The sequence below is a fragment of the Prionailurus bengalensis genome, chromosome C1 (genome assembly GCF_016509475.1).
Source record: "Prionailurus bengalensis isolate Pbe53 chromosome C1, Fcat_Pben_1.1_paternal_pri, whole genome shotgun sequence".
NCBI lineage: Eukaryota > Metazoa > Chordata > Mammalia > Carnivora > Felidae > Prionailurus > Prionailurus bengalensis.
This window is the reverse complement of record NC_057345.1, coordinates 96279437-96412580: the sequence shown is the minus strand read 5'-3', so window position 1 is coordinate 96412580 and position 133144 is coordinate 96279437. Positions and strand designations below refer to the sequence as shown.

Genomic DNA, 133144 nt, shown 5'->3' with positions numbered 1-133144 from the left:
TTTACCTGCCAGATAATACTGGTCTTAAGGATCCTTCAGTCTGCTGGGAGGAAGAAAAACAAATACAACTTAACATGTGTGCTATGGATATTCAGCATATGGAAGAGTGATTTCTAGGTTTATTTAGGGGAGGGGTATTAGAGATCAGAAGGTCTTTCTGAAAGAGGTAGATTTTGACCTTGGCCTTAAGAAATGGATAGGATTGTATATACAAAAATGGGGAAATGAACATATCAGGCCTGGAGAATGTCAATATTGTCTTTTCACTAGAATATAAATTCTTTGAGAAAAAAGGAATTTATTATTCTCTTATTTCTCTCTTGAAGCCCCCTTCCTCACTCACACTTGGCAGAACACCTTTGCTACAGGTTACCTTGAGAACAGAATCCCTTAGAAAGCCTTCTTTCCAGCATCTCTCTCAGAATAAGCTGGTGATCCCAAGGCTGATCTTCTCTACTTGCATTCTAGATTCCCTTCTCTCCCAACCCCCCTGGGACCTTCCTCCAACAGTTACTCCCAGCTCCAGAGCCTCTTATTGTCTCTTAGGCCTCAGATGCACAGAGTTGGGTTGATACTACCGCTCAGTTCTTAATACATCACAATACCATCATCAAACTGTGTAAAGGTTCTTTTTTGCTTGTTTCTTTACCCCTTTTATCCCATTCCCCACTCCTGTTCCCTTCCCCTGTTTTATAGGCATCCACTCTAGTGTTATTGGAATATGCCCTTGCACATGAGTATCCTTATGTGTTGTTTGTGTATGTGTTCCTTGTTTTTAATTTTTGTAGATTGTAACACGATAAAGACCTTGTATTAGTCAGTTAGCAGACGTAACAAACAATCTTAAAAATCTCAGTGGCTTATGAAAACATTTATTTCTTGCTCACATTACATGTTAGTAATTGTGGGTTGGAGATTGAAGTTCTCCACCTCCATATTCTCACTCTAGGATTGGGCTGAAAGAACGAACCCTTTTGACGGACATGCTATTCTCTTGCAAAAGAAAAAGGCAAAAGAATTGGCAGAAATTGTGATGCTTCTTAAAACTTCAGCTTGGACTTGGCATCTGTCAAGTCATAGCCAATCCTAACAATGGGATGAAGAAGTATTCCTGTTGGGAACATCAGCACTGCAAGTTTCATCCAATAAGTGGGATGTATAATCCTGTTACTGTGAAGCAAGTGAATTACTGAGAACAGCTAATCTTAGACCTCTTATTTATTTCTATCCTATTATGTTAAAAAAATCATTCGTGTTGCTGTATAGACATATGTAGTTCATTGCTTTTAAGCATTGCATTATATTCCATAATGAATAGTCATCATATTTTACTTAGCCATTCTCCCAGTGATGAACATCTAAGTACCTTGAGCCCATGCTCTCACAATGACGGCCTTCTAAAACATCTTCATACATGACTTTTAAGTGTGCAGATTTAGGGGTTCCTGGGTGGCTCAGTCGGGTAAGCATCTGATTCTTGGTTTTGGCTCAGGTCATGATCTCATGGTTTTGTGAGTTTGAGCCTCGCACTGGGCTTTGTGCTCACAGTGCAGAACCTGCTTGTGATTCTCTGTCTCCTTAGCTCTTTGCCCCTCCTCCACTCGCATTGTCTCTGTCTCTCTCAAAATAAATAAATAAACTTAAAAAAAAAAAGTGTGCAGATTTTTTCATTTATTTATTAGCCTCTTGTATATCTCCTTTTTTGAAGTATCTAGTCAAATATTTTCCACACTTTTATTGGGTTGTGTTTTCTTACTACTGGGTTTTGAGAATTCTTTATAGATTTTGGATATAAGTCCTTTATTAGACATGTAGACTTGAAAACATATTTTCCTAGTCAATGATTTATTGTTCCAGTCTCTCTCTCTCTTTTTTTTTAACGTTTATTTATTTTTGGGAGAAAGAATTATTTATTTTTTAACGTTTATTTATTTTTAACGTTTTATTTATTTTTTAATGTTTATTTATTTATGCTTGAGAGCATGAGTGGGAGAGGGGCAGAGAAAGAGGGAGACACAGAATTGGAAGAAGGCTCCAGGCTCTGAGCTGTCAGCACGGAGCCAATGCGGGGCTCAAACCCGTGAACCATGAGATCATGACCTGAGCTGAAGTTGGACGCTTAACCAACTGAGCCACACAGGTGCCCCTCTTCCATTCTCTTAAAAATGTAATTCAAAAAGCAGAAGCTTTTAATTGTTCTGTATGGAACAATTTGTTCTGTATGGGTAGTGATTTTGGCATCACATTAAGAAATCTTAGGGCGCCTGAGTGGCTCAGACTCTTGATTTCCGCTCAGGTCATGATCTCAAGGTTCATGAGTTTGAGCCCCACATTAATCCCTGTTGGGATTCTCTCTCTCTCCCTCTCTCTCTGCCCCTCTCCCATTCTCGGGCTCTCTCTTAAAATAAATTAATTAATTAATTTAAAAAAATTAAGAAATCTTAGCCTAACCCAAGGGCATAAAGAATTTCTCTTATGTTTTCTTCTACTTTTTTTTTAAAGTTTATTTTGAGAGAGAGAGTATACATGCATGCACATGAGCAGGGGAGGGGCAGAGAGACAGGGAAAGAGAATCCCAAGCAGGCTCCATGCTGTCAGCAGGGAGCCTGACGTGGGGCTCAATCCCACAAACCTGTGAGATCATGACCTGAGCCAAAATCAAGAGTCGGATGCTTAACTGACTGAGCCACCCAAGTGCCCCTCTCTTGTGTTTTCTTCTAGACAGTTTATAGTTTTAGGCTTTACATTTAGGTATTCAGTATTTCGAGCTAATTTTTGTATATGGTGTGAAGTATGGATCAAAGTTTGGTTTTTGCATACAGATATCCAATTTTCCATCACCATTTGTTGAAAAGACTATCCTTACTTCACTGAATTGCTTTTACATCTTTGTAAAAAAAAAATCACCTGATTACATATTTGAGGGTCTATTTCTAGACTTTCTTTTCTGCTCCATTGATCTGTTTATTTCATGCCAGTACCACACTATCTGAATTACTGCAGCTTTATAAGAAGTCTCAAAATCAAGTAGTGACATTCTCCAATTTTGCTCTTATTGTTCAAAGTTATTTTAACTATAAAGCTCTTCACATTTAAAAAAAGTTAGAATTATCTATTTCTATAAAAGAAGGCTGTTGAGATTTTGATTGGGATTGCATTGTGAATCGACTGAGCAATTTGGGGAGAATTAACATCTTAGCAATATTGTCTTCTGATCCATGAATATAGTATATCTCTCCATTTATTTAAGTCTTGTTCAGATTCAGCAATGTTTTATAGTTCTCAGAGTACAAGTCTTGCACATATTTTGTTGAATTTATCTTTAAGTATTTTAACATTTTGATGCTAGGGGCGCCTGGGTGGCTCAGTTGGTTAAGCGGCCAACTTCGGCTCAGGTCATGATCTCACGGTCCGTGAGTTCGAGCCCCGCGTCGGGCTCTGTGCTGACAGCTCAGAGCCTGGAGCCTGTTTCAGATTCTGTGTCTCCCTCTCTCTGACCCTCCCCCATTCATGCTCTGTCTCTCTCTGTCTCAAAAATAAATAAACGTTAAGAAAATTTTTTAAATTTTGATGCTATTATAAGTGGTATTGATTATTAATTTCTATTTCCATTGCTAGTATAAACAATATCTTCTGTTCTGCAACCTTGCTAAACTCACTTATTAGTTCTAGTATATTTTTTTTTTTAGAAAGAGAGACAAGAGGGGGAGAGAGAGAGAGAGAGAGAGAGAGAGAGAGAGAGAGAATCCTAAGCAGGCTCAATGCTCAGGACAGAGCCCCATTATGGGGCTTGATCCTATGACTCTGGGATCATGACCTGAGCCCAAATCAAAACTTGGATGCCCAACCAATTGAGCCCCCTAGGTGCCCCTCTTTTTCTTTTTTAAAAAATAGAATCCATTAGGAGTGCCTAGCTGCCTCAGTTGGTAGAGCATGTGATTCTTGGTCTTGGGGTTGTGAGTTCGAGTCCCATGTTACGCATAGAGATTACTTAAAATTAAAAAAAAAGTGAATAAAAAAACAGTCCATTAGATTTTATACTTAGAAAATTATGTCTGCAAATAAAGCCAGTTTTACATCTCCCTTTCCAATCTGGATAGCTTTTGTTTCTTTTTCTTGTTTTACTGCACTGGCTAGTACCTCCAATGTAATGTTTGAATAGAACATTATAGAACATGAGTATTATTGCCTTATTCCTAACCTTAGGGGAAAGCATTAGTCTTTCATAATTAAATTTGATGTAAGGTGTAGGTTTCTTCTTAATGTCCATTATCAGGTTTAGGAAATTCCTTTCTATTCCTGGTTTATTGAGTTTTTACCTGAAATGGATGTTGAATTTTGTCAGATGTTTTTTCTGAATCTTTTTTTTTCTACTAAAAAATTCTGAATTTATTTTTTTCAAAACCAAATGCTGGGACATGATTATATACAACCAGTGGCATCAGACATTGAATCTGATGGATAATTACAATAGCCACATTCCAAAAAAATTATTTTCACTGAGAGTAAACTTTATGCTCTTTTTCCTTCAGGAACTCTAATTAAACTTATATTAGGTACTTGAATTTGTCTTAAATGGTATTCTGTTCATTGTTAAAAAACTTGTTTTTATGTTTCACTATGGATGGTTTTTATTGCTAATTTTTTCAAGTTTACCAATTGCTTCTTCTATAATGTATAATCTACTATTAATACCATCCAAACTTTTTTTTCATCTCAGATAGTGTGGCTTTAATTTCTAGAAGCTTGATTTGGATCTTTTCTATATCTTTAATATCTTTAACAAACTTAATGCAGCTAACATAGTTGTTTTAATATAATTGTCTAATAATTCTAGCGTTGTGTCATTTTTGGCGAATATTCAGTTGATTGATTTTTCTACTAATTATGGGCCATATTTTTCTGCTGCTTTGCATGGCTGTCAATTTTTTACTGGATGCTACACATTGCAAATTTTAACTTTTGGGTATACAAATTTTTATTTTTCTGTACAAATTCTTATTTTTTTTGAAATGTATTTATTTATTTTGGGGGGGGAAGGGAAGAGAGAGAGGGAGAAAATGAGAATACTGATGTGGGGCTCAAACTCACAAACTGTGAGATCATGACCCGAGCCAAAGTCAAGAGTTGGCTGCTTAACTGACTGAGCCACTTAGGCACTCCTGATTTTCTATACAAATTCTTAAGCTTTGTTCTGGAATGCAATTTTTTTTTAAGTTTATTTATTTATTTTGAGAGAGAGAGTGTTAGAGTGCACGCGCGCAAGTGTACCAGGAGGGGGAGGGGCAGAGAGAGCAAGAGAGAGAGAGAATCTAAAGCAGGCTGTGCACTGCCAGCACAGAGCCCGATGTAGGGTTCCAACTCATGAACCCCGAGATCATGATCTGAGCCAAAATCGAGAGTCGGACACCAACTGAGCCACCCAGGCCCCTGGGATATAGTCTGATTCTTTTGAGTCTTGCTTTTAGTATATGTGCTGCACTGGAGTCCTAGCTTTTAAAGTTTTTTTTTTTTTTTTTTTTTTTTTTTAGATGGGAGCAGAGCAGCACTTAAGTCTAGGGTTAATTATGGCCCACATAGAGACAAAAACCTTCTGGGCACTCTATTCATTGTTCTGTGAATTATGAGCTTTGTCAGTCTGGCTGTGGAGGACAGAAACTACTAGTGTCATGTGAGCTCTGAGTACTGTTCTATCTTCTCCTTTGGGGTGGTTTCCTCACATGCATGTGTTGATTAGTATTCAGTTGAAGATTCTGGGTGGGGGGCAGCTCTGAAGATCTCTGGAGATGTCTGTCATTATAGCTTTCTTATCTCCAATACTCTTCCCTCCCAACTCCCAGCTTTACCTCAACTGAGGGAGATTGCCCGGCCATGCCTTGATTACCCCTCACTGCTGGGACAATCATAGGATTCACTTTGTTTCCTGTTTCAGTCCTTTTTTGCCTAAAGTCCAGTGTCTTGAAAATTGTTGTTCAATATGTTTTGCTCAGTGTTTAGTTGGTTTAGGTTAGAGACTAAATCCACTCCCCATTTTTCCATCTTGGTCAGAAGCAGAACTTTTAGAGCACCCACCCACCTGGCTGGCTCAGTCAGAATATCATGTGACTCTTGATCTTGGGGTCATGAGCTTGAGCCCCACATTGGGTATAGAGATTACTAAATAAATAAATAAACTTAAAACAAAAAGAAGCAGGACTCTTTAACATTTAAAAACACCCAAACATATCTTTTGACTCCATACTCTTTGATTACATCTTCATATTTATGGTGCATTTATAACTGTGTGCATTGCATTATTAAATATTTCCCTGGCAAGAGAAAACTTTTCTTTTGACTGGAGATTGATGAGAAATTAATTACCCATTATGATTTTACACACAGAATAACTGGATGAATTTCTAGAGACCAGCTTCTAGCTCCATTCATTTAAAACCTTGTTTCCACCCCACTTCTCACTTTACTTTCAGTGCCAGGTGCTACAGAATATGTCAATAGCAATACAACCTTTGGTGCTACTTCTTCATGTCGTTATGCAAAGCAAGGCAGCATGGTGACTAACGGGAGCATTTCTGGAAGTCATTCCGACACTGGGATGGCAAAAACTCAACCATACATGCAAGCGATTGCAAACCACATAAATGTATTTCAATCAAAAATAGTCCCCTTTAGCTGAATTCCAAAAATGCTTGTGGCCACCATTCCAAGGTTACCCAGTATAGGGGAAAGTATGATATAGGAGAAGTCAGAATGAAGAGAGACAGCAGTCTTAACCGATTGCAGTGAAGATATCTTACTTTTGCAAATTTTATAAAAACGTATGACCATACGAACACATTCCTTGGGCCCTTAAGGGTTGGAAAGGTGCCATGCCAGCGATGGTCCTTGAAGCTTAAACCATTAGCTCCATGGTCAATCTACTTCTGCTCATGATGCCTCAATTCAGGCTCCCAGTGGCTCACCAACGAGAGTCTAAATTCTTCCTGTTTTTATCATAGTCCACATAACACGTTACTTTACGTTTGTCTCTCTTGCCAGCATTCGACCCCCCTAAAGTCCTGTAACTCACTGGTTTCTTCATCCCAGTGCCTATCTGAGTGTGGTACCTAGCAGGATGTCTGAATGAATGAAACGTCTTTGTTTTCCTTCCATCGATCGCTGGCTCTTGCTTACTTACTGGGCTCCTTATTAAGGACTTGTTTTTTATAGCATCGACCTTATAAGAGGAGTAAACATTTTGGAAGCATAATTAAATGGATGAATGGATGAATAAGTAAATGTTGATAGAGTCATCCTGACCCCTGTTTAACAAATAGTTATCCAGCACCTATTATGTGCCAGTCACTGTTCTAGGATTTACATAATCCTAACAGCTGTCTCTTGCTGAGGGTTTGCTTCTGCTCCGACTAGTGTGTGAAGTCTTGGATTTGCTCATTTAAGGCTCACAACCGTCAGGGTGGCTTCCATTATTCTCTCCCATTCTACTACTTCGGGCTTCCACGCGTGCCCCGGGAGGGGGACTGCCGCTGTGTGCCGCGCACGTCCCCATCAGAGAGGCGGCTGAGCGCCAGCACCGGGAGGGGACGTATCCCTGCTCGCGCAGCGTCTCCCTGCCTTTGCCCCGAGAATCACAGCGACTGAAACGCCAGGGGGCGCCAGCGATTCAGCTTTCGGACCGAGGGCGGGGCTGCCCGTCGCCCGGAGCAGCCTTGCGTGGGAGCCACCCAGCTTCCCTTCCAGACACGCAGTCAGCGGGCCGCCCTTCCACCCGCTGCCTCTCGCCATAAAGGCAGCGAGTCTTCCGCCGGGCTCTCACTGTGTGCCGGGCCCTTGCCTGCTTCATCGCACCGAATTCTCACAAAACTCTAAGAGGGAGGTGCTCAGATCTTCATTGTATTGATGCTGACCCGGAGGCTAGCAGAGGTTGATCGACTTGCCCGAGGCTACCCCAGAATGGCAAAGCTCTCGTTCTGAGCTGCTTTCTTGCTCCGTCAAGCCTTTGCCTCCCCTTATCTTAGGCACACAATGTACGCACACCCCTGTCATTACAAACCGGGATCCTTCTCCCTTCTGTGTGCCTCTGAACCCACAAATTTCCCTGCTGTGCTGAACTTCTCGGCGGGTTGGGCCCCATCTCCCGCTCTCTCGGGGACACCTGCTGCATGCTTCCGAGCCCTGCCCTGAGATGTCCCATCTGCTAGATTCGTTCCCCCATCGGAGCGTAAATTCCAGCCCTTAGCATGAGGCTTGACACGGAGTTGGTTCTTAATAAACATACGGTGAATAAATGGCTGACATGCACAGCAAGTGTGTGTGTGTGTGTGTGTGTGTGTGTGTGTGATCAGCATAGCTCAGAGCCTGCACAGAGCCAGCAGCAACAAACACCGGTTGAAAATATGTGATTGAGGACTTAACAGTTTGACATTTACATTTTGTTCTCCCTTCTTTATGTTTGTATCCAGCAGGGACTGCAAACTCCCAGAAGGTGGGGATAAGGAATGCGGGCGTGTGTGTTGGGGGGGTGGGCAGTGCACCCGGTGTTGGGGTGGAAAGGAGAAGGCACAGGGCAGGGAGCAGAGCTTTCCCATGGTGAGAATAAGGCCCACATAGAGAATGAGAGAGAGAGGAAGGGAGTGAGAGCAGAAGGAACATGAGGCCTGAATGGGAGCCTTGTGTGTGGCCCGGTGCTGCTGACTCAGCAAGACTCAGGAGAGGGAAAACATGCTAGGGATGAAGAAGGGGCCTGTATGCTGTGGTCACCACTCTAAACCACCCTGCCACCCTGAGGACACCCTGTCTGCTCTGAGGCCCCAACGGTCCTGGAAGGCTCTGCTTTGGGCTGGCTGCACTGGGGGAGTGGGAGAGTGGGCCTGGCTGAGAAGGGAGATGGGCAAGTCTTCTGAGCCTGCAAAAGGCCCTTCCCAGGAGAGCCAGCCGTGGGTTTTGAGTTCAGGTGGGGAAGGAGGCCTAGAGGAAGAGGCGTCTCTCTCCCTCAGCAGTTGGCTGCCCTCCTCTGCCAGCGGGCGTGGCAGGAGGTACAAGGAGATAGATGCTTGTGGCTTCAGTGGCTTCTTGTCCATACCTGAGAGCACATGCCTTGTGAGCAAGTGCTTCTCAGAACTGATGCTGGACAGATGGAAGCACAGCCTGGGAACAGAAGCTCTACCATCCTCCCCACTCCCGGCCTCACCTCAGCTGTCAAACCGGTTCAGGGGCAGGAGGACGGGATTTCTGTGGCAACAGGTATGGCAGGCAGCCCTAGGCCAGTGGGCAGAGGATGAAGCTTGGAATATGGGGCAGCCCAGGTGAACAAGATCAAAGCCCAGACACTGTGGAGAAGCAGGTGAGAGGAAGGAGGGAGTGCCGGAGGGAGCAGCCAGGGCTGGGCCAGGGATTCCTGCTTCCAGGTCAGCTCAGGGAGGAGCAGTCAGCGCAGGCTCAGAGTGGGGGGCCTGACTACAGTCTGGGCTCTGCCATCAACTAGACCTGGAAACCTGAGCAACTCACCTGACCTTTCTGGGCCTCGTTCTCCTCTGTAATATGACAGAGCTAGCTAGCATCAAGGGTCTCTAAGCTTCCTGCCAGCTCTAACATTTGAGGACTTCATGTGTGTAGGCAAATCATCCCTCTGCTTTCTCTTCACCAAAACGCTCATTCCTTCGGGATCTCGTTCCTACTGAAAGTCTCAAAAGCTGGCTAAGCAGTGGATTCATACTTAGGGGGGTGACTGACAATAGGCTAGTATTCTTAACTCCCCAAATGTATTATTGTTTTTTTTAAGTTTACTTATTTATTTTGAGTGAGACAGAGACAGTGCAAGAGGGGGAAGAGCAGAGACAGAGGGAGACAGAAAATCCCAAGCAGGCTCCACGCCATCAGCGCGGAGCCTGGTTCTGGGCTGGAACTCATGAATCTTGTGAGATCGTGACCTGAGCCGAAACCAAGAGTCGGATGCTTAACTGACTAAAGCACCCAGGAGCCCCTATTATTACTGTTTTGACTGTTGTGTGGCCAGTGGAAGGAGAGTGGACTTGAAGGCCAAACAGGCGAAGGTTTGAATCCCACCTGTGTCGTTGAATCTCAGCCCTGCTCTGCTGCAGGGCCGGAGGCAATTTACTGGGCCTCAGTCGGCCTTAATTACCTTGTGGGTCAAGAAGGAATCCCTGCTTCGATTAAATCAGGTAACATAGGAGATGCCCTGGCACCAAATAAAATACTCAGAAAATGTGCCTGCCCTCCTTTGGAGGACTTGATCGTGACCTAAAGGGACAGAGGAGAGTCTGAGATGGAGGCTGGGTGGGGGGTGGTTACACACCTTTGAGATGCACAGCAAGGGAAGAGAGGGAGAGGGGGGAGGAAGAAGGGAGGGAAGGCTGAGCTGCGTTAGTCTCAATAAAGGGCTCAGCCAACCCTACAGGGGTTTTGAACTAGGGAACGACCCTGCAGAGTGGTCTAGATTTGGGATGGGGGGGCCAGGTCTTTGTACTCCATGCCAATCAGTCTTTGGACAGCAGCTGCCCCTTACAGGAGAGGTGACCCTGGTCAAGCCAATTCCTTTCAGTTCAGGCAATTCCTGAGGGGCTTATACCCAAGGGCTCTTTTCTGACATTTCCTGCAGCTCAGGCAATAAATCCTTCATTTCTGAAGGGGACCTGAGTGGCTACCATGTTGAGTTAGTCAGTTGGACTCTTGGCAAATTAAGTAGGGGACTGATTCCTCGGGGAGACGGCCAACCTTCTCAGTAATTTCTCAGAGGCAACCATTTCACAGCGGCGCAGAGAGAGCCTCATGATACTCCGCGTGATCTGCGGTGTGATGGCAGCATGAACATTCACGCTATGGGGAGAAGAGAAGTTGCTTTTATATCCCTCCAAGGCAAGAAGTCACTTGCAGGTGTCCCAGAAGGATTCATTTGACTTAAAAAAAATTTTTTTTTTTCAAATGTTTATTTATTTTTGCGAGAGAGAGAGAGAGAGAGAGCATGAGCTGCAGAGGGGGCAGAGACACAGAGAGATACAGAATAAGAAGCAGGCTCCAGGCTCTGAGCTCTCAGCACAGAGCCAGATGCAGGGCTCGAACCCTCGAACCGTGAGATCATGACCTGAGCCGAAGTCGGGACGTTTAACCGACTGAGCCACCCAGGCACAGGCCATTTGGCTCTTTTCAAAGTTTGGTTTTCATTTCTCTCTTTTGTTTATGGAGATTTTGAGGGTAAGAGGGAACACTTGTGGGTAATGCAGGATTTTTGCAAGGAGGTCCTTTCTCTATTTGCCTTTTCCTAGGTTTTCCCTACAAGTTACTTGGGAATGTTTTGCAGATGCTGTGCCCTGGGGGCTCCTTCTTACACCAGCCCCAAGTCTTTGCAGAAAGCACACCACACTGGTGTCTGTCAGTCTCCCTGAAACAGGACTCAGTTCTTGGGGACTTCCAGTGCCTCTGTCTCTGACCACATCCTAAGACTAAGACAAGCCAACTGAAGCATCATGCAAACACAGGGCGATATTGCAGAACCCTAGGTAAACCAGGGCTTTGGAGAGAGGAGAAAAGACATTTGCTCCTTTTCTAGTTAACTTTTTATCTGCCCACAAAGAGCTCTGTGTGCTACCATAACGGTTTTGCCAGAATTACCTTCAATAACCCTATATGGCATTTAAACCCCACTTACATAATTCAGTTGTCTCTGTTAACATTTCGTGTGTTAATGTTTTGCTTTGCCCAACTAGAAGATGAGTACCCTGAGGGCAGGGAACACAGTTCAACGTGTGTTTTCCATAATAGCTACCTTTCTGGCTCATCTTAAATATTTAAGAAACATTGGTTGCTTGAGGGGAATTAACAAGAAAGATGCTTTTTGTTCACCTGAGAAAGGTCTCCTGGCGTTGGTTAGGTCTGAGAACCACTCCTGGGGGTGGGGGTTGTTAGGGCCAGTGGGAAGAGCTGTGTGGTGTCTTAGAGGGTTCCACCTCGTCCAGCCTTAGAATCAGCCCAGGCACTCATCTTAGAGCCCCACCTTGGATTACTGAATCAGAATTCCCAGGGCGGGGCCTGGGCCTGGCCAACAAGCACCTCAGGAGATACTCATTTGGGAAACACAAGTAGTGGAAAGTGGGAAGCACCAGGGGCTTAATCCATGCTGTCACTCACCAAGGGCCCTTACACCAATCTCTGGTTCTCAACGACCTCATCTGCACATGGGCGGTAACACAGTGCTGGGACCCAAGTAAGTACTCTTGGCTCTGAATATCACTGACATTCTGGCAAACCAGATTCAGGAGTTTAAGACATCACCTCAGGTCAGAGGCAAAGTTCTTGTGAAAGAACAGGTAAGGGCAATGAGGCACTGTTTCTCAAGATCGAGCCTCAGACCACCTGCATTAGCAGGCCCCTAGGCCCAGTCCTCAGGAGTCCTTATCTTAGAAGGCTTCGCAGGTTACAGTAAGGTTTGGGAACCTCTAGCCCAGTCTTCTTTCTCCTTTGCTTTTACCAATGAATTGGCCATTGATATGCAAGCAGCAGATGGGTGCTCTTAAGTTTTGTCAACTGGCTTTACAGCAATTACATGAAAATTACTCCCGTGAAACAATGCTCATTGCTTACTTCGGACTCAGAATTATGAGAACAGATCCTATTTTGAAGCCAGCATTTCAAGACATTTAAAGTTCTGTTTCAAAGACCAAGCATCAGAAGAGCTGCTTTATAAATTAATTGACAAGGCAGCATTGCTACTTCTGGGGAACATGGCAGAGCAAGACGGTCCTAAGGCTCACTTCGTCCCACAGATACACCTAGATAACTCCCATAGCAGTATAAATAACCCAGAAAATGACCCAAAGACTGGCAGAATACTCTCCACTGCTAAATGCAGAGAAGAGGCCACCTCCAAGAGGGTAGGAAAGGTAGAGACACGGTCTAGAGCCAAACAGACCTGCAGGACCTGCAGGACTGTCCGTGGGAGGGAGGGATGCTCTAGGTGTAGAAAGGGGAGAGGAGCAAACCCCACCCAAGGCATGACGGACCACCCGGGGAAGACAAGGCAGCATTACTGACAGTGAGGCTGTTCCGGGAAGACATACGCAGTGTTTGTTGAAATGATCATTAATTAATGGCTTAAATGCTAGAAACTTAACATATGCAAACATCCATATTGTTTGAACGTCACAAGATTTTCAAGTGCTTTTGTCTGCCTACAGCTCTCACTTGCTAACGACGTAGCACAACAGCACTGGACTAAGAGGAGTGATGAGGGATTTGATAGTCACCTGTAAAATGAGAGGGCACGACAAGATCAGGCGTTCTTAAGCTAGAGTACGTGAATCATGGATGGCTGCAGGGCCTTTGGATCCTGTGAAGCCATCAACCAAACTCTACATACTAGTATATCCATTTGTCTGGGGATGGTGCCTAGCTTTTTTCAGATTCTCAGGTCCAGACCCCCCCAGGGTTTGAAAAGTACAGACTGGATTATTGCCAAGGCTTCTTCCAGCTCTAAGGTTCTAAAGAAAACCAGTATGTCAGCTCCTTTTGGAGTCTAACCTGGACGGGTCACTGACTTCACTTGGGTTTTTGAAAGCCACAGACGAGTGCTTCCTCTACACCACCTGCTCCTTCCCCAACAAAACAGGCCCTGTTGTGCAACATCCTTCACTTTGTACAAACAAGACTAGATTTTCCCCAGACAGAATGATTTAACTTGTTTTAATGTAGTCTGCTATAAAAGTGGATGAAGACTTCTGCATGGTACATTTGGCTTTACAAACGATGATTTAGTTAATGCTTGTGTTATGTGTCGCACATCCATTATGATCTGTTGAGTAGTAACACAGCTTTCACAACATGGGTTAATACCGAAATTGTGAATCATGGAACTTTTACTTAGCACACACACAATCTACCGCAAATTTAAATACTAATCTAGAATACCTAACTGGAGTATTGGATCCATTGCAATATTGTGCTTATTTATCTTAGAAGATAGGCAACTAGCAAAAATACACGTTTCTTTTGCATTTCCCCCACCCCCATATTACACTGTAAAAGAAATACATTATTCAGTGCATTTCCTAAGAAATAAACCTCCTTATAGTATTTCTCTCTCTCTATATATATATCTATGCCAAAACAAAGGAAGAGCACAATGCAACTTTTAAGATTACCATTTAAAGCAAGAGAGGTAATAAAACTCTGGGGCTACAGCCCCCTCTCCTGTTTAAAAAGTTCAGCTATTTCATCATCAACACTTCATTTGGCTATGCGTGGGAATAAAATTTCATGCATGATCGCTTTGGGCGATTTCTGAGATACCACCTTCATCATTTGGTAGATGCCCTGGGCCATTAGTAGTATTTTAATTTTTTCTGTATTGGCCTTAATCAAACCGTAAGCCCTGGAGACACCAATTGTGATTTATACATTGATTTCCATCACCTGCCTGTCCCCCCATCAATTCATATTGGATTGGGAAGAAGTAGATTCAAATTATAGCAGGGCAGGGCTTCTGGGTAGACACTGGCTAAGGAGAATGTATGTGAGGACACCAAGGCCTCTCCATCCGTGGACAAATCATATAACCACCTTGTTTGAGCTGGGTTGCAAAGTCTTGTTTGGAAGACGAGGATCCTCATTATATTCTATAGCCTCTGTCAGCTGTACTAGCCTACAAGTTGGAGAGTGGAGGTGTCTGTCCTCACAAACTCACAACGATGCAAATGCTGGAAGTTTCTAGAACGAATGAGGTTGCAACTTGTCAGCTTCTGAGCTAAACCCAGCTGCATAAGTGTTTAACCAGAAGTTTAAAATTGTTTTTTAATCTGTTTTGATATTTAAAAATGAGAATGTTTCTATGAAAATCTGGCTTTCCCCCAAATTTGAGGAGCTGGTAACCCTGGGCTAACACTATCGCACGGCAGCAAGCAGCTGGAGCTCAACAGGGGTGGCCCTTTCCTTTCACAGGGGGCCTGGGCACTTCCGTTTGCTACAGCTCCCCCTCTCCTGGCTGTCTTACAGAGCTTGATTGAGTGACCTGTTTCACTCATTCATTTGGCCAGTGGAGTTTTGTGATGCTGGGGTGAGTTTGGCTCTGGTTTTTCGTGATGCTGAAGACCTGACTTCATTTGGAATTTCCCCACGTCCCTGTGGACAAGATTCCTCCTTTGACTGATTGGGTCCCAGCTGCATCTAGTTGCTGTGACAGGTAATCTTAATGTGCATGTCTACTCGTCCTTTATGCTATACTGCAAACTCCAAAGATAGAATCACGCTAATATTTATGTGTTTAAGTGTGTGTATGTTAAACATGTAAAGGGGTGTGTATCTATACATATATATATGTATATGTATGTGTGTGTGCGTATATGTGTGTATATATATATATATACGCACATGTGTATATATATATATATATATATATATATATATATACGCACACACACACATTCTTCCATTTAGGGAAAAGTTAATTTGGTTCCACAGATATAGACACCAAGTGTTGGCAGCTCGGAGAAGAAGTGTAATAATATTGGTAAAACCTGTATAATTCTGACTTATAATATTACAAAGAGAGTGACTTTTCAGTTATTGCTTTTTGATTACAGAATAAAGATCTCACTCTGTTGAAAAACTTTTATACAGAATGAGTAGCCATTTTCTATTCAAGTAATAGCGATTGGAATCAGAAGTTCCTTACACAACAGTAGATGCCCGAAGACATTTTTTGAAAGGAGATGTGATTTCATTCCATTCAAGAATTTATGCAGGAAACTGGGAGTGACTTAATTTTTCAGAAGTACAAGAAAACCGGCACCCCAGCTGCTTACTGCTCAGGAGGGTTTCTCAAGGGCTCTATAAAGCTCAGCTTTGTGGGGAGTCCACAACCACCTTCAGGATTCCCATCCTACTGATGCAGCCTTGTTTCTGGACACAGAGCTTATATTAAAAACAGCAAAAGAGGATTAAAAGCAGTGTTGGTTTTTAACATTCAGGATTCACGGAGGACCTCATTTTCTGCAATTAGATGATCCATTTTGTGTTTTCGCTGCAGAATCACATTCATATGGCAGTCTTATTTCAGGCACTTTTTAAACACGTTCATCTGGAATAAAAATTTACACGAACCACTTTCTGCATAATTCAAAATGAGTGTTGAGTGATTCTAGTCCCAAAATAGCAAATCACCACCTGGTACTCAATTAGCTTTCTCCATCACAACAGGTCGGTGACTGCCGAGCTGGCGATGTCTTTGAGGTGCCCTTCCCGCGTTAGTACAAAGGTGTGAGTCATACAAATCCAAACTACTCGGTTTCTACTTAAAAAAATACAAAAAGGTAAAACACACTAAATGTATTATACAGATGGTTTCAGCTACTATCAAAATAAATAACATGATCTGACTCAACGGTTTGACTCTGAGCTCTTGGACGAAATCTGGTGGAATGTCAGACGTGGAGCCTCCCGCTAGGGACTAGCTGCTGGTAGGCAGAAGGATCTCGACGTCCTTGCCGTTAGCCACAACGGCATTTGAACAGCAGCTGCCGGCTAGGTCTTCTGCGGTGGCCAAGGAGGAGGCCTGGGAAGGGGTTTTGGTCAATGGAGTGGTAGTGGATGGAGAGGGAGTGAGGCCCGGTTTTTTGGGTGGGATGGGAGGCGGGTGTCCTCTCTCAGCTCTGGGGATGGTGGGGGACTTGATCCCTGGAGACAGAGGGCTCAGTGGACTGGACACTTTCCCTGGAGTAGGGGAATGGCTGGTGTCCCCTCTCGAGGTGGCAGTGCTGGCCAGATTCCGATAGTCTGTGCCAAAGGGAGAGCTGTTGGGGGAGACGGGCTTGATTGGCCCTTGCTGGCTAGTGAACCTGGAGAGCACCTGAGTGACTGTGTTGCGGGCCTGCTGCTTGGCGGCAGAGTTGTCTATGAGCGTGGGAGACAGGTCCCTGGATGGAGGGCTCTGCAGACCACTGGCCTGTTGGTCCTGATCTGCTTGGGACTGAAATTTGTGCCGCGCTGCATGGAACCGCTGGTTGATCCCTACTTGGTAGGATGACTGGTAGCCAGGGCTGCTGGCTGAGGACCCCAACAAGCGCTTAGTTAGCACTGGGGAGGAACAAGGAGAGGATGTGAGAGAGGAGGAGGCGGTGCTGCTGGGAGACAGCGAGCCCCCGCTGGACGGGAGGTGACCAGGTGCTGGGACAGGAGTCTCAATTCCCACAGGACACCCGCCATTCTCCACTGCTTTCTCTTGGGCCAACCCCACAGACCTCTCTCGTGGAGGCACTTGGTTTTCCACACTGCTGCCTGTAACCGACTCCTTGGCAGTTTGTATCTCGGGCTCCAAATGGCCGTTGGTTTTTGCATAAGAGTAAGTAGGAGTGGTGGGGCCAGGCATCCCAGTGGTCAGCACCTTGGCTACGTTGCTCCCATGGGTTCTTTCTGCCTGGAAACCTTCTGTTTGGCAAAATACAGACACCAGCACAGGAGACTCAGTCGCTGTGCCCTTAGATACGGTTACCGGTTTCTTGGATTGCTCAGTAGGGCTACTATGCTGGTGAGAAGCCTCCAGATCCTTCACGATCTTCTTCAAACTTTCCATCTCTTCTTTTAGAGTTCTGGTCCGGTTCTCTTCTCGGTTCAGTTTTGCCCTCAGCTGCTCTCTTTCGATGTCGAACTCAGACAGCTGCTTCTCCACCTGGGCTTCTGTCTGCAAGCCTCGCTTCCGCTCCGCGGCCAGCTCTTCCTCCAGCTGGCTCACCCGGCTCTTCTCCTTCTCCAGTTTCCGGCTCAGCTCTCCCGCCCTCTGCCCCTCCTCGGCTGCCTTGCTGGTGGCTTTCTTGCACTCGAGCACCAGCACGGACGAGAGCTGCTTGTGGCGGGAGCGCTCCTCCTCCAGCTGACTGGACAGCTTCTTCTGCTCCTTCTCAAACTTTTTCACTTGGGACTTCTCAAATTCCAGCTGGAAAAGAAGGCCGCCATACATGGTGATTAGAGTAAGAAAATGAAGAGATAACGCTGCAAAACTACTCTCCAGGCGAGTGTCCTGGCTAGCTCTTCTCTGGCACGTGGTCTGCCACGGATGCCATGTGCTTAGCTCCAGTATTTCTGAAGTCTTACAGTCCCTCCCACGGAAATGGACACGCTACGGCTTAATCTTTCCCTGATGGTCGAGGAGGCACTTCTGGTTCCTGTACTGTTATCGGCAGGAATATGAGCCATCATCTGTGTTTTAGGTCTGTGGAGCGCTCAGAAGATTGGAACCCACCGATACAGAAAACAGGAAGCCATATACACCAGGTTTCGCGCTGAATGCTGATGAAAACAGAACGATTTATTGATTTTAACTCTGGTAGAGTGAACACACAGTGTTCTGTGTCTCAGGTGTACAATATAGCGATTCAACACTTCTACATGTTACTCGGGGCTCATCACTTTGAAAGCTTTGGCAATCATTCTTTCTGGTCTTAAAAAAGAATAGTTGCATTTAAACGCTACTTGTTATGCAAATGTTAATCTATTCTAATTATCATCCCAACCCTATTTAAGGCAGAGAAACTCTGACCAAGAGGGAAAGTGTTGATGGAACCCTATTAGTCAGTGTTTTTCAAACTCTGAGACCCAATGGATGAGGAAACTAATCTCATGAGCCATGATCAAAATTAAAAAAAAAAAAAAAAAGAATGGTTATTGTAACCAGTAAGGGTTATATGGGATTTCATCAGATTTTTGTTTTAGGCATGTGTTTATGTATGTATATATATTGGGCTGTGATATAAAATGTATTTCTTACCAGGATTCCTAGGTCAAAATACTTGAGAGTTTGAAGCTAGTGTTCCCAGAGTACATTTTATAGAATGACAGTCCCACAGTGAGTGATCTATGTCAAAACAAGATTCCATGAAAACATAGATTTGCTAAACTCAGAATACCCTATCTTGTTCTTAAGACTCACAATGTGCTTTTCTTTACTACAGGGTCCAACAAATTGAATTAGAAATCTATTTAACTTTGTTTAATCCAGTAATTCCCAGATTTGACCACAAAGCCCTTTCTTTTTGAGCAACACTAATTTCCACCCTGCAGAACGATCTTTGAGAAATGCTATTCCAGGCAAATGGTGTTGTGAGCCCCTCCACCTAACTACCTGCTGGGTCAGCCGCTCTCTCTCCTTCTCCAGCATGTAGGTGACATCGTCTCCTTCAGCTGTGTCCTGTGCGTGCCTCTGCCTTTCTTCCTCAAGGTCTAGGATCACCTTTAAAGAATTAAAAAATAATAATATCCAAATAGCAGGGAAACACACTTGTAATACAATTAAATACTAAGTGCCTATCTAAGCACTTAAGATAGTTCTAGAGATCAATCAGTCCATCCCAGTCAGGGCCATCAAGGATCACATTATCTAGCAGGGTAAAAGAGATGTCAGCTATGTGCTAGAAAACAGTAAGATCTATGCTTTACTTCAACATGCACAAAATGGCATGTATGTAGAAGAGAGCACCTAATTAGCTATAGGGATTGAGAAGGTTTCCAAGGATGCAGTTTGCTCTGATTAGGGGATGGGTGTGGGTGACAAAGCAAGGCAGGACCATGGAAAGCTGTAAGCTGAAAGCTGAGATCTTTCCCTCAAGCTCAAATCACTGTGCCTTGCTTAGGCAGTAATACACATTTTATATACAGTTAGCTAAGAGGTGGAAAGACTCTCCGAGTTCTTCGTGCATGTAAAAAGGCTCAACACTTGGGATCTTATGTGTAGATTTTTCACAAGGCCTCTGATTAACCTGCCTACCCCATTCCACTTATCCTGGCACCAAAGGATTAAGCCCAATTTGGAGGCAAATACTGCACAAATTTAAAGGGACATTTCCCTACAAATCAAAACCACATTGAGATACCACCTCACACTGGTCAGAGTGGCTAAAATTAACGACTCAGGAAACAACAGATGTTGGCGAGGATGTGGAGAAAGGGGAATCCTCTTGCACTGTTGGTGGGAAAGAAAACTGGTACAGCCGCTCTGGAAAAGTATGGAGGTTCTTCAAAAAATTAAAAATAGAACTATCTACGATCTAGTAATAGCACTACTAGGAATTTATCCAAAGGATACAGGAGTGCTGTTTCGTAGGGGCACATGTACCCCAATGTTTATAGCAGCACTTTCAACAATAGCCAAATTCTGGAAAGAGCCCAAGTGTCCATCAACTGATGAATGGATAAAGAAGATATGGGTGGTTTATATATACAATGGAATACTACTCAGCAATGAGAAGGAATGAAATCTTGCCATTTGCAAAAACATGGATGGAATGGAGGGTATTATGCTCAGTGAAGTAAGTCAGCCAGAGAAGGACAGATACCATATGTTTTCATTCATATATGGGCTCTGAGAAACTTAACAGAAGACCATGGGGGAGGGGAAGGAGAAAAACAGTTTCAAACAGAGAGGGAGGGAGGTGAGCCATAAAAGACTCTTAAATACAGAGAACAAACTGAGGGTTGATAGGGAGTTGGGGGAGAGGGGAAAATGGGTGATGGGCATTGAGGAGGCACTTGTTGGGAGGAGCACTGGGTGTTGTATGTAAGCGATGAATCATGGGAATCTACTCCCAAAGCCAAGAGCACACTGTATACACTGTATGTTAGCTAACTTGACAATAAACTATATTAACAACAAAAAAATAAAGTACAGAGTAAAAAAAAATAAAGGGACATTTCCCACATAACCCTACCTATAACTGCAATATTCTGAAAGGCAAGGGATTTCCTAGCAGCTTCTGCTCCTCCTTCAGAGGTGCCTTGGCCCAGACCTCTAAGACAGAGCACTGTCCTCCCCACGGCCATTTCTCATCCTATCTCTTCACTAACGGAGGGAGAAAAGCTTCTGGCACATGAAACTCCTCTTTAAACACAAAATGTTTTCATTTACCAAAATGAAAACATCTTGGTATACTTCCTTCCAATTAAAAAAAAACCCTAACTTGGGCAACTGGCTGGATCAGTCAGTAGAGCATTGGATTCTTGACCTCGGGGTTGTAAGTTCGAACCCCATGTTGGGTGTGGGTGTGGAGATTACCTAAAAATAAAACAAAACAAAACAGGGGCACCTGGGTGGCTCAGTCAGTTAAGCGTCCGACTTTGGCTCAGGTCATGATCTCACAGTTCGTGAGTTCGCGCCCTGCGTCAGGTTCTGTGCTGACAGCTCAGAGCCTGGAGCCTGCTTCAGATTTGATGTCTCTCTCTCTCTCTCCAAAATAAATCTACATTAATAAAAAAAATTAAAAAACAAAACAAAAACAACTTCTAACTTTTCAATTTAGTAGAAAGACAAGCTTTTGGCTACGGGTGGTAGATCATCTCCTTTCCCTTTGGAGAGCCCTCTAAAATTATAGAAATGGAATGAAAAGATAAACACCCACAAAGACAGACTGGAGCAGACAAGAAATGTTAAAGGAGGGAAGGAGGCAAGAGGTGGTGGCTCCTTTGGTGTGGGGGAGGAAGCTGATTCGCCCTGCAAGGCCCCAAAGAGGTGTGGAACCTGAAGGCGGCAGGTGCTGCTGAGGAGAGGTCAGATGAGGGATAGGAAACAAGAAGATTGGCTCAAAATCTGTATTTTCCAGGAGTTATTTGTCCCTTCCACCTGATTCTTGTACAAAGAGTATTAGGTGTCTACTGACCAGGCATTAGGCAGATGTTTATCCTCAGAGGAGACTGAATGTGACAGTCTCAGGATTTGGGACTAGCAGATACGACCGAGAGTGAGTAAGGAAAGGGGATTGTTTGTTTTGGGAAGGTGGTAGGGTGGAAAGGGAGGCAAGATGCAAGATAAATCTGCACCTATAATGAGAGGAAGCAATTTAAGTGTCAAGAATTGATAAGGGGGTGGGGGTGCCCGGGTGGCTCAGTGATTGAGCATCCAACTCTTGATTTAGGCTCAGGTCATGATCTTGCAGTTCGTGAGTTCAAGTCCAGCATTGGGCTCTGTGCTGATAGCATGGAGCCTGCTTGGGATTCCCCCTCTCCCTCTCTCTCTCTGCCCCGCTCCCTCTCTCTCTCTTTCTCTCTTACTCTCTCAAAAATAAATAAACAAACATTAAAAAAAAGAATTGATAAGGGGGGAATGGTATACCATTTAGAAATATGGAATTTACCAACCAAAATAAATGGTCAAAAGGAAAAAAGTGTTGTCTCTGAATATTGAGGAGAAGAAGGAATGGGGAGAGGTGGATCAGGGAACTCTGTGTTTCATAATAAGCAGAGTAACCATATAATTTACTGTTCAAACCACAACACTTCTGAGAGTCAAAGGGGGTATTCTTAATGACTATCCCAAGGCGACAGACAACAACTGGGACTCTCTCAGGCAAACAGGGCCAATAAACACTCTAATTATAAGCCCCTAGGTACTACTGAATTTGTAACAAAGTCAGTGTTTTACTTTGATAAAACACTTAAAAAAGACAGGTGGTTGATTTAAAATATTTGACACTCACTTAAAGGAACTTATGTTGAAATATAGTATTAAAGAATTTTGAATTATTTTCAACTTCTTTCTCTCCCTAATCACCTAGAGCCACAAATCATCCCAACACCACACCTTTCATGGGCATCATGGCCAGCCAGCCATTCAGCACAGTTCAACTACTTCATGGAGGAAAGGGGAAAAAGGCCTGTCTATCAGACAAGGATGCTGTGAAGCCTTTCGTAGAGGATTATGTAAAAGCCCCCCAAATTTAGGCAACTAACCCAAACGCACTGATACATTTAAAAAATTTTTTTTACTGTTTATTTATTTTTGAGAGAGAGAGAGAGAGAGAGAGAGAGAGAGAGAGAGAGCGCATGAGCGGGGGAGGCGCAGAGAGAGAGAGGGAGACACAGAATCCGAAGCAGGCTCCAGGCTCCCAGCTGTCAGCACAGAGCACGGGGCTCAAACTCACAGACCATCACCTGAGCCGAAGTCAGACACTCAACCGACTGAGACACCCAGGCGCCGCCCCCCCCCGCCCCCCCACCACTGATACATTTTAAATTGGGCATAAATGTCTTTAGTTCACTTCATTCTAGACCAGAGGTTAAACTCTTCTGTGTCCTGGACAATTCTGAGAGTTCAATTAAAGATATGGGAAAAAATTCACATTCTACAAAAATGCATAAACTTTTGGCATTCTGTATATTTTCTGGAGGATCATGGAACATCTGAGGCCCATCCATGGTTAAGAATCTCTACTCTGGCCTTTCATTTGGACACTGTGAAGAGTAAGAAAAATCATGGGCAAGACCTATGCTGAAGCAATCTGTCAGGTGCGTTTTAAGCAGATGGCTCTCTAATGCAGGCAATCATAAAAGTAAACTAAAGTTCATCAATTTGCAGCCACTGACCCCATTTTTCAGAATAAAATGTTTCCTGCTAGATGTGTTGATGTCTCCCTTGCTGGTATAAATCTAAACCAATACTTTTAGAAAATGTAGATTTTAGCCAAGCACCTTTTACAGGCCAGATTTCAGCGGTAAATGACAGGTTGGGGAATAAAATCATAAGCATTAGAATTCCAATGAGATGAGGTAGAGGAAAGCACAGGTCTGCCTTCCTAGCTCGGGGCTGTAAGACCGGGAGCCAAACACACACACACACACACACACACACACACACACACACACACACACACACACACTTTCCTAATAGGTTCGAACAGCTTTAAAGTAAACAATCCTAGGGACTGTTTATCATTTTACGAAAAGTAAAATGCAATGAAACTCAAAAGTAGGAACACGTGAAAATAATCTATTGGCTTCCATGTTTATAATCAGGTAAATTCTCTCCCTCATCCAGCATTCCCCAAATACCTGCTCATCTTGTTATTTATCACTTAAGTAAGCAAATAGGGAACACTCTGTTCACCTACAAGCTTGGTCAGACCCGTTTGTTGCCAAAGTCTGGACGATCAAGAGCTGAAAAAACATAGCCAGTGTTTTGGAGTGTCATATCAAGAAGGAATGCCGTCTTTAGTAATGTGTCTGGCATCCTCCCTAAATTTAACATTTTGAATAACTTGTGTTTTCTTTCTGATCTCTTGGCTCCGGGGTAAGCTGCGGGGCTTTTGACACCGGGAGACCTCCCAGTTGACTTACTGTGGAAACTGGCAGCTGACAAGAAAGTATCTGGTATTATTTATCAAGTCTTCCTAAGAGTTTATGTGGCACAGGTCAGCTGGGTGAACCCACCTTCCGGTGCCTGCTCTCGGCCGCGGCCAGCTGGGACAGCATGCGTTCCTGCATGTTCTTGCATTGCTTCATCACCACCTTAAGAACAGAGAGTGGGTTTGTGCAGACCGGCTGCTTCTCGCCATCATTTTTCTCCTTCAGTGTTTCAAAGTCTCTCTGCAGGGCCATTAAAGGATCACTGATGTTGTATTTTCCATAGCGTTCTTCAATGAAAGTATCCCTGTGTTGGGCCTGGGAAAGAGACAAACATCAGCATTTTGCTTTTTAAAACTATTGCGGAGGGAGAATTGCTAGTTGTTACACATTAAAGGTGGTGGTGGTAGTATGAATGGAACCTGCTGACTACAGATCTCATTGGTGCTTGAGCCATCTGAACGTAGAAACAACAGTGGAGAGGGGGCACGGTATAACATTAACGAGGACAATTACTTATGTAGAGCTAACTATGCATTAGACATTATTGTAAGGATTTATATTCACATTAGATTATTTAAATTTTATAAGCCTATAAGGCAGGGCTATCATTTTCAATTTGCAGGTGAGAAAATTATTAAACAGTGGCCAAGTAACCTGTTCCAGGTTACTCATTTAGCAAGTGGTCAGAAGTAGGATTTAGGGGCGCCTGCGTGGCTCAGTTGGTTAAGCATCCGATTTCAGCTTGGGTCATGGTCTCACGGTCTGTGAGTTTGAGCCCCGTGTCGGGCTCTGTGCTGACAGCTTGGAACCTGGAGCCTGCTTTGGGTTCTTTGTCTCCCTCTCTCTCTGCCCCTCCCCCATTCACACTCTGTCTCTCTTTCAAAAATGAGTAAATGTTAAAAAAAAAAAAAATTTTTTTTTTAAAGCAGTAGGATTTAAATCCAGGCAGCTTGGCTCTAACGTCTATGTCCTTAACCACCACGCTACTGCCTCTGCTTATGAATGCTTGTACTACCAGCAGGTAGTTTATGAGTTTACATATTTAGGGATGTAACAAGGCAGTTGTAGATAAGTAAAGGACACTAAAAGTGTTTTCACATTATGACTATTTGTGATTTGAACACTCAGTTATTGGTGGGTCAAGAGGGTGGAGGCACTCACAACCAGGTGCAGACAAAATCCCTTCTACCTGCTGCCAAATTCTACCCTTTCTTCTAGTCTCTGTTCAGCTGCTATCTGCCACTTTCCTTTTTGTCCCCCTCAGGCTTGGTGGGCTTCAGGCTTGAGAGAGAAGGTGTGTAGGGAATGGGGGCTGAAATCTGCTTTAGGACCTGGGTTGCCAAGTTGGGTCCAAGGATCAGGAAGGGAGTAGAAAGATAAGTCTTTGGCTTCCCTATTCTCTCAGCTTTACTAGGAGGGACCTGAAGTCATTACTTCATAAGAGCATCATAGATTACATGCAGGTAACAGAGTGACATTAACAATTCCTTTACTACACAGACTTGGAAACGTTTCCTGGGACATTTTACAACCAAAAGCAAAAATGAGGTGTTAATACAGCATTGAGGAAACTTTCTCAAAAACCACAGCAAAGTACTATATAATTTATAAAAACTACTGTCATTTATCAATGTTTAGAAATTATTTCATCAGAAGCAGGTTTTCTTTCTCTTTTCTTCTTCTTTATTTTTAGGAGCTAGGTTTTCTTACCACCATCATCCACAAAGAGGAAATCATTTGAAAAAAAAAAGGGAAATTCAGGGGCGTCTGGGTGGCTCAGTCGGTTGAGCGTCCGACTTCGGCTCAGGTCACGATCTCACAGTTCGTGGGTTCGAGCCCCGCGTCGGGCTCTGTGCTGATGGCTCAGAGCCTGGAGCCTGCTTCGGATTCTGTGTCTCCCTCTCTCTCTGCCCCTCCCCCACTTGTGCTCTGTCTCTCTCTGGCTCTCAAAAATAAATAAATGTAAAAAAAAAATTAAAAAAAAAAGGAAATTCACAATTCAATGGCTATGCTTAAAAAACAAAACAAAACAGAACCCCCCCCCCCCGACAATAAAGCAAAATGGGGTTTAATACAGAAGAATGTTTCAGTGCGGAAAAGGTGATGCTTCCTTCGTTAGACTATCCAAGTTCAAGATCCAGGAATCACTTAGCCTTATGCTCTAAATTGTGTTGGTATCACCTGGCAACTGTTCAAAGCAGCGTTAGAAGCCCTGTATTTTACTTCTAGCTTGACTACAACCATTTTAAATGATGACATTATTGGGGTATTTGGATAATACTGGTATACTGAAAATATTCAGAGCCAAATAAATTCTGTTCCTTTAAGGTACCATCTCAAGATAACCACCTTCCTGACCATACTACAGGTTTGTGTGCATGCACGAGTGTGCGCGTGTAAGCATGTGAATTAAAGGGGTAAAGATTTGAAACATTGAGTCCAAGACAGAATCCTAGTTTTTCAGCTCCCAATTAAAAAGCAAATCCTCAGTAAAATTTTGAAATAGTCTCTCTACCATTTTAGGATGGAGAAAGACAAGACCAATTCCTGAACTGGCTATTTTTACTTTTTAAGTCATGGTGAGAACAAAACAGAAAAAGCTAGTTTTTAGTTATACTTTTAAAAGAAATAGTGTCAAACAGCAGGGACTCATCAATGTTTTCCTTCACCAAGAACATCTGTTTAAGTTGAGTGGTGCTTGGGTGGCTCGGTTGGTTAAGTGTCCGACTGTCTGACTTTGGCTCTGATCTTGCAGTTCGTGAGTTCAAGCCTTGCATCAGGCTCCGTGCTGTCTGCACGGAGCCCACTTTGGATTCTCTGTCTCCCTCTCTCTCTGCCCCTCCCCTGCTCGCACTCTCTCTCTCTCTCTCAAAAAAATAAATAAACATTTGGCGTCTGGGTGGCTCAGTCGGTTGAGCGTCCGACTTCGGCTCAGGTCATGATCTCAAGGTTCGTGAGTTCAAGCCCCGTATCAGGCTCTGTGCTGACAGCTCAGAGCCTGGAGCCTGCTTCAGATTCTGTGTCTCCCTCTCTCTCCCTGCCCCTCCCCCACTAATGCTCTGTCTCTCTCTCTCAAAAATAAACATTAAAAATAAATAAACATTAAAAAAACAAAAAAGAAGAACATCTGTGTTGAGTTTTATACCTCAAACTTGAGATTGACAACCTAGCTATTAATGTCCTAAGGCAAATCCAGGTTCAGAAAAATGTTTAGACAAAAGAAGAGGAAAAAAACCTTTAAAAAGTTGAAATTCCACTGTTCTTTTTTTAAAAAAAAAATTTTTTTTTCAACGTTTATTTATTTTTGGGACAGAGAGAGACAGAGCATGAACGGGGGAGGGGCAGAGAGAGAGGGAGACACAGAATCGGAAACAGGCTCCAGGCTCTGAGCCATCAGCCCAGAGCCCGACGCGGGGCTTGAACTCACGGACCGCGAGATCGTGACCTGGCTGAAGTCGGACGCTTAACCGACTGCGCCACCCAGGCGCCCCGAAATTCCACTGTTCTTACTGCACATTGTTTTATTCATGATTTCCATTTCTGTCTGATTAGTGATGGTAACGAAATGATTATTAGTACTGAAATTGGTTTAGTAGGGCAGAAAGGCAAACGTAAACCTGAATATTTCTATGGCTTTCTCCTTTTCAGAATAGCAGAGAAGAAAAAGTGGGATGGGAGAGCAGAGCTGGAGTACGATTCGTGACCTTGACAGATTTGCTGAGAAGCTGTCTCTCAGGTTTGAGTATATAGTTAACTAATCCCTGAAAACATGACTTTAAAAAACCCACACTGTTATTATCCAGTATAATTAATAAGCATCACTGAGTTACAAGTCCTAGACGAGGAGCTTCTTTGGTAAGGTCTCAGACTTCTCTGAGAACAGCTGTTACCCTGTCTGTTTTCTCTTGAAGTACTTCCCAGCAATTCAATAATCGCTTGCATGGTAATTACAAGTTATACAAAATTGGTGGCTTTGCACATAAATGAAAAGAATCTGTGGAATAATCTAAAAAAGCCTCCTTGTCACAAAACAATTCTTGTAGGCAGGTTCTACTATGGGGCCCAGATATGGGAAAAGTGAATTCGAAGTCTGTATTTATTATACCAAACACTGGAGTAGAAAATGGGGGAATATGGTCTTTTTCAGCCAACTCCATGCCTCAGTCAGGTAAGTGGTACGGATGACAGGTTTAATAGAACAATTAACCAAAAATAGATGTTAAGAATTGAAGAATGAAACAGCTTTACTGGAGGTGTGTACTAGGTATGTATTCCTGCCTAACAAACCACTCCCAAATGTAGCAACTCAAATAGTAAACGTTGTTGTTGTTGTTGTTTTTAAATCTCACACAGTTTCTGAGGGTCAGGAATCTGGAAGGGGTTAAGCTGGGTGGTTCTGGCTCTGTGTCTCATGAGGCTGTAGTCAAGTTGTTGTCCGGGGCTGCAATCATCCAAAGGCACAACTAAGGCTGGTGCATCTACTTTCCAGCTTATTCACATGGCTGTTGGCATAGGCTTTGGTTCCTTGCAGTGTGCTGGCTTCCCACAGAGCAAGTGACATGACAGAGAGAGAGGGAAGAGAGGGAGAGACGGAGATGGACATGCGAGTATCTTTTAGAACTTAACCTCAGAAGTGACATACCATCACTTCTGATGTATTCCATTGGTCACACAGACCCACCTGGTACACGTGGGAGGAGACTGCACAAAGGGTATGAATATCAGGAGGTGGGGTCATTGGGGGCCCTCTTGGAGGCTGGCTACCACAAGGGGAATGACTAGATATGCTACCTCTATTGTTTACATCTCAAGTCAAAATTTAGAGACCAAGTATCTATTAAGTACTAAAAACTGTCAAGGCTGAGTTTTAATACTCTAATGATATTTCAGCTATTTTATAAGAAATTTTAAATGATCTGGATTGGAGTTTTTGGAGGAGGAATTCAGTAACATAGCTAAAATCAATCAATTTCTGCAATTTCATTATTTTCACTTCACTGACAACATGTATTTTAACTGAAGAGAAATTTCTACATTGTCGGAAAACATAATGGTCTTTAATTTCAGACAACAGGAAGATAATTGGCTGGTTAGACAGATTCACTGATAAAAGGTATTACTACAGCAGACAAAACATACAGTCATCTGTTACTCATTTTTCCTGTCATAGGCGGAATGAAACACACCAATACTGAAAGCTTAAAGTAAAATCATATAATGTCCTTGGAGCCTGCCATGCTCGCTCTCTAAAATTATCAGCTTTGCTATGATAAACTTCAAAAAGAAATATGAAGCAGTCACCTCCTCTCCCCTCCCCAAGATTATTTATACTATTTTAAATATATATATTATACATTTTATCATATATAATAATGTACATAAATAGTATAACACATGAAAATAATACTATATTATGGCATAATAGCATACTATTATAGTAATATATAAGTGTGTATGTTGGTATCTATCTATCTATACATTTTTTTCCAATCTTAAAATAGGAAATCATTATTCTTTGGATGATAATCACCAACATAAAGGATGGTTCCATATCGAAAAGTGAAGATAAGGCCTACTTAACTGGGGGTTTACATTCAAGTATGAGTTTTATTTAAGACTCAGGCTGGAACCCTAAATGGATTAGGATACATCTTTGCAATTTATTGCCAATTCTGAAGTGATCAGCAATATAAACTTTGTGCCTTTAAAAATATCTGAATACCTCCATTGCCAGAGACCAGAAAGACCAAAGAACATGATTCCAGGATGGTTTTAATTAATGCTACAACAAAAGCATGTTAAAACTATCCTTTTCAGGGGTGCCTGGGTAACTTCAGTCAGTTAAGCCGGCTCTTGATTTAGCTCAGGTCATGGTCTCATGGTTCATGGGATTGAGACCCACGTCAGACTCTGCACTCACAATGTGGAGCCTGCTTGAGATTCTTTCCCCTGCCCTCTCCTTCTGCCCCTCTCTGCTTGTTTGCTCTCTCAGAAATAAATAAAGAGATAAATAAATAGATAGTAAAAATATATTTTAAAAAGCTATCCTTTTCAAATTTAAGTTGAATCTACTAATTTTCAAATAATTTATACTCTGGAGTCCCTGATAAATTATAAGTAGCTGCATGAATAACTGGAAATAAAGAAACCATTCTGGATAAAGATGATAACATTACAAGTACACCCTTTATTTTAGAAGTTCCTCTTACTTACTGAAAGAAAACTGGATTTCAGTGTTTGACAATATTAATAAAAGAGAAGTTAGCCACATCTGAATTAAACTTTAATTTTTGGAAAATGGTACAGAATTGAACATGAAAACTTCCATGATTTAAAAAATACTTCTGACATATTATTGAAAACCCATTAATCCACTTAACCATAAATGCTATTTTCTCAAATCTAGCCTTTCTACACATTTATTTTCTTTACTAACTTTTGGCTCTGGAGTCTAACATAACTGGCATTGTTATCCGGGCTCTACTAATTTCTGTCTGTTTACCTTCAGCAATTCCCTTAACTTCTCTGTACCTCAGATCCCTCATCTGTAAAATAAGGGCAACATTCTACCTATAGGTTTATTGTAAAAATTAAATGAGTAATACAGAATGCTTCCTGTAAGTACCTGGCACATAGTAAATACTATAAATAGAAATTAATTTTTCGGGGCGCCTGGGTGGCGCAGTCGGTTAAGCGTCCGACTTCAGCCAGGTCACGATCTCATGGTCCGTGAGTTCGAGCCCCGCGTCGGGCTCTGGGCTGATGGCTCGGAGCCTGGAGCCTGTTTCGGATTCTGTGTCTCCCTCTCTCTCTGCCCCTCCCCCGTTCATGCTCTGTCTCTCTCTGTCCCCAAAATAAATAAACGTTGAAAAAAAAAATTAAAAAAAAAAAAAAAGAAATTAATTTTTCAATAACCAAGTTTAGAGTATAGATTTTCCTTTTAGACCCAATGACTAAACCCACTCCTGGAGGTTTTAAATCCTGGAGATTTAAGATTCTGTAAAACTGGACTAAGCCAGGAAATCTTCATTAAAAGCAAAACAAAATTCACCAATCCCCAGATAACTCCAAAGTAATACATCACTAAAAATATATTGGGAACCTGAATAACCATTAACAGTATTTATTTAGTAATTAATCCTGAACTGCTATGTGACATTTTATGTAATATCGTCAGTTGGTATTTATCTTCTGCATTATGATTAAACATTTCTCATTTTTCTGTCTTTTTTTTCTTCCTGCCTAGACTGTAATGACTCAAAGGAAAAAGCATTCCTCATACATCTTTCTTCTTCCTATATCCTATATTTCCACTCAAGCCCAAAACATTTAACAGATGTTCACTTTCCAGCTTTTTCCTGATGTCTCAGCTTCTCCTTACTCTTATCATAGTTAGTGAGGTCAATATTTTATTCCGCTGTTAAGAAAATCTATGATTTACTTAGTGTAATCATTTAAGGTAATATTAATTTATACAGTTAGCAAACTGACTTTAAAGTAGAATGAGCTTCAAAGATTCCCTTTGGAGTCAGCTTGCAGCCGCAGATATTTATAAAATCAACTATTTACATAAGGATAGATGACCATTTATTATTATTTGACTAAAGTGCACTAAATTCTTTTGAAGACTAAAAATGGTAAGTTTAGTACAAACAGATATTAAGTGTGATACTTCTAGCTAGTAGGCTGCTTGTTGATAGAATATGGGTAAACAGCTTAATGTAGCTGCTTCAACATTCAAATTCCAAAGAGTCTTATGAAAACTCCTAGTGAAATTGAAATAAATGTATTCAGTTTTGTGGTCTTTGTTCTGTTTTATTTTTGTGTGTGTGGGGAATCTATGTGTGTGGTTGAAACAAATTATATCTATATTCTGGACTGGGTCTATGTAAATAAGTTTCTGAGCTGGGGAAGAAAATGTGTAAAGACAGTCAATAAGTACTGAACAAATTAATGCTCTTGAACATAAATTAGAATTTTAGAATATAACTCTAATGGCACATTAGATCCTAATCTCTTTTATTCAGGATGCTGTATAATGAGAGTTGACATCTATCTCACCATATACAGGATGGATCACAGACCCAAAGATAAAAGGCAAATGGCCAAAAAGCACATGAAAAGGTGCTCAACTCATTAGTGATCAAAGAGATGTAAATTAAAACAATAATAACACTAGAAAGCCACTAGAGGGGTGCCTAGGTGGCTCAGTCGATTGAACTCTGACTTTACCCCAGGTCATGATCTCGTGGGTTTGTGAGTTTGAGCCCTGGGCGCATCAGGCCCTGCTGTCAGCGAGGAGCCCAATTTGGATCCTCTGTCTCCCCTCTCTCTGCCCCCCCCCACTCGTGTGCACATGCGTGCTCTTACTCTCAAAAATAAATAAACACTAAAAAAAATTTTTTTAAAGCCACTAGAAAGGCTAAAGACGGACAACATCAAATGTTGGGAAGGAGATGGAGCAACTAGAACGCTCACCATATTGCTGGTGGGAGTATAAATGGTGTAATTACTTTGGACGTTAATCTGGAAATTAATTATAATGGTAGAAAAACGCCTGTCTGCAGTTAAGTATTTATCCAAAAGAAATGGAAACATAAATCCACAAAAAGATTTACACACAGCTGTCTGAAGCAGCTTTATTCATAACAGCCCCAAACTGGAAACGACCATAATTTCATGGTGAAAAAAATCACAGCAGCAGTCGCCTCTGGGTGTAGGGGAACAAGGAACCAGGAAGGGGCACAAGATGACTTTTTGGTGTGATGGGAATGTTTGTATCTTGATGGGGATGTAGGATGTACGCATTTGTCGGAACTTATTGATCTGCGTATCATCACTTAAGATCTGTGCATTTCACTATACCTAAATTATATCTCTAGTTCAAAAATATAAAAGCACATAATGAGAGTTAAAGGGAAAATGAAGTTATAGTATTATATGCTTTATATATAGCGTTTCAGAAACATGGAATGTTCCAACCAAAGTAATTTTTAATAACAGCAGAAACAATGAAGGAGGTGCTAATACTATATAGTGCTTATTACCTGCCAAGCAGTGTGCTCAGTGTTTTACACATCTAATCTAATCCTAACAACATACCTCTGGAGGTGTACGTCACTTATATCTCCATTTTATAGAAGAAACTGAACACAACTGAACCTTTGTCCCAAGGTCACAAAGCCAAAGTTAGTAGTGGAGAGGTACAATAAATGGTATATAGTAAGTACTGAATTTGTTAGCTGAATGAGTAATACATAAACAGATATTCCCTAGGAATTTGGAGGAATTAATTTCAATTTAGTAGGGGTCCGTCAGTAGCTTAAAAATAAAATAGAACAGAAAACATTGTAGAGCATTGAATGTTGTGAGTAATGTTTCAAGAAACTTTTCTTCTGATCTAAGAATATAGGGGTGTGTATATGTATATGCATACGTGTGTGTGTGTGTGTGTGTGTGTGTGTGTGTGTGTGTGTGTGTTCGTTCCCTGGGTCACAATATAGTCTATTTTTTACTATGTGTCCCTGTCAAAGTATGAAAAACACTAAAATAAAGAATCCAGTTAGTCTGACTCCTGAAGCTATGATTTTAAACAGTTTCGGGGTGCCTGGGTGGCTCAGTCAGTTGAGCGGCCGACTTTGGCTCAGGTCATGATCTCGCGGTTTGTGAGTTCGAGCCCCGCGTCGGGCTCTGTGCTGACAGCTCGGAGCCTGGAGCCTGTTTCAGATTCTGTGTCTCCTTCTCTCTGACCCTCCCCCATTCATGCTCTGTCTCTCTCTGTCTCAAAAATAAATAAACCTTAAAAAAAAAATTTAAACAGTTTAAACTGTCATAAATAAATTCTAAAAGAAGTAATAAGGAATCAATCTTACTGCTTTATTTTAAACTAACGAATGTTATAAATGTCTACAAACCACGACATGTTTGGCCTAACATCAAATATACAAAAATGTTAACAAAAAAAAAAATCTGTGTTATTAGGGTTAGACAACCAAAACAGCACTGGAGAAGTCTGGGAAAATTTTTGGACATATGGCTGATTCACAAGAGCACATGCTTTGAATGCTTTTATTGAACACTTAATGTTTGCTGGGTACTACAAATGCTAAGTGATGTGGGCAATGATAAGAGAAGAGAGATTTGACTAAGTAAGATGAAGTCCTTTGCTCTTAAGGAGCTCAGAATTTGCCAGACAAGTTTAAGGCCTGAGAGCAGAAATAAACACACTGCCTCTGCTTGTTTAAATGTTTTCTAAACAGTATCATTAATGTTTAGAGGAACACCAAGTACAATTTATTTGATCAGGACTTTCTAAGCCTCAGACCTTACACTCAGAAGGAACAGGAAGGAAAAGACCAATCCTGGAAGTGGGCGGGTGCTGGCAGATCAATGGGACTATCAGCAACTTAATGAATCACAGGAAACACCATGACGTTGAGGGGGGCATATAATCCAAAAACTGTCTCTGAAGTATTGCATAAGGAGACCCAGACCGCAGACTATAACCTGAGTGTGATACTTTAAGTAACTATGAACTTGAAAAACTTCATTAGAGGTGTGCTCAGCCTCTTTAACTCACAATGTATTAACAGTGCAGAAACTACTTCAAGGCTAACATAGTTAAAAAGAGCCATAAATAAGATTGAAAGGATTTCTTCTTCTAGTTAGGGGATTCTATGGAGGGAGCTGTATGATTGTGGGATGAGACTTTAAACATTTTTTCGAGGTGAGATTCTTAAATCGCAAACAGTCTGATACTACAAGGAAACGTGGCAAGAAACAAGCTATTCAGAGGAAAGGTCGCAGGAAGAGGGTCCTTATTAGCCTAGCTGAGAAGTACAGAGTGTTCACATTGAGAAGTGTAGCAAGTAAACAGGAATAAGAAGTTTGTGGGGGTAGAGGAGGGTGGCGGGAGTGTACAGACAGGGTCAAATGAAAAAGGGGACTAGGTGTGGTTTGAGAGCCACACACAGTGAGAGCAAGATGTCAGGGCTGGCAAACAGAAGCAGGGACCGTGCTAATTATACATCCTAGTGTGAGAAGGTAGAACAGAGTATCTAGGATGACATATTAAGAGAGATCAAGCTCTATGTCCCAAGTCAGAGGCTGGAAGGGTGGCAACTTCTATTGTCAATGCAGACTAATGTGGAGGGAGGCAGCTAGCTATTCAGTTGGGAAGGATGGTTTGTCTTTAGAGAACAGAAGGGGAAGAGGAGTAAAGAAGCCAGGACCGAGAAGTAAAAGGTGGGCTCTAAGTGCGTGTTTAATGACAATTTTAAATGTGAACCGACAATGCTTATCACTACAGTAAGGTACTGAATAAATACATGGTGAAACCCAGCGTGCTCAAGTTGACCACTAATTACTACTAATTCCAAGTAATCCTAACCCGAGACTGCCTTTGTCTTCATAATAAAAGTCTACTGAGGGGCTTAGCATGGATGGGAAGAACAGGAGTTATTTTTGGAGATACAAGAGTTTTTCCTTTTTACTCTATGGGGTAGCAACACCTTTCAGGAACTTTAAGTGTCGCCATGGACAAGAATGGGATAACCAAGACCCCTTTACCATTTTAATCCCAATGGGAATAGAACAACTGGCTCCATTCTAAGCCTCTAAGACTGCTTCAGTGCTCTTCCTTAAATGACTTCTCTTGGCCTCATGTGGTAGTCATTTGTCCCAGGAAAGGAAGGATTTTTACTTTAAATATTAGTATTATTAGTATTAATATTAGTATTAATACGAATACTAGTATTAGTATTACTAGTATTAGTATTATTAGTATATTAGTATTTTTACTTTAAATAGGTTCCACACCCAGCCTGGAGCCCAACGTGGGGCTTGAAATCAGGACCCTGAGATCAGGACCTGAGCTGAGATCAAGAGTCACTTTACCGACTGAGCCACTCAGGTGCCTCTGAAAGGAAGATTTTTAAAGGGAAAAGTGATCCATTTGGAAAGCAACCAGAGAAGGGGGGATGAGGAAGATTCTGTGGGAGCCAAAAGCAAGAACAAAAACCCACTGGAGAAATGGGAGATAAGTGAATATATTCTGAAAGATAGAGGATATGTGTAATTTAGACAGATGCCCATGGAGGTCCTTAGCTGAAAGTCTGGTAAACCATATTTTTGTATATATCTAGACAGATAAAGAAAGACAAGCAAAGCTGTACTCTTTTTTTTTTTTAATTTTTTTTTAACGTTTATTTATTTTTGGCACAGAGAGAGACAGAGCATGAACGGGGGAGGGTCAGAGAGAGGGAGACACAGAATCCGAAACAGGCTCCAGGCTCTGAGCTGTCAGCCCAGAGCCCGACGCGGGGCTCGAACTCACGGACCGCAAGATCGTGACCTGAGCCGAAGTCGGTCGCCCAACCGACTGAGCCACCCAGGCGCCCCAGCAAAGCTGTACTCTTAAAATGAGTACACAATGAGGCACACAAAGCTCCCGTTACTAATCAGTCAGGGAATGCAGATGACCACATCTCAGTTTGATAGGAAAGGACACCATGGTAAAATGTCAGCTGAAAACTAAAATATGGTTTTTCAAAAAACAAACAAATAAAATATGGTCTTTTTTTTAGATGAACGCATGTGCATAGTGAGCAAAGGTACACATCCCAATTATTTGGTATCCTTTACTACAAACACAGAAACAAACATAAGCAATGATTTCCTGTCTGAAGAACAAATTGTTCCTTCTCAGTACAGGCTGAAATGTAAATAATGTCACCAAGTGGAAATCATCAACAGGAAAAGTAATGAAACTATATTACTATAGTTAAGCCTCTCTTCTCAAAAATATTAATTAGTAAGTGGTAATCTAGAACCTTCAATATACTGAAGTTAGACTTAAAGAGGCTGAACTTATTCTGTCATATAACAAATATTTCTGAAGAACTTCTGAGGTTCTAGGTATTTGGGTGTAGTTCTGAATAGGATTAAGTATCCACCCCTCCATGAGGAGAAATACTAGGCCTAAAGAAGAGAGAGGTGAAAATCTATCATCTGTGATGCGCAGCAGCATGAATTCATACATTTCCATATCATCAATAATCCAGTGCAAAGAAAAAGAAATCACATTAAGTCTGACTCAATTCTACAAAAATTTTATTGGTAAAATAATGTGAGGCAATAAGAACAAAGCCTTCCAAATTTAATAACACGGTCACGTACTCCTATCTACCAACGAGTTCAGTCTTTTGTTGAACAGATAGCTATTGAATTAGATTAAAATAATTTTTTGACGTTATGCGTTATCTTAGAACTCACTAGGTGGAGTTGGCTTTCTGATGCAGAAAATACTTTATGTTGTTGTTAAACAATGGAATATTATGAAGTGCAGATATGAAACAGAGCCAGGAAAAAATACTTTGAAGGGTTATAGGTCTCCTGCTATGATAATAACATTTCTTGAAGTTTTCATCACGTAGTTGCTCATGCATACACTGTCAGCTCTATTTGAGTCCATCACCTGTGAAAGAATCTGCTTTGAAGGAAGAACTTTTAGGTGTCCTGTTCAAAAGCAGAATCTGAAAATTCGTGGGAAATCTACTTTTGCTTTTTTGGGAGACAATCAGGGATGTGATGCTAACAAGCTCATGCTTTACCTAGGCATGCTAGGCTTGTCTCTATCCCCTTAACTGTATTTTAGAATTAATATAGATTTATGCGAGAGGATAAACCAATTAGAAATAAAGACAGTTACAAAGTAAATGTTGTTCTTATTTTCTTTCTTTTTAATATTTTTATTTATTTTTGAGACAGAGAGAGACAGAGCATGAGCAGGGGAGGGGCAGAGAGAGAGAGGGAGACACAGAATCTGAAACAGGCCCCGGGCTCTGAGCTGTCAGCACAGAGCCCCACGCAGGGCTCAAACTCAGACTGTGAGATCATGACCTGAGCTGAAGTCGGACACTGGACCGACTGAGCCACCCAGGAGCCCCAATGTTGTTCTTATTTTCATATTCTATTTCTTAAAAATATAATTTAAAAAATTTATTTCTTTATTTTGAGAGAAAGAGAGAGGGGAGGGGCAGAGAAAGGGAGAGAGAGAATCCCAAGCAGGCTCTGCACCGTCAGCACAGAGCCCACCGAGGGGCTCGATCTGACGAACCTTGAGAACATGACCTGGGCCCAAATCAAAAGTTGGACACTTAACCAACTGAGCTACCCAGGTGCCCCTAATTTTTATTTTAATTTCATCATAAATGAGTATTTTCTCATAAAAGAATTTAATTATGTAGATAAAGCCAAATTCCTTCCTGAATACAAGCCAATGTCTCTACCTCAAGAGTTCTCAGTATAATCAGTATCCTCTCAGACCTTTTCCAAGCATATGCATAAATGTGTGTATGTGTACTTTTTTCATTTATTGTGTCTAGAGATCTAATAAGTCAGTACACTGCTTGTTTTCTTCTCATAAAAAAGAAAGCAGTTACATAATATGGCATAGTAAGGATGTAACAGTTTACATTGATATATTTTACTGACGGATGTTTAGGTTGTTTATAATTTTCCATTCCTGCATTAAACAATACTGCAATGAGCCTCCTTGTGCATAGATGCGAATAGTTTGGTAGAACAGATACATTACTCTGCTTTTCTAAGGAAATAAATGCCCATATAATAAAATTTCCTGCTTCATTCTATATATGCTCCCTGTCCATAAAGATTTTCAGCAAACATACAAGATGGTTTCCTTCTGTCTTTCAAATTTTTCCTATAACTAGCTATACTGAAATACTAAATGATGGACCACAGGCTTTAATTTTACAAGCAACCTCTTTGTCTTTCTTTCTCTTCTCTTTAAGGGGAGCCACTAGAAATAACTTCTGATTAATCCCAAATCACAAGGCTAACACATGCAAAGAAGACACAATAAGAGGAAGTCGAAATAACAGGAATAAGCTGTTTCCCTTTTTTACTTGTTTTAGTTTCAGGCTGAATAAATGCAATGAAATCCCCCACTGTTATAATCTTTTCTGAAGCCTTTCCCCAATGGCTACAGAACGATGTATTCTCTAAATAGGTAGCATTTTACAAGCTAAATTCCCCCTTTCTTTCCTCAAAGTCATACAAAAACCAGGCCACAGAAATATGTCAATTAAATGAGAAATTTGCTTATTTTTTGGAACCTTCACTCTTGAACTGCTAAATGCCATTATTTGTAATATGAATGATGGCATGTGCTAAAAAGTTGTATAGCAAGTAGCTGATATCAGATAATTATTCTTAAGAGCTGTTACACATGGGGCTCAATGTCTTTCTTTCTTTTTTCCTTTCTTTCTTTCTTTCTTTTTCTTTTCTTTTCTTTTCCTTTCTTTTTTTTTTCTAATGTTTATTTTTGAGAGAGAGAGAGAGAGAGAGAGAGCACACCAGTGGAAGAGGGGCAGAGGATCCGAAGTGGGCTCTGCAATGTCAGCAGAGAGTCTAATGCGGGGCTTGAACTCATAAATGAGCCGTGAGATCATGACCTGAGCGGACATCAGATGTTTAACCAAGCCACCCAGGCACCCCACAATGTTTTTCTGATGCAAGAAAAGACACTTAATCACTTAAGAATGCAGTCTACTTTTTTTTTGTAACTACCTGACTCATAAACAGCCCATATATATGACCAGCCTTTCCTGCTTCTTTTGGCTCTTCTCTGCTAGTGTACCCACCACTGAACCTGGTAACATACATGCCTTTTAGTAATTTCATTCCCTTTCCGGGACAGAACATTTTTGGGGAGCTCCTACCATTCTCAAAGGAACCAAGTCAAGGGGAAGCAAAGAAGAGGCTTTGTGAGATGTATTTCCCTATGCTCACTTTTCTGTGCATTTTTTTTTCACTTACTATATCTTAGAGAATGTTATACATAAAGATTTCTCATTCTCTTTAATGACTGCATAGTATTCTGTTGTGTAATCATACCACAATTTACTTGGTCAGAACCCTACTAATACACACACAAGTTATTTCCAGCATTTTGTTGCTATGACCAATATTGCAATAAATGTCCTTACACATACACTTTGTTATATAGGCCTAAGTACATCTGTAGGATACATTTCTAAAAGTAGATAATGAAACTAGGTTAGTAGGATCACAATCTGCCTTTAACGAAAAATAAAGTATAAAAAAAAAAGAAAATAGTGTAGTATAGTATGACATGGTATAAATATTATAGTAAGACATAGAGTTACTATATATTTTGTGAAATTTTTGTTTTAGTCGATACATATATGTGGGTGGGTATGGACGTCCTGAACTGTGACAAAATGATGGAACGTATTTCAAAATGTTTAAAAGATACCTCTTTAGACTCGGTATGATGAAAAGGTATTTTTATCATAGCCTCCTTTCTTCTCCCCTTAAACTCTATGATCTTTTTATTGCATAGCTTGGGAGCTTAGGTCGGTTTTCAAGCAGAGACAGTTGAGTTATTTAGAGTGGGTTGGAAAAGAATATCAACAATATCAGGAAAAACAAACAGGGAAGAATTTAACTGTAGTTCTAATTAGCTCTAGTATCTTTCCCTACAAAGTGAATAATATGTGACTAAATTATTTTCTTAGGGCATAACTATTAATAAACAGAAATCTGAACAAGAAGCTGTTGTATAAAATTATTGCTACCTAAAAGCAAGTATTTCTAATTCTAAAGTAATTTACATATAATACAGAAGTTTTAAAGAAAAAAATTAAAATTTGCATACGATTCCACTACTCAGGGACAACCACTATTAACACCACAACTACAAATTTCAATCTATTTGTTTGAGTCCTTTTTCTGTGTATACACACATGCACACATGTAATTCTTATGATCAAGATTAAAGGATATATTTTATGTTATGACCTGCTTTGCAAATTTAGCATTACACTGTAGGAACATTATTACTATGTCATTAAAACTTTTTCATATGCATCATGTTTTAAAATAGCTGTGTAACAGTCCACCACATGAATATATTACTAATTCACGTAGCCATTAACCAAGGGTTACTTTTTATAAAGAATCAATTGGAACTAGATCAATATAACTATGTTATCATGAGCTGTTTGAAGGTAATTGGAAGTAATTTATAGAAAATTTTTTCTGTAAGTAGATTTTTACATAAAGCCATTTAGACTACAGCAACTCTCCTCAATAAATAGGTGTTCTGAGATTAGTAAATTTAATAAAAGAAACCAGTATTGAATTTTTAACTCAAAAACATAACAGAGAAGTAATACTATGTCTACCTATTCTGCAATAACTCACTCTGGAGCAGCATTCAGATGTAGGGTTGTTGCCTATAAATAAATCCTCTTTAAAATGAATTATCTTCCTGTGGTCCAAATTAAGAAATAATTAGGAAATAATAAAGAAACGGTATATATATTTTTTCTAAATGTTGATTTAAGAGAGTGTATGCATGCAGGTACCAGTGGGGTTAGAGCAGAGAGAAAGGGAGAGAGAGAATCCTAAACAGGCTCAGGTGCTGTCAGTGCAGAGCCCTACATGGGGCTGGATTTCACGAACGTGAACCGCGAGATCATGACCTGAGCCAACATCAAGAGTCGGAAGCTCAACCGACTGAGATACCCAGGCACCTCAAGTATACTTGGGTGTCTATTTCCTGACTAGTCATATGACATACTAAAATACAATTTAAATCATTCAACATGAAAAGATAATCTTTAATCTTCAATTAGATTACTTCTGTTACTGCTAGGAAAGAGATAATAATATTCTATCAGAAGGTGAAAAATGAACATGATGTTTGTTTTTGCCTCTTTAGAAAAATTATTTATCCAAAATAATAAATAAAATTATTTATCAAAAAATAAGAAGGTAATAGGCTATTAAAACTAATAAAGACAAAGGATAAAAGCAGCTTTAAAGGGAACAGTGCATAAAGCACCAGAAGTATTCTGTTTTTTTTTTTTGAGATGTTTATGATTTTTAAATTACTATTAAGTTTTGCCATTGGAAAAATAATTACTGAACTCTATTCAGCAGAATTTTAAAAATTAAATTACAGAATTATAGTTTCTAAAAAGTAGTAGAGCAAAGCTGAAAAAGCTACTACACATCACACTACTTGATCAAGAGAAGGTCAATAAGGGGATGAAGCTCTTTCTCAGATATTATTTCAGACACAGAGCAAGGACATAACCAATTATCTTCTCAATTGATACAGCAAAAGCACAGGACAAAATCCAATATTCATTCCTGATAAAAACTCAGCAAATTAGGAATGGAAAGAAATAGCCTCAACTTGATAAAGAACATCTGTGAAAAACTTACAGCCAACATCATATTTAATGATGAAAAACTGAGCATTTTCCCCCTTTCCCCTTGTCAAGAACAAGACAACGATATTCTCACCACTCTGACATAGTACTGGGGGTTCTAGCCAATGCAATAATGCAAGAAAAATAAAAAGCATTTAGATTAGAAAAAAAAAAAAGTAGAACTGTCTTTACTTGCAGTCATGATTATTTGTAGAAAATCCAATTATTTGTATAAAATAGCTTTTTATAAAAAAGCTATTAGAACTATTAAGTGAGTGTAGCAAGTCTGCAGGATAATGAATCTATATGAAATCGATTTTATTTTTGTATAACAATAGCAGTCAGAAATTAAAATTAAAAAACAACACCATTTATAATATCATAAAAAATAGGAAATAGGGATAAATCTGACAAAAGATAGGAAAGACCTATACACTAAAAACTATAAAGCACTGCTGAGAGACCTAAATAAATAGAGAGAAATACCATTGTCATGGATTAGAAAATATAATATTGTTAGATGTCTATTCTCCCCAGATTTATCTATAGATTCAATGCAATCCCAATAAAAATCCCAATATGATTTTTGGAGAAACTGATGAGCTGATTCTAAGATTCATATGTAAATGCCAAGGAGCATGAATAACCAAAACAACTTTGAAAAAAACCCCACAAGTTGGAAGATTAACACTATCTTATTTTAAGATTTACCACAGTAATCAAGAAAATATGGTACTGGCATCAAGGTAAATCAATGGAACGAAACAAAGAGTCCAGAAACAAACCTACAAATATATGGAAAACTGATGTGATAAAGATGCCAAGGTCATTCTACAGAGGAAGGATAGTCTTTTCAACAAATAGTGTTAGAACAATTGGACATCCATATGAAAAGACTTTGATCCATATGTTGTACTATATAATATATTAATTAATTGAAGTTGTATCATAGATCTAAGTGTAAAGCTTAAAACTATAAAATTACAGAAAAAAAAAAAACATAGGAGGAAACCTTTCTGACCTTGGTTTAGGAAAAGAAGCAAAATCCATAAAAGAAACATTGATAAATTGGATTTCATTAAAATGAAAAACTTTTGCTCTTCAAAAGATATAGTTAAGAGAATGAAATGACAAGCCACCAACTAGGAGAAAATATTTGCAAGATATGTATCTAATAAATGACTTGGATCTAGATAGATCAGAAATCCTCAAAACCCAATAATGAAAAAACAACTCAATTTTAAAAATGGCCAAAATTTTGAACAAATCAGAGAACAATACAGATGGTGAAAAAGTTCATGAAAAGATGCTCAACATCATTAATCAAAAAGGAAATGCAAAATAAAACTACAGTGAGATATTATATACCTATGAGAAAGGCTAAGATTAAAAAGAGTGGCCATACAAGATGCTGATGAGGGTGTGGAGCAACGAGACTTAGACATGACATACATGACAGGTGGGAATGTAAAGTGACATGACCACTTTGGAAAACAGTTTGGCAGTTTCTTAAAACAACAACAACAACAACAACAACAACAACAACAACAACAGCAACAATAGACATACACCCACTAGGTAATACAGCCATTCCATTTGTAGGTATTTATCCAAGAGAAATGAAAGCATATGTCTATACAAACCCTGGTATGTGAATGTTCAAAGCAGTTTTATTTGCAGAAGTCCCAAACTGGAAACAATGAAAATGTTCATCAACCGATGTGGAGCATACATACAATAGAACACCACTTAGTAATAAAAGGAATGAACTATTAATACAATAAAAACATGGATAAATCTTGGGGCGCTTGGGTGGCTCAGTCGGTTGAGCATCTGACTTCGGCTCAGGTCATGATCTCACAGTTTGTGGGTTCAAGCCCCGCATCAGGCTCTGTGCTGACTGCTTGCTCAGAGCCTGGAGCCTGCTTCAGATTCTGTCTCCTTCTCTCTCTGCCCCTCCCCCGCTCACGCTTTGTCTTACTCTGTTTCTCAAAAATAAATAAAATGTAAAAAAAAAAAAAAAAAAATTAAAAAAAAAACATGGATACATCTCAAGATAATCACACTGAGTGAAATAACAGGACAAAAAAGGGTACATTTTATAGGATTCTACCTATATAAAATTCTAGGAAATGTAAACTAATCTCTAGTGGATTAGTGGTTTGGGTGCGGATGTAGGAAGGAGTGGGGATGGTTACGTAAAAGGGTTACAGAGGAATATTTGCAAGGGGAGATTGGATATATTCATTATCTTGATTGTAGTAATGGTTTCATGAGGGAATACATCTATACATTGATACTTATCAATTTATATACGTTAAATATATGCAGCTTACTGTATGTCAATTATACCTCAATAAGCTGTTTAGAAAAACAAAATATAGGGGCGCCTGGGTGACTCAGTTGGTTGACAGTCTGACTTCAGCTCAGATCATGATCTCATGGTTCATGAGCTTGAGCACTGTTTCGGGGTCTGTGCTGACAGTTCAGAGCCTGGAGCCTGCTTCGGATTCTGTCTCCTCCTCTCTCTGCCCCTCCCCTGCTTGTGTGCACACTGGCTCTCTCTCACTCTCTCTCAAAAATAAACATTAAGGGGCGCCTGGGTGGCACAGTCGGTTGGGCGTCCGACTTCAGCCAGGTCACGATCTCGCGGTCCGTGAGTTCGAGCCCCGCGTCGGGCTCTGGGCTGATGGCTCAGAGCCTGGAGCCTGTTTCCGATTCTGTGTCTCCCTCTCTCTCTGCCCCTCTCCCGTTCATGCTCTGTCTCTCTCTGTCCCAAAAATAAATAAACGTTGAAAAAAAAATTAAAAATAAAATAAAATAAAATAAACATTAAAAAAATGAAAAAAAAAAAAAAGAACAACAAAGTATAACAACAGTATGCCAAATCAAACAATAGAAAAATACACAAAGAAATCAATGGGAAAAAAAATCGATTCTAAAAAGGCTTCCACATTGTCCCTGTATTTCCTGTTTTCATTATAGGGGTGAGGGGGGATATAACATAACATCTGTTTCATGCCCCAGAACACACCCTTAACCCTTGCTGTCTGAAAATACACACTTTTGGTGGTGGGGGTAAGGATAGATCAACTCAAAGCCAACAATTCCTGTAAGAAACACAAGCTAAAGTATAAGCCCTGTTGACAACAAAGACTTAATCTAAAGATTAATCTTTCTTATGAAGAACAGCATTATTATCAGTATTTCTTGCTTTATGGAATATACTTTTGTTCCAAAATGGGTGGACTGTAAAACCTATATTCTAATAATAAGAAGAGTAAATGAACACTGAGCACCTCAAATAGCATTTGGTATCTCATTTAATCCTCCCCAAACCCGTATCATTTTACTGATAAAGCTTACAGGGTAAATAACTGGCCTAATGTACACGATTAAATAGTAGTGTGCTAACCTTTTGATTTGAAAGCTTCATGCTCTTAACAGCTACACTTAACTGAATATTCTAATTGATAGTTTGTAGACTACCTAGTAATTATCTTTATGTTTCTTTTTTTGAAAAGCTAGGATTTCATTTATGTACTTTACTCAGAGAGAGTAGGAATTAAAAATATCAGCCAATCCACTAAATAAATAAATAAATAACAAAATATGTCCCAAACAGCCCACTGATTTCTTTCTTTTTCTCTTTCTTTTTTTTTTTTTCTTTCTTTCTTTCTTTCTTTCTTTCTTTCTTTCTTTCTTTCTTTCTTTCTTTCTTTCTTTCTCTCTTAGTTTATTTATTTATTTTTGGGGGGGGGAGGAGCAGAGAAAGGGGGAGAGAGAATCCCAAGCAGACTCCACACTCAGCACAGAGCCTGACATGGGGCTTGGATGCTCAACCAACTGAGCCACCCAAGTGCCCTTATTTTCCAAAAATTTTAAATGGCCATGATGTCCTCTGTCTTCTTCTGGAGTAGTCAGTCCTTGCTGGGAAGCCATCTCCCAGATCTGCTTGGAATTAATGAGCTGAGGCTTTCTTGCTCAACTGTGTGATTCCACCCCAGCTTCCCCTAGACAGTTGGTTCATGAGCAATGTAATTTGCTTTTGATGTGGAAGGGACTCCTATAGTGTTCTTATTCATGAAGACAAACTGGTCAAAGAGAAAGACTTTCATAAAGAATGTTTTTCTCTGACATAATCCCTTGTAAAACAGAAAATCACTTTATATAAAAGTTCAATTAGGACCAAATACAGTATAAATGGCCTCTGTAACAATTAGACTTGAAATACAGAAGAGCTGAATATGACACTATTTTCTACTGACTTTCCTGGTTCCATGCCAAACATGTCTTGGCTGCAACAGAAGAGTGAGGAGGCTTTTATATCTTGGAGAGAAAAAGAACATAACCACAGTGGGGGCTCTAGAAGGGTGTAGTTGCAATCTGGCACTTTAGCAGAGATTCTGGAAAATGAATGAAGCTCTTTTATAATTATAACTCTGTATGTAGGATCTGGGAACTTTATAATAAATATAACCCTATAACCCTATATAAATGCAACCCTTGCCAATGTGACCTACTATTTATTTAGCAGCAACAGTGAACCATATGGTTTTATTCAGAGATGCAAGGTTGAAGAACAGATTTTATGTCCAGGAAAAAAAATCTATTTTGAAGGTAAAGAGGGAAAGACAAAGGTAAGCTCTTTTACTTAAACAGAAAGAAAAAAAACCCATCATAACTATTTCAAAATCTTTTCAACCCACTAAGCATGAATTACTAAAGAATAATAAAGGAAGAAAATTAGTAAGCTGCCTTATTAGTCCAAGAAGTCCAACAAGTTGTCAAACAAGAATTATAGAAATTATAACAGTAAAATCTTTATAGGTTACAGAACCCAAACAAATAAACAAAAATAAAAAACAAAAAGCTACTCTACAAATAAAAAGAGAGTTCATTTGAACTTTAAGAATCTTGTATTGGCAGTTGCTTTTCTTGAAGGCCTGAAACAGTTTTGACCCCAGCTGCTACTTACTTTATCTAACAATAGACTGCTTCAAGACGTATCACTTCTGGCCAAGCTATTCATTTCAACTTAAACTGCATGTAGCTCAAGCCTCAGAAGATAACTTTATCACCTCCGAGCCATATGCAGACTAAACACAACACTTGTGCCTGATTCTGAATGGTATCTTATATCCAAAAGTTCCCTTAATTATAGCTCTTCCTTCTCAAGCTGCTCTTTCAACTTGTCAGAAGCTGCCTAAAGTCACTCACATTGGATCTAGGCAGAAAAAATATATTTTAGGAAAACATGTGCAACACGGACCGACACATCTGTTGACGTTAAAACCAGAAGGCAGTGTGTTGCGGCCACATGAGAACAAGCTGTAAAATTTAGTAATTCACAACATTCACTTTAAAATGTTATGGCAATCTTTTATTTATTTATTTATTTATTTATTTATTTATTTATTTATAATTTTTTAAGTTTATTTATTTATTTTGAGAGAGATAGTGTGAGTGGGGAGGGGCAGGGGGGCAGGGAGAGAGAGAGTGGGGGGGAGGGGGCGTGGAATCCCAAGCAGGCTCTGCACTGTCAGCACAGAGCCTGATGTGGGGCTCGAACTCAGTAAACCCTGATATCATGACCTGAGCTGAAATGGAGAGTTGGACACTTAACTGACTGAGCCACCCAGGAGCCCCTTATGGCAATCTTTTAAAGCAACAAATCACAATGGCACCGTCATGTCCTCTATTCAACAAATATTTATTGAGTGTCTATATGTTAGGCACTAAGCTGGGTGCTGAGGGTATAATGATTAGCAAAATGGGCACACAAAAGCTCTACAGGTTTGTGTGGTTTCTGAGGCTGAAAAGCAAAGAGAAGGTAAGGTCAGCCTGATTTTTCCATTAGAGGCAGCCAGCCCCCTACCCCTACCTCAGTTGTGGAAGGGTTGAAGTCCACAAGTTTCTATAAAAGTCAACTGTAATCTGTAGGGGGAACCGCTTCCTGGAGTCCTCCTGCCCATAGCGGTAGATTCTCAGGTGAGTCTGTTTAACACATTACCAAACTATTGTAGTTTTCTAAAATCTGATTGCTATTTATAATGGCTCCTAGAAAATGCTTTCTGGGTTTTAAAAGGAGCCATCACCATGAACCAAGAGCTTCCTGGTGCAGCCCAGGCAGTGACCTCTTCGGGTTTTAAGCTGATGACGCCTATCCACACGAGAGCCAGGGTCACAGATGAGAACCAAGAGAAAGAAGTGGGAAAACAACAGGCAATAGGAGTGAGGATTGAGGAATGAGCTCAAATTTTCCCCAATTCTTTTTTCTCTTCTCTTCATTGAGCAGATAAACCCGGGATAAAAAATGGGAGGGTGTCCTGGGTTTAACCAGGTTAGGACTACTGGTAACAATGGGATAGGGTTATGAAAAATAGAATAGTTTCCAGCGATGTACAAGGAAAGACAGAAAATTCACCAATAGTGACAAAAGGGAAGGCCCGTGGAGGTGGCAAAAATGAATCACCAGCCAGAGTGAACATTTATATGCAATATGTGCTGGCAGGGGAGTCATTAAAAAACTAGGCACTGTTGAGGGCAAACTAGAGGCATCCATTCATATTATTAGCAACCAATGACCATTCCTTGGATATGGCATATACGATATGCACTGAAAGAATATACATAAAGGGAAAAAAAATGAATCCTACACTGTTGGGAGTATTTGCAATGCCGGGCAAATACTTGCAGTGTTACACACAAATGCTAGTTATTAATCATTTATTCTTATCTCAGAGAAGGAAGCTTGCTCCAGAGAGACTAAATGACTTGACCAAAGTCATAGTTCTAATTACTGGTATGGAAGGCAAAGACTCAGGCAATGACCTTTAACGTATGTGCCTTGGCACGTGTCGAAGCCATAAACATGTGATCCCCTGGGAAGCCATGCAAACCAAGACTGAAGTAAGCAGGGAAAGGAAGAAAATATGACCGACTCCAACCCCCCACATCAGAAGGGAATCACCTCATGCACTCTAGAGAGGGAAACCACTGGAAATTACTTATCACACGTTACAAAGCCACGAGGGAAAGCCAACAAACAAAAATCCAATAGTTTTCAGTGATAAACTACCCTAAGGCATATTTATTAGACAGAAATGTCAGTCTTTTTCGGTCAGCCTTGAAAGACAAACTAGCACGTCACTTTAAATTTAATAGCATATAGAAATAACAGGTTTAGATTTTATTTTTATCACAATTATAATTTCAGAGTAATCCAAGAAAAGACTACCCAGGTTTGACTAAATGAACACATTTACTCTTCTATCACTGCAGGAAGGGAAAAGGCAAGCTAGAGAAGAGAAAAGCTACAGCTTTTTGTATGAACTCGACTGAGTGGTTACTGTTAGCTACTCAGGAAATCACCGATTCTCTGAGCCTCCTGGAATGGCAATGAGAAAATTATCTTTGTTGCTATAAAAAATGTCTTCAACAATGGAGGGTCATATGAACACATATGAAATATTAATGCAATATTTAAGAAGGAGCTAGGATAATTTTGAAAAGGGAAAACAACAAAGTACTTCATAAACCTTTTACCAGTGAGCTTCAAAATGTACACTGATAACAGAGAACAAACTGAGGGTTGGTGGGGGTGGGGCAAATGGGTGATGGGCATGAAGGAGGGCACTTGCTGGGATGAGCACTGGGTATCATATGTAAGTGATGAATCACTGGGCTCTACTCCTGAAGCCAGGACTACACTGTATGTTAACTAACTTGAGAAGAAAAAACAAAACAAAACAAAACAAAACCAGATGTATATTGATACAAGCTCTAACTACAACTGGAAACTACAAAAATCTTGTTAGATCCTTAGACTGGGTGCATTTTGCAGGGGCTCTGCTCTCTCCAGCATGCTCAAGTCTCTCTCCTTTGGTCACTTGTCCTCATTCTCCTCCTCCTGCTGCTCAGATACTCTTACTGTCTTTTCTTCGCCTCTCCAAGTCTGATCTCAGGACACATTGGGAAACATTCTTACAGAGGTGTAAGGGATTCACAATACCTGAGTTATACTCCCTTGTATTTTTTCTTTTTTTAAAAAAAATTTTTTAAACATTTATTTATTTTTGAGACAGAGAGAGACACAGCATGAACAGGGGAGGGTCAGAGAGAGGGAGACACAGAATCTGAAACAGGCTCCAGGCTCTGAGCTGTCAGCACAGAGCCCGACGCGGGGCTCGAACTCACAGCCCTCACGGACCGTGAGATCATGACCTGAGCTGAAGTCGGCCGCTTAACCGACTGAGCCACCCAGGCGCCCCTCCCTTGTATTTTTTCAATTAGACTTTGTTTTTTATTTTTTTTTTTAATTTTTTTTCAACATTTATTTATTTTTTGGGACAGAGAGAGACAGAGCATGAACGGGGGAGGGGCAGAGAGAGAGGGAGACACAGAATGGAAAACAGGCTCCAGGCTCCGAGCCATCAGCCCAGAGCCCGACGCGGGGCTCGAACTCCCGGACCGCGAGATCGTGACCTGGCTGAAGTCGGACGCTCAACCGACTGCGCCACCCAGGCGCCCCTAGACTTTGTTTTTTAGAGCAGTTTTAGGCTTACAGAAAAATTGAGTGGAAAGTAGAGTTTCCATATAACACACACCCACTTCCCCCCCTTGTGTCTTAGCAGATATCACACACTAAAACAAACGAATCCTTCAACAGGGGTCTAGAAAATCCAGAGATGGTCTTCATGGAGTCCTTTATCTCCCAGATATTATACACTGAATTTTGGCATATGGCTGTATATATATGTTTTTAGGAAGCAGGTTTCATCAGGTTCTGAAGCAATTGGCATTCAAAAATGGCTAAGGCCTCTAAGCTAAAAAAATGACGTTCAAGATCCAGACTAAAGGAAATATTTTGGAGTCAGAAAGGCTTTACCAGTGTCCCTAAAATCATACCACGCAAGGTAGCTGCGGGAGCAAGTATCAGTATGTATATCCAGGCCTCTAACTTCAACAGGGGCTATAGAAATACCTTGGTTAAAGAAATTACAACCAATGCAACGACTTTCAAAACATACGATGACCTCTTTTTTTCTTTTAACATACCTTTAAAGCCTCTATCACAAGGTCCCTTGCTTCAAGCTCTCCTTCAAGAATACTGAATAGTGTTAGGAGTTCAGGCTTGCTGAGTTTTTCCAGATTCATCCTGAAAGCCTAAAACAAAGACAATGATCAGACAATCTCCAGAAGACAGAGTTGGTTTGATATGGCTAAGGAAAAAAAAAATAAAGTGAGTCACACAAGGAAAGAGCCACAATCACAGCATAAAATGCCTTAAGGCAGCAAATGGTTAGAATTAAGTTTAAAAAAAAAATGGGAGCTTTCTGATGTTAATCATAAACTGAGCAGTAAGAGAAAATAAAATTCACCTTAAGTATGAATTTCGTCATCACTCACAAGGATCAATTTTCCATCATTTTTCCTCCAGGCATATTTACAAACATCCTGGGAGGTCTCAGAAAGAATTAGTCACTAGTTTTGTTCACCAGAAGTGCAGGTAAAATTGTGTTACAGTGAATACTATTTCACCGAAAAATTGTTAGAGCATGAAAAGATTTCTCAGTGTTAGATAACCGAATTCCTAAACTGTATATAAAACATTCTGGCATCCCTCTGAAGTTGGTTGAAATGAAATTTAAGCAAAGAGAATGTCCGGTGGCAGTATGGGAGAAATTTTTCTTTTAAACTGTCTGTCTACTTTCACAGGGAACCTCGGTGCAACCATATACAAACACACTTTTACGTAGTTTCTCAAAATATATTGCCGTTTAAACATCTTCATTGGACAGGCTACTACTAACTGAATTTATCTGACTCCCCAAGTTCCCGTTTCTGTGAAGTCCTGCCTCTTTTGAGACACGTTAAATGGCAAACCACATAGCACAAACTCAATCCTTTCCACAAGATTAATTTCTCAAAAGCCACATATAGACAGAAGTTAGATTGCCAGACAATTTTCAAAGGGTCTTCTGACAGGGTGCACAGTGAGATACATTTTTGAACTTCCAAAGCTGAGTAAATACTCCTTTCCTTCTTCTGTACTGTACTTGCAAATTGTCACTTCCATATAGTTTTCTTTAAAGGGAATTGCAACATGACAAGTTCACACACCCTCCCGTAATTCCCAACTCTTATGAGCACATTAAATTTTAGGAGGCACACAAAAGAGTCATTGATTCCTTCCAGACCTACTGCCTCTAAGTGCAGGAAAGCATGTAGGAAAGGCACACTTCACTGTGTTGTCAGATTATGTTCCAGGACATGCTGTACAAATCTTTTGCCACATGACAAAATATGTTCAATCAAACTTCCGCTCTGCTGACTTTCTAACTACTGAGTTTTAGCAACTAGTGAGTGATCCTCACTTCAGCATTACAGAAGACATCTCACAACAGGTATTTTACAAATAAATAAAAACAAAAACAAAACCCCACACCTAATAAAGCTACACTTAATTTAAGCTATGTCGGGAAGAGGGGCGCCTGGGTGGCTCAGTTGTTTAAGTGTCCGACTTTGGCTCAGGTCATGATCTCATGGTTTGTGTGTTCGAGCCTCACGTCAGGCTCCGTGCTGACAGCTTGCTCAGAGCCCAGAGCCTGTTCTGGATTCTGTCTCCCTTTCTCTCTGCCCCTCCCCGGCTCACACTCTGTCTCTGTCTCTCTCAAAAATAAATAAACATTAAAAAAAAAGGTATGTTGGAAAGAGCATGCAGCTTCGCAGACGGATGTCAGGTCTGCATCTTCAAGTCTGCATCTTCTAGTTGTGGGATTTCTTTTTCTTTTCTTTTTTTTTTTTTACGTTTATTTATTTTTGAGAGATAAGAGAGAGACAGAGCATAAGTGGGGGAGGAGCAGAGAGAGAAGGAGACAGAGAATCCAAAGCAGGATCCAGGCTGAGTTGTCAGCACAGAGCCCGACGCGGGGCTCGAACTCAAAAATCAGTTGAGTCACACTGGTTTCTTAGATAAAACCCTTCCCCCTCTTCCTGAAGGTTTCATATTTTAATATCTCAGAAATTATAAAGCAGAGGGAAAATCTCATCATTTTAAGCCCATCCTCTTCCCTCCCATGATGTTCAGCAGAATAATGGGCATCTGTGAAGGTACTCTGTAAATACCAACTACACTGAGTAAATCAACTGGATGGAGAAGCACCAAAGTAAAGATGATGGTGTTCAGACATATTCTTTTTTCCTTCAGTATCTTTGTAGTCCTTAAATACTCTTAGTTAGAGATCTAAAACTGGGGCTTAAGGGAGCAATGTGATGTGAGTAAAGCATGACAGACGGGGTGGGGTGAGGAGTATACAATTTTAGTCTGAGTTCTGCTACTAAGCAACTCTGTGGCTTTGAGGACAAAAAGTACCCAGTTAGACTGGCACGCAGTCTCCTCACAGGTAAAATCAGCCTAGATAATCTCTAAAGTCCTTCTTGGTTCCATTTAAGCTTTCATGGGTAAAAATCAGGAATTGTTAGAGAATCCAATGAACTAAGACTAAAGTGAATATACAAAGAACTAAAACCGACTGTACCTAAATCAAAGTCTTGGATCTGCTGTAATAAATACACATCCTCATAAAGGAGTAAAATTGAAACACTCTTTAGAGCCACTTTAATTATAAAGGAGTCCAGCCCTGACAAGAAAAAATTCCATTCTTTGTCAATGGTATAAAGAATAATATTCTTGTTATCTACATTTATAAATCACTTCTGCACACAAATTTCAATATCTGGCACATCCTGCCAATATGTGCCCATTCACCCAGCTTAGTGTCTACATGAAGTGAAGACAATGCAAATCTGACACAGGAGGAAGAAAAGGGCCACAGCTACGTGACTGAAAAGCAATAGGTCTGTTTGCACATGTTCCCATAACCTTTCTTTATCAATATTAAAATTCAACAGTTCTTTGCTGTTCTTTATTATTTGAATCTAATCTCAATACACAAGACATCATGATAAATTTAATATATGAAAGATAGTAAAACCGTACTGTTGCAGGATGACGGTGATATTCCTGGGAGTGGGGACGGAAGTGGGGGTGGGGGGGGGTGATACTGACCTGATAATCGGTGGTCACACTTTAGTCCTCAAGTATAAATTCTCAAGGTTTTCTTCAGTTAAAATTTGGGAAAATTGACAAATATACTCAAAATGCCATCAGCATGGTGGAAAAGTGTCCAATGCTGCAAAATAATAAGAAATTTATTGTCTATGTGACCATACTATAAACGATTTGATAAATCCCATGAATGTCAACTGTCATTGCAGCTGGTAAGGCCTGACAGGTGTAGGTTGACACAGAAAGAAGAAAATAGCCACTTATTCAAGTTGAGGCTGAGTAATATAGGAAACATACCATGAATCTCACTTCCCTTTTGCAATTATCATTAGGGAAGGTGAGGGCTTTCAAAATCTTTTTTTTAATGTTTATTTATTTTGAGAAAGAGTGCACGCGAGTGGGGGAGATGCAGAGAATGAGGGAGAGAATCCGAAGAGGGCTCTTTGCTGACGCAGGGAGGGTGAACTCAATCTCATGACCTCATGACCTGAGCCCAAATCAAGAGTCAGACACTTAACCAACTGAGCCACCCAGGCACCCTCAAAATCTTTTTTACTTTAAAATGTCCACTGCTGTTTCAAGGACTAACTTATGAATGTCCTAGAAGAGAAAAGACAGTCTCCCTGAATTGACAAAAGCCTATTTGCTTAAATCGCCATGATTTATGCACAATATGCTCAGAGAAAAATAACATAATTACAACCGAACTTTTCAAACTGCTAAATTTGTGTAAGGTTCACGCTTATCCCCTCACCTCCTGCTAATCAGTGAACAAACAAATCAGCCTGTCACCACCTGGACTTTGTCTGTAAGGCTAATGACTCATCCCAGCTCCTACTTTTCCTCGTTTCTTTTTTCAAACATTAGGTGTTGAATTATATGCAAACTTTTGGTGTATGTTTTCCTAATAGTATATCAGACCTAGCAAGCTTTAAAAAAAAAATGATAGGCTTTAAATTTTATTTGATAAACCATAATTTTTGTCTTGAACTTTACGGCACTCAGTCTTAAATGAAACTCCAGTTTCTGCCTAATATATAAATTACGTGGCCCAAGACTTTCAGAAAAAGGCTGCTGCTAGCTCCAAACTAATCATCAGAAATATGATTGCCAGATTTTTGGCATGCCATATTGTAGTCTACAGACATGCTCTCTACTTGTTTTCTAAATGAGCTGTTACTTGTCACTGTCATCATCCATTAAGTGACTTTGAAAGACAAGATCATTTCAACCAGATGCTCAGCTCATTCCTTCCATTTGAATCTCTCCAAGATGCAACTTTCCTTAGAGTTTAGTGGCAGATATGTTTGTCTAAGGAACACTACAGTCTATAAACTTGAAATAAAAACCAGTGGTGGACAAGTTTTCTGGATACATTATCATATGTTGTGGTACAGCATACTAGCTGTAGCTATTATATTAAGCTTTATAGTTTTCTCAGTTAAAAAATAAATACAGGGGCAACTGGCTGGCTCAGTTGATACAGCATGTGACTCTTGATCTCAGGGTTGACTCTTGATCTCAAGGTTGTGGGTTCAAGCCCCACGTTGGGTATGCAGCCTACTTAAAAAAAATAATAAAATAAAATAAATTTAAAAATATAAATATATATATATATAAGAAAAAAAGATAAATGATACATATTTTAAGACCCTGGAAAAATAAGCCTATTTATGGGATAGGTACGAAACTTATTTTTAGGTTATCAATAAGTGATTTCAAACATCAGTTTTGCCCAGAGGACCATTCAGTCTGTTCACATGCTAGTTTCCATCAAGTAAGGGCCAACAGGAGTACAGGAGTCTTCTCCACAAACTTTTATGTGCCAACAGTCACAAGGGCTGTGGCTCTCAAGAAGGGCACCCTCATCCACCACTGAACTTCCTAAATGGCACTGCCGATTTTGCCCTGAAGGTGCATTGCCGTGGCTTGGGCTCTGTTCATTTTATTCTGACCTTTTCCCTTCCCTGGATAATGCCCAAGATCCATTCATTCTAGTTCTGGTCGTTCCTTCTCCTTCTTGAGGAGGTCCCAGCTTTTGCTCTGGAACTCTGAATGAATCCTCCAGGAGAGCAGGCGTTGTTGCCTCTTCACCACAGAGATTGGTTGGCAGAAAAAGAAAACACCCCAAACAATCTCTATAGCTGTGTAAGCAGTAGGGCAGGGTGGAGTGGAACACAAGAGGGATGTTTGTCTATCTAGTATCAGGGCGTGTGTATGTCTTTATGTGGAACCGAAGGCTTGATTTCTAAATGGTGAATGATATGGGGCATAAAAGAGGGAAAACAACATTTTTGGATGAGTCTTAGATAGTTCTGGATATAGAAACACCTAAAAAAATCTACACAGATCTGTTTTCTTTTTTTTTTTTTCCTTAAGTCAACTTGTCTAGTATAAAAAACAAATCAGTTGTTTTACCCAGAAAACCATGCTTGCAACACTGGATAAAAAATCACTTCTTTATTTTATACTCAGATGTCAAATTGAAGAAATTTATACTTGGGCTACAACTGACTGGGATTCAGGCCATTTAGTAAGTTTTTAGTATTAGCAATAAGATATGAGCAAAGATATAAAGAAAATTTGCTTCAATTATGTAAGGATTTTCACATACATATCAGCTAGGCCAAGGAGGCCAATTAATTCTTAAAATTCAGAGTCAACACTGCCACACAAAATGGGTGTTTTTTTGACAGCTTTCCACTAGATAATGTACTTCCTTAAAAACCCAGAATATATGGAATTTAAAAAATCAAATCAACATGTCCTATTTATAAACATTCAATCTAAATATGGACAAAAATGCACTGCTATTTTTAAAAATGTATCCAAAGCATCCTATTATCTGGGGGTGGAAGGCGTTGACATATTACCTTGACTATCTCAAAAAGATTGAGGTTTCTCCAGCCTCTGGTGCTTCTGGTTTTCCAGAAGCGTTATTTATGCATCTGGGGATAAGAGTGTGATACCTCTCATTCCACTTTTGGCATTTTAGGATTAGGCTAGGGGAGAAAAACATGTCAAAATACTATTAGAAGATAATTTTCTGACCTAGAAAGCATATCTTTTGTACATTTACCTAAGAGAGCTGTTTTTGCTATTATTATTTACAAAGATTCTAAAACCAAGGCATAAAAACAAATCTCATTTTATTGAATTCTACAGCACTAAGCAATATAAGCTTTACTACATATGTCAAATCAATCTTTCAGTTGAAGATAAACGATATTCCGGACTATTTGGATCCTGACGTGTCTATGTGTTACAATTTAAATGTTTGGACTAAATTGGGTGCCTGCCCTCATTCATATATTGAAGTCCTGATCTCCAGGCACCTCTGAATGTGATGCATTTGGAGATAGGGTCCTTAAAGAGGTAATTAAGTTTAAATGAAGTTATTAGGGTGGGCCATAATCTAATAGGGCTGTGTCTTTATAAGAGGAGGAAATTTGGACACAAACATGGGACAGGGAAAGACCACGTGAAGATGCAGGTGGAAGATGGCCATCTCCGAGTCAAAGACAGAGGCCTCAGAAGAAACCAATCCTGCTGACACATTGATTTCTGACTTCTAGCCTCCGGGATTGTGAGACAATAAATTTCTATTGTTTAAGCCAGCTGGTCTGTGGGACCTTGCTATGGTGGCCTGAGCAAACTACTGCAACATGCACTTTTAAACGCTATTGGAACAGCTAGATCTAAGACTTCCCCTTACCGGGAGAGTGCTGGAACATATTGCTCAGAATGCCTTTTGTTTGTCCTATTGCTATCAATTTGCTTTTTCCAGCCACACTATAGACAGTATTCTATAAAACAGGGTGGTTTTGAAACAGTTTCAGAAATTACAAATTTCAGGATCCTGAAATGTAATATGAATAACGCACTTAGAAACTGCAACAGTGCTAAGGATCAAGATGCTTGTGTATCCAATACTGTCAATACAGACTTTGAAGCAGGCCTCAAGAAACCAGTTCTGGGTCAACATTTAAATATACTTTCAGTTCTCTATTCAAACACATTCTATTCAAACCAGATTCTAGGATACCAGATTTTCTGGATTTATGCTTGGTACAGAAATGAATGATATAATTGAGCCTATTGATGTTGATCACCACCACCTCAGAGTTTTATAGCATAGTTTTCTAAGAAGAATTCAAGCAGGAATAGTAATAACAAAAAAGACAAACATTTATTGAGCTAAATAAAAACAAAACAGAAAAGATAAACATTAATGTGTTCCAGGCAGTGTTGCAAGTACTTGACGCAAATTAATTCAATCCTCACAACAAGCTTGGATGATAGATGCTATAACCATCGTCAACCCCCCCATTTTATAGATTGGAAAAGTGAGGCACAGAGGCTAAATAACTTGCTCAAAGTCTCAGATCTAGTATGTGGCAGAAATCGGACTTGAACCAAGGTAATTGGATTCCAGGGCCTTCCTTAGTAACTACTGCTACTTGGTAACCATCATTCACATCTGATCTCATTTTATCAGCTTTAGGAATTGTGTGGTAGAAAAACCTCAGCCAAAATGAGATTCACAAAGCTGGAAGGGACCTGAGAAATAATCTAATTCAGCATTCTCCATTTTTACAGATGAAAACTGAGGCCAGGGTTGTTAAGCGACTTACTGAAGATTATAGTTACACAGTAAAAGTAGGTCTAACACTTATGTCTTTTTAAGATCCAGTCTAATCCACTTTCTGGGACACCATGATGATATCAGGTTTTTGTTTTGTTTAGCTCTAAGACTTAGGCATCTCTAGTTGCATCTCTCTGTGTGTGAATGTCTGTCTCTTTATCTCACTGTGTATATGTCTGTTTCTCTCACTGTCTCTCTTATTTGTTGCCAACAAGATTTATATGTATATTGAGGAAAAGAAGGAAGTGGCTCATGCCCATAAACAAACATTCAAACATCTCTTCCCCAAAATGAGGACATTTAGCACAAGGCTATTAAAAACAAGTCTGTCTACCTGGATATCTGTTTACACCCTTTCAAGTACTCTCGTCTGAGACAAGATCGAACCAGAAGAACTACATTAGTTAAGCTACTGGAATGTATGTTAATGAAAATGAATAATAGATTTTATGTTAATATTTTGCATTAAAAAGTATGTCATTTAACATTAGAAAAATACCAGAAGCATGAAGTATATTTGTATACTTGTAAGTATGTCAGTTGGATTTCTTTAGTTAAAATGAAATTATAACATGATTTCATTGACATATGTATGTGTATCGGTCTGTATTATCTATGTCCATCATTCCCCTAAATTTTTGTTTTTCTGAAATAATGCCACCGTGAGTTGTAAAATACCACAATGAAGGAAAAATAACATATAGATTGATTTTCTTTCCAGTAAAATGATTCATGGGCCACAATTCCAGGAGCAGCCTGAAGTGCAAAAACCCTTCATATGTCAATGTAGAAGGAAGTCATGGACTCCATCAGGATTCCAAACTGGAAAGAAACAGAATGTATAGTATGGAGGATGAACCAGAAAACAGTCAAGGGATTTGTGTTGTAGCCATGCCCATAACCCGCCTCTCTGGGAAGTGCAAAAAATCCCACAATGAATATTATAACCGATGGTGGTTTTTTTACTTTTTAAATTCTGATTTCCAAATTTTTTAATGTTTATTTTTGAGCGCGCGCGCGCGCGCGCGCGAGAGAGAGAGAGAGAGAGAGAGAGAGAGAGAGAGAGGGGAGGGGGCAGAGAGGGAGGCAGAGAATCCAAAGCAGGCTCTGCACTGTCAGCGCAAAGCCCAAAGTGGGGCCTGAACCCATGAACCCCTGAGATCATGACCTGAATTCAGGTTGACCACTCAACTGACTGAGCTACCCAGGCACCCCTTAAAGTGTCTTCTAAATCAGAGATCATTGATTTTATTTTTTTGTTTGCTTGTTTTTTGTTTTGTTTTGGGGGGGGGGGTTAAAAAATTTAACAATTTGGTATCAGCTGAAAATAACAACAACAGATCGAGCAATTGTTCTTTGCTCCAAAGTTCTTCAGGGACAGTAATTCTCCTAAGAGGCAGCATGTCAATGAAAAGCTGCATGCGCTTTGGAATATGACACGCCCAGGTTTGCATCCTGGCTCTGCTACTTCATAGTACCTCGATCCACTTAACCTTTGAATTTGTTCTTCATCTATAAAATGGGATGACACCACCGACTCTAACAGGATACTGAACAGTTAAAATGAGTGACTGGTCAGTTCTCATCCCTGGAGTACATATTTGGTTTCATCAGCAAGGATAATGAAGTTTTCCTTTTGCGATGAGTTGCCAGTTTCTATCATTCGTGTTGTCTAATTTAGAAATCAAAAACAAGTTTACTCCTGACTTGGCAGGTTGATTTGCTCCAGGAAGGAGATGGCCTGGCCAGTTTCTGGGAAAGTCTGGGAGAGACACGGTTCAGGCCAATGGTTATCTCCATACTTGGGCAAAGAAAAGGACATTCTTCTGCCTACACTAGCTTTTTGTGACTTCCAGACACAGGTGAAAACCATATCTTTGCTTCACAGAATCCGTATAGCTTTTAATTAAGTCACAAGACATTTTTAAAAGTTTATTTATTTATTTATTTTTGAGACAGAGAGAGCAAGCAGGGAGGAGCAAAAAGAGAGGGAGAGAGAGAATCCCAAGCTGATGTGGGGCTCAAACTCATGAACCATGAGACCATGACCTGAGCTGAAATCAAGAGTCAGACAACACCTAACTGACTGAACCAGGCTCCCCTAACCAAGCCACAATTTTAACTTAATGACTGAGAAATTGGTTTTCTAAACATATCACAGCTATTTTTTACATTATATTAAATGCATAGTGCATATGTATCTATATCCATAGTCCAGGAGCAGTTATCACATTCAGCTGTTCTGTTTATATATCTGTCTTCTTAAGACTTTGCTCTCTTAGACAAATCCTCTGTCCTAATCAACTTGATGAAACTTAGCACCTAGCAGTGTGGTTCTCAGGGGTATTCAAAAAATGCTAGTTGGAAAAGAAATGTACAGCATAGTACCTTGAGTTACAGCCAGCAAGACTGGACTTTCTCTTTTAGCAAACGAGAAGCCAGTAAACATTTTTAACCAGGTGAGTATCATAGTGAAAGCATAGTTTTAGGAAGGTTAAGGCTTGAAGGACAGAGCTGATTTGATGTATGGGAAACTGGAAACAGGAAAAGTAGGCAGGAGAAAACTTTAACAGCACAGGTATGAGGCTAAAACGTGTGAACTAGGATAGTAGCAGTAAGGATGCACAAGAAATACCGATGCAAGAGACTCCATGCAGGGTTTACAGTAACTTGGTACTGGCTCCATTTAAGGAGGTGAGAGGGGAAATAATCCCAGATCAGCTGAGCTTGTAGACTGTCTGACTCGAATAATGACGCCATTAACACAAACAGGGATGTTAGAAAAGGAACTGGTTTTGGGGGAAAATGATGACTGATATGAGGCATGCTGAATAAGAAGTTAGTTATTCAGTAAACTTCCCAAGAGGAACAAATGTGTTAAGAGTCAGTGTGGTGAAAGCTAAAGGTCTAGAAGTGAAGTCTTTAGGGGGTAAAGCCTTTTAAGAAAATTTCTTCTGTGCCTTCAATTTAAGAACAAGAGGCAATAGGAAGAAACTGATACATCAGACTAGACCTGATCATTTTTGTACCCCCAAATATTAGATCGCTGAAGAACCAGATTGGTTCTGTCGTTACTCCTGTACCACCTGCCCCAACAGTAAGGACTAGTTAGCAGAAATGGAGAGATAGGGCACCCCTACCTTCCACACCTCCCCACAACAAAGTTAGTGCTTCTCTCTTCTTTCTGCAACTTACCTGTCACTTACCCTTCCTTCTTCTCTCCTTTATAACTTACAGTTCCTATCTCTTGTTAAAACAGTTCCTGGCTCCTCCTGGCTCTCGCCAGTCCTGGGATGGCAGACCCATAGAACTCTTCAGCCTCACCCTCCCCAAGCAGCTTTATGCAAAGGACCCAAGCAGATGCTCTCAAGGCTCAGGGTCAGAAAAGGGGGGGGGGGGTTGGTGTGTGTAAACCCTGTCATCCTGTGCTGTCCTATTTTCCTTTCTAGTTTCTACTGAACTCAGTAACAATTAAGGATAACATTCTTTGTGGCTCGGCAAGTCAGAAAGGATTCATTGAGCAGAAGGGATACATTTAGATTGGGAACTCTGGCTTTGGACCTGAAATACAGACTTTGGAAATACTTGGCAGGGAGGAACCATATTACTGCATTCTCTACTTCAATGCCTGCTTGTAGTCCTGTTTTCCTCAACCCACACACCCCTGTCCTGGATTCCCCCCACCTCCACTCTTAACTGCCGTCCATTGTTTCTTCTCACCTGTTCCTAGGATTGCTCCTTACTTTGGGGGACAATGGGGAAGTTGTCTTCAGAAGGCAAAAACCACTTTTGATCAAAATTACCACTGAAAATCCTTTAAATCTCACAGAAGGTACAACCCTGTATCGTCACAATGTCCACAAAACCATGTATATGACTCTGAGGATGGAGGCACTTAAGATTGTAGAGTTTGGAGTGTGACAATGGACAATTCAGAGAAGACATCAGATGGTTGAATCCCTTGCCTTTCTTTTTCTCAGGCCAGAAAAACTCAAGAAAGGTAATTTGCGTGACAAAATTATGAAACCCAGACTCTATGAGACAGACACACACACTCTCCTAAAAATCCTTGCATCAGATGTTTGAGATCATGACATGTATAAGCTTTGTTTCCCTCAACTCAGGAATCTTAGCTATATATTGAAATACTTAAAACCAACCGAATGAAAACTAAAATCATACACAAATTCTTCATCTTTGCTAAAATGCTAAGGGAGTAAAAGAATGTTTAATATTAAATTCTGTAACTCACAGGAAAGTGCTAAAAATGACAGCAATAACACCTACTAATATTGTGTGCTTCCTACATGCCAGGGACCTTGCTCTGTGATATCTATCTATCTATCTATCTATCTATCTATCTATCTATCTATCTCATATGTATCATATATATATCATATATATATGATACATATGATATATATGTATATGATATATATGTGTGTGTGTGTATATATATATATATATATATATATATATATATATATACATATAATTAGTTCATGTAAACCTTAAAAAAAAACCTCTAAAAATTATTTCTATGTCGCAGTTGAGGAAAATGGGATATGGTGAGATAGAAAACTCTGCCTTTGCCTGGGTCACATAGTAAAAGAGCCAAAGAGTTGGGATTTGAACCCAGGTTTGCCTTTGGAGTCTGTGCTGTCAATTTCCATACTCCATGGCCTCACAATAAATAAGCCATTTTCTCACTGAAATGCTCTGAACTGAAACTTAGAGGATGTGATCTTTAGTTATTAGCAGCAAACATTCAGGAAGTAAGAAAAAATAGCCTTTAGAAACAAGCTGACAAGCCATTCCGGGGTCAACCACCACAGACGGGACAGATTTCCTCTAGAAACAAACAAATAAATAAATCCCTGCTTCTCATATCATGCCACCAAACACCAATTCAATGGCAATCCCTCGAAACACCACTCTACTCCACTCAGAAAAGCCAAGAATTCCAATCCTGTTCTGCAAATTAACAGGTAGCACTGCAAACATGATTTTGCCAAGACAAAAATCCACTGTAGACTGAACACATTACGCCCACCATAATCAGTTTGCATGATTCTTTTATTTATTTACTTATTTATTTTAAGAGAGAGCACACGCATGCATGGCAGAGAGAGGGAGACAGAGAATCCGAAGCAGGCTCTGCACTGACAGAGCAGAGCCTGATGTGGGGCTTAAACTCCTGAACTGCAAGGTCACGACCTACGCTGAAGCCAGACGGTTAGCTTTACTGACTGAGCCACCCACCCAGGCACCCAAGTCTGGAGGATTCCATTCAGGAACCCAATACTATTTGTGTCCCTATTCATGTATCTAGGGCTAGTTCAGAAAAGCACAAAATCAACTAAAAATTCACTTTAAAAAATTCCCAAAGTAGCTCAGTAGCAATCAGTTCCTAGTGTGCTCTCTTAAATTTACCTCATTCCACTCAGGTCAGATTCTCAGAAAAATAAAATCCTAAAATGACTAGCAGTGATTACATTAGCAAGTCTGCTTCAAATTTCATTACAGCAAAATTATACATGTAAACATCAGACATTTTCATATAGGAAATTCAGCATTTTAAAGTCACTTAAGATACTGGAGTTTCATAAGACATCAGATAGGGAAAATAAAGTTACATCAAGGCAAAAAGAAGTGGGCTGCTTATACTAAGTTTATACCTTATCAGTAATTTGTCTTTCTAATCTACCCTAAGGGGACTGCTTCAAACTAAATTCAACAAACACTTATTAAGTCAAACTATGTCCCAGGCACAGGGAAAGACACAAAGCTTTTAAAAAAATTACTACTACCTGCTCTCAAAGAATTTATAATTTAGTGACACAGATTGGACATATACATAAGTATCCTCTGCGTACAATGTTTTTCTTCACCTAATGACCAAACAGTTGTTGAAAAAGGCAGAGGAAGGATTTCCAAGACCCAAACATGTATCAGACGGGTCTTGCTTATTATGCCAAATAATCAAAGAGAATTATTTGCTCTTTCCTCTCTGCTCATTAAGGCTCTGGTAATCACCCCTGCTTTGGTTTCTTTAGTCTCTTACCTTAGTTTATTTTCTGTTCTCCACTCATGTAATAAGATATATCTTTTTGGGATTTCCTGTTCTGCTTTTAGCTTTTTCCGCTGCTATTGCTGGGGGCCCGTGTCTTACCCTCCTATCCCAGTACACTTTGTGTTTGCTGGGGTGACCTACCACACAGTTTTTTCTTTGTGCTTTTTTATTGGAGATCTGGAAACAATCACGGAACAGATCTGTGAGCACTAAGAGTGGCTCTGAAAACTTCGAATCTAACTATTGAAAACTAATAATCTTCCGGAAGTCTACCTTCAGAAAGTCTAATCAGGAAGGTAAGAGACGGCGTTATAATTGCCTGCTATGATTCCAACTCCTTGCATCTCATTGCTATGAGCCTGGCTACAGAGAACAGTAGTAAGATGGACTTCAGAATGAGAGCAAAACAATGTTAAAAAAATACAGCAAATATTAATACCTGGAAGTGCTACCAATAGATGATTACTGGGGATTCAATGTCATTAACATCAGGCTAAAATCATCCATATTTTGCACCTGCTGAAATGAAGGTCAACTTGACAAAGGCTTTATGAGAACAATACAGAGACACTTCTTGGTAGTTAGAAGTATGTAAATAGCTGGAATTAACCTTGCTTTTATTTATCCTGATCTCTGAGATTTAAAACTTGCTCTTACTTTTCATCCACTAAATGTTGGTAGGTGATACTGGTCTTGTAAAACCACTCAACAACATCATGTATGTATCAGTTTCCCCTGGAGGGAAAAACCCACCATAAAAGAAGGGCTAGAGAGTAACCAAAGGCCTAGGGACCGGATTAATCATAAACCTAGATGGCTGAACCTGAATTTTCCTCAAACACTTCCTGTCTTTTGTTTCAACAGAACTACACCTTCAAGGTTAACTGCAGTCTCCCTGAGCCCACCCTAGAGTGGGAAACACTTATTCCTAATCCAATGCTCTTTATTTACTTATCGACACTGTTTTAACAGAAAACACGCTCCTATTCACTGACAAACAATATACACTGCATTCTACCCACGAAAGGCCAACTCTGCAGATATCCAACACACCCACCTCAATGTTAAACATAAAAGGATGGTTTTTCCTCAAGTTCCTAGGGCAGATACAGGATAGAAAGCAAAAATGAAACGCAACCCAAACCTAAAAAACCCTCGGAAGTTAGGTTCTCCCTCAAGGAACAGACTGAGGGAACCTTCCACTGAGGGAAGGTACCTTTAAGGGTGATGGGGAAGTGGGGAGTTACTATTTCTCCTTCCTCCAGAGTCTAGAACAGTCCCAAAGCGGGTGAGCTCTCGATCCCTGCGCCCCCCACCCCCACCCCGGGAACAGAGGATCCGAGGGGCTTCAGGAGGAGGGCTGAGGATCAGAGAATGGGGGATGGGAAGAACTGAAGTGGGAGAAGGCCCTTCGTCTCTCAGAGCTGGTTGTCTAGGTCGGATCTTGATTTCTGCTTCGCTCACTTCTCTTTTTTGGAAAACAGTGATTTTATTTTACGCATGAAACTAGCTCTGATCCCACTCTAGCGAGCAGGGACAAGTGTAGGGAGGGATGTCTGGCCTCCCGGGGGTACAAAATGGGGGCGGGGGCGGCGGCGGCAGCCTAGAGAATGGAAACCTGTGCGCCCTCCCCAAGACTGAGGCGCTGGGCTAGAGGATCCCTTAAGCGAGGGGTGTCAGGAGGGAAGCCCCTTCTGCGGAGCTGGGATTGACCGGGGACAATAAGTAGCTGCGAGGACCCTCGGAGGATGAGGAGCCGCCTCCTCGGGGAATACCGGGAGGCGGAGGAGAGGGCCCCGCCCCCTCAGGGGATGGGAGAGAGTGCCAGTTGGGACTGTGGCGGGACGACACCGGTAGTCCTACCCTTGCTTTTCTCTCGGGAACCCGGCCTCCCAGCCACCCCCAAACCCCAGCCCCGGCGGCTCCTACCTCTTCCCGGCGCTCCGGGCTCCGCTCCCCGCCGCCTCCGCCACCCGCTCCCATCCACAGCCCCCGGAGACCCCGCCCCTCAACCGCCAGGCGGGGGCACTGGCATTCGCCAGGGCCAATCGTCACCTCGCTTCCTCAGCCCAGGCACCAATGCGCGCGGGCTGGAGGAGGGGCTTCTCCAATGTCATTTAGGCTCCTCCCGGGGCCCCAAGATCCCTTTTGTTTGGGGAGAGCCAGGCTGGGATTGAGCTCGCGTCACTTCCTGGAGGAAGCGCCCTCCTCCGGCCCGGGCTCGGGGGTGGGCTCGCGCCCCTCCCGGCTCCGCTTCTGCAACTTTCCACCTTGCGTGCGGCTTCTGGGCAGCGCGGTGGCGAGTGTTTCGTGCTTTACCCTACTGGTCTGGGAAGCTTAGGAATGGCGGGCTTTGGGTGCCCAGATTGATTGGGCATATTAACGTTTCATTTTATCCAAAATGTTAATCAATAAAGTGTCCTTTTGGTGTCTGCATTAGAATTAGTTGTTGAAAAGCCGGTAACGTGGCTTTTCTTTCTCTTGGACAAGCTTGTGGGTGTGGTGCTAGAAGCTAGAGCGCAAAGATAGTAAACCTGGAGACAGTCCCCGCCCCACCCTGCCCTTCTTTTCCCACATTACGTTTGGAAGAGAACTACTGGCACTGGAGCCCCCGGCGCGGGGATACTGGGTAGCACCTGGGAGAGCAAAACCCAGTGGGACCTACCTTCCAGGCAGAAGTCGAGTAATTGCAAATTAGTCTGTCGAGGTTTTTAGTCTCTCCAGGTTGCGGCGGTCAGATGAGGGGACATCTTTGTGTCCTTGGCCCCATTATACTGTGGGGCAATGGCGTTTGCAGTGAAGCTGGAACAAAGGACGGTGTAGAGGATGCAAGGAATGTCTGTCCCTTCTTGTGAACACAGGAATGCAGATCTTGCTGGTAGCAGCTAGCCCTCCTAGGACCAAATAACCCAGAGAAGAAAGAGGATGCATCCCTGAGGTGAAGGTTTCCAGATTCCTTTTCCATAGACTGCACTCCAGTTCACAGGTTGATTTAGCTGGTTAAAATAATAATAATCATATTATTTTTAAAGGTTATTTATTTTTGAGTGAGCGGGAGAGGGGCAGAGAGAAAGAGGAAAGAGAATCCTAAGCAAGGCTCCTTGCTGTCAGTGTAGAGCTGGATACAGGGCTTGATCTCACGGACCAGGAGATCATGACCTGAGCCGGAATCAAGAGTTGGTCATTTAATCAACTGAGCCACCCAGGTGCCCTAATAATAACCACATTATTTAAAATACAATATAATAAATACTTACGATACAGTTAAATATTTACAATGCATGAATATTGTATTGCTTTTAATACATTATTCCTATTCACAACGATTATTAAGCAAGAAACTATTAGGGAAATAGAATTTGATGAGGTTTTTTTGGGGTGCTAGTGGGGCTCGTGGGGTCCAGAGCTGACGGACGAGAAAGAATTCTTGAAGTCGTCTTTGGTGCAAAAAAGTGATTTTATTAAAGCACGGGGACAGGACCCGTGGGCAGAAAGAACTGCCCCGGGACCAAGAGGAGAGACTGGTAATACACTGTGGAGTCGGGGAGGTAAAGTCCAGGGGAAGTTTCCAGTGAGATTTTCATATGCTAAAGAAGACTCTTAGGATACTGGAGGCCTGGCTATTGTCAAGCTAAGGTTGTTTCCCACCCCCTAGCAAAGTATTAACATCAAGATAGAAGGGAGTTCCTGTAGAAACAGTTCGCTCTGCCAGCCTCCAGTATTTGTCAGTGGGCTGCAGGTTATAAGGAAATTTAATTTTATCTGCCATTTCCTTCTGCCTTTGTTTCCCACATCAGTATTCGGGTAGGCAGACTTAGTCCTTAAGACAGATACAGCCCAGCCCTTATGCAGTCTACAGCCTGATGGAGGATGTGGTCAGTCTGTGCAGTTACAGAGAAGTTTGAAAGAAGAAAGCCAGAATTTATCATGTCATCACAGTGGCAGATACTCTCATATGATGATATCTTACTTAATCTGCACTACTATATGATAAATCTTTCCTATCTCCCTGAGAAGATAGAAATTAAAAGAAATCAAATAAGGTCACAGAGCTAGTAAATGGCAAAGAAAGAACTTCCAACAAGGATGTAGGGACTCCAAACCTGTGCCATATTCTGCTGCCCGCACACTGACTCTCACAAGGAGGACTGGTCCAGAGAATGGGCCTGAAAGACTATAAAACCACCATCAGAGCTAGAAAAAGTCTCCTTGCTTGCCTGCCCAATTGATTGTAGGCCTGAGAGAGTCATCTCTATTTAAAGGACGGCAAGACTGTGCTGAGGTGCTCAACAGCAGCCCAAGGACTTTTGAAGTAATGAAGTATGAAATTCAGCACTGAAAGACCCCGTTCCTTGTGTTCAGGAGACTGATGGTTTGAGAGGTGGGATGAAGGCCAGGCACAGAGTAGGTGCTCAATGAATACTGACTTGACTTAAAAACAGAATGTCTGGAATGGTTAAAAACATGGACCGTGAGGTGCTGGAATCGGCCGACAAACTTGAAAAATCCCATTTCCTTCTCCTCCCTTTTGCCCTGCCTCCGTGTTTGCAATGAGGAAGTGCCTCATTGCTTGACAATGAGGCAGATGTGGGAGAACAGGCTATTTTCTGCTAGCTTCTGAGTCACTCTAAGAGTTGTCCTAGTGAATCAGCTCCTCCCTCCCTCCCCTCCCTTCCTTTGTAGCTATTAACCCACCACCACCCATTCTACTCCCAGGGGGACTGGGAGGGCAGTGCTTTGTGATTTACTTCCTTTATGGCCACCAGCAGCTCCCCTGACCCCCTGCGCTCTCTCTGCCCATTCCTGAGTGAGTGTGGGAGGACCTAGCAAGAATGACATCATCCCTGTCTGGCAGGAATCAGAGTCCTGAGGGTGTTCAAACTGCTTTCCTTTTCATTCGTCACCTCTGGAGGTAGTGGACAGGAGGAGTTGGTGACCCTTATGGAGACCCTTAGGCTGCAGTATGAGAGAGTTCTGGAGTTTTGTGATTTTTCAATACATAAAACATGTAAATAAATTTAGAATCTGGTACAAAGGTGTACACAGAGGTAGAAAGTGGGTTCATAATAATACCTTAAATTTGTACAACATGTGTATATCTATTACTTTATCAACTTGCCAGTAAATATTTATTAAATGCCTACAGTGTGTCAGGCAACAAATTCATAAGAGGTGGTAAAGATTATAGATTGTGTCAAATTTTCTCCAAATAGGTAAACTTCTTGGGTAGGCATTCCATAAATGTTTATTTGCTGTTTTGCGGAGGTAATGATGGAATAGACTAGAAGGGCTAAACTAGAAGAAAAAGAATTTAGAGCTCTGTTGGAGTTCTCCCTCTTCACAAGCCATATGAGTTTCCTATGGCTGCCGCAAATTACCACAAACTGGATGGCTTAAGACAACAGAAATTTATGCGGTGCCTGGGTGGCTCAGTTGGTTAAGCGTCTGACTCTGGATTTGAGTTCAGGTCATGATCTCACTGTTCATGAATTTGAGCCCCACATCGGGCTCTGCATTGACATCATAGAGCCTGCCTGGGACTCTCTCTCTCCCTCTTTCTCTGCCCCTCCCTTGCTTGTGCTGGTTGGTGTTCTCTCTCTCTCTCAAAATAAATAAATAAGGTTTAAAAAAAAAAAAGACAACAGAAATTTGTTCTCTTTCAGTCTGGAGGCTCTAAGCCTGAAATCTAGGTGTTGACAGGCTGGTTCTTTGGGGGAGGGAGCTCTGAGGGAGGATCCATTCCTTGCCTCTCTCCTAGGCAATCCTTGGCATTCCTTGGCTTATAGCTGCATCATCCCAGCCTCCGTCTCTGTCTTCACATGGTCTTCTTCCTTGGGAGTCTTATGTCTACACGTCCTCTTCTTTTCTTTTTTTAAAAAAAATTTTTTTTTCCAACGTTTATCTATTTTTGGGACAGAGAGAGACAGAGCATGAACAGGGGAGGGGCAGAGAGAGAGGGAGACACAGAATCGGAAACAGGCTCCAGGTTCCGAGCCATCAGCCCAGAGCCCGACGCGGGGCTTGAACTCACGGACCGCGAGATCGTGACCTGGCTGAAGTCAGACACTTAACCGACTGCGCCACCCAGGCACCCCCGTCCTCTTCTTTTCTTATAAGGATAACAGTCACATTGGATTTAGAGCTCACCCTGACGTAGTAGGACTTCATCTTAACTCATTACACCTGCGAAGGCCTTATTTCCAAACAAGTTCATGTTCTGAGGTTCGAGGTGGACAGGCACTTTGGGAAGGCATACATTCAAACCAGGACACAAGCCTACTTGACAGAGTAACCTTTCCCACTTAACTCCATTTAAGTTCATCAGTAAATGGCATGAAACTAAGGAACTGATTCCTGAAGGTCACTTTGTTCTATGACTGTATGATAATTATATATACAGGAAACATTTCTCAAGTCTTTACTGTATGCCAGGCACTATGAGATTGCTTCATAGTTCATCTCATTTAACCTATAAAAGAATCTCAGGAGATAGGTGTGAATATTCCCATATTACAGATGAGGAAACTGAGGCACAAAGAAATTCACGGCCATGGAATTCACAAGGGATGAATATTGGATATTTACTCAGATCTGATTCCAAAGTGTACCCATCATAATTACTATGCCCTATCATCTTTCCATCACGCTAGATGGGAATATGGGGAATGCAACAAATATTTTAAAATTTTGATTTATGGACCACTTGGAGTTGAGTAGCAATCTTCCTGCAACTATGAGCATAGTTTGAACCTATTTAAAACAAGGCAAAGCAAGAGAGGAGGGAGAGGGTGGATAGCAATGGAAACTTAATAGGGAAGAGGAGAGCCATGGGCACTTACCTGAACCTCAGTTTCCTCATTTGCAAAATAGAATAGTTCCTTCCTACAACACCTGGTGGTTGTGAATATCCAAGCGACATGATGGACATGAAAGTATTAGATAAACTCTATGAGGGATTATTATAAACTGCCTGGGAGATCTTGCTCAAGCTCTTACTTCTCTCTGGCCCCAGCCCTTCAGCTAACATCTGGGGCTCTATAAGACTTCTTCTAGCTGTGACGCACTGGGACCTACTAAGTTGCTGGGGGGCTAGATGTAGAAGTTGTTGTGACTGGGAAAAGTGGCCTGTCTTCCCCACCTCCCATTTTCTTCAACCCCCAGGGGGCTCCTCCACCAGGGGATCCAGAGAGGGTAGCCTAGAAGCCAACGAGTGCTCTCTAGGCCGGTACCAAGTTGAAGCAGGAGAGGAGATGTGCTCTCCCCGGATCCCTGCATTTCCCCCTATCATCTGTCCCCACAAAGGCCTTTCTGAGTATTCCTGAAGCGTTTTCTTCCTGCTTGGATCATCCCAACTGGGCGACTGGGGCACAGGAGTGGAGAGATTCTGGGCGTGGCCCTCACTGTGTTCTCGAGCTTATTGCTCCCCCTAGTGCCCAGAGGGGAGTCCTGCAGCTGTCGCCTTCCCTCTCGGCCATCGCCGTGAGTTTCAGAAAGGCTTCTCCCCTGACAGTTTTTCCTTTTATGGGTGTGGCCTGAGCGCACAGCAGGTAAGGTCTCCAAGGACCACCTGCAGGGACAGATTCTCCTGATTTCTAGCTAAATATTGGGGCCAGCTTGGCCATGCGGGAGCAGGCACACTCTTATCCTGGATTGTGTGGGGGAAGGTTGAGAAGGAAAGGGAAAGAAATGTAACACTGAGTGCCTGCCTTGTATCAGGCAGGCACTGTGTCAGGAGGTTTACTTATATCACATGTATAATCCTTGTGATCTCTACATATGTAATCCTTGTGATCATCCTAAGAGGTAATTATTATTACGTCTACTTTTTCAGATAAGAAAGCAAGTTCAGAGAGGTGAAGTCTCTTGTCAAAGGTCACATAAAAACAACAATAATGTGGGGCGCCTGGATGACTCAGTCGGTTGAGTGTCTGGCTTCAGCCCAGGTCATGATCTTGCAGTTTGTGGGTTCGAGCCCCACAACGGGCTCTGTGCTGACAGCTCAGAGCCTGGAGCCTGTGCCTGCTTTGAATTCTGTGTCTCCCTCTCTCTGCCCCTCCCCTGCTCATGCTCTGTTTCTCTCTCTCTCTCTCTCTCTCTCTCTCTCTCTCTCTCTCTCTCTCAAAAATCAATGAAAACATTTTTAAACATTTGAAAAAACCAACAATAATGTTAATAACATCAACCGATTGTTTGGTGCCTACTCCACAGCAGGCACATTATTTCTTTTAATTCTCACCACGGACTTTTAAAATAATCACTATAATCTCTATTTTACTCATGAGGTCACTGAGATTTAGGGAGTTTAAGAAAGAGGTAACTGAGCAGCTCGACTGAGGTCAAAGAGTGAGGTCCTCTGGACTCCAATCCCACACTGCTTCCCTTGTACCATTGCCTCACAGAGCCAGTGGGTGGTAGAGGCAGGTCTGAGCCCAGGCCTGTGTGACTCACCATTCTTTCCATTGTGGGGGCTGCCTGGTGGCCCTTCCGGAGGACCAGGAAACTAAGAGCATGTGTTTTGTTGTTTTTTTTTTGGATATCCAAACTGGAGACAGGATGGCTATGAAAAAGCCAAGGCAAAAGTCCATAGGATCTTGGGGAAATGCATAACTGGGGTGGCACCCTGGAAATTGCACTATGGTATTCTGTTAGGCGCCTTGAGGAGAGTACCCAGAGGTCCCTGAGTCCCATCTCCCTCATCCTACGTCGATGCTATCCTATCCACATGCTCCCCTCAAGTTGGTGGGCTAGAACGATGAACACAAAGCTCACAGAAGAGCAAAAGAGAAATGCAGATGCAGTGCCATCTAGCCCGATAGAAAATTCTTGGAAATAGATGGGATAAACCATGGAGTTCCCAAATCACCCAGCCAAGTTCCCAAGGATTGGGGTCATTTTTAACTCATCCCCATCACCCACAAAAGACAGGTTAGTCATAGGTCTCTGGAAGAATACTCTATGCTGCTTTGAAGGAGTCTCAAATTTTCCTTTTCATTCTAATCTTTGAAATTATTAAATTATTATTGAAAGACATATGCCAGATGATGAGCTGATAAACTGGTTGATGTTATGTTTGTTACTTCCAAATATAAATTTCATAGAGGCAAACAGATGGAAAAAGATTTCAGTTCCCTTTTTTTTTTTTTTAATAAATTGACTATTTCATTAAAGGTTGACTCTTTCCCTTTCTTACAACCTCTCCCCTTTCTGTCTCTCTTCCTGTTCCTCCTCTGTCCTAGGTGCCTCCTTTCCCCCAAAGTCTGGAGCCAGACCCCTCTGCTATGCTGAATTGTCTTGCCAGAAGCGTTGAAGCTGACTGGAAGGCTGGTCTTGTCTTCCCCTCTGTTTCCCCTTCTTCCCTACACATGGCCTGACATTAAGCAGAAAGTACTTTCTGTGCTACAGCCAGAGACAGAGATTCAGCTTGGCTGAGCTGCCCTACGGTTTCGATCTGATGAAAGCCAATTACACACTTCCCCTGGCCTGTTATTTCAGCTGAGGCACCACATGGTTGGTTGAATGGGTCCTTGTTGCTCACAAAAGGGAGAAATATTTGTAGGGAAAGTAAATGACCCAGTTATGGCTGCACCATCATTTCTAGGCAATTTCCTAGTAAGTGGCCCTTTGGAGTAGGCTGGTGCTAGAAGCTTCTATGCCTTCATTTCCTGCTTCATGACTCCTGCTAGGTCCCTGCCCTGAACAAAGTGACCAGGGGACCCAAGTTGGAAGGAATCTGTACATTGCTTATCCCTTTTTCTTTCTGCCACCTTGCCTTCTTTTTGTGCTCCTTTTATTCCTGAAATAACCATTGTGTTCCCATCATTGTTACCACAAGAAGTAACACAGTTCTGGGCCTCAGGGTGCCCATAGTCTTGAGGAGAGGTAGACTTGTGGGACTTGTTGACCCCAGTTGTCCTCCTTTCTGTGACCACACTTTCCAAATGACATCACTCAACCCACTGTCTTACATCATAGTCGGGATTCCTCCAGATGTAAGGAACAGAAAACTCCATCCAAACTGGCCAAAGTGAAAACACATTTCAGTGGCTCATGCATTGAAAAAGTCTAGGACTAGGCTGTCTTCAGATGAGCCTTGATCTGCTTTCTCAAAAATGTAATTGGGACCAGGTTTCTCTCTCTGTATCTCTCAACTCTACTTCTGTGTTGGTTCTGATTTCAGACTTGCTTTCTTCCTCAGTTGGCAGTAAGCATAGTGGTTCCAGCTTCATACTCAGTCGTATTCGTCTGCCCCTTTCCCAGAAGTCTGAGAAAAATCCTGCTCTGTTCTCTGGGCTCTGCTTGGACCGGATGTTCATCCCTGAACCTATCACTGTGGTCAGGGGGAAGAGTTGCTTTGATAGGCTAGATCTGGGTCATGTGCTCTATCTGGAGCTCTGGATTAAGTGTGGGGAAAAGCCATAGCCTCAAATGAAAATTCATTCATTCATCCATCCATCTGTTCATTCATTAATTCATTTCTAGAAAAAATAGGGATGGATGTCTGGGAAACAAATAGTGACTGTTTTATTACAGATTTGAGGGTTTGTCTCATATTTGCTCTCAGGTTAATTTGAGCTGCAACCTGTTTCTCTAATCTTGCCCCAGCTCTTGGCCTGGACTTTCCCTTCTGCTGGTCATTGCCAGAAACTCTAGGATGGCTGGTCTTTGTCCTTTCTTGCCCAAAGCACTACTGAAGAAAGACTCTTGTGTATAGCAGCTTTTTATTGAGGATTTGGGGGACCTGGGGATGGTGTGGGCAGCGTTGAAAAGGCTTTTAAAGATTAGAGGTTTTCAGATTTGAGGGTATATCAAACGACCTGAAAGTCTTGTTGAATTGGAGATTGCTGGGTCCCACTTCCAGAGTTGAAACAAAAATATATTGAGTTCCTGTGTGTCAGACACTAAGGCTACGGTGGTGGCCTGCTCCAAATTTTCTCTAGCTTTGCTATGCAGAGCAATTTAATTCCTTACTGCCCAAACTTTTCTCATCTCTGTCCTACCCAGGGGGCTCTCACTTTTCATTGCCAGAGGGGCCCAGGAGGTTGCTTTCCTCAACAAAGGAATCAATTTGTACTATCTGATGGAGGTCAACTGACTCAAACTGCAGCCAGCTTCCATGATACTATGTTTCTTTATTTTCCCATCTTATCGGCAAACAGGGAACGTTGGTGAAGTACCATGCTGGGGGTATTGACTAGGCATAGCTTCAGAGGCACAAGAGAGGGAGTGGGATCTTCAGGGAAGAGCTGCCCGACTCTAGTGTGAGCATAGCGAAAGGAAGTAACTTGAGAACCAGACCTACTAGCTGTGGGGCCTGACCGTGACCGTGCCAGTCAACTACCATGAGTTTCAAATCCCTTACCCGTAAAACTGAGAAAATAATGATGTGTTTACTAAAGGGTTGTAGTAAAGATGAAACAAGACACCAGGACACTTATTTTTTTATTTTTTATTTTTTCAATATATGAAATTTATTGTCAAATTGGTTTCCATACAACACCCAGTGCTCATCCCAAAAGGTGCCCTCCTCAATACCCGTCACCCACCCTCCCCTCCCTCCCACCCCCCATCAACCCTCAGTTTGTTCTCAGTTTTTAAGAGTCTCTTATGCTTTGGCTCTCTTCCACTCTAACCTCTTTTTTTTTTTTTCTCTCCCTTCCCCTCCCCCATGGGTTTCTGTTAAGTTTCTCAGGATCCACATAAGAGTGAAAACATATGGTGTCTGTCTTTCTCTGTATGGCTTATTTCACTTAGCATAACACTCTCCAGTTCCATCCACGTTGCTACAAAGGGCCATATTTCGTTCTTTCTCATTGCCACATAGTACTCCATTGTGTATATAAACCACAATTTCTTTATCCATTCATCAGTTGATGGACATTTAGGCTCTTTCCATAATTTGGCTATTGTTGAGAGTGCTGCTATAAACATTGGGGTACAAGTGCCCCTATGCATCAGTACTCCTGTATCCCTTGGGTAAATTCCTAGCAGTGCTATTGCTGGGTCATAGGGTAGGTCTATTTTTAATTTTTTGAGGAACCTCCACACTGCTTTCCAGAGTGGCTGCACCAATTTGCATTCCCACCAACAGTGCAAGAGGGTTCCCGTTTCTCCACATCTTCGCCAGCATCTATAGTCTCCTGATTTGTTCATTTTGGCCACTCTGGTGTGAGGTGATATCTGAGTGTGGTTTTGATTTGTATTTCCCTGATAAGGAGCGACGTTGAGCATCACCAGGACACTTATTTGTATCTCTTTCTCTCTAACACCAATCTGTCATCAAGCCCTATCAGTTTTACCTCCCAAATGCTTCAAATGCTAGATCTGCTTCTACCCTCACATCCACCTTGGTCTGTCCACTGTCCTGTCTCTCCAGGACAACAGCTTTGTCTCCTAAGTGGTCTTCTAGATTCATCTCTGGGTCTTCTGGTCCATTTTCTACAGCGGGCTGAGTAGATTTTAAGAAAACACAACCTGAGCATGTCACCCCCTTCCCTCCCAATCAAAACTTCGGTGCTCTTAGGACAACTGGATTCACAAAGCCCTTCTTACTTGGTTCCTGCGTATCTCTCCAGAATCATCTAGTGCCACTCTGCCCCAGACAACTGGTGACAGACCATTTCGTTGAACAAACTTTAGTCAGGTTCCTCTAAGCCCTCTTGCCCCCTCCCCAGCCTCGCTGAGCCTACATAGCCAGTTTTACAAAAATCCTGCTGCGCGTCAGTTTAGGATGCTATCAGGCATGATATCCGATCAATATCTTCATCCCCCTTCTTTGACATAGAGGTCCTTGGTGTGCCTTTAGCAAGAATCCTGTTAAGTCAGTTTAGCACCCCCACCCCCACCCCCACCCTCTATGTGTCCTCTTAGAAACTTTCCTTCCACTGTCTCCTCACTCTGCTTGTTAGCATTTGTCCATTTGGATTTAGAGTTGAACCTGATCTTTCTCCCCTATTGCCACAGCCTTGACACCTGTTGCAATAGTCCTGAATAAAGTTTTCCTTACTGTGTCAACACATGTCAGGCTTATTTTTTTCTTTAATGCTGGCTGCTTTTCCGTTCCTCGGAGTCTTTGCTGATATTCTTCTATTTTCTCGGGCTGCTCTTTCTCTCCTCTCTCTAAAGCCTATACATCTGTCAGATTTTGCCTCCATGTCACGTTCTCAAGAGCAGTTCCTCAACCCAGTAGAGTGACTAGGTTCCAGTATATTGCCTTCATAGCATGTGTCATGATTTGTAATTATGTATTTGTGCAATTATGTTGATTAATCTGGCTTTACGTAACTTTTGTGTGCTCCTTGAGGGCAGGGAGACCATGTCTATTTTGCTCATGATTCTTGTCTCTAGTACTTTCACACAGTACCTGGCACATAGTATAAATGTTTGTTATTGAAGGAATGAATGAATGAATACAGGAAAGTGTACTATATAAAAAAGGTGCTCTATAAGTCATTTTTCCTAGTCTCCAGCTGTGCTGATAATGCTGAACACTGTTGAGGGAGATACAAACTTTTGTGGCTTATTTCATCTACTGCAAACCTTCCTGGGGGGAAACCTTGGGTCATAGCTTTGGATGTGCAAGGTGTAGATGGCCCTCCTGAAAACTCCCCTTAGAATGATTCACTCCTCTATGTCTAGAACAGTGCCTGGGACTTGGTGAACTTAAATAGATGACCTGGGAATTGACCCACCTACTGACCTGTTTGGGGGATTCCCAGGAATGCTGATAATTCCCTTGAGACAAGTTGTCTCTTGGGTGGATGCTAATGGACATGGTTTTAGGTCTCATTCTGCCCTGATGGGCGCCAGTCTAGCTAAAGATTCCCTATTGGGAGGGGCACCTGGGTGGCTCAGTCGGTTGAGCGTCCGACTTCGGCTCAGGTCATGATCTCACGGTCCGTGAGTTCGAGCCCCGCGTCGGGCTCTGTGTTGACAGCTCAGAGCCTGGAGCCTGTTTCAGATTCTGTGTCTCCCTCTCTCTCTGCCCCTCCCCTGTTCATGCTCTGTCTCTCTCTGTCTCAAAAATAAACGTTTAAAAAAATTAAAAAAAAAGATTCCCTATTGGGAAAAAAATACACAAGGGGTTTTACTAGATGCCTACTGCTCTAAAACGGGGAAATGGTAATATGAACTTAGTAAGATTTCCCATTTCTATGACTGCCCTCTGTTTTCCCGTTAGTGTTTGTTGGTAGAACCGGGGGTAGAGGGAGCCAGGAGGGAGAGGACACAGCACGAAAGCAGGGAGCTAGGTGTCTGTTTGGGGACCCGACCCCACTTTTACTTCCTTCCACTTTCTCCCTCCCCTCAGTGCCAAGCTTTCAGAGACTGCTTCCTGCTCCCCATTTTCACCTTCCACCTTCTCCTCATCTCTTTGAGGCCTTACCCCTGGCTTCCCTGTGCAACTGTGGTTTCCTAAGGTTTCCAATGACCATCTTGTTGATAAACCATGCGTATGTGTCTGGGCCCTACCTTGTGTTCCCTGAGGCTTTGGACACTGCTCTCCTTTTTCTCCTTCTCTTGGTGGCTATGATGGCACCTTGCTCTTTTGGCTGGTGTCCTGCCTTTCTTTCCCATTCTGTATTTCTCACTTGTATCTGTGTCTCCTCCAGACAAAAGCTCTTTGAGGGCAGGGGCTCTGTCTGGTTCATGGTTGTCTTAAAAGTCTGTATCATATTGTCTGCACACAGTAGACATGATTAATATTTGTTAAATGAAAGAACAAGCGATTTCCTAAAGCTTTGTCACAGCTAGACTACCAAAGTGATTAAGAGCAAGAACACTGAAGACAGCCTCAGTTCAAATCCTGGCTTAGACACTGACCATCTGTGTGGCCCTAGACAGGCTACTTCACCGCTCTATGTCCTGATTTCATTACAGTGTTTTAAAACTATTTCTCGCCTCATAGGATTGTTTTGGGGTTAAATAAGTTAGTGTTCATATACCTGGCATAAAGCAAGTGAGTACGTGCCATTTAAACAGAATAACTTATTCTACTTGATGACCAAACATGGATAGTTTTGAAAGTGAAAGGGATGCTATTAATAATTATATCAAGACAACAGGTGTAAACCAGGCCTGTCCTGGGCAAACAGGGACATGTGATCACCTTACAGGTAAGGGCTCATTAGGTAAATAAAGAATGTTTTCATCTTTGTTGGTTTTGTTACTTCTGTTCATTTTCTTCTAGTGATTAGCAGTAAATGTTTCCAACCATAAAAGCCTGCGCGTTTATCTTTAGGAACAACAGAGAAAAAGGAAGAACAGGGGAGGCAGTGTCATAAGGGATGGAGTTGATAGGGCAGCATCCAGGAAACAGAAATGAAGTTGAATTCTTGGGGTGTGGGCGTGGGAAAAGAGGGGAGCCTTCCCATATCCCCCTGAAGCTGTGGGTCTGACGGATGGAAGGTGCATGCGGTTTCCTTGTGGATGGTGTGATTTCAAGGGGCCCAGCCTTCCCTGGAGCCTCGTCCGTGGGGAGTATCTGTGAGCACGGCCTGTGCCGGTCCTCCAAGATATGCGCTTGCTGTCTGCTCACGGAGTTTGCTGTTTTCTCTCAAACTGTTTCAGAAACATGTGGTTCCATTTGCTTCCCCGACAGGGAGTGTTTTTTCATTACCTTAAAGTAGTTGTTTTTATGAACTGGGATAAACACCTGGTGGGCAGGAGTTTTAGCTCATGGTCATTCCAATTCGAATTCCATTATTTCTCCTGCTTACCTGGGGAGGGGAAAAATATACTTTCTAAACACAGTTTTCCTCTTTCTGGTTTCCCAAACAGATGCACCATCAGATAACAGCATGTCTGCAGCTGGCTGCATCTGCCCAGAATACCAATGGCAGGTGGCTCTGGTGGTGACCATGGCACTCCAGGGGTGGGGGAGGGAGAAAGCATCTTTCCTTATCTTGAAATACTGAAGCCTGTCAGTCTGAGAAGGTGCCATTTAGAGCCATGTACCAACTTATCCTCACTCCCTCTCCTTCTGGGGTGGGAGCGGAAGTGGCAGTGGGAAGGAGGAAGGGGTAAGAGAAGGAACTAACATTTAGTGGTACTTCCTATGTGCCAGGCAGTGGCATCCTTCCATTTGATTTCATACTCAGAACAACCTTACACTATCGAGACTGGTTTTTCTGTTTCATAGATAAGGAAAACAGGCTTCAAAGAATAAAAACAATATGCTGGGGATAGCTATGTCAATGGTAGGCAGGAATTTGAATCTGCTTCTATCTGATTCCAAACCCTGCGCCTTTTATATTACGTCTCTGAGACCCTGAGAGGGGTGAGGATTGACTCAGTTTCACACAGCCAACCCGGGAGCAGGCTGTGTCTTTCCAGTATCCCAAAGGGAGGGAGAGGCACGGCTGGACAAAACGTGTTGGTCAAGTGCTTAATTAATATAGGAGAGGGAAGGAGAATTGAAGTTTTTGGCTGTAAGTGATTCCATCTTTTGTTCATTCAACAGATATATATACAGTCCTCACTAAGTGTTAGGCACAATGTATCAACTTATGTGAAGAGTACAGCAGAAAAGGCAGACTTGAGGTTATGTGCAGTAATTGGTCTCAGATTTGGACATGTTGAGTTTAAGATATAGGTTTGTTTCTTTAAACTTTATGTATTCATGCATTTATTTAAGTATTTATTTGTTCATTTATACTGTGGGGAGGGGCAGAGAGAGAGAGAGAGCTGGAGAGAGAGAATCCCAACCGGGCTCCAGGCCCAGTGTGGATCCTGATGCAGGGATCAGTTCCACAATTGCGAGATAATGACCTGAGCCGAAACCGGGAGTCCGACGCTTAACCGACTGAGCCACACTGGCACCCCAAGATATAGGTTTTTCATGAGGCCTTTGGATATACCTATCTGGAGCTCTGGAGGAAAGTGCAGGAAATATGTATTTGAGATTGATCCTCAAATAGATGGTGGTTATGCCATGAGCAATGAGTGAAATAATGTTCTATGATAGAGAAGAGCATTGAGAATGGAACATCAGGTAATCCCTATGTTTCAAAGGGAAAACAAAATGAAGAGTCTATAAAGAAAGTTAGGAAGGACTGTCCAAACATGTAGGCAGAGGATCAGGAAAGAGAGATGAATTTAGTTAGATTTGTTCCCCTCATTTCCTATTAAAAAATTTTCTTTAATGTTTTGTTTATTTTTGAGAGAGAGACAGAGACAGAGACAGAGACAGAGACAGAGTGTGAGCAGGGGAGGTCCAGAGAGAGAGGGAGACACAGAATCTGAAGCAGGCTCCAGGCTCTGAGCTGTCAGCGCAGAGCCTGATGTGGGGCTCGAACTCACGAAACGTGAGATCTTGACCTGAGCTGCAGTCCGACTGATTAACCAACTGAGCCACCAAGGCACCCCTCCCCAACTTCCTATTTAAAAATCAACTACTGTGGTATAATTTACATGTAATGAGCACACCCTTGAGTATACAGTTCCCAGACAGATGCCACCATCAAATGCTACCACCTCAGCAGCCAGCAGACGGTTCTGGTGCAGTTTTGACAAATGTATTCACACATGTAACCTCCAATCCAGTCAAGATATAGAATGTTTCCATCGTATTTAAAGTTCCCTCATGCCCTTCTCCACTTATCCCACGCAATCCCTGCTCCAGGCCATCACTGGTCTGGTTTCTATGCCCACAGATTAGTTTTGCTTACTTGAGGATTTCCTATCAGTGGAATCACACAGTGTATACCTTTGTATCTTGCTTCATCAGTGTCATTGCATGGCTCAGTAGCTTATTCCTTTTTATTTCTGGGTAGAATTTCACTAAATGGATATATCACGAGTTGTTTATTCACTGACCTTTTGGTGGACACTTGGGTTATTTCTAGTTTGGGACTATTATGAATGAAGCTGCTATGAACGTTTGTGTACAAGTCTTTTTGTGTATAACGTTTTTCTTTTTGTTCTTTTTTCTTTCGGTAAATATCTAGGAGTGGAATTGCTGGGACGAATATTAAGTGTATATTTAAAAGACATTGCCTAACTTCTTTTCAGAGTGGTTATACCATTTTACACTTCCATCAGTAATGTATGTGATTTCCAGACAGTCCATTTTCTCACCTAACTTGATATCATTGCTATTTTAAAATTTCAGTCATTCTAGTAAGTATGTGGTAGTACCTAATTCTGTTTTTAATTTGCACATATCTTATCTGTTGTATCAATCTGATGATAGAATATCTTGTTATGTGCTTCTTGCTGTTCTTTGCAACTGCAATATCACATTATATTGATTATTGTAATAATCTTGTACTTGTAATAAATCTTCAAGTCAAGTTATATAAGTTTTTTTCCCCCCAAACTGTTTTGGCTATTCTAGGTCCTTTGAAATTCCACATAAATTTTCAAATCAGCTTGTCAATTTCTATAAAATAAAACCTGCTTGGATTTTTCCTAGAGTTATTCTGGGCAGAATTACTTTGGGAAGAGTTGACATCTTAAGAATATTGTATCTTCCCATTCATTTCTTAAGGTATTTGAAAGTTTCTGTCACCAATGTTTTCTAGTTTTTCTATGTATATGTTTTGCATATATTTTGTTATATTTATTCCTAAGTACTTTGTGTTTTGATGCACTTTTATTATGTGCCTTGGTTTTTCATATTTCTTGCTTGGGGTTTCTTCTGTGGACTTATACTTTTCATAAAATTTGGAAAAGTTTTGGTCATTATTTCTTCAAATATTTCTTATGACTTCTCCTTTTTCTTTTCTTCTTTAGGGTCCACTTGAATGTATAACAGGTTATTTGACATTGTCTCACAGCTCTCTGATGCCCTGGTTATTTTTTCCAGATGCTTAATCTTTCCTTTACCTTCTTGAATCTATGGAATATAGTTTTAATAACTTACAATGTCTGTCTACTAATTCTATCACCTATGTCATTTCTAGGTCAGTTTTCATTGATTTTTTTTTCTTAATTATGGATTTTATTTTTCTGCTTATTTGCATGTCTTTTACTTTGTGTGTGTGTGTGTGTGTGTGTGTGTGTATGTGTGTGTGGTTGTTGTTTGCTTTTTGTCTTGTGAGTTTTTATTGGATTCTAGACATTACGTATTTTTACTTTGTTGGGTACTGGGTATTTTTGTATCCCCATAAATATACTTGAGTATTATTCTGGGAGATAGTTAAGTTACTTGGATACTGGTCCTTTTGAGGTTCGCTTTGTTAGGGATGGCCAGAACTGCTTATCGTCTAAGGCTAACTGCCCACTACTGAATATCCTTCTGAATACTCTATCTGGTAACCTATAAATTATGAGGTTTTCAACTTTGGCTGGTAGGCAAACACTGAGGATTTTTTCCTTTACTCCTTTCAGGTGTTTTTTTTCCTTCAGCTTTAAATATTTTTCTGACTTGAATGTGCTGATCAGCAATCAAGCCAAAGACTCGAGGGACACCCTTTGCAGATCGCTGGATCTCTCTCTCTCTCTCTCTCTCTCTCTCTCTCTCTCTGTGCAGCTCTCTAATCTCTGATGCTTTTCTATGTGAACTCTAGCTGACTTGGCCTCCTTGGACTCCCCGAATGATCTCCTAAACTAAGGGAGACTTGTTGGCTCTGGCTGGGTTTTATCATAGGGGCTCATCTTGCTTGTTTCCTCTTTTTCAGGGATCACTGTGTGTAATGCCTGACGTCTAATGTCGGAAAGCTGTTGTTTCATATATTTTGTCTGGTGTTTTAGTTGTTTCAGGCGGGAGAGTACATTCTGTCCTGTTACCCCATCTTGATCAGAATTGAAGTCCTGATGCAATTTCAAATGGCATTACAGTTTAGATTTTTTTTTCAATAATTTATTCATAGTCTACGAAAAACAGTTGATTTTTGATATTTGACTTTGTATCCTGTGACCTTGCTCAATTCACTTAGTTTTCACATGGTGGGGGTAGATTCCTGAGGAATTTCTATATACACAATCATGTCATCTGTAAATACGGCATGTTTTCTTTCTTCCTTCAGAAACTGCATGTGTTCTCTCTCTTTCCCTAGCAAACCCCTCCCCCTGCCTTATTGTATGAGAAACTCTATTACAATGTTAAGTTGAGGTGAAGAAAGCAAACTTCGCATTGTTCTCCATCTTGAGAGGGGAAAGAATTCAGTCTTTCATCATTAAGTAGGATGCTAGGTGTAGGCTTTTTGTAGATGTCTTTTTTGGGGCTAAAAAAGTTTCTTCTGTTCCTAGTTTGCTGAGAGCCTCACAAGGAATGGATGTTGAATTTTACCAAATGTTTTTTACCAAATGTTTTATCATCAGTTGAGATGATAATATAATTCTTTCTCCTTTACTCTCTTAATGTGGTAAATTACAGTGATCAATGATCATTAAATCAGTCTTGGAGTCCTGAGATAAACTCCACTTGATCATGATGTATTATCCCCTTAAAAATGCTTTTTATATGTTTATGTATTCTATGTACTAATATTTTGTTGAAGATTTTGCATCAACATTCATGAGAGACATTGGGCCAATTTTATTTTCTTGCAATTTGTTTGTCAGGCTTTGATATCAGAGTAATACTGGCTTCATAAAATAAGTTGGTAATAATTCTTTCCCATTTTACTTTCTATAAGAATTTGAGTATGATTGGTATCATTTCTCCCCCTCAGTGATAAGTAGAATTCATCAGTGAAGCTGTTTGGCCTGGGGTTTTCCTTGTAGAAAGTTTTTAAATTAAAAATTCAATTGATTAAAAAAATTTTTTTGGGGGGCGCCTGGGTGGCTCAGTCGGTTGAACGTCCAGCTTCGGCTCGGGTCATGATCTCACTGTTTGTGAGTTCGAGCCCCGCGTTGGGCTCTGTGCTGACAGCTCAGAGCCTGGAACCTGTTTCGGATTCTGTGTCTCCCTCTCTCTCTGCTCCTCCCCCACTTGTGCTCTGTCTCTCTCTCTCTCTCTCTCTCTCTCTCAAAAATAAATAAAACATTAAAAAAAATTTTTTTTCATGTTTATTTTTGAGAGAGAGAGACAGACAGAGCATGAGCGAGGGAGGGGCAGAGAGAGAGGAAGATGCAGAATCTGAAGCAGGCTCTAGGCTTCGAGCTGTCAGCACAGAGCCTGATGTGGAGCTGGAACTCATGAACCACAAGATCATGACCTCAGCTGAAGTCGAACTCTTAACCGACTGAGCTACCCAGGTGCCCCCCAAATTCTATTGGTTTAATAGATAAAAGGGCTATTCATATTTTCTATTTCTCTTGTGACAGCTTTGGTAATTTGTCTTTCAAGGAATTTGTACACTTCCTATCTTTTTTTTGGCCAGCTTTCTTGAAGTGTAATTGACAAACAAAATTGTGAGATATTTAAATTGTATCCTTTAAAGATGAGTAGAATTTGCAGTGGTTCCCTCTATCATTCCTGACACTGGCAATTTGTATTTTTCTCTTTTTCCTTGCCTTTATGTATGTGCAGATTAGTTAGCTTTCGCTGCATTGCCAAATCCTACAGTCTCTGTATCAGGCAATGTATATTTTATAGAGCTCTCTCTTTCTTATTGGAAGGTAATCCCCTGGAATAGTTAGTAATTCTTTATATTACAATTTCCCTGTTCAAATTGGGGGGTGGTTTCTGTCTCCTGAGTGAATCCTGACTGATACACCAATAAAATACTGGAATAGAAATGTCAGTGATGGAGAGGACATGGAAGAGAATTCAGACCCAGGTGGATAGGCTGACTCTGAACAGGGAGAGTGACATCCTTTGAGCCTGGAGACCATAGGAAGGATACATGGTGAGTATCTGACTATATTTATGAGGGAAGGGAGGATGAGAAGCTGAGGGAGTTCCTGGCTTTGATTTTCTCCATGAAGTAGGAGGAAAGCTATCTGCTGAAGGCTTGGGGAGAATGAGGCAGATTTGTAATAGCCCTTGATGAACCTCGCAAAAGACCAATTTGTGTTGGAGTATACAATTTTCTCTACCAGAACTCAGAAATCCAGCCTTATAAGCAAGGCAGGCAGTTTTAGAACTGACTCAGGGTCAGGGTTTTCCAGGACTTGTGAGTAGAAGAAAAAGGGAGCAAGGGTATTAAGGAAGCTGATGAGAAATCATCCAAGTTATTGACCAGAGGTCTAGCGTGGGTTTTGAAAGATTGAGCCCCGGGGTTGAGTGGAGGGGAGAAGTAAACTGTGAGGCCATAAAAGGGTTAAAGTGCTGGAACTCAGTGAGGTCAAGGAATGAAGTAGGAGGAATAGAATAGAGTTGGAAAGGTCATGGTCCAAGTGGGACGTTGAAGTGTAATTTGGGGGGAGGTGGAGCCATGATAGAATGGTCCAATTGTGGCCTTGAAAAGTTATTTGAAGTGATCAGGACAAGGTTGGGGGAGGCTAGGGTGTCAGATGAGTTGGCCTCAGCAATTTGTCTCAGGATGGTGGTAGGAGTTAATACAGTGGTGACTGGGGAGAGTCCTCAGCATGGTGTGGGCCAGGGTCAATGATAGCAGCAAGAGGTGAAGGCAATGAGCCATGCAGCTTGAGCAGGACTTTAAATGAGAGTAGAAGAGTAATAGCATGGAGCTGGCAAGGGATGGTGGGAGACTGCTGACTCCAAGTGCACCCTTCTTGGCTGGAAAATGGAACTCGTGGGAGCAAGAGCCACTTTCATGCAAGAGGGCTGCAAGGGAACCAATGTCCTTGGGGTAAGGCCAGGTTTTAGTTACTGTGAGAAGGAGGATATATGGAAAGTTCTTGGAGAGTGTTGTGGATGTAGAATTTGCGTATAGTGGAATGAGGGTTACTAAGAGCGCAGGGGAAAATATTCAAAAGGAAAACAGCAACGTGAAGGTGGAAAGGGCAACGGTGATGAGCAGTTTGTAGGACTCAAAGTACAGCAACTGAATTTTCATCCATGTATCACAGCACTTGGTAGGCACAGAGTAGGTGCTCAATTAATGTATCTGAGGAATCGTGTAAATCCGTGAATAAAGTCTCTTTTGCAGCTGCTCACTTTGGTTCTCCATTTGTTTACTGGGAATGCTGCTGCTTTTATCCCCCTAGCTCTGAAATTTATAGCTGCGTCCTCTCCAAAGCCCCAATTCTTTCCATCTGGCAGAGTGGGTGTCGTATTATTCTATCCCATTTCACCCTAGGAGGGCGGGGAAAGTCAGGGCTGAATCTTCCTCTGGTTACTACTTGGGAGAAACTGAAGGTCAGAGAGAGCAACGAGTTCACCCACTATCAAGGATTAAGATTTACAGTAAGACAGGGAAAGAAATAGCAGGGCTTCCCCTTGTTCTGGCCTGTTCTGGCCCCCAAAGCAGCCCCAGAAGGGTGCGTGGGGGGCTCTCAGGGAGCAGCTGTCCAACGTGGCCTGTGGCCGGTCAGGCTCTGCACAAGGCAGTCTCCAGCAGGTGGGGGTGTGGAGTTGCGGAAGGCTGGCAGCTTTAGGTGGAATGAGAAGGCAGAGACGCCTTGCGGCTGCAAGACGGGAGCGGCTGTTCGGAGGAATGAAGTCTTTGGGGTATGCGCGGCCACGCTTGGGCGATGGACTTCTGCTAACCCCTTATTTTCCAGCCGTCACTCCACAGCCACGTTGCTTCGTTAGAGGAGCAGGAAGCAACAGGAGATGGATGCCCCCTGCCTCTTTTTCCTCTTTGGCCTCAAGGTCTGAGTCCTGAGGTCTTGACGGTGGGGAATGTAGCCTAATGGAGAGTGCACAGGGTTTGTGGCTTTTAAGTCCCGGCGCCCCCACACTCTGGCCACACACACAGGCTACTTCCAGACCTCTGCGAGTGAGTGATAAAGGCGCCTGTCCCACCTTCTCACGCTTTATAGGTGAAAGCCTTGGCAGACTGAAGACTGTAAAAATATAAGAATTTATTGTTAATGATTAATGGGGTAGTTAATGGCAAAAATATGTTCCTTGATCTATTCTAGAGGAGGAAAGAGGACCTTTAGGAAAGAAGACTTTCTTATTTGCAGAAGAACTGACCCTTTTGACTGTATGTTTTCACCTCTGTGAGGTCATAGAGTGGAGGGGTAAGAATGCCAACTTGCGGTGGAACATGGGAGGGAGATAATAAGCACTTGGGAAACAGAGAGCACAACAATAAACTACCATCTCTTAAGTATCTGCTATACTCCAGGCCCATTACACATGTTGTTTAACGTCATCATCACAGCAGGCTGACCGGGTAGATGTACTTATCCAACTAGAAATGGAACCTTAGAATCTGAGAGGTTAAGTACTAGCAGAGAGTTCCCCAGATAAAAAGTAGCGATGGCAGGATTTGAACCCATGCCTGCTTGGCTCTCATAGCCCAGGCCTTTCCTGCTGTAATGTGTGGCCTTATACTTGACTAAATCTCCAAAAAACTTTTCTAGGGACCTGTCCTAAGCTGGTTACTTAAGAATCACTCAGGAAACTTGTAAAAATGTGTATTTTTAAGCGCTCCCCCAGGGAGAATGTCATCACAGATTTAGGTTTTTCCTTTCTCTTTCTTTCTTTGCATTTCATATCCTCCCCCATTACTTCGGCTGTTTAAGGGACTATAGTAATCAATACTTTTGTCTTTCAAACATCTTATACCTTATACTTTTTCTTGAAAACACTGGCAAATGCACATTCATTTTGTCAAGCCAGGGACCCCCGAGGCTCCCCAACAGACTGTTATACAATCAGCAACTCCCACTTGTTCCAACAATATACTTTTATCCACTTATTCTGCTGGGGTGCAAGAGTCATCTTTAGGACACAGTTCACTGCTGGGAGAGGCCTCCCCTTGGGCAGGACTTGGCCCTGGGAGGGAAACAGAAGCAGAAAGCAGTGGATTCCTGGGATTTTATTCATCTAATCATTCACTAAGTAATAACTGAGTACTATGTGGCAGGCAGGGGCGAGATGTTGGGGATGGAGTAATCATAAAACAAAGTCTCTGTTCTCATGGGGTTTTGCAGAGGTGGGCACAGAAAGCCTGGCATCTGAGCTGAGACCTGACGGATGACAGAGTGAACCGTGAATTGCTGGGGAAAAGCATACCAGGCAGAGGGAACAGCGAGTGCAAAGACTCCCTTGGGGGGGTTTGAGGTAGTGCAAGAAGGCTAGTATCCAGCAGGAAGCCTGGAGTGGAGTGCGCAAGAAGGAGCAAGGTATGAGATGTAACACAGGTTAAGTAACACAGGTTGGAACACGTGGGGCCTTGTAAGCCATTGTGAGAATTTGGAGTTTTCTTCCAAGTAAGATGAGAAGGAATTGGAGAGTTTTGTGCAGGGGAGTGACATGATTCAGTTGGGGTTTTCACAGGGTCACTCTGGGTGTGGTGTTGAGAATTCACTCTAGGAGAGGGGCGCCTGTGTGGCTCAGCTGGTTAAGCGTCTGACTCCTGGTTTCGGCTCAGGTCACGATCTTACAGTTCATGAATTGGAGCTGGGTGTTGGGCTGTGTGCTGACAGTGTGGAGCCTGATTGGGATTCTCTCTCTCCCACTCTCTCTGCTCCTCCCCTGCTCATACTCTCTCTCTCTTTCTCTCTCCCTCTCAAAAACAAATAAACATTAAAAAAGAGAGAGAAAGGGGCGCCTGGGTGGCGCAGTCGGTTAAGTGTCCGACTTCAGCCAGGTCACGATCTCGCTGTGTGTGAGTTCGAGCCCCGCATCAGGCTCTGGGCTGATGGCTCAGAGCCTGGAGCCTGTTTCTGATTCTGTGTCTCCCTCTCTCTCTGCCCTTCCCCCGTTCATGCTCTGTCTCTTTCTGTCCCCAAAATAAATAAACTTTGAAAAAAAAATTAAAAAATAAATAAATAAAAAAGAGAGAGAGAGAGAATTAACTCTAGGGGGGCAAGGGTGCTAGCTGAATCTCAAAGCAACTTTGCATGTCTCTTGAACATTTTGTCTGATTCTAGTCCTCATCTCTACCACGTTGGCCAGAGGGGGAACACAGGCCCTCTCTGATCCTCTGCCATCATCCTCCCTGTCCCTCTTGCCCCTTTTAGTGGTATACCATTATCTCCAATGGTTGCAAACGGATAGTGGTGGCAGACATGGTAATGGTGGGGATATTGGCCACATTAGTGGTGTCAAAATGCCCCCACTGTACCAGAAATAAAGAGATCTCAACTGTGGGAACAAAATGGCAGAGCCACACCTCATTTACTCACTGACTCACTCACTTATTCTTTTAACTTCTGTTGAGCACATACCTTGTGCCAAGGACTGCACGAGCCACTGGAGAATGAGGCAGTTTTGAAAAGGTCCCTAATATGTAAACACTGCCTTAGAGGAAACTCTCAAACTAATTACTAACATTTATCAAGCACTTTGGATGGGTCAGACACTGATTTAAGTGCTTTTTATGTATTACCATATTTAATCATTTAAATTAACTCTATTAGACAGGTACTATTTTACTTGTCATTTTAAAGATGAGGAAGTTGAGGCACACGGAAGTCAGGTAAGCTGGTCAAGGTCACCCGGCTATAAAGTAAACTGAGATCTGGGCCCAGAAAATCTAGCTCTACTACTGTGCTTCTTAGACAAAAGGAGAGATGGCTAAATGTACAATTATAATGCGATGTGATGAGTATTCACTAGAACTACTGGGAGCTTTTGACATTATTGAGGGGCAAGGCCCAAAGCTTTTTCAAATTTCCAATCCTGTTAATGCCACTGTAGTATATAACTTCTCCCCATAAAATGCTGTAAAGTACAACTAAGATTTTTAAGTGATGCTTCCAGATTCTTAATAAAAGATTAAAGTAATTTATAAAGCTATTTTCTGGCTAAGAACCATCCCTTTCTTGGACTGCTTCACTCACTCATCATTTCCATCACAAGCTGATAGCTTTTCTTTGGGCAGCCCATTCTTCACAAAGGGAAAAAATAGTTTTTATAACAAGGAGAGGCCAACCAAACTGGGCTGGGCTCAGAAGGCCTGGAGGTGGGTGGTGGCTGGGCTTACTCATTGTCTCAGCTATTCCTCTTCTGTGGGGACCTCATAGCTGGCTGGAATCGAGTTTGTGCCTTGGGAAAATGACAAATTACGTTAAGTTGTGGACCTCTGGGATCCTTTGGGAACCGTTAACCACAAATCTTACATCTTAGAATGCTGAGGAGGTATATTACTAGAGTCTCAGGTGATGGGAGAGCACAGACTGGGCCACAGACTAACTCTGCTTGGAAAAGACAAGGAGAGCTTCAAGGGGTAGATGAAGTTGAGCAGGGCTTGAAAGATGCATTGACATTCATCAGGCAGTAAGATGAAGGTGTTGTGATAAAGGAAGAGTTTGTTTCAAGGATCTGAGGGAGGGCTCAGCCATCTAGGCCTTCTAGAATCATTCCATTCAAAAACACTAAATGTCTTGTGGGGTGGAATCAAAGTGGGACTTTTTCTACTTCGTATGATATTGTAATAAAAAGTTATATCTTCCCTCTTGACTGTTCTCTCTCTCTCTCAAGCTTTATTGAGGTATAATTGGCATACAATAAACAGCACATAATTAACTTCACAAATTTTATGAGTTTTAAACATATTTATGAAGCTGTTGCCACAATCAAGATAGTGAACATACCTGTCACCCCCAGAAGTTCCCTGTGATCCTTTGTACTCCCTCCTTCCCACCCTTTCTTGCCTCTTCACTCTTTAACTCTTGAGACCACTGATCTGTTCCCTGCCCCTATAGATTGGTTTGCATTTTCTAAAATTTTATATAATGGAATCATACAAAATGTACTCTTTTTTTTACACATAATTCTTTCACTTTCTTTCACCTAGCATAATTATTTTGAGATTCATCCATATTGTTGTATGTATAGTAGTTCATTCCTTTTTACTGTTGAGTAATACTCCATTGTATGGATGTACCACCATTTGTTTCTCCATGCTGCTAATAATGGGTGTGTGGGTTGTTTCAGTTTGGGGCTATTACAAGTAAAGTTGCTATAAGCATTCTTATACAAGTCTTTTATGGACTTGTGCTGTCTTTTCATTTGGGTAAATACCTTGGAATATGGCAGGAAATAGGTTTACTTAAAAAAAAAAAACTGCCAGTTTTTCTAAATGGTTGAACCATGGAAGGTTCAGTTGTTCCACATCCTCGCCAACACTTGTATGGCCATCTTTGAATTTTAGACATTCTAATAGACTTTTAGTGGTACCTCACTGTGGTTTTAAATTTGCATTTCTTTGATGACTAATTATGTTGAGCATCTTCTCATGTAGTATTTATTTTCCAACTGTTTTCTTTGTTGAAGTGTCAGCTCGAATCATTAACCCATTTAAAAAACTGGTTGTTTGCATTGTTGAGTTTCTAGATCTGTTGTGTATTCCGGACACAAACCTTTTATCAGATATATGTTTTACAAAGAGTTTCTCCAAGTATATGGCTTGTTATTTTATTCTCTTAGCAGTGTCTTTCATAGAGCAAAATGTTAATTTTGATGAAATTCAATTTATCAACTTGTTTCCTTGTATGGACTGTGCGTTTAGTGTCACGTCTGAGAAATATTTGCTTAACCCAAGTTCAGGAAAGTCTTTTATGTTTTCTCTTAGAACTTTTAGTTTTTTTTTTTTATTGAGATATAGCTCGCCTACTCTTTAAAAGTGCACATTTCAGTGGTTTTTAGAATATTCACAAAGTTATGCAACCATCACCACTATCTAATTCCAGAACATTTACATCACCCCCTCAAAAAACCTTGTACCCATGAAGCAGTCATTCCCCATTTCTCCCTCCTCCCAGACCCTGGCAACTGCTAATCTACTTTCTATATCTATGGATTTGTCTATTCTAGACATTTCATATACACCGAATCACACAATATGTGGCCCTCTGTGTTAGACTTCTTCATTTACCATAATGCTTTCAAGGTTCTCCAGGTGGTAGCATATATAAGTACTTTAATCCATTTTATGGCTGAATAATATCCTGTTGTACAGATATACTGTATTTAGTTTATGTATTCACGAATTGATGGATGTTTGGATTCTTTCCACTTATTGGCTCTTATGAATAATGCTCGTATGAACATTTGTGTATGAGGTTTTGTATGGACATATGTTTTAGGTTCTTTTGGATATATAGCCAAGGGGTGGAATTTCTGGGTCATATGGTAACTCTGTGTTTAAACTTCCTGAGGAACTGCTGGAATGTTTTCCAAAGCAGCTGCACTATTTTGCACTCGTATCATCAATGCATGAGAGTTCCAATTTCTCCACATCCTCTCCAATACTTGTTATTGTTCATGTTCCTTTTTTTTAAAGTTTATTTATTTGTTTTGAGAGAGAGAGAGAGCACTCATGTGAGCGGGGGAGGGGCAGAGAAGGAGAGGGAGAGAATCCCAAGCAGGCTCTGTGCTATCAGTGCAGAGACTGATATGGGGCTCGATCCTAGGAACCATGAGACCATGACCTGAGCTGAAACCAAGAGCCATATGCTTAACCAACTGAGTGCCCCTCATGTTCTTCCTCTTTTTTTTTTTTTTTTTTTTTTTTTTAGATATAGTCATCCTGATGGGATATGACATCCTAGTATGCCATTTTGGTTTTGATTTGTATTTTCTTTTTTTTTTTTTTAATTTTTTTTTAACGTTTATTTATTTTTGAGACAGAGACAGCATGAACGGGGGAGGGTCAGAGAGAGAGGGAGACACAGAATCAGAAGCAGGCTCCAGGCTCTGGGCCATCATCAGCCCAGAGCCTGACGCGGGGCTCGAACTCACGGACCGTGAGATCGTGACCTGAGCTGAAGTCGGACGCTTAACCGACTGAGCCACCCAGGTGCCCCTGATTTGTATTTTCTTAATGAGTAATGATGTTGAACATCTTTTCATGTATATATCGAGTATATTTTTTTCTATGGAGAAATGTCTATTCAGATTCTTTTCCCATTTTTAATTGGGTTATTGTTTTTTTATTGTTGAGTTGTAACAGTTCTTTAAATATTCTGGATACTAGTCTCTTATTGGATTGTCTTTTCGCCTAGTGGGGAAGGTTCGAGTATTCCCTACTAAGTATGATATTAGCAGTCGATTTGTAGCTATTCTTTTCTTTTTAAAAGATTAAAAAAAATTTTTAAAGTAATCTTTATACCAAACATGGGGCTCGAGCTCACAACCCTGAGATCAAGAGTCACATGCTCCACTGACTGAGCCAGCCAGGCACCCTGGTTTTTTTTTTTTTTTTTAATATTCTTGGGGCGCCTGGGTGGCGCAGTCGGTTAAGCGTCCGACTTCAGCCAGGTCACGATCTTGCAGTCCGTGAGTTCTAGCCCCGCGTCGGGCTCTGGGCTGATGGCTCAGAGCCTGGAGCCTGTTTCCGATTCTGTGTCTCCCTCTCTCTCTGCCCCTCCCCCGTTCATGCTCTGTCTCTCTCTGTCCCAAAAATAAATAAAAAACGTTGAAAAAAATTAAAAAAAATATTCTTTATCAAGTTGAGAAAATTCCCCTCTCGTCCTAGCTTACTAAGAGTTTTCATTATGAGTTGGTGTTGGATTTGTCAAATGCTTTTTCTGTATGTATTGATATGATGTGATTTGTATGAACCTATGGTGTGATCTGTATGAACCTATGATGTAATGGATTACCTTAATTGATTTTTATTTTTTTTTTTTTATTATTTTTTTTTAATTTTTTTTTTCGACATTTATTTATTTTTGGGACAGAGAGAGACAGAGCATGAACGGGGGAGGGGCAGAGAGAGAGGGAGACACAGAATCGGAAACAGGCTCCAGGCTCCGAGCCATCATCAGCCCAGAGCCCGACGCGGGGCTCGAACTCCCGGACCGCGAGATCGTGACCTGGCTGAAGTCGGACGCTCAACCGACTGCGCCACCCAGGCGCCCCCTTAATTGATTTTTAAATGTTGAACCATGCTTGTATACCTGAGATAAATCCCACTTGGTCGTGGTGTATATATTTTTTTATACATTGTTGGATTCGATTTGCTAATATTTTGCTGGGGATATGGTTCAAAGTTTTTAGTTTTGATGAAGTACAATTGATATATATTTTCTTTATTTGCTTGTATGCATTTCTTTTTTTTTTTTTTTTTACATTTTTTTACATTTATTTATTTTTGAGAGATGGAGAGAGACAGAGCACAAGTGGGGTAGGGGCAGAGAGAGAAGGAGACAGAGAATCCAAAGCAGGATCCAGCCTCTGAGCTGTCAGCACAGAGCCCGACGTGGGGCTCAAACTCACAAACCGTGAGATCATGACCTGAGCTGAAGTCGGATGCCTAACCGACTGAGCCACCCAGGCGCCCCTGTATGTGTCTCCTTTTAAGCTAAACACACAAATCATAAAGTATTCTCATTAAGGACAACATATTCTAGAACCCTAAATCTCAATTTCATGTTATGGCCATTTAAAGGGTGGAATTGACATGGGGGAAAGGGAGACAGTGAGGGTGACTGCTTACTTGGACTTTAGACTTCAAAGTATGGTTGAATGATAGCCACTGACCTTGAGCATTGAACACCTTAGTCCAGGACACCGGGCTGTTCAGGAACTCCTTTAATCATGAGACTTTAGTAGCTTTCCTCCAGAAGGGATGGAGACATAGCTGCCAATAGGAAGTTACTCTCTGGGCAGGGGTGTTGCCTTAGGGGTGACTAAGAGTGAGGATAAAGGGTCAGGATGAACAAGAGCCTGAGTCAGATTGAGCATTCCAGCTGGGTTCTCTGGGAACCAGACGCTGAGTGAAATTAGGAGTACAGAAGGGAATTAACATCTGTGAAAGGAAAAGGCAGGATGCAGGATTGGCTGGAAGGAGGTCTCAGCCCATCATGAGGACCTGCTAAAACCTCTGCCAGTCCCAGGGGGGCGCTCTGGGGCAGCACTGCTCGTTAGAGCAGCTCCGCGTTGGTAGAAAAGGGCTGGACCCGTGTACCACCATCTTGCTCAGCCATTGGCTGGGACCATCCCTGAAAAGAGTAACTGTGACTCAAAAGCTGAGGGGTCCCTGAAGGAACTAATTGCTGGTGGCAACGAGAACCAACACTTTGGTGGCAGGGTAACGAGTCCTTTATTGAAAGGGCGATATAAGCAGTAAATATCCATGTATGCCATACAGACAGATCTGAGGTTCAAATCCCAGCAATGTGTGACCAGAGGCAACTACTCTGACTCAAGTTTCCTCATCTGCAAGATGGAGAAAGGGCCTTCCCTACGGGGTTGTGGGAGGATTAAGTGATGTGAAGGTGAACGTAGTGCCTAATATAGTACAGGCACTCAATAAGGTTTCTCCCTTTCCCCTGGGTGGAAACTAGCCAAGGGAACATCTTGTTCCACGAGCCAGTTCCCACCCTGCTCTTTATAAACTTTGTTTTTTTCTCACTTTCCACTAGGGGGTCAAGCCCCTATGGCAGTTTCCTGACCCTCTGGGCGTGCTGCCTCTGTGTCCCAGGGCCCAACTTGTTCCTCTCCAGCCTTTCTCAGCCTGGAAACTCAAAGACCTCCATGGTTGTTTGGCCCTCCCATGCGGGGACCACTGGATGATGTTGGTATGAGGCGGGGTAATGCTTCCTGGAATGCACCAGAAGCGAGCACATTGCACCAGCTGCCTGTGAGTGCATTTCACTGAGGATTCCTGTAAGCGGAAACCATCGTGTTCCTCTTTCTAAGTGCCTCGTTAAAAGCCTGAGGACAGATCCCTCCTCCATCACTTAATGTCTCCACCTGGGAGGTGAGGCAGTGCCTGAATGAGAAGGAGAAAGGTTTGGTCTGTCCAGTTCACTATCCTTCTTTGGGGTGCTCTGACTATTGGGATGCAGGCTTCCATGGTCCAGTTACTTTCTGTATGCCTGTAACTGGGCCCAATTTACTGGGGAGTCTCAACTCTTTGGTGTATAAACAGAGCAGTTTTATTTCTTCCAGTAACTGCCCCCGGCTACACTGTGCCAGATCTCTCTTTCCTGCTGGGGAGCAGCTCCCTTAACGACGTCTTGGTCTGGTTCCATAACTTTCCAGCCACTTTCGGTTACTACAACAGCCTCGTTCCGGTAATTAAGACTCAATCTTTTACATTTTTAAAACTTACATTACAAACTTGATTCAAAGCTCTTCTCCTCCCCTCCCCTCCAGCATTAGCTAGTGCTGGGCTCTGGCCATTTGGGGCAGCGGAGGGGAACTGAGGACTGGCTTGAAGGCACCCCTTTCACCTCCTCTTGGAGGCCTTAGCATCTCGGTTTGAGGCTGAGAGGATGGATGGGAGGAAGAGACTTCTCTGTATGACTTATGGGGATGGCGGAGGTGTCTCATGTCCTTTACCTCTTCCTGGTTCTTTCTGGTTTTGTTGTGCTGGAGAGTTCGCCTGGTCCCCTCCATCACTGAGGACGACCTTTCCCCCCTGATGCCACAGTCTCCCAGCTGTACCTCCCTTTGGCCTCACCAGAGCTACAGTCTTCCAGTGACTCCATTCTCTGGCTTACGCATCCAACTGTGAATTCAGCAGCAACCTGGGCAAATCTTTGGCTCCTGCCCTTGAGCTGATTTCTGTGCATCTCCACATGGAGCCACAGGGCCTGCTGGAGTGATTGTGGCCTTCAAGGGTCACACAGACCTGGGATGGGAGAGCTACCCCCCATCTTCCCGGTCATGCTGCACTGAGTCCCTTCAAGCCCTGATGGGTGGGGTACTGCCGTGGGCCTCTTGCTTTCAGAATCTCCAGGCCTGCAAAGGGTCCAAGTCTTTGCATTCGAGTATAATTCTAGATCTCAGGTAGAGATGCCAAACAGTCTGCTTTTCATTCCCACTCTGGGGGTGTGGAACAAACAGGCCGGTCAGCTGTAGTCCTAGGCTTTCGAGACAATGATCTGTGCCTGTGAGGCATCATGGGGTTAGTACATCCTCTTTTCCTTTGCATCAGGGTGGAAAAGCACCCCATTTCTTCTCCATGGTGGGGGGAGAGGACAGGCCTGCCTTACCATCTCCCCTCCTATCAGTCCTTTTCATGCCCCGACTGGAGGTGGGCTAGGCTCTGGTTGATTCCAAGGTTTCCTGCCTCCGTATGCTCTGTGTGGAGGTGGCTGCGTCCATCTGCTGGTGACTTGGTGGTAGCTCTTGGGGGGGTGACCAGCTCCTCTCCTGATCTTTAGGCCTTGGCTTCAAGTCTATAATGGGAAAACACGCAAGGATTTGCTCAGCAGTATACCAGAATACCTTGTCTCTTGTCCTCTACACCATGTTGAAGTTGTTCTTCCTCCTGGAAGGATTCCTTGATTACATCCCATCAGACTGAAATTCTCCTTTACTGCGCCCTCCCCCCCCCCCCCCCCCCGCCCCCGGCTCAGCTCTCAGGCTCTTCGTGTGTGGTTAGTTCACACACATGAGAGCAAGTGAGGTTTAATTCATGTCTTGACCAGTTTTTATGTGTTACAAGGGTAGTTGGTGTTTATTGAACTCTTGCCACATGCCATCTACTGTCCTAAGCACGTCATCTCATCCGGTCCTCATCTTATCCGGTCCTCATGCCACAATCCAGGGAGCTAGGTGCTATTATTATGCCCATTTTACAGATGAGAACACTCAGCAGGGATAAAAGTGTTAAGTAGCTTCTCTAACATTTATAGCCACAAATGATATAAACAAGCAGTCTAAATCCCAAGCTCAGATCCTCTACCAGTATTCCGTTCTGCCTACTTGGTTTGATCCTGTGGTCCGTCTGCCCCCTCCGACTTCCTCACCCCCAGAGCCCTAAGTGAGTACTTGCAGATCAGTGTGAAGTACTTCCCATAATGATTTTGTTTGGACTAATTTTTTCCCAGGGAGACCTGAGGTCTGGGCCGCATATCCAGGATAGTCCACCTGAGCACTTCTTTCCGTCTGGAAAATGAAAATCTCTATTGTTTGTGTGGTGCATTTACTTCCATTGTCTCCTGGGTGCTTGTAACTGTTCTGAGTAGAAAGGTGTTATCATCGTTCTTTTTTTGTTTAAGTTTATTTTTATTTACTTTGAGAGAGAGAGAGAGAGAGAGAGAGAGAGAGAGAGAGCTTGCATGTGCAAGTGGGGGAGGGGCAGAGAGAGAGGGAGAGAGAGAATCCCAAGCAGGTTCTGTGCTGTCAGAGCAGAGCCCGATGTGGGGCTCGAACTCACGAACTGTGAGATCATAACCTGAACTGAAATCGAGAGTTGAACACTTAACCGACTGAGCCACCCAGGCGCCCCTCACCATTCTCTTTTTATGGGTGAGGAAACTGAGGCACAGAGGCGAGGTGCTTGTGTGAAGTTATGCAGCTTGTATGCATGGGGCCTGGGACCTGGAACCAAATCTTCTGTGTCCATTCTATCATGCCACAGGTTCATCTCCAGTGTCCTTCGCCTGGGACCCTCAAGCTCCTGGGTCTTTGCTCCCGTCTTTTCTAGCCTCCTTGCGCTGGCCTTACCCACATCCTCCTGCCTCTCCCAGGGCCTGGAAGTGCCTCTTGGTGTAGGGGAACTGGGTGGGCCTTGAAGCCTTCTGACCGTGACCCCCAAGCCCCTTGAGGGGCTGCTCACTGCCTTTATCAGCCCTAGTCACCGTGGACGTTATTTATTGTCAGATAAGTGTATTTCCAAATACAACAGAAAACGAACAAATAACCGCAGTGACAGAGCTGTAAAACACCCTACCGGCTCGCTCACTTGAAGAAAAGCCTGCACAACTAATTAACCCGGGCAGGCCTCCGTGGTGTTTGGAAACAAGCTTGGAATTAATAGTGCCCTTCTCAGCTGCTGGAGCCAGCCGCTAAATCTTCATTGGGCAGTAGCAAGAGAGAGACACAGAGAGTTATAGAGACAGAGAGAGGCCAAGATGGAAGTGTAGACAGAGAAACAGGGCAAGATAAACACAGTTATCCATTTGCCTCCAGACCCATATATATCATCTTAGCTAGACTTTGGATTCTAGAAAGACAGACAGATAGACAGACTGCATTTCTTCTTAAAGTGAGAGGTAAGAAGAGAAAATAGAGGCTTTGTCTAGCTCAGAGCACATCTTGTTTCTGTACCACTAAAGTCAGAGAATCAGAGGCTTCTGGGCTGGAAGGGGCTTATGAGAGGTCATCTGATTCAGTGGCTCTAAGATTATTTTTAGCAGCAAAACGCTTTCTTGAAATGAAGTCACCTGCAGAAGTAGCAGAGCACCCCAATGGGGTTTGTGACCTCTAGCAGCCCCTGCCCTCCTGCCCACATGGCCGGCAGCATCCCCAGGACCCTCAGGGCTCTGGAGAGCATAGCTGGAAAACTAAAGCCACCTTGGCCTCGGTGTGGTAGGGCTCTGGAGTGTACCTTGTCACTGGATTCAGGCTTAGCCTAATTTGGGAGTCACCAGAAGGGACAGTGTGGTAGGGAGGATCCACCTGGTAAAGGAGGTGGGCTACCCAAGTGGATCTCTACTCTCTCATTCTTGAACCTGTTGGGTCCTTGAACTCCGATGTCTACTTTCCCTAGAGACCTTTGTTGGCAGGAGTTGGGGAACTGGCTTGTTGAACTTCAGTGATGGAGTCTCAGTGGGTGAACTTCATGAATCATTACCTGACCCTGACTTTGTCTCAGGGAGGCTCTGTATAGGTCCACATCAAGTTCAGGAGGGGGAACCAAGAGTATGAGAAGGATGCCTCCCTTCTCTGGAAGAATATGGATGACTGCCAGAAGGGGACTTCCTAAGAGGCCATCCAGGTATGCCTTGTCGAGATGACTGGTGATCCACAGGGCAAATTGTACCTTGTACGTTTTTTTCCCCCTCATCGAGGAAGGAGAGGTAGTGGCCTGAGGCTGCCATCCATCTGAGTGTCTCGGTGAGGATTTGTCTGTTCTTCTCTGGGGAGGTTGCCACTTGCTTCTGGAGGCCCTGTTCTCCACATTAAGAGGGGGAAAACCCCCGAGGCCAGGTGGAAAGGCCGCCCTTGGAGTCAGTAGTGGGTGGGGGAAAGGATGTAGACAGTGAGACCAGGCACTGTGTTTGGAGCTTTCCCATTTCCGATGAACCCTGAGCGCCCTTGGCTCAGGCCTAGACAACAAGGGGGCACAGTAAGGAGGAGAAAACACAAATCAGGAAGTAATGCTTTTTTTGAAGGAGAAATTATAAATTGCAATTTAATCACATAATTACTTTGACACTCTCAAGCAAGCTAATTTCTTCCCTTGCCTCATTTCATCCACTCGGTGAGATGAATCTTAATGAATAATGTCCTATGAATATTTAATTTTTGATCAATTTGAATTTTCTCTGGCATACCTGCTGGAGACATAAATCAGCTCCTATTTTACCCAGCAGAGTGAATTTGATAGCGGTCTGGGTGGATCTCTGTCCATGGCCACAGAAGTGGCTTGCCTGAAGGTCTGGTTTGCCACCATCTCAGTATCATGATTTGAACATCCCTGATGCCTTCCCTAAGCTGGGTCCTCTATGCTGGCCCCACCAGCAGATGCCTGAAGCCAGTGATTCTCCAAGCAGACAAAGTGGATCCACAGATGACTTCCCACAGGTGCTCCCTCTCATATCCTTATTTTCCCGGAGACTTAAAGAGCCTCCCTCCTGATACTGACTTTATCCTTCCTGGCCCCTGGGGACAAACGTTACCATTCAAGAGACAGGTATCTGGAGAGGCAACATTAAGAGAAGTATCATTCTCAGCTGTTAGGGAAGGCGTCTTTCATGAGACAATACTTGATATTTGTACAGCACTTTATGGTTCGCAAAGTGACTTCACGTACATCTTTTCATGTCTTAACACATCCCCGTGTTTTACCTCTCTTTCCTAGCTGTGAGGTGAGGGAATGGGGCTGGAGAGAGCTCTTTCTTACTTTGGTCAGGAGGGTAAGTAGAAGAACTCACAGCCTGGAAGGACTCCTGAGTTGAAAACCAGGAAAATGAGTCCCAAGTGAGCTATCTATAGAAAGGAAAGTTGAGTATTTGGTATTGGGATCTGGAGGAGGAAAGAAATAGGCAAGCTGGAGGTGGGCTCAATAATGGGTCAATGACAGTGACGGTACTTTTTGAGAAAGTAATTGTTTCAAGGGGATAGATCACATGGTTAACATGTATTTTGAATGTATACCCATATCCTGAAACTTCTGTTTTCCTAAAGCTCTCCACCCAGAAAAGCAAAACATTTTAGTGCTTTAGGAAGGGCAAGAACCGCCTAGAACAAAGAAGTCATTGTTCAGCTTTAAATCTCAGAGACAACTTCCTGTTTCAGAGTCCATTAGGACCAAACACTCTTGAAAGTAAGGTTTCATAGAGAAGGAAGATAAATTTTTGAATTCATTGCCCTCCCTGATCATAGAATATGATCATAGAATTTTCTTATAAACAATAGGGTAGAGCTGGTTCAGACTCTGGTGTTATGGAAGTCACTTAGGAAGCTGAAGGGGTATGGAAGAAGAAGGGAAAGATGGAGGAGGGACAAGAGAGTCAGAATCCCAGTGTCCTCATTTCCAACTCCCCTGGGCCAAAATACTGGACGTGGTCAAAACATTCCAGGGGTATGAATGAATCAAGAACATGGCATTTAATGTCTCCAGCCTTATATTCCCCTCCACATGGCACAGGAGTTAAGGTGAAGGGAGGTGGGCATTAGATGAGACTGAAGTAGTCCTTCCGTTCTCCATGGCCTGGGCCGTTGGGCTGCAGAACTTGGAAGCTCTTATGTGCCCTGGTTGAGATGCCAAGAGAATTTGTAGTTGAGCGGGGGACTGGGGTTGGAATGAAGACTTCACAGAGCAGGGGACTTTGCAACTGGAGGAATAGGACCAGAACTGTGATCTTTAGTCACGGGTGTTAGTGTGTCTACCTGGATGACAAGTCAGTCAGGATCAGTTGTGGCCAAGCATAGGAGCCAGACCAGATGACAAGCCCAGTGGCAGAGCTTAGTTTGATCAGAGGTTAGTTCTCTCTCATTACTACAAGATCAAGTAAATCTACCATCTACCCAGCTACCGTTAAGGAAGAGTCAGGGTGGTTGGAGGAGAAAATCTGAAAGTCTGAAAATCTGAAAGTCTGAAGCCATCCAAAGGGATGTTTATGTCAGCGCCAGTAATTTCCAAGATGAACTCCTTCTTTCAACCCAAGTTTCTAGAACACAGAATTTGAGACAAAACTTATATGCCAAAGTTTTACTGCCCGCAGTCCCACGGTAGCAAAAATAAGGGAAAAAAAGAAAGTGACATGGGGAAGGAGAGAAGGCATTGCTGAGCTAGCCACAGCTTCACAAGAAATCCCTTTTGATTGTTCAGACACATGGGCCTTCTTCCAGATGGGCCACGAGAAACCACCACACCTCAAAATAGTCTGTGGATGATTTGCATTTATTTGCTATTTTTTTTATTAAAAAAATTTTTTTAATGTTTATTTATTTTTGAGACAGAGAGAGACAGAGCATGAACAGGGGAGGGGCAGAGAGAGAGGGAGACACAGAATCTGAAACAGGCTCCAGGCTCTGAGCTGTCAGCACAGAGCCCGATGCGGGGCTCGAACCCACAGACCATGAGATCATGACCTGAGCCGAAGTCGGATGCTTAACCGAGCAAGCCACCCAGGTGCCCCCATTTATTTGCTGTTTTTAACTCTTTCCTACCTTTAAATGGTCAACATTTCCCTCTACTGCACTATGAGGTTGTACTCTCTGGTCCCTCTAGGAAGATTCTGAAGAAGTAGGAGATCCCATGCCTATGATGTGGCCCTTTGTGGCAGTCAAAAAATATGTCCACAAATGCTTTCATACTCTCCTCAAGAAGTAGAGCCTAATTCCTCTCCATATGAGTGAGGGCTGGTCTTGGGACTTACTTCTAGCAAATGGAATAAAGTGAAAATAACAATGTGTGATTTCAGAGAGTAGGTCATAACAGATATCGTGTCTTCCTTCTTGCTCTTAAATTACTTGCTTTGGGAGAAGCCAGCTTCCATGTTGTGAGTATATTCAAGTAGTCCATTGGAGAGGCCTACTTGGTGAGGATCTAAAGCCTCTTGCCAATAGTCACAAGAGTGAGCCATCCTGGAAGTGGATCTCCAATTTACAACATGAAACTGAAGTGCGGTGAAGCCTTCAGTACTGAAATTCCTGTCAATATCTTAACTGCCATTTCAGGAGACACCATTGCTAGACCCCCCAGCTAAGCCACTCCAGGTTCTTAACCCACAAAAACTGTGAGATAATACATATTTGTTGCTGTAAGTCCCTCGTTTTGAAGTAATTTGTTACAAAGCAATAAGTAAAAGCATACCCTTTATCTGAGTCTCTGGAAGTGGCAAGAGGAATAAGAATCTTCATAGGTCTTATTGAATCAGACCTGGGCACTGGAGTTGCTGTGGCTCCTGCCATGGTAGGCACACTGGAGCATCTGCAGAAGCTCTCACTTTGGAGAAGGCTGAGAGTTAGGCGATGAGGCAGTGGTAGCTGTGGCTGGGACTATCTATTGAGCATGTGGCTGGATGAAAGAGGCAAATAGGGCCAAGCAAATCTGGGGAGACCCATGTACTGGGTCTGGTCCACTGAATTCCTGTTCCTTAGTTCAACTCTTCCCACTAGGGTGGAGTCTCCAGAAGCATAGCTAAGCATGTTACGGAGAAATAAAGAAGCCACAAATGTTTGCATATCTGCATGATAGTGTGAGTAGAATGCAGACAACTGTTTTTGTTAAAATAATAAATTCCTGTTGCAAAAATATTAAAACAATATGGAAAATGCACAAAAGATAAAGCAAGCATCACCCAACAACCCATGATCCAGAGAGAGCACTGTTATGTAACTTAATTTTTTATACTCACTCCTTATGTTGACATTTTCCTTTGCCAATAAATATAATTATACTTATCTTTTCATCAAACATAACAGACTAGATGTTCCATGAAACTCCTCCAGGGACAGTATGCCCCAAGTGATGGAATATATATATATTTCCTCCCCCTTTAAAAATGAATAAATGTATGGCTGAGTTGGCATAAAATAAAGGGAATGTCTTAGGGATAAAAACCAAAAAACCAAAAAACCAAAAAAACCCCCAAAAAAAACCAAACCCAAAAAACCAACCCAACAAAACCAAACCCCATGAATCTAAAAGAGTGATGTATGTATACAGCTAGTCATTTTCTTAGAGATTATTTGGGGTTTAATAAGTAATATGGGTCATATACAAGATAAATGGGAGATAGAGCTCAGAGCCCAAGCAGGCTGGATTCTTACACAAAACTGGGATCCCAGAGGGTGAAAATCCCAGTAGGTGAACTACAAAAAACACATTCCACGGAAGAAGATAGTTGATGAAGAAACTTGCTTGTCATCCTTGACTTTAATGGAAAGGAAGAAAAAACATAAAGATAAATGTTTTCTTGGAGAAACCCAAATTCATCCAAAACCCCAGGCTGAAAATTTGAAGTGTTCTGGATTGGTGAGATACCCAGGGCTTGGAAAGAACATATTTAAAAAAAAACTTGGCCTCCAAGAATTCCACAGACAAAGTTCCAAGGGACATGGGCTTCATAATCAACATTCAACAAACACATGAGGAAATGAACTACCATGAAAGAGATTCAATATAAATAACAAATGCTTCGGAGACTATAATGACCTGTACTTACTCAATATGGAATATGAAATAAATATGTTTAATTTTTTTACAAAATAAGACAGTATTGGAAGTATAATGAGGGAACAAAAGGCTATCAGAATAACCTAATCAGATCTAAAAGAGAAACAAATACTTCTAGAAAATAAAAATATCTAATCATTAAAATGAGCAACTGGATGGACACAGCTGAAGAAAGACTTAGTGGTCTGGAAGTATTGCTGAAGAATGATCTAGAATACAATAGAAAGACAAAGAGATGAAAGAGATAGGAGATATAAAGGACAGAGTGAGGAGATACAACCTACATATAATTGAAATGCCAAAGAATGGCAGAGAGAATGGAAATAATGACTGAAAAGTTTCCAGTCTTGATGAGAGACTCTAGTCCCCATTTTCGACAAGCCTAGTGAATCCAAAACTGGATAAAGGAAAAGAAGCCTGCATTTTGTAGAAAAATAGAAGAACACTGAAGACAAAGAGAGGATCCTAAAAATAGAGAGAAAAGATAGATTACTTACAAAGCAATGAGCATTTGGCCCACAGCTTATATTTCAACACATCTACAGAAGTCAGAAGACTATGGAATAATAGCTTTGAAGTGCTAAGTGAAAATATTATGCAGAATTCTACTTTCATTAAAATGATCTCTTAAACATGAAGGCAAAATAAAGACAATTAAAAAATATTTTAAAAACAAAAGTGATACAATTGACTCCCAAGACACACTTACTAAAGGAACTAAGATATATACCAGGAAGAAGAAAAACACTCCCCAGATGTTTGAAGTACAAGAATGAAAGGTGACAAAAGAAAATGGTAAGTATAAATAAATATTGATTATATATAATAATCATCATCATTTAACTTGTGGGGTGAAAAACCAAGTTAGATCTAAAATCATGGACAAATTGACCACATTTAGATAGAGATCAAAAATAGGAAAAATGAGGGGCGCCTGGGTGGCTCAGTCGGTTAAGTGTCTGACTTTGGCTCAGGTCATGATCTTGAGGTTTGTGAGTTCAAGCCCCATGTCTGGCTCTGTGCTGACTGCTCAGAGCCTGGAGCCTGCTTTGGATTCTGTGTCTCCCTCTCTCTCTGTCCCTCCCCCTGCTTGCACTCTGTCTCTCTCTGACTCAAAAATAAACGTTAGGAACTATAGGAAAAATGAAAAATTTTCTTTCTTTTTTTTTTGAGGTACATAGATGTGTGGTAAAATTATGAAGGAAAGGAAAAGAATGATTAGTATAAATTTGGGGTAGTGGGATCGGATAGGGCATGCAGGAGATTCTGAAGTTGTAGTGAATATCCTATTTTTTTGTGGGGAGCAGTTAAGAATACTATGCATGTTTATTTCAACAGACTTTTTTTAGTATTGTCGACACACAGTGTTACATTAGTTTCAGGTGTACAGCATGAATATTCCATTTATTAAGATAAGTGTTGGATATTCGGCGGTGTTTTTTTTTTTATTATGGGCAGTTCTCTAAAATGTTAAATATCATATGTTAAACATTAAATTATACATAGCTTTTGGCATAATTATAAGTGATGTTGTGATGACCATTGGTCTAACGTATCTCTTTTAATACACCTTAAGTAAATTTCTGGAAAGAAGATTTTTGAGGAAAAGGGTGAGTACAGTGAGTTTTCCTTGTAACTTATTGCCAATTTCTCCTCCTGTCCCCCATGCAAAAAGTTGCACCAATTTATACTTCTACCAGCAGTGTATAAAAGGGTCCATTTCCCCACACCCTAGAGTCACTGCTTTATGTGTATTTTTTCTAAAATGCACTCTTTTTTAAAACTTTATTTATTTATTTTGAGAGAGAGACAGAGAGCAAGCAGGGGAGAGCAGAGAGAGAGAGAGGGAAAGAGAGAATCCCAAGCAGTCTCCAAGCTATCAGCATAGAACCTGATGTGGGGCTCGATCCCTTGAGCTGTGAGATCACGACCTGAGCTGAAATCAAGAGTTGGATGCTGAACCTGAGCCACCCAGGCGCCCCTAAAATGTACTCTTATCATATATATCATACACCCTTATCATATATCAGCATGGGGAGCTGGGTTTATTTAACGAGATTGCAATGGGATGAACCATTTATGAAGTGGGTGGTAAACTTAATCCCATTTTACAGATAATGCATGTGAGAATCACTGGGGCTGAGAGAGACTCTTCCAGGTTCATACTGTGACCCCGTCTCTCAACTGCATGCTCAATTCAGTCATCTTTTTATTATGGCCCGCTGCTGGCAAAACTCCATTGAACCTTTGTGTTGGAAAAGTCTGATGCTTCGCATGAAAGTATTTCCTAGTCCAGTCAAGCCAGAAAAGAAGGCAGGAAGAATGCGTGCTTTGTGGGGTGCTGGTGGAGACGATGGAGTAGGGGTGGAGGAGAGAAGTTTTCAGCATTTCTATCCCCAAATCTGAAGAACACTCCTTTCCTTGGTCCTTGTTGCTCAAGCCCCTGATTAGAAGCTTTGTAGACAGAGGGCTGGAGCCCTATTTAATCAGCCCAGCGTCTGGCACATGGAAAGTGCTCACTAAATATTTGTTGGCTCCTGGATAAACTCTGGTTGATATTTTTGTCACAAAATGTGGAGGGAGACCTGTCCCTTTGGCTCGGCCAGCTTTCTTTCTCTGCATGAAGTGAGTCTGAGCCAGGGCAGGAGAAGGGACAAGTTGACCTTCCAAGGTCCCTTCCTGCTGAAAAGACAAGGATTGTCAGTAGGCAGGGCTGCAGTGAGCAGCCCCCACTGCCCCTTCCTCCAAGGTGCATTGGCTTTAAGTGATTAGCAGGGAGATTGGCAGGCAGTAGTGGCAATGGGAGTTTAATGTTCTGGAAACCCAGTCTTTTTCCTTTTCTCCGAGGTTTTCCCTGGTGACACAGGGAAAGGTCTTGCAGCTTAACAGGCAGACAGGGATGGGGCCCGGGAGTTTTGCCATCAGAGAGTGGAATTTATCACTGTGACACCGCAAGCCCAAGCACGGCTGCATTTGTTGGGGAGGTTGGGGGCGGGTTGGGGGAGGGAACAGGTGTCCTGCCCTGGGGGTATTGTCCCTGTTAAAGCACCGAGACCCTGCCATGACCCTGAGATTTGACCAGCTGTCCATCCCGTGGGCCCACTCAGCCCAAGGCAGGCCCGGATACCTTTGGCTCATGGCCTCTGGCTATAGCAAATGGAATCACTTGGTCCTGCTGCTCTAAGCTGGTAGCTAACATCCTCTGGTGGGTCCTGTGTCCTTGAGCCTGGCTGTGATTGCAAGAGCTGACAGACCTGTGTCAATGTCCTGCTTCAGTTCTCTACGAGCTGTTTCATATCAAGGAAGCTTCTCTTCCTCTGAGCGTCCATGGCCCTCTGAAAATAGGAACAGCAATAACTACCCTTAAAAATAAAACGAAATGAAGTGGTGTATGCATCTGGCTAGCACCTACAGAGATGGGAGAGCAGAGTGGTAGAGATCACACCACTGGAACCAGATTTCCTGAGGTCAAACCTGACTCTGGCAACTTCTAGCTCTAGGAACTTGAGCAAGCACCTTAGCCTCTCTATACCTCGCTCTCCTCCCCTGTAAGATGGGGATAATAGTAACAGACAGCTTAGGGGATCATGGTGATGATTAAATGAGTCATAAAATGTGAAGTTACCTCTGGCACATAGCGGCTACTGTACAAGATGTTCATTGGGATCAAGTACCTCCTCCCTCCCCCACTCCTTCCTTGCCTCCCTTCCCTCCTGCCCCTATATTGTTTGTGAGGCTATAATATCTGATTTGGGAATTGGTTTCCTGATTTGTAACCAGTGCTTGTTGGAGTCACCCTTCTTGTCTGGGGCCCAGCCCTAACTCAGTCTCACCATGGCCTTCCACTCAGGATTGGAGGCTGCCCCCAGGAACCCTGCCTAGATGGATGCTTCCAGAACCCCACCAACATCTTTATGATTCTAATCATGGTCTTTGCCCAAAGACCTGTGCTGCCTTCCCACACCTCCCCAGAGACCCAGTGCTGCCATCTCAGACTCATGCTTTCCTGTTTCCTTTCGTTCTTTCCTAACCAGTGCTGTCCCACTCCCAGCAGGTCCCAAGGCTAAGTCCATCCAAGGGACAATGGGGTCTCCCTGGGTTGGCTTTCATCTCTGGTGACCCGGGGTGGGCAAGGGCCAAGAACTTCCTGGTTTTCAGTCCATCGTTTCATCCAGATACTTCTCCTTGCTAAGTATAGGCATCCTTTCAGGGGACCTCGTGTTTTTGCCAGGCAGCCCACCCCACTGCTGAATAGCTCTAATGAACAACCACAACAGCAGCAAATAATAATGATAACAATAATAGCAGCTGTTATTTATTGAGTGCTTCCTATATGTCAGGTTGCTATGCATGTATCATCCCTAAGTTTTACAGAAATCCTGGAGATCAGGCTTTATTATCTCTATTTTACAGATGTGGAAAATGAGGCCTAGAGAGGATAAGTGATTTGCGTAAGAGGTACAGCTGGGAGGTAAACTTGGTTTGCTTACATTCAAACTCAGTGCTCTGCCTTCTGCACTGAACTGCCGTGATGGGCTGGATCTGCCTATCTGTCTCTTTCATCTCTGGGGATGCAATGCACAATCTGTCTTTCCTCTTGCACATGTTTGCCTTTAATATATTTGAGAAAGCTGGGGCACCTGGGTGGTTAACTGTCCAACTTCGGCTCAGGTCATGATCTCATGGTTTATGGGTTCAAGCCCTGTGTCGGGCTCTGTGCTGACAGCTCAGAGCCTGGAGCCTGCTTTGGATTCTGTCTCTCTCTCTCTCTCCCTCTCTCTCTCTCTCTCTATCTGCCCCCCCCACTCTGTCTCTCTCTCTCTCAAAAATAAGTAAACATTAAGAAAATTTAAAAATATACATATTTGAGAAAGCTGTCATTTCATTTCTCAGTTTTGTCTTCTTTGGGCTAAATATTCTCAATATTCTCAATCTCTCAATATTGTTAAATCATATGACATTGTTTCTGGGCATCTCAACATCTTGGCCTCCCTCTTCTGGACATGCTTGCTGGGTAATGTTGTCATGATGTGTTATATTCTGTGCCGCAGGCTCAGAGCTTTAGGCGTTATGAATCTCTCTTGGCAGTGTATTACCATGGTTTAACAGCACAGGCTTTGCAGTGAGGCAGATCTGGGTTCAAATACTGGCTGTGTCCAATGTACCAGTGATGTGATTGTGGCAGATTACAGTTTCCAAAGGTGATTGCCACAATATATCCCATCCACGTGTTCTTCCTGCAGTGCAACGACACTCTTTCTTTTTTTTTTTTTTCAACGTTTATTTATTTTTGGGACAGAGAGAGACAGAGCATGAACGGGGGACGGTCAGAGAGAGAGGGAGACACAGAATCGGAAACAGGCTCCAGGCTCTGAGCCATCAGCCCAGAGCCCGACGCGGGGCTCGAACTCACGGACCGCGAGATCATGACCTGGCTGAAGTCGGACGCTTAACTGACTGCGCCACCCAGGCGCCCCAGCAACGACACTCTTTCCATAGAGTGGTGGAATATGTTCTTTCCTCTTGAAACTGGACAGAGCTTTGTGACTGTCATGACTAATACAAGATGGCAGAAGTGATGCTATGTGACTTCAGAGGCTAGGTCCTAAAAACTCATCTTGCTGTCTTTGGATTTCAGTCATATTCTCTAACTGAAGAAGCCCAAACTGACCCGAGTGGAGAAACCATATGGAAAGACTGCATGCAGGTGTTTTGGCTGATGGCCCAGTCCAAGCCTATAGCCAGCGTCGACCACTGGACACGTGCGTGTCAGGAAGAAGTCGTTGAGATGACTTTATCCCTAGCCACCATCTGACTGCAGCCTCATGAACAACCTCAAACATTACCCAGGTGAGCCTAGCTTAGATCTTAAGCTTCCCTCCATCTCCCTGAGCCTTAGTTTCTTTACCTGTGAAATGGGGACTATGAAAGTTAGCTTAAAGGATTATTATGAAAATTGAAAGACAATGGATATAAAATATTTAGCACGCGCTTGCCGCATAATAATTGTGCAACAAATAATCACTTATGATTAAAGGCATCATGGGTGAGGTAGGAAGGGGACCTGACTGAGACCTTAGAACCAGGTAGAGAGAGAAGACTGGGGAACTGAGCTTGAGGTGGGGCAACCTCTAGGGAAGAAGGGAGTCAAGCCATACGTTCCAAACGAGCAGTGAGTTGTGACAAGACAAGCAGGGAGCGTGCGCAGTGTGGGGACCAGCCCAGTGTGGGAGGCTTCCCTCCTGGGTCTGTGGCATTAAGGCTGAGGTCGAGAGGCAAGACCGTGGTCCCACCTGGAGTTGGTTGCTGGGAGGATGTGGGCAGGATGCAGAAAACTTTCGCTGAATGATTAAGCAGGGTTGGGGATTGCCCCACAACAAACTTCACAGGCAACAGGGGTTTATAGGAGCATCTCAGATATTTGAGGTCACAGCTGGTAAAGTCAATGGAGTGACAAGGTGAGGTGCCAGGGAGGATGCCTAAGTTAGATTCACGTGCACAGTGTTTTTGCAGCTCGGCCCCCCTGCTTCCGATGGGAAAGACCTCACGGGCTGAAAGGCATAGCCTGCTGGAGCAAGTGTTTGAAAGATTCAGGCAGCTCAAACTCTTCAATCTTAAAAAGCAAAACTAATCCCCACCCCCCCCCACAAAGCCCACCACCACAAAACCCCATACATCACCCCACAAAAAATACATATGTGCATTGTAGAATAATTCCATGACGTAAGAAGCAAAAAGAACAAAAGAAAAATCACCCATGTTCCTACAGCCCCGAGAAAACCTCTGTTAACATACTGGTATACTTGTAACCTTCCAGGCAGTGTACAAGAATAGAGTCATACCGTGCATTCTGTTTGGTAACCTGCTTTTATCACCTAATGATGTGCCCTGGACATCTTTCCATGTTAGAAAAGACGCATCTGCAGTTCTGAGCTTTTCAAACTGGGGACGTGTAGCCGTGTGCTAGGGTTTCTACAAAGCTGCAGGAAAACCATGGTTCATCACTCTGGAGCATCAATTTTACTCAGTGGTAAGTCACTTAAAATATTATTTTTACATTAAAACAAACCCAGATATAGTATGGAAGAGAGTACAAAATTTGCATGAATGTTTAGAAGTTATGAGACTTCAAAGAATTATCCAGCTTGCCTCAGTCTTCTGTAGCAGTTTTTAGGGCAGACAGCATTAACATGTGGGGATCAGTTGAATAAGCTGAGGAAGAGGAGGGGGGAAAGAAATGTGACAATTCAGGGGCAATAGGGCACCCAAGGCCCTATCTTGAGGCACGAAGTCCCTTGTCTGATAGGCAGTGACATGATCTTAAAGAGCAACGCGGGTACCTTGATGTAATGGCTTTGCCTTTACAGCCTGGGCCCGGGTGAGTGGCTTAATTCCAAGCTATGTGACCCCTGACCTCTCCCCCACCCCCTGACCTGATGGCACAGAACAGTTGAAGGCTGGGGTACATCAGGGCAGGGACAATGTGGCTGTATGTGACGCGGTACCGAGAACTAACCCAGTAACTTCAGATGTGGTCTGAACTGTGCCCCGTTCTGCTATTTCTGTCCCAGCTTTGCTATTAACAAATTAATGTGACGATAGACAATGTACTTAACCTCTCTCTGTTTCAGTTTTGTCATCTATAAACTAGTGATAAATGTAGCAGTTCATAGTGTTGTTGAGGGCATTAAAGGAGTAAAGAACAATACTTAGACTATCACTTGGGATGTAGTTAAGTGTTCAGTATATGTTAATTATTATTATTATGTAACCTATGATTGCATAAGCTTCTCATGGTAAACGTGTCCCACTCTGCTTTCAAACTGAGCTTGTGACTAATTAAAACTCTCGGGTCTTTTTCATTGGAATTGTTATCAAGCTTGTATTCTCTGTGCCGTTATTAGTTTTTAATTGCACGGCTTATTAATGTTCATTTTCTTGATTTTGGTCTATTGTTGTAGCCTGTGATCGTTATCCAGCAACTAAGTCTTCTTTCCAAAGTGAATTGGGTTTCAGTTTCTGATGACATTTATACTTTTATCATCCCCATTTCACAGATGACAAAACCGAGGGAAGGGAATTATTACTTACTGGGTGTGTTCTTTGTGCCAAACATTGGGATAGGTACTTTGCGTAGGGCATCTCAGTTAATCCCCAGAACACTCTACAGAGGTGGGATTTATTATTTATTTTACAGATGCAGAAACTACAGTTCAGAATGGTTAAGCAGATTGCCCAAGGTTACCCAGCTAGTTCAGGTTTTTCCCCCGGTTCGTCAGTGTTTTGGGTTCTCTGTAAACTTGACATGTTTCTATTCAAGCTGTTGAAGTAGATGTTTTATAGGACAAAGCCAAGGACAGAGACAAATCACTGGAGAAGTCCTTCTAGGTAGATCTATAACTCTCGAGTCAATTCCTGAATCAATGCTCTTTGTACAGGATCATTCAATCATTGCAATTGGAATCAGTTGCTGCTATTGGAAACTGAGGTCTAGAGCTTCTTCTTAAGAAGTCATAAGGAAACCTCTTTCCATCGCATCTTTAAGGGAAGGACCTCCCCCCCGCCCCCATCCCTGCCACTGGCCTTGTCCTGGTAATTTCCTTATCCTCTCTTAGCTGGACTCTGGTTGCTTGTAGAGTCACATGTCCCCAGTCAATCCCAGAAAAATGTTCCTTTTCAAGCTCAGTGTGAGAAGTTTTACAGAGCATCCTGGAAACCGTATCTGCCTGTGTTTACTCTTGCTGATGATTAAAGCTGACAGCTGGAACACCAGGAGTCCAGACCGTAGGCACAGGACTGCTGACGGCAGGGCAGAGAATCGATAGCAGTGATGGGACCCAAAGAAACCCAGCCCCTCCTTCCCTACTTTCATGGTGTAGACGTGATAGAAGAACAGATAGGTCAAGAAAAGAGACAGAAGAACAGTTAGGCCAATTTCTCCAGGCATGGACTCTGCTCCATTTTGGGTGGAAGGAAGGAGTGGTGTCATGGCGGCTGTGCCCGTGGGTTCCAGGGCTGTGCCTGGGGGGCACATGAAGGCCTGGGAGCTGCAGCATGAATTGCACTTATCTGTATGCCACAGTGATGAAGAAATAGTGATGGCCCAAGCCCTGGACATCCTGACGAGCCCTCCGGTCCACATTGATTATTAAAAGTAGCATCCTGTATTTTATCGGGCAACCCTAGGAGCTCTCTGGAATGCTGTTTCCTCGAGAAGAATGAGAGAAAGGGAGTCGGGAGAGGGTACACCTGATCCCTGCCCATGGAATGAGGATCCTAGCTGGAGTGGTCCCCAAACTCTCTTCTTCCCATCTCTGTGGCTACACAGTGGCAGGCATAGTGCATCGGAATGTTCGAACCTAGAATAATCTTGATCTTCGACCTCCTCCATTTGAACCTTCTGGAGGCAGGACGAGTACAGTAGCAGCCCTGTGTCTTCTCTTTCTGTCCTTCACACAGCTGCTCAAAACCCTCCTAGGTCTTCCACTCCACGTAGAAGAAAATCCAGAGTGCTTGCAGGACCCTAGGGTCCTGCGTGTGTGGCCTCTGCCCCCTCCAGCCTCACCGCCCACAGCAGTCTCCATGCTGCGCTGTGAACATGGCAAGCATGTTCCTGCCTCGGGGCCTTCACACTTTCTGTTCCCTCTCTCTCATGGTCACCAGATTTAGCAACTGAGAATACAGTGTGCCCAGCTAACATTGAATTTCAGATAAGCAATGAATCATTTTTAGTACAAGTATGGCCTGTGCAATATTTGTTTATTTGAATTTCTTTTCTTTGTTAAAATTTATTTTATTTATTTTGAGAGAGAGAGAGGGAAAGAGAGAGTGCAGAGGAGGGGTGGAGAGAGAGAATCCCCAGCAGGCTCCATGCTATCACCGTACCATTAACCCATGAACCATCAGATCATGATCTGAGCCGAAAGCAAGAGTCAGATGCCTAACCGACTGAGCCACCCAGGTGACCCTATCTGAATTTCAAAAGTAGCATCCTGTACTTTATCAGGCATCTTGTATTTTATCGGGCAACCCTAGGAGCTCTCTGGAATGCTGTTCCCTCAGATATTCACCTCCTTCAGGCCTGCTCACTTCACCAGAGGCCTTGCCTTTCTGTCCCGTGTACAATAGCAGCCCCATCAATCTCCTCTTATTTCCTGCTTCATCTCCCTTAGAGCTCTTCCCACTTCCTGATGTGATATTGTTTATGTATTCATTTGTTTACTGACTCTGTCTCTCCCAGACACGTGTGGGCTCCACCAAGGCAGGGATTTCGTTCTTCAGTGTAGTATCTTCAGTCTCTTGGCTCAATAAGCATTAGCTGGGGCTCAATAAGCATTAGCTGAGTATCCAATGACCTCTTACCGTGGCTCACTCTTTGCAACATGGCCCTGTGCACCTCTCTCGTCTCATTTCAGGCCACTGCCCTCCCCATGGGGCACTGTCCATGCTGGCCTTCCCTTTGGTCCTCAGACTTGCCCAGTCCATTCCTGCTTTAGGCTTTGGGACTTGCTGCTGGGCCCAAGCCTTCTCTGCCATCTGTGTGACTGTCCCCTCTCCTCTTAGGACTCAGGGAGGGCTTCCCTGACCTCTGCATCCAAAGTAGCCCTCTGACTCTACACTTTCACTCCCATGATGGTTGTTTTATTTCCTTTAAAACTGTTACTGCCCTAGGAAATCATGTTGAAGGATTGGTTGGCTTTTGTCTTGCGTCTCCAGCACACAAGAATGTCAGTTCTGTGGAGACATCAGCCGTGTGTGACTTAGGTCCCCAGTACCTAGCCCCATGCCTGGTATATGATACGAACAATAAATATATGTTGACTGAGTGAGGGAGTGCCTTTGGGGTGGGCGATACACCCCGCCTTGCAGGCGCGTTGGGGACTGCGGTGAGGGGGAGGGAGAGCCCAGGAACCAGCCTGGAGAGGGTCTCCACCAGGAGGGTACTTCCCACTGCCATGGCCCCTTGTGCTTGATTAGCCCAACTGTTTGGGGGTGAGGAAGTCTAGAAAGGTAGCTCCCTGCTTCTTTCGGCCTTTGTGGCAATTAGGAGAGACCAGGTCTTTCCCACTGGAATGTATCCTTCAGGCCCAGAGAGGAGAGTGCCTCCTCCATGCTGCTTCCTTTCTACTTTGCCACTTTCTGCAAATGGTGACAAGACCCAAAGGGACCTTGGAGGCTGCTGTGGAAGCTGGCCACCTTGGTCCCCGAACGGTGGCGGAAGACCTGAACATCCTCCCTGGGCTGTCACATGAGAAGGAAGCCAGCTTCCTGTGTTTTCAATCACTGAACTTTGGGGGTTGTTACGGAAGTGTAGCCTAGCTAATTAATACATGGCTGTATCCACTGTGTCTACTGTATGGAAAGTGCTTGGTACATCTATTGTTGTTGAGCTCCCTGGTGAGGGAGATGTTTGTTCCCATAAATGGAATGGAATTGTATTAACTAACTAAGCAGAGCCAGCTGTTTTTCCTTATTTGTGTAGATAGTGCTCATGTCCACAAGGTCATCAAACTCCCTCTCTTTGGGATTAGCAGGGGACAGGCATGTGAAGCGTTGTCCTTTGAGGCACAAGCAAAAAAGAATGTGTGAGGGTCCCTACAGTTCATGAAAAGGCAGCTGCAACGGACTCTTGCTCTATCTGCGTTGCCCAGAAGACACCCCGGGAGACAGATGCCACGGTGTGGTTGGCTGCACCTATAAAAGATCCCTGTGTTGAAGTTCCAGGGACTCTTGATGGAAATTCTCAGCAAGTTCGTGCTAGATCTTCTGGGATGAACTGTCTGCTTTTTTGGCGGGTGGCTCCACTCTCAGACTGGTTTCCTGACTCCTTTGTGTTGAATGACCCTCAGAATTTCTATGGCCTGGGGCTTGGCTGCACACTCTTAACTCAGGTTCCTTTAAGAATTTTTGCCTAAGGCTTGACAATTTTCTTCATGCAAGGTCTTCATCTCCCTTTACAATGGACCTTGACCTTGCTTTCACTAATGTAGGCATGGACAAATCCTTCTCTCCGTGGTTCAACCAACAGACGTTTTTGTTTTTGTTTTTTGAAGAAATTTACTTTGACATTAAGGAAACAAGTAAATTTAAGAACACAGACTGTAACAAGTGTAGAGAGTATTGGTTTACTGGTGGGCACAACTTATAGTGTCCCAATTCATGGATGAATCACCTGACATGTATTTATTGGGCTCCTATGAGGCATTGCACTGAGCACAGAGTGTTTAAAATGAGAAGTGTGCAGTCTTTGGCCTCAGAGAGACCCTGGTATCTACAGAAAACAAATGTTTTACAATATAATGTGATAAATGCAATAATGGAGGTACAGAGCAGGGGGCATTTTCAACACAGTTAAGGAGGCCCCAAATTCCTTCCTCTACTAGGTGCTATCTAAAGAGACCTGTCCCCAAATCTTTTTCAGTTTTGGGGCACCACATTTTCTTGTTTCCTCCTTTACCACTCATTGTAGGGAGAAACAATTACAGAAGGAATTATGTTCTCTTGTACCAAAGGCAGCCTTACACACTGGATTTTAGGGATAGTCCTATATTTATGTATTATCCTTTTAAATAAATATAATTCAGTAAATGCATAACTTCATGTGACTTAATCTGCATACCTTTATAGGGCTTTGCATATAAACAAATGTAATAAATCAGAAAAAAATTCCTTGAGTAGACTATAGCTCCCTTTCCGATTTGGAAAATATGGCTGCTTCTTTAAGCGAACAACAGGTGGAAAGCGGCCGCTGCCCTGGGTTTCTGCCATTTCTGAAGAATCTCTGCCCCAAGCTAGAACTAGCAGCTTCCGAGGTGCTGGCCTTCATGTCCCCTGGGAGGAGCACTAGGCCCCCTCATTCGCCAGCATTCTTCCTACAGGAGAAGGAAGGAACTCTGGTCAACTCCAGCAGGCACGTCTCCCTGCAGAGAACCTCACTGAAAACATCAGTCTTTGCTCTCTCGATCCAATTCTGGGCTGAGGGAAAAAAACAGGGAGAAAGAGAAATGAAGGGCCCCGGGCATGGGGGACGGAGGGGAGGTGAAGGCAGGGTGACATTGCAGACAAGGTGCTTGCTGCCCCATGTTTTTCTGTGTAAGTCCCCAGTGGGTTTGTGAAGGTCACAGAGCACAAAGAGATGGTGTTCTCTTCTGTGTTGGCATCTGGCATTATCTGTCCCTGATTCTACTGTTTGTTCTGTCTTCTAGTGACTTCCTGGAAGAAACTAGAGATGACTTGGGGGCAGGGATGATAGGGGCTCCCCAGAGTCAGAGGAAATCTCTTTATTCCTTAGGTTGGGGTGCTGAAGTAGGATCCCCTAGGAATGGATTCTCAAAATTAGCTCTCAGCTACATGTGTGAGGATGGGAAGGAAAAAGAATTGGTGTTGTTATCCATTTCCTATTTATTTATTTATTTATTTATTTATTTATTTATTTTTAAGTTTATTTATCGGGGCCCCTGGATGACTCAGTCGGTTGAGTGTCCGACTTCGGCTCAGGTCATGATCTCGTGTTCGTGGGTTCCGGCCCCACATCGGGCTCTGTGCTGACAGCTCAGAGCCTGGAGCTTGGTTAGGATTCTGTGTCTTCCTCTCTCTCTGCCTCTCCCCTGCTTGCCCTCTGTCTCTCAAAAAAAAAAAAAAAAAAGTTTACAAGAAGTTTATTTACTTATTTTGAAAGAGAGAAAGCACGAGTAGGGGAGGGGCAGAGAGAGAGAGGAGAGAACGATTATCCCAAACAGGCTCCTCACTGGCAGTGTGGGACCAGAGGAGGGGCTTGAACTCATGAACCGTGAGGTCATGACCTGAGCTGAAGTTGGACGCTTAACTGACTGAGCCACCCAGGCGCCCCTCCACTTCCATTCATTTTAGAAAAGACTCTGATAGAGACACTGGAAGGGCCCTGCAGCGCCCCTTCCCAGGGCACCCCTCCCCCATCTACTGACTCAGGGAGAAATACCTGGGTTTAGAGCACAGGATCCGGGCTTGCATTTTAGTCCTGCTGCTTAACAGCGGAGAGGCTGAACTTTTTCAGAGATTTGCTTTCCTCATTGGCAAAACGATGAGTTCGGTGAGATAATGTTTAATGGCCTCTGAATAGCAAAGTGTTGTGTAAGCAATGTCTCGTTGTACTCTCCGTAAGTAACAGTCTTGAGGACATGGGAACCCTGCCCTTTGGTCAGAGGGTGTGGGGAGATCTTCTGCAACAGAATACCTTACTGGGCCCCAGAATCTGAGATCCCAGATCTCCGAGAATCCTTTATGGAATTCTCCCTCTCTTCTATGGGGGACTTGCCCAAACATCTCATTTCCCTGTTCATGTCTGTGCACGTGCTCCTTTCTGACCTCGGTGCCTCATCCGCCTTGTCTGCTAAGATATTCCTGACTCATGGCTCAGCACGAACATTGCTTGCTCTCTGTGACTGGCTCTGAGAGCCTGAGAAAATCAATCTCTCGCTCCTCTGTGTTCCTGTAGCACTTTGTAGAGACCTCTGCTGTTGTCTGATCAAGTCTGGTTACAGTGGTTTCCTGCATTCCTGTCTTTCTCATTAGGCTGTGAGCTCTTTCAAGTCAAGGGCCATGTTTCCTGAGTCAGGGCCAAAAATGTAAACGTGCTTATTAAATGCCTTCATTGTCCCGGCTGAGTTTGAAAGGGCTCAAAGACGAGGGCTTGATCTGACGCTGGTGGTGTGGAAGGAGAAGGGGTTGGTTGGGAGTTACTGGGAAGGAGTCGTGTATTAATATCTCTCTGGCTTTCAAATACATGGAGGTAAGGAGAAAAGGAGGTGGCATGGGCAGCACCTGGGTATACTTAAGACTCTGGAGCTTGGAGGGAGATGAAGGATGGACTGGAGCTGGAAGATTTGAGTTCGGATCCTGCTCTGTCCATTTATTGACCATGGTAGTGGTCATGTCAACCATTCTGAGCCTTAGTGTCTGCTGTGCGGAAAAACACTACCTGTCTCATGGTTTTATAGCAAAGACGGTGTGCTGCTTACCAAGTCCTGTCTCCTTTCCTCCCCTGAAGTATATGGACCATGTTGACTGAGATCTGGCCCTGAGTGAGGGTGGAACCCTGCCCACGTGCAGGCTGGGCCCATAGAAACCTCCTACAGGATCTCGCATACTCTCTCTTTCCTTGTCTCAGCTCTAGAACTGGAGGACTTGGAGGCTCTAGGGGATGACAGTGCCATAAAATGAAAGGAGGCTGGTTCCCCAGTGTCTATGCAAGATGGAGTTTCCCCTCCTTTCTGCCCCTGCGTGCAACTGTAATGAGAACAAGAAATACTTTTATGATGTTAAAGCCACTGAAATTTTGGATCATTCATTATAGCAGTTAGCGTGCTTTTTGACAGGGTGTAAATGGATAAAAGTTCTGCAGAAACTTCGAAGTGTTATACTAATGTTACTGGCTATTATCATGGCTTTTATTCTAAAAATCCCTTTGAATGCACAGCTATGTATTTCCCCCCAGACTTTATATAGGCCCTGCCTCTTCTTGAGGATGGAGAGGGGCCCAGGGGGAGACCCTTAGAAAATATCCAGTGGTCTGACTGCATGGAGGTGTGCATGCCTGGTATCAGGGGTGGAATTCCATGCAGGAAGGGGAGTCCTGATTGACTACCATGCTCAGAGGAGCAGGCCCATCTCTAAACAGGCTCTGGGAGGAAGTAGCCAACACAGGGGGACATGATGTGAACCAGCTGTCTCGGCATCAGCTGCTTGAGGGCTGAGCACTCCAGGGCTAAAAAAGGGAGGTGAAATTGAATCCATTGTCAACAGGCTCCTGGGGACCTTGTTGACCACATGAGCCACCTAGAACCCTGTTCCTTTCATATATGGCTGCTCTCAGAGGCTGATGTTGCTTGACTCTTAACCATGGTCTTCTGACCTGGCCCAGCAGGTGCCTGATAGAAGACATGGAACAGTCTGCAGATGTTGACTTGTCCTACAATCTGGGAGGGTGTAGTGAAGTATATAATATGGATGGGTCCGGACAGTCTCCTGAACTGATCTTGCAAGAAAGTCATGAATAATCAGGGAGACATAGTCCTGACTTACATAAAGGAGAGGAAAGGAAAAGGGATGGGACTCACTTTATTGATCACCTGTCATGGGGCACATACTTTACATTACTTCTTTGAATCCTTACAACAGCTCTGAGATAGGTATTAATGTTCCCACTCTTACAGATGAAGAAACTGAGGCACAGGGAGGATCACAGAGCTAGAAATTATTAGAGCCAGCATTCGAACCCCAGTCTCTCTGACTTAGAGACTATGTCCTTGACACTGCCCCTTGCAGCCTTCGCAACAGGATACACTACAATCTTGTCCTCCAGGTCAGGCTGAGAAAAATGAGCCCCTAGTTCTGTACTAGGATTCTTCATGGTGTTGGCCCTTCTCATTAGCATGTCTGTCTTCTGAGTTTGCGAGAAACTCTTTTCTGTGAGCATGTGAGGCCTCGGGCCAACAGATAGAGGATGCCAGGGTCAGTCAACAGGTAGAGGTTGCCGGGGGAAAAGGAAATGGGGAGGGGGAGGGGTGGATGTTGGGGCGAAGGAAGGGGAGAAGGGGTGAGGGGAGAGGAAGAAAAGGAGGGAAGAAGAAGCTGAGAAGGCCAAACATGGAAAGGAAGGGAAGGACAAGGAGAATGAGGTAGACGTTGCCTCCCTGGAGGTTTTCGTCTTGAATTGTCCATTCTCACTGTGGGGAGGGAGGGTGGTTGACTGCCCTGGGGGGGGGGGGGTGTCTGGATGTCTTCAGTGCCTGAGAGCCTGTGAGGATTCGATACTCCTTGGTACCTGTCTGGTTCTTAGTTTAGCTTAGCGCAGAAATTAAGAACAGTTTCAACTATTTTCAGTTGAGCAATTGATCATTCCAAACCTAGCCCCACTGTGAGTCTCCTCCAGGAGCTGCACAAGCCATATGTTCCACTAGAACCTAGAACCTGCTTCTTGGGACGTGTGCAGGGTGTGTTGAGGAGAACAGCCACCCCTTCCAGTCTGGATATGCCTGACCTGGGAGGCCGGAATGGATACTACCGCATGGTTTTCAGCCAGCCCTGCTGTGGCCATCTAGCCAGCTCCCCTGAGAGACACGAGCATGACATCATATCTGTCTTTTTCCAACTGTCATTCCATCAATGTTTGTGTCTAACCCCAAAAGCTCTCGTCAACAGCATCACTTCTCTGATCCTGATTGGGAGGAGAAGATGCATTAAAAAGCAAGTTGCTTCTCCAGTGGCAGGTCTCTGGCTTGGGGAGGCTCTGGGCTGGGGCAGGAGCACAGCTGGAGTCTTCCTGAGCTCCCCAGGCAGCAGCCTCCCTGCCAGCCTTCCTAGCATCTTCCCATGAAGCTGAGCTGCAGGGAAGGTAGGGGGTGTGGGGGGCTCTGACTAGTGGCTGGTGGAGAAGATGCACTCTATTTGCTTCAGACTCGGAGGGAAGTAGGACTGAGCAGTGGCTGAGCCTCAGGCAGTGACCTGAAGAGGTGCTCATGTGCTGGCATTAGAGAGGGAAAAAATCTTCAGGCGGAGTCTCATTAAGCCTCCTTACACGAGAATTCACCTGTTGTGGAAAATTCAGATTCTGCATGCTGTTTTGAAGTTAATCTGTTAGAACCACTTGTTTATTTCACTTTCAAAATACCACCCCCTTTTTTTTCCTTCTTTTTGCAGAATGTAATGCCTTTAGTCCTGTTCCTAATTTTGAGCGGCTCTGCCGGGTCTTTTTCACTGGCTAAATTATAGCAAGACCAGTGAGGTCATAGTCGGTGGATTAATTATAGCGAGGCTGGCGAGGAAAGTCAACCTCCTTTGATAAACACGGCTTAGCGACTTTAAGTGAGCAATTTTCTACAGCAAACGTTGCAACACATGTTGTCTCCTTCAGCAAACTTTAACGGGCTCGTGATGATGCATCGACTGTCCTTAGGACTCAAACCATTCCATGTTATAGAAAACGCTCTTTGTCTTTTTCCATAAAGAGACTGAGATGGAAACTCAACTTTCTAGTGACAAGATACAGAAAAGTATGGATTTAACCTAAATTTTGTGTCTGATATGTAAACATTTTCTAACCTTTTTCATGTAAGCACAGGCCCATGCTAACCCCGGGTTTGCATCCACAGAGCACTTGTATCAATAACTTCTTTATTTAATGATTTATTCATTAGGTGCCATTTAATCAAGGCTAAATAAAAGAACTTGGGCTTATAATATATATATGTACATATATATGTATGTATGCATGTATTTCCATATTTATTGCTATTTGCTGAGCAAGCTACTCTGCAATAGAGTGGGGTACAATTAAGAAAAAACTGGAAGGAAGAAAATTAGCGGAGTAGCTTTCTTCAGATTTGATCCTCTCCTGTGCACCACTGAAGACCCAAGTATGGAGGCCTTCCTTGGCCTCTAGGAAGTAAAGCATCCTAGAATTAGAAGGGACAGTATGGTGGTTTTTGTCTAATCCTTGTCCAGTGTGTGATTTTGTCTGACCCGTATCCATAGTGGGACTCCCTATGAGCACAGCACCCATCCTGGGGCCTGGTATATAGTGGGTGCTTAATAAATATAGAATGATTAGATGGATCAGTAAGCAACCCCTCTGGGTGGAGGCGGAGACATCTCCCATGCTGCCTGCGTTGTCTGGGCCCCAGAGAATGTGTCTCTTCCTTCCTTTTATGCGGATCTTCTAACTGTAAATAGCTATGACTCTTGCCACTTGGTGCCCCACCTGTATCCTCTGGGCCCAGGACATCGAGTGGCAGTGGGACAACTGGGAGCAGACTGCTCCCACATCATTCTGGCTGATTGTTCTGGAGATGGAGTAGTAGCTGGATGACAGGCTGGATATACTCTGATACACCAATGTGCGTTGGTCATATCTTAGATTGAAGAGCTCAAAGTATTTTCCCTACTGTTACCTCTGTGTGTCCTTCTCATGTCCCAAGGAAAGGCAAGAAAGTTCTATTTCATTAGACCAGGAGTTGGCAGACTTTTTCTGTAAAGGACTGTATAGCAACTATTTTAAGTTTTGTGAGACAGCCACTCATTTCTGCCCCTGGAGTGCCGTTGCAGTGTGAAAGCAGACATAACAGGCAAACAAATGAACGTGGTTGTGTTCCAAAAAAACTTTATTTCTAAAAACAGGCAGTGGACCAGATTTTCCCATGGGCCATATTTCACATTAGACTGTGAGGTTCATGAAGCAGGGGATGTATCTGTTTTATCTCGAGAGGAGTATACAGTAGTAGTTATAAGAGCATGGTCTGGTGGGAAGGCAAGCTCGTGCAGCCACTCTGGGAAACAGTATGGAGGTTCCTCAAAAAACTAAAAATAGAACTACCCTGTGACCCAGCAGTGGCACTACTAGGCATTTATTCATGGGACACAGGTGTGCTGTTTCGAAGGGGCACATGCACCCCCATGTTTATAGCAGCACTATCAACAATAGCCAAAGTATGGAAAGAGCCCAGATGTCCATCGATGGATGAATGGATAAAGAAGATGTGGTATATATATACAACGGAGCATTACTTGGCAATCAAAAAGAACGAAATCTTGCCATTTGCAACTACGTGGATGGAACTGGAGGGTATTATGCTAAGCAAAATCAGTCAGTCAGAGAAAGACAAAAATCATATGACTTCACTCATATGAGGACTTTAAGAGAAAAAAACAGATGAACATAAGGGAAGGGAAACAAAAATAATATGGGGACGGGGAGGGGGACAAAACATAAGAGACTCATAAATATGGAGAACAAACTGAGGGTTCCTCGAGGGGTTGTGGGAGGGGGGATGGGCTAAATGGGTAAGAGGCACTAAGGAATCTACTCCTGAAATCATTGTTGCACTATATGCTAACTAATTTGGATGTAAATTAAACAAAACAAAACAAAACAAAACTAGCCATCCAGATTAAAAGAAAAAAAAAGAGCATGGTCTGGGATCAGACTGTCTGGGTTCAAATTCTGTTACACTAGTGACCATGAGCAAGTTGTTTAATTTCTCGGTACCTCAGTGTCCTCATCTGTAAGATGAGGATAATAACAGTGTCTACCTCATAGTTCAGTGTGAGAATTTAATGAGATAGTATATGCAAAGCACTTAAAATAGCACCCATACATAAAAAGCATGTAATAAATGCTGTCATTCGTTGGATCTCCAATACTTATCCCAGTGCCTGGCATAATGAAGATGCTCAATACATATTTACGCCATGAGCCTGAGGCCCAGGAAGGAAAAACGTCTTGTGTGGTGTCTCAGAGTGAGGTGGGAGTGGCGTTGTGTCGTGAAGCCACATGGCTGACTTTCCAGACTTCTGTTCTGTTTTCCAGAAGCCTTCAGTGGCACAACACGTGATTCTTGTTATGAAGACGTCACGTCATTTATAGTCTCACCATTCTCTCTAAGACAACTCTTTTATAGGCTTATTGCCTTTATCCTCCTAACCCTGGAAACCATCTTCCCTGAGTAGTGAGGGCTAGGGAAAACTTTCAACTTCTAGCATGTCCTCTGTATACGTATCTCCTACCTCCTTCCGTGGTCTCCGCTTTTCCAGGTCTGACACAGTAGTGGAGATAGGCAGGTGGGATGAAGTCTGGGTGACGGGGTGATGATGAGGAGCACCAAGGGGTGTGTGGTGTGGGAAGGGGGAGCCTCACCCTGTGTTAAGGGCTTGCTGCCTTCTGGATTGCCTGGACTGGGGGGATCCGGCAGGTGAAGACTCCCACTTCTGAAAGGAGATTAAGGACGAATTGCACATCCTATTGACCTTGCAGGAGTTCACCAGCTTCACACCTCAGAGTAGCTGTTGATGGTCCCCACCTCCTGCCATTCTCAGTTACTGTCTTCAACACCTCACTCCTCTCCTCAGCTACTACAGCCAGAGGGAAGAAGGTGAGGTGGGTGCCCCCCACCTCCCCAGCAATAGGCTGGCATTTCCTAGTCCCAGGAAGCCTGGGGAAGCCTTAGGCAGCTGACAGACTGGGGGAGGGGGAAGCAGGGGAAGAGTCAGGGGAAGAACTTGGGTTTGCAGGGCAGTGTGATCTATTTCTAGAGACAAATATGTGTGAATGCTTCACATCGGCTTGGGTGAGCTCATGGAGGCTGCATGTGGGCGAATGGTGCTGGGAGAAACTATCCCAGGGAAGGCGCCCCTGTGTGAGGGGCAGAACCTAGTGCCCACCCTTAGCTCCCACAAAGGCACGGTCCCTCCATTTCTCCACTGCAGATAAGACTGCACATTCACTGGTCCCAGGCAGGGGCTCAGAGAAAGACCTTTTCCTTGCAGTTCTGGGCCCCTCCAGTGTCTGTTAACAAGGGTCTCTGCTCTCTCTTCCTTGGGGGAGCTGACCCTCCCTCCCTCCCTCTCAAAGGTCACCAAAAGTGGGCCTGAAGCTGGTGAAATGCCAGGGAGCAAACCAACTCATTATAGCTGGGCCGTAAGTTTTTCCATTCTCCTGACAGCCACCTGTTTCCATAGGCAGGATGGGCTGGTGGCCAGATGTCTTCGTATGAACTTCTCTGCAGGGTCCTAAGAGTGAGTAGTCTCTTAAACTTTGTACCCTCAATGCCTCACTGGCCTCACCCTGCTCCCAGCCCTCCTCCTCCATAAGCCACAAAGACCCCATGCAGCTGGACCACCAGCTGAGCAGCTAGAAGGCCTTGTGGGGTGGAGGGGAGACACCACCATGGGGGCGGTGTCGCTGCAGCTAGAGTAGGACTGCCACCAGAGGTGGCAGGGGGGGTAGACAGCTCATTTACTTTGGGTCAGAGTTACATGAGGTCAGTGTGACCAGGGGTAGACGACCTCTCCAAGGTATGGCCACCATTACTTCTTCAGTTCTTTGCCAGATCTCCAAAGAGCGAGACACTGGCAAGGAAAGAGCCTAGGGGGCTCTGAAGATTGGGACTGTGAGCTTGGGGTTTGCTTGAAAACGAAAATGACTTTACTTTGCTCCTTGGTGCCCTGACATCTTGACTATTCTTAACATCTCAGGTCTTTCTGTTCTCCCTTGCCAGCAGAACCTCTTAATATGAGGTCACTGAGCATTGTGTGGGCTTCAGAGGTCTGTGAACCCCTGAGCTGGCATGTTGTGTGTGTGCTTCTGTGTTTGTGCACTTTCCTGGGGAGAGGCCTGGAGCCTTGGTCAGATTCTCAACGAGGTCAGTGGCATTTAAAGGGGTTAAGAAGCACTGATTATCTGTCTATTGAAGCAGAAAATTGTTCTGGGGAAGATTGGCTGGGGAGTTCCTTATCTAAGGACAGAGCTTTGTCATTGGAGATGAGTGGACATAAGGGACAGGAGCCATGGGACATGTTAGAGCCATCTGGCCTGTATCCCTGGGCCTCAGGAGAACTTTCACTGTGGGGTGTTTGAGAGATCTTGTAACACTCACCTTTCCCTAAATGTTTACTAATTTTACACTTTGTCTCTTTGTTACTGAAACAAAACAGAACCAAAAAACCATAAACTGACATCAAGAGAATGAGAAAACAAGCCACAGACTGGTGGAAAAATATTTGCCAAAGACAGACTTGATAAGGACTGCTATTTAAAATATACAAAGAACTCTAGGGGCGCCTGGGTGGCTTAGTTGGTTAAGCGTTCAACTTCGGCTCAGGTCATGATCTCACAGTTTGTGAGTTCAAGCCCCGCGTTTGACTCTGTGCTGACAGCTCAGAGCCTGGAGCCTGCTTTGGATTCTGTGTCTCCCTCTCTCTCTGCCCCTCCTCCCACTCATGCTCTGTCTTTCTCTGTCTCAAAAACAAATAAAACGTTAAAAAAAATAAAAAATAATAAAATACACAAAGAACTCTTAAAACTCAACAATCAGAAAATGAACAACCTGATGAAGAAACAGGTAAAAGACATAGGAAACAAATAAGCTTATGAAAGATGCTCCACATCTCCTGTCATCAGGGAAATGCAAATTAAAACCACAATGAGATACAACTACGCACCTGGTAGAAGGGTCAGCTCGGGAACACTGACAACACCAAGTGCTGGTGAGCGTGGGGCGCAGTGGGGCCTCTCACTCATTGCTGGTGGGAATGCAAAATGCTGCAGCCACTTCAGAAGATAGTTTGAAAGAACTTACAAAACTAAACATACTCTTACCATGCGATCCAGCAATCGTGCTCCTTGGTCTGTGCCCCCCAAAATTGAAAACTCATGTCCGTACAAAAACCTGCACGTGGATGTTTATAGCAGCTCTATTAACAATTGCCAAAAACTCGCAGCCAAGATGTCTTTCAGTAGGTGAATGGACACAAAAACTGCGGCACATCCAGACAAAGGAATGTTATTCAGCGCTGAAAAGAAATGAGCTATCGAGCTGTGAGAGGACACGGAGGAAACTGAAATGCACATTACTAAGTGAAAGAAGCCAATCTGAAAAGGCTGCGTACTGTATGATTCCAACTATATGACATTCTGGAAAAGGCAAAGCTATGGAGACAGTGAAAAGATCAGTGGTTGCCGGGAGTTAGGGGAGAGGCTTTTCAAGGCTGCATACTTTCCTTAGGAATGGGGTACATGGGTTGGCAAGCAGAGGTTCTGTACTGATCCCAGGTGGGTTGGGACCAGGGGGAGCGCTGGTGACCCCTGGGAGTCAGCAGTGGGCTGCTTCTTCACTGCAGAGGGAGAGAAGAAAGACATGGAAAGGGAGTTGGCTCAGGACAGAGCTGTGTACTAAGGTTGCAAAGACTAACAGAGGGTCCTCAGAATAACATCAGGGCGTCTTCTGGCAGTCGAGTGCTTTCTGCACGGCAGGTGCTCTGCTAAGTGCTGTACAGATATCGCTTACCCAGTCTTTACAACAACCTTTTGGTAGGGCCGTTATGAAAAATATTCAAAAACTAATATGACATGGGCATTGCCCAAACAGAATGGAAGAAGCTGGAACAGGAGCCTGGAGGCCCCTGTGTGCTAAGTGCTGACCCCGTGGTTGCCAGACTGGGCAGAGGTCTGGGCAGTCCTGGGAAGGGGCGAAGATCATGGTGGGGAGACAGTTGGGACAGAGGTGGGGGAGGCTTGATCAGGGGCTCTCAAACTTTAGTCTGCCTTAGAATCACCTGGAAGTCTTATTATTATTATTATTATTATTATTTGGTAAGCTTATTTATTCTCAGAGAGAGAGAGAGAGGGAGGAAGAGAGGGGTGGGAGAGGGGCAGAGAGAGAGAGAAAGAAAGAGTCCCACGCAGGCTCTGCACAACAGCGTAGAGCCAGATGCGGGGCTGGAACTCATGAATCATGAGATCATGACCTGAGTCAAACCAAGAGTCGGACGTTTAACCGACTGAGCCGCCCAGGTGCCCCTCACCTGGAAGGCTTGTTAAAACAGATTACCAGACCCCATCTCTGGAGTTCCTGATTCAGTAGGTCTGCGGTGGAGCCCAGGAACCTGCATTCTAACAAGTGGCCAGGCAATGCTGATGCTGCTGGTATAGAAACCACCCTTTGAGAACTACTCCTCTTTACTAAGTAAGTATTTCAATATTTTACTGACTGGCACAGCCGGAGTTGACTATCAGGCCTGGGAGTAAGAATTACTTACACTTCCATTTTACAGATAGACAAACAGAGGCTTAGAGGTGTGATGTAACTTGCCGTAGATCGTACACCCAGTGGATGATGCAGGCAGCCCCAAATCCACTCTCTCCCCAACTTTCCAGGCTCCCCGTGTCATTGGGGCCAGAAGAGGGCCGAGGCCGACCACCTCTGGGGAAGCCCCTGGCCTTCGACAGGCTGGAGGTGAAGTCTGAGTCTTGCTAGAGCCTTGCCCACTCTCGCTGGGGCCTGGGAATGCTCCCCATTCCTGAGCCCTGAGCGGCTTGGTGCTTGCTTTCCCAGACCCGCACCCTCCCAAGCAGCAGCTGTGAAGTTGACGAATTGCACTAAACTGTGATGCCTCCTTGGGAGCCTGTTCCAGGATGTGCTGTGATGGCTTCCTGAGAAGGCGACAGGCACGTGGTCTGCAAACGAGAGCCGCCCGCTCCCTCGCTCAGCACAGCAGCTGCTCAGAGACAGCGTGGGCCCAGGGCGGCTTGCTGGGGGAGCCTATTAAGAGCCACAACACTGTGAAAAGCACAGCAGAAACGCTCCATTAAATCTGGTGGGGGGCCTGCTTAACAATGGGACCTGCCCCAGGAGTCCTAGCTCTGCTCCAGCTGCCTCAGTCTCCAGCCTGGCTCTCCCTTTCTCCGCCCCTGCAGTCTCTTCCCAAAGGAGCTTTGGACTCAGAGAGTCTGGCTGGAGCTGGCAGGAGCGTGGCTGGGAGGCTGCGGTGAGAGCCCAGGCGGGGAGCAAACCCAAGGGAGATGTTCTCTACATTGCCTTTGGGGGGAATGGGCCCCCTGTTTGGTATGCGTCATGATGCTGATGAAGGTACAGGATGTTTTGAGCAAGATGGGCCTCTGCTCTAGACCCTGCACTTCAGAGGGTCCCACTCTGGCCCTCTCCCAGCCATAACCCTCCCCAAAGGGCAAGGAATCCTTGGGGCCAAGAGAATATGCCCATCCAAGGCCTGTGACCCCCTCTCTACCCCATAATTCAGGTAACCAGGAACTTGCAATTCCCTGCTCAAATGGCCCTAAGCTGGTCCTAGTGTCTGTGTAGGCGTCCATCCCAGCACACCCTTTAAAGATGGCCTATGTCACTGGGGGGTGTGGACAGAGCTTAGACATGCGGGCTGGAAGTGCACGTGTGTGTGCAGGGTCCCTGAAGAGTGAGACAGAACCCAGGGTGGGAAGAGGTGGGGATCAGGCTGGGGGCTAGAAGTCATCTCTCCCCACAGCACTGTGTGCCAGAGCAGAGCTCCAAGGAGATTGAGAATTTAAATGGAAACCTTCCAGGCTTATGACGGTGCATTTGTCAAGGGTAGAGTATGTTTTCCATCTCACAGTTTGTTAGCTCGATTTATAACATTGAACTCTCTTGCTCTTGGCTCTGTAAGTGTTAGGGATGGGCCCAAGTGAAGGTGGCGGTGGGAGCAGACTCCCAAGGCATCCCTGAAGCAGGCCAAGTGTGTGCTTTCAGCCCACCGGACACAGTGTCAGTGAAGGGGGCAGAACTGGGTAACCTGCCAAGCCCCCGGGGGACACTCATTGTCTTCTGGGATGAGAATGATGGAGACAAGGCTGCTGACTAGCTGGTAGGAGCCCTGTGAAGGGCTGCTTAGATGACCCCTACTCCTGACCTTTGACTATCACCTTGACCTCACCTTTGACCCACTGTTCTCCTCCCTTATCATCTGGTGCTTTTGTCTCTTGCCGCCCACTCGTGCCCCAACAGACGCACCATGAAGTTGCACAGTGACTCTCAGGAGGGAGCAGGCCACCATCCTGGGGGTCCCCTGCCATGATGGAGAGCTCTATCCGACTTGGCAGGGTTAATACTGATGCTGCTGGAGGGTTTATTTGGGAGGGGAGGTAGACAGGAGAATCCACACCTGTGATTTCCAAATGGGCTC

At 43.0% G+C, this 133144-nt stretch overlaps 1 protein-coding gene across 1 annotated transcript; it reads right to left on the bottom strand.

Moving 5' to 3' along the window:
* Positions 1 to 13678: 13678 nt before the first annotated feature.
* CTTNBP2NL (CTTNBP2 N-terminal like) lies at positions 13679 to 67172 on the bottom strand. Its single transcript, XM_043575851.1, has 6 exons — positions 67095 to 67172; positions 54448 to 54571; positions 51435 to 51542; positions 24193 to 24423; positions 19121 to 19228; positions 13679 to 17935 (listed from the first exon to the last, which is right to left on the bottom strand). Exons 3-6 carry the CDS (start codon positions 51531 to 51533, stop codon positions 16454 to 16456), a joined length of 1920 nt encoding a protein of 639 aa, XP_043431786.1. The 5' UTR covers positions 51534 to 51542; positions 54448 to 54571; positions 67095 to 67172; the 3' UTR covers positions 13679 to 16453.
* Between the last annotated feature and the right edge of the window lie 65972 nt (positions 67173 to 133144).

Bases quoted from the DNA above. Each gene is read 5' to 3' on its own strand.
- CTTNBP2NL (XM_043575851.1), bottom strand. From the start codon at position 51,533: ATGAATCTGGAAAAACTCAGCAAGCCTGAACTCCTAACACTATTCAGT. The intron at 24,424-51,434 runs GTATGTTAAAAG...TCTCTTTCCCAG, and splicing joins TTGTGATAGAGGCTTTAAAG to GCCCAACACAGGGATACTTT. The intron at 17,936-19,120 runs GTAGTTAGGTGG...CTTCTTTTCCAG, and splicing joins GAGAGCGGCTGACCCAGCAG to CTGGAATTTGAGAAGTCCCA.